At 48.1% G+C, this 106,268-nt stretch overlaps 1 protein-coding gene across 1 annotated transcript; it reads right to left on the bottom strand.

Annotated features, from left to right (window-relative positions):
* Positions 1–5,818: 5,818 nt before the first annotated feature.
* Positions 5,819–105,843, bottom strand: Rnf165 (ring finger protein 165). Its single transcript, XM_005076467.4, has 8 exons — positions 105,481–105,843; positions 31,989–32,304; positions 22,334–22,444; positions 18,981–19,110; positions 17,207–17,311; positions 16,915–17,010; positions 12,170–12,276; positions 5,819–11,799 (listed from the first exon to the last, which is right to left on the bottom strand). The coding sequence occupies exons 1-8, from the start codon at positions 105,539–105,541 to the stop codon at positions 11,682–11,684; spliced, it is 1,044 nt and encodes a 347-aa protein (XP_005076524.1). The 5' UTR covers positions 105,542–105,843; the 3' UTR covers positions 5,819–11,681.
* Between the last annotated feature and the right edge of the window lie 425 nt (positions 105,844–106,268).

The raw sequence follows: 106,268 nt of genomic DNA, 5'->3' as shown, positions 1-106,268 counted from the left end.
CCAAAGAAATCCTACTCTTTCTCTCAGATGAAGTCTGCCCTTTTCCTTGAGACCCCCTAAAGAGAAAGACAAAAACAAGACCCATCAGAAAATGAAAACACAGAGCTCACCTGGTATCACAGTAAGAGACCTTGATAGCAATTGCACACCAAGGAACCACACTGCTGGAGAGTGTAGAGCAATAATCTCTGTCCCATGTTCTTGTTACATAGTCTCTGTCTGTGCCAGGAAACCAGCACTGTCAAAACATGAGCCACAACACAGCACTATTCCTTGTGGTCCCTAAAAAGGAAGAAACCTGTACCCTGGCCAGAACTGTCTCGGGTTCCAGACATACCATGCATGGCCTCTTAGTCTTGTGGTTTGTTCTCTCTCTCTCTCTCTCTCTCTCTCTCTCTCTCTCTCTCTCTCTCTCTCTCTCTCTCTCTCTCTCTCTCTCTCTCTCTCTCTCTCCCTCCCTCCCCCTCTCTCTCTCCCCCCCTTCTCTCTCTCTCTCTCACCCTAACAAGGCTGTTTGGGGGATAACTTCAGAATGCCTCAGAAGACTCTAGCAGAGTTGTTTTGTTTTCTTGGGAGGTGATTTTGTAGTAGAGCACTATTAAGTTTCTGTGGTGCAACTAAAGTGGGTGAAATTCAATCTCCCTGAATCTGGAAGAGGATGACTCTACAAGGAAACCTTGAAGCTGCTCCTATGTGACTTCCTTTCCAGTGCAATAAACAGCAGAATTCATCACCTGAGCAATAGACCAAGAAGTGTGGGCAGGCCCAGCACGAGAGAGCTGATCACCTCACAAAAAGCACAAGCATTCCTCCTATCATCAGAGCAGTTTTCCAGAGACAGGCAGCAGAGCTGGAAACCAGCAAACGAGTACAGCAACAGTGACAAAAACCTGATCAGTGAGGCAGCGTTTCAGAGAAAAGTTTCATCGAGTCTTGGAGCCAACTCAAGGTAGTAGAACCATGCAGCTGTGGTTTCCAGCATGAGGAGGGAATTCATGCTCAGCTAGGATACACTAAAGGCAAAGGTCCAACGGTTCTGCTGATGCCCAAGTTTCGAGATGAAAGCCATAGATGGAGGTTTCAGATGCTTGGGGACAGGAAGCAGAACTGTTATCAGTATGCTAACACGCATGGAGTAAAAGTTAAAGCAGAGCTCAGTGAACTGAGGAATCGGAAAGGGCTACCTCTCCAAATGCAAGGGACATCGTTCTCCTAAGGAACCAGGAAAGTGTGCTGAGCCAAGCTCTGGCCACACATATACTCTCCTATAGAAACCCTCTCCCATTTGTCATGAACAACCTCCAAAACACCCTCTGGCACGGCCCTGGGACTCAAATTCTTACGGCTCTACTCTTTCAATTAAGATTTCTCCAGAAACACCTATAGCTGCCCAAATCCTACTGCCCTACCATCTGATGGAATAGTCTCTCCTGTTGAGCTTGGTGCTAGGGGACAGGAAGACAACTTAGGGTCCCCAAAGAATGGGAAATTCATCATTTCCCCAGTGGGTTTTTCACCAGATAACATAAAATGCCCCCTAGTTATAAGTACAAACTTGAGATGCATGGACCATCATGGACTGGAGATGACAGCAGTAGCTGCTTAGGCAACTTGCCGAAACACACAGCACACAACCTGTGTCCTTCCAGCCTGGCTGGATAGGGACTTTCTTCTCAGGATTGCTGTGAGAATTTACCTCTGCTGACTGAAGCCAAGAGGACAGAAGCCATGTGAAACCTTTGCGGCTGTGTTTGTAAGTGCCAAAGCAAAACTTTGCAGCATTGTAACAATCTGTGTGCTTCTAACGTGTGTGAGCAATGAACACAGTGGAAACGCCGTCATCTCCAAGCAAACTGTGTCAGATGAGCTCCGTCACTGACTTTCAAAGGCAATGTCATCTGGAAACAGCAATGGCTTTTAGGGATGCGTACGCAGTAGGGAATCTCTCCTTAGTTTCTTGTGTATCTTCCCACCAAATCTGATCAGTTTGACTCTGCTAACCCATTCTACTTTGACTCATTACAAAACACAGACGTGCCATACAAGAGACATTTTCAAGGCTGTATGCAGATATAGGTATCTTCATACAGATTTGAACACAAAACTGAAGGAATACTTTTTTAAACAACTACTTTGAATCTAGGTCCTTGGGATAACATTACTATTATTATTATTATTTTAAACTTGTCTTTTAGCCTATATGTGTGTATGTATTTATATGTACATACACATATATGTATATATATGGACATTTAACTTAAGTTTTATAGCCCAAGGCACAGACTCCCATCCTCCTACCCCAGTCTTAGTGCTTTTGCTCCTTTGACTCTGATCTGGTCTGGCTGTGACACACCATCTGTCTACTCTTCCTTACCAGTCACCAGGGACATGGGGTGTCACTGACCCTGCCACGTTCAACAGTGGAGGTAATGACGCTCACCCGCAACTGGGGCTGATGCATGGTGACTCCTCATGCTGCCCCTCAGGTTTACAGGGTTCACTGGAAAACGCCTCCAGTTGGAGTGTTTAGATGGCCTTTTCCTGGCATTCATTCTTTCTGGGCCATGATTGCTGCACTTACTGGGTCATTACAACATCCATGTTAAACCTGTGAAAACTGTACCGATTACTAATAGTCATCTATGATTTGATCTTTAAAAAAAGTACTGTGTGACTTTCATAGCTCCAAATATTTTTCTTTTTCAGGGAAAAGGAATCCAGGTTTGTGGTTAATAAAGACCAGTGATGCTTTCCAAGAAGTCTGTTATCCTACAGTCACTGAAACATTGAAAAACTCGAGGAACTTCAGGACGATACAGCTGTGCTAACTTAGGGCTTGTTTCTGGTTACCCTTGCACCTGGCTTGTATTCGAATGGCAAAAAGTAGGAACTTTTACACGATGGTTCCTTTTTTTTTTTTTTTTTTTTTTTTTTGGTTTTTACAAGACAGGGTTTCTCTGTTTTGGAGGATGTCGGTCCAGCCCAGCCTCGAACTCACAGAGATCCGCCTGCCTCTGCCCTCCTCCGCCAAGTTTGGATGAGGCAATCCAGCAGGAGGAATGGGTCCGTAAGTCAGGCCATAGAGTCAGAGACATCCCCAGCTCTCACTGTTAGGAGTCTCACACAAAGACAGAGCTACACAACTGTCACATGTGTGCAGAGGGCCGAGGTCATCCCATGCAGGCTCCCTGGTTGTCAGTTAGTTTTCTTCTGGTGCTCTCAACACCAGTGGCTCCTACAATCTTTCCTCTCTTTCTTCAGCAGGGTTCCCCAAGCTCTGCCTAATGTCTGGCTGTGGGTCTGCATCTGTTTTCATCAGTTCCTGGGTGAAGCCTCTCGGATGACAGCTGGGCTAGGCACCAATCTATGAGTATAGCAGAATGACTCCATGTGATCTAAACCAAGAGCCCAGATATGTGATCAAGACTCTGGGTTTCAGTGGGGTGTTTGTGTTACCGGCCTCACAGCATTATTATCAAGTCATTAAAATGACATTAGATTCATTATGTACATAAAAACATTGTCATATTCGATAAGTAAATGAATGTTGCCTTCATTTAAAGATAGACCTAGTTCTTCAAAACCTTAAAACTTCAAGTTGCAACAGAAGGAACCATCGAGCCGGGCGGTGGTGGCGCACGCCTTTAATCCCAGCACTCGGGAAGCAGAGGCAGGCAGATCTCTGTTATTTTGAGGCCAGTATAGTTTACAAAGGGAGTTCAGTGACAGCAAGGGCTCTCACACAAGAAAACCTGTCTCTAAAAAACAAGAAAAAAATTGTAGCTGAGGACATCCCTTCTGATTTTTAAACTGTGATTCTATGACCAAACTGACCAGTTTAGACTGTGGTTGTCAAATCTATGCTGTTTTAAAACATATGGACATCAATAGTAATAGACACAGTAGGCTCATATATGTAACACACACATTTTTTATGTCATCTATGTCCTTTTTTCTGTATACTTATTTGATGTGATTGTTTTCCACATGCCAAAATGGTTTAAGACTATAAAATAAAGGCCAGTGAAACAGATACTATCAATTATTCCAATTTAACAGCTGGAAAAAGTGAAGCATAGGGAGTTTAACCTTCCCAAAGTCACATAGCTAGCAGGTAGCATGGGAAGCCCACAGCGAGGGCTTTTCAATCAGATGAAATGTACGAGAGAAGATGCCAGCCACAGTTGAAAACAGTGCCCTGCCTGTGTGGCGAAGGCGTGTATGTGCCACGTCTGAGACAGGAAAGTAGCGGGGAAGAGAAGACTTGAGAGTGGAAGGGGCTTCTGGGGCTAGAGAACTGAGACAGCCGGAGCTCGAGGGAGGGCGTGCTGCTGCAGGTGCACCGAGGGGGCTCAGGAGCAAGGACAGGCTCTGCTCCTCCTTAGTCTGAGGATCGTTTAGTGGCTGCTCCGGTGTCAGCTTTGTTCATTAGTACAATACATGGAGCCTGGAGAGAATTCCCCCAAGCGCTTCCCAAGAAACGGCCTTCCTCCTGGCAGAGCATCAGGAAAGCAGGAGGAAGGATGACTGGGTGCTGAGTGGGTGCCAAGTCCAGGAGGGAAACTGATCCCACTCCCTGCCCACCCCCACAACCCTGCCCTGCCCAGGCTCCGTCTAAACCATAAACAGGAGCTAGAAGGAGCTGGGTCTGGAGAGACCTGGACTAGAGAGCTAGACCCAGTTGATGAGCCACACTGTCAACACCAAGGCCGGGCAGTGTTTGCTCATGTTCACACAGCAGGCATGGCAGCTGGCTGGTGAGATAAGGACTAAGACACCTGATTCATGGGTCCAAAGGAAAAGAAATGCATAAAAACCCACAGACAGAACTTTGTTCATCTGGTTGAACATGAACTAAGACTTTAAATGGCTCATTAACATAATGTAACTTATGGACTTTCTTAACAATGTGTCAATACTGGCTCCTGTATTGCACTAATGAACAACATTAATAGCAGAGCAGGGTAGGGTAGTGGGGTACACAGACATCTCTGCAATTTACCTGGCATTTGTTTCTATGAGCCTAAAACCACTCTTTAAAACAGTATTTATTGCTTTTTTAAAAACTGATTGTTATGGTCTGTTTGTAATTTATGAGATGATGAATTGATTTTTTCAGGTCTCTGAGACCACACATTTTTAGAAATACTCCCTAGCCCATGAGCTTGGGCTCTTCCAACAGGTAAAAACCCACCCCAGCTGCGTAAATGAAGCTCTGTTTTGCTGCAGAACAAAAGAACAGACTCAGCTCAAGCATAGCAGAAGCTGTTTGGAAGCTGATCAAAACTGGGAGCTTCCCCCTTGAAAATCTATAAAGTTTGAGAAACAGGTGGCAGGTGCTAGACCACAGGAAAGGTTCTACTGGGAGACAAAGGGGGAAATATGGAAACTGTTAGCCAGCTTTCTTTTGCTATGTCAAAATGCTTGGGGTAACCTGGGGTAATCAATAGACAACAAGGAAAGGACTGTATGGGCTCAAATTTTTGTAGGTTTTAGTTCATAGTTGCTGCTTTGGGGCTGTCCGGGGATCCGAGCACCATGACAGGAGAGAGTGGTCGAGGAAGTTACTGCATGGTGGCTTGCAAGTGGAGAGGAGGAGGCTAAGTTCTCAGGACACTACTGGAGGCCCCAGCCACAGCAACCTACCGTCCTTCCACCAAACCCCACCTCATAAAGGTTCCCACTTCTCAGCACCTAGCTGGGGACCAAGCCAACACATGAGTCTTCAGGGGACATGCTGGCCAACTGAAGTTCATCTTCTGTTTCCCTTCCACGTGCCTTCGGCAGGCACAGAGACAAACACTCTGCACTCATGAGGTGTAGTTAGCAATGCAGTTCATTTTTATTAGTTATAAATAAAGTACAAAAAAATCCACCCAAAGTGAATCTAAGCATTTACACAATTCCTAATGTCTCCGCCTGTTCATTGATGCACTATTGCTTTAATAGTCATAATAAATATTTTTCTAGCTTTCTGCTATAAAATAGTCTATGTAGCAAAATGTCGCACAGCACAACAGAACAGAACAGCAGGAGGATTACAAAAAAAGGACAATCAACACTGGGGATAATCCTTTCACTTACCAGGGGCAACAAATGACCCCTTGGAGAGCCTGGTGTGGTCCTCTCCACAGCTGAGGGGGGGAGACCTCATCCCAGAGTGGGGAGGCTCAAGGGTGGGTCATAGCCAGCCAGAGCATGGGGGCCTGTCCTACTCTGGCCCCACATGGCAGCACAGCATGCCCATGCGGAGCCCCGTGGGGGGCAGTGTCTGCCAGGCCTGGCAGTGTGGTGAGTGTGCTCCCCCGGCATGGTGGGTGACTCCACAGGCCGTCTCCAAGGAAAGCAAGGCTCCGGGGTAGAGGCAGAAGAGAAGCTGGGCAGCAGCAAGCAAGAAGCCCCATCACAGGGGTGGGGCTGAGGACCACATCTGGTCTAGCCACACAAGTAGGTAGAGTGGCAACCCCAGGTCTTTATTTCCTCATCCATGCCAGAACTATGCAAACCCACGGGCCTCCTGTGGAGGGTGGAGCTACCCACCAGGCAAAGGCAGTGATGTCAAGAGCCAAGAAGGAGGGAGGGGAGTTAGGAGAAGAGGGAAAGAGGAGGGTCAGCACGCCAGGGTTCCAACCCACTCACAGGCTTAATCCAGGGCCCTCTTCCTCAAGGCTTCCTCACCATCACCGTTACACAGATTAGTGAGGCAGGAGCTAGAACCCTCTAACTCCACAGCAGGCCTTTCCAACTGCAGACTCTGTGGAACACAGGCAAAGGCGGGAACGACAGGGAGAAGGCATGATACAACTCTGTATCCCAAGTTCTTGTCAAAGAGTGATGTCCCAACCGCAAAGGCTTCAAACAAGACTGGCAGATTCCCAAACACCATAATCTGGGTCTTCTATTCTACCAGCTAGTTCTCTCTGGTAATAGGACATGGGTCTCAGCTCAGGCTTGGAATGAAACCCTAGCCTTGCAAACGTCCATGTCTCATACCCAAGGATGTATCAGCCTAACTGGCCTCCTTGCCATCTGCAGGGTGCAGTATTTAAGAGGACCCCGTGGATGGCTTCTTTGACCAGATGCCCAAGGTAATTCTTAACTGGGTCTCTCTGTTCTCCATTCCTCTCCTTGCCTTCCCTCCGTCCTTTCCTCTTTCATCTCTCCCAAGAGGATGAGAGACCCATCCTTGTGGCCTCTCCGGGGACTGTATCATATTCTTTCTGAATTGAAGGACCCAAGAGATCACCCATCTTGTCTCCCTCTCTAGGAACAGAAAACTGACTTGTGGAGACCAGGGAGCACAGGGAGCATGCTGTGGATCTGGTCTGAAAACCAAAGCCTTCGGGCCTCCACCTAATAAAACAAGCTCTTTGTCTTTCAGAAGACCATGCCCGCTGTGACTGAAGGACCCCAATTCTGGAACCCTAGTGAGTGGGAGCCAGCCTAGGTATAGCCAGTGACCTCCTGTGCCCTGAGACTATCCTCAGGGGATGGAGGATGGGACTTGAGGAGGTAGGAAGGGGGAGGGAAGACAGAAAGCAGGCTTGAGGTGAGAAAGAGGGCTGGGGGAAGGGACCAAGGGTGGCAAGTGAAAGGACTACCCCAGCCTGCTGACAAGTGCAAATTATATTTATATATGTGCTAAATACAGTCACTATATTGGAGCTTTTCACTAGATCACAGCATACAGAATCAAAGGTTTGCATTTCGTATGGAATGTATCCAAAGAGGCCAGCACCACAGTAGGACAGCTTGCAATCACACACCCTGATAGTTTGGACGAAATAAAGTTCGCAGACTTTTATTTAAAATGGGTTTTTTGTTTGTTTGTTTGTTTGTTTGTTTTCGCAGTTGTCATCGTACCAATGCATGCAAAGCATTCCACTCCCAGAAACGACGCCAAAATGAGGTAATAGGAGCAATAAAAAACATTAGTATCCTTTCTAAATAAATAAATTATAATTAAAAATGCAAAACAACTATAAAAATAATTAAATAAGAACCCACAATATCTACAAGTTAGTCATAAATTATGATTGTTAAATATAAGGCATTTAAACTCACAAAACCCTGTAAACTAGCAACGTGCCATGTTTTTTATTTTTTGTGTTTTTTTTTTCTTTTTTTTTTTTTCTATCAGCTGAAATCGCTCTAGCATTTGCTCTACGCGCGCGCAGGAGATGAAACACAGGGGACCTGACAGACGTTGCTACAGCCCCACATGGGGAATGTTTGTCCCGCAGGCGGGGCGGCTCGGGGGGGATTTCTTCAGGAAAAAGAAAAAGAAAAAGTCTGGTGCTTTTTCTTCACCATTGAAAAAACTGTGCTTGTTCAGTAGGCGTAAGAGTTAAGTAAGAATGCTTGCACGGAGGCTGGGGGCCTTTGCAGAGAGGAGCTTGTGGCCTGTCACAGGTGGTGGCGAGGGTACTTGGGGGACCTGGGGGCCTGGCCAGGTGGAGGAATGTGCAGCCCTTGCTGCCCTCTGCCTGTGTCCAGCTAGATTCGTGGCATTGGGTTGATTGGTGTCCCAGGTGGACCTGCTGCGCCATGGCTGCGGTTAGGAGGCCCAACTTGAACCCGGGGCCGCTGTCAAAGGCACTCATGCGTCTCAGTCAGAAAAGGGTCTGAGTCCCTTGAGTTGAGCAGGAGAACAACGGATGCCTCTCTCCTGGAGATGGAGATGTGAGATGATGAGGCCTGGCCCTGCCTCCTCTGCACTCTTCCTCTGGCTCCCTGGCCAGTCTGGGGACCCGGAGCAGAGGCATTGGCTTTCCTCCACCCAATCAGCGGTCCCAAAACGGGAACTGGGAGGGTCTAAGTGCTACTCCCGCACCCACCTTCAGGGCATAAGGACCCCAGGTAGGTGGTGGGAAGGGGATGGAGTGGCAGGATCAACCCCTTCCCTGCCCAGGTCCTAATGTTAGCCTGGGGCATTCAAAGAGCCTGTATAAATGGGAGCAAGGAGAAAGCATCCTACCCTCTCACTCAGCCTGCATGCCTCAGACTCTGAAGCAGGTATGTGTGGGCACAGAAGGCCTCTCAGCAGTATGGGCAGCACACAGCTCTACAACTTGAAGGATGTGTTGATATTAGAGTCACAGGATGTGTGTATTGGGAGAAATTTAGCGAGCATCCAATCCAATCTCCTTGTGTCACAGCTAAGGAAGCTGAGGCCCAGCACGGAAAGGGTTGTGAGTGGAGGGTCCAGCATCTCCCAGTTTGCCAGTGAAGAGCCAGGACTAGAACCAGGATCACTAGTTCCAGTTCTCTCCTGGGTCCCTGCCATCCCATGCAGGACAGCTTTAAAGGCAAGAGCAGAGAGGGAACAGCCTCAGAGAGCAGTGACCTGCCTAGACCACCCAATCACCTCTGAGCCAAGCCATCTTCTGATGAAATCTTGGTTTTGACACAGCCATAGGGGAGGAGCAGGAGAGAATTCACAAGTTCTGGTGGCTTTTGGTCAGCAGCTCCCTGACATCCTGACGCAAACATTCTTGCTCCACCTGGTGGGAATCCTGCCTTTTCACTGGAGACATCCTTGGTGCAACCAGAATTGGAAAAGGCCACACTCAACAGGATTGGCCTTCACTGTTGGACTGCTCACCCTAAGCACCGTTGAGTGTGTGCTGTTCCACCCATCATCTCATAATTCCACCAGGCAAAGACATCACCTTAGCCATCATCTTCCTCAACGCTTGCACCAGTAGACATTCAGCAGAGATTTTAGGAGACACCAAAAGATGGGTCCCGGGAGTAGCTTTCATCTGGATAGTGGATAGGCCGCCATTCTTTCATGATGGTGTCTGTTGTGCTAGAAGGAACTCTCTCAAATCCAATTGTCCCCTGTCAATTTTGGTCCTGATTCATCCTCGTGAAGTTTCTTCCTTTATCCTATCAGCACCCTAGTTCCTTGATATGAGGGCACTGAGACTGGCTAGGGGCTGAGATTGGGATAGATTCTGAGATTCTGAGAACAGGGCAAACGAGGGATGAGGAGGATCAGGGCAAAAGAAGGTTACAGACTTCCAGGTGACCTGACATTTTCTGCGTATGATTAAGAGCTACACTTGGATTAGAATTTGGCAGATTTCTTCCCCACCTCCAATATTCTGTCCTCTCATCTCTCTGAAAAATTGCAGAGTGGTACAGAAAGCATGTTGTAACGTGGTGTCGCTAATACTTTCCATCTCATTTTCCACTCCAGTCACTAAACCCTCAGAGGCTCCCATGAGATGGTAGAGAGCACACAGTGGGCTGGATGGTGTTAATTCTCAGATCTGGGTGAAGTAGAAGGAATGTGGGACACGGGGACACACTGTTGTCTCTCCCCACTGGAACTGAGGCACAGAGAAAGGACTTTCCCAGAAGAATCAGAAGATCAAAGAGCTAGGGACACTGGCCTCCCAGCCCTGCCAAGTAGTCTCATATCACAGCAAGGGCCATCTCTGAGGGGCTGATCAGGCAGGATCCTGGAGGACGCTCAAGTTACTCCCAAGGTATGGACTCGACCTCAGCCCTGAGTGCTAGTTCAGAGCACTTTGGCCAAGGCTAAGTGTATGTACACTGCCGATGCTATTTCATCTGTATCATCTGGTTAATTGTTTGCATAGGGAGGCAGTGGCTACATTGCCTCTTTGTGGCAAGATGAGAGCTCAGGATAAAGTTAGGAATTGGCATGAGCAGGGGATTGCTGGCTCCCAGGAACATGGGGTAGCTGTAGCTGGAGGCTGTCTTCCCTGGTTCAGTGTGGAACCTAGGGAGACAGCTGGTGCCAAGCAATGGGCTCTAGGACTGGGGAGCCCACTTTGCAATGGACCCCCTTCACGGGCTAAGGGCTCTGCCCTCTTCACCTTGTCTAAAAGCCTCAGAAACCCAGTGAGACCCCATTTGTTCCTTTTAAGCCCCACCCCCTTCTCAGATGCCCCTCCCACACTCCGTGCACTGTAAACATGAGAAAAACAAAGCCCAAGGAAATAAAAAGCAAAAAAACGAGAACCCCCCTCCCGCCTCCCAACCTGGGTGAAAAATTATCATCCTTTTTCACCGTAAACAGGATTTGGCTTTTTTTTTTTCACCTTTGATTCCTTTTTTTTCTTTTTGCTCATAAAGACGGGAAGATTGGGGCTGTCGTTGGTTGGTTGGTTCGGTCAGGCACCAAAACAAGAAACTCAATGAGAAATATTTGGTGCAAGTTCAGTAATAGCGACATGTCCACCACAGATGACTACAGCACCACACACGACATTTTTCTTAAGCTAACATGCTCCGGCTGCCATCCACAGAATAGCTAGAGACCCCTACATGGTTTCTACGTGGTCAAGAGGTATATACACAATCCTTCAAAGGACAGGATTGAGGGGCCGATCACCAACTAGTACCCTCGAAATCACATCTAGTTCTCAGCAGCTGGGCCCCCCCTTCCCGCCCCTGCTTTGGGCATGGCCAGCTCCCTCCCCCCCTGCACAGCAAGGCGATGAGGCAGTCACCATTCTGGATGGGTGGGTCCTTCCCACCCCTCCTCTCCCTCAGACACTGATACCAACTCCTCTTTCCACAAAATGTGCTTGCAGGCGTCTTCTCTACGTCAAATGGCTCAGAAGGCAAAGTTTGGCTGCAAGGGCTATGGCCGTGGGGAGGGACCTGGTGAAGGAAACGGGGCATTCACTGGCTAGCTTCCTCCCTCAGCTGTCGGCTCCCAGCTGTGTCTCAATGTCCACTCGGCAGATGGGGCATTTCTTGCTCATGGCGAGCCATTGGTCCACACACAGTTGGTGGAAGAGATGCATACAAGGTAGGCGTCTGGAAAAGAGGAGAGTCAGATGACTGGCAGCAGGGGCAAGGTGATGGGAACCCCTGGGGACTTGATAAAGAGGGTTCTTGAAATCCAGATCCTGGAGTGGGGCTGTGACTGAGATGGGAAACCATGCCTGGAACTCTCGAAGCCTTCTTCCATGAAGGCCTTGGCTTTGTCTTAGACCCATCCAAGCCAATATCACACTTTGTCTCCATGACTCCTTGTTCATGGTTACCACATCTAGAATATTTCACACACCACTTTGCTAGTGCAACCATGAATCACTGTAGCTCCCCAAGGTATACACCAAGTAAGTGCAGTGACAGGTCACTAACGCCCATGAGAGAAGGGGAACTCCCAGGAATGGCCTCTTACCTCACATCTTCTCCATCCTCCAACATAGACAGACAAATTGTGCATTTCTCATCGGTGTCTGACTCTTCCCCTTCATCTTTCTTGCCCTTGCTGTCCTGGGGTCTTCGCTGTGAGTAGAAAAACAAAACATTTTAGTTACCTGGCACAGACTCCTGCTCATGCCAATCCCTAACCGTTGACTTTCTCCTACAGCCTCCTCTCTCTCCGCTCACCCCTTGGTTCCCTAGGGGTCAGTCTCTAAGTACTCACCCATAGCTTCTCACTGTTGCTTCTGGAGAGACAAGGTTAAAATCAAGCAAGGGAGAGGGCAGTAGACTGTTGTCCTAGACACTGTCAAGGGGCCCAGTGTTTGGAAAGGAGCTCCTGCATGGTCCCTTTATCCAGAAAAACCAAGCAGTATTCATTGTCCTATGTGTTTGCCATGCATTCTTTTTAGTATTAATAGCGTCATGACAATCTGCCTGCGCAAGGGTCAGCAGTCTTTATGGTAGGACTGGCCCTGCTAGAAAGGAAATGCCCAACACAACAGTGTTAAGCCCCAACCATACACCTAGTTTCTATTGCTTTTATCCACTATTTTTCATGATTTCCTTTTCACATCATAACTTTACTTCAACAGTATCTTGTTTAGTTATTTGTAATCTTTATTTCTCTCTTTTTGCATCTCATTTCTTATTCTCAATCTTTAATCTCTTAGATCTTTATTTTTCTTCATTATTTACAAAACTTTGTGTTGTGGAATATTATTTTAATTAGGCAAATATGTGTTACATTTATTTATGCTGGGGATTAGTACTTTAACTGTGCAAAGGTGTGTTACATTTGTTTCTGCTGCCTTTGTTAACATTGTAGGGATATGTTAAGTTTGTGTTGTTTTGTTTAATTATGTAAAGATGTGTTGCTGTTTCATCTTGCCTGCCTAAGGTACCTGCTTGGTCTAAAAAAAAAAACTCATCAGCCAATAGCTAGGCAGGTGAGGAATAGGCAGCCCTGCCAAGCAGAGAGTATAACTAGGAGGAGAAATCTAGGCTTGGAAGAAGAGAAGAATGAATAGAGTCAGGGAGAAAGAGAGGACATGCCAGGGATCAAAAGGTAGTCAGCTGCCAGACATGGAGTCAGCAGGAAAGTAAGATAGGAAAAAAGAAAAGAAGGAAGGGAGGGAGGGAGGGAGGGAAAAAGCCCAAGGCAAAGTGTAGATGAAGAGAAACTGGTTAAGTAGTAAGAGCAAGAAAAGAGCCTAAGGTAAAGTCAGGCATTCATATCTAATATTAAGTCTCCGTGTCAGGACTTGGGCCCCAAAGAAAGCTTGCTACAACTTTGATTCCTTTTTTCTTTACAACTTTGATTTAACTCCAACTTTTTTCAGCATTTGTTTACTATTCACTATTCATCTCCCTTTTTACTTCATCAACATTTCTTTTTAACTTGGATAACCATGGTTTTTTGTTGTTGTTTTTGTTTTTTGGCTTTTCAAAGCGGGTCTTACTGTATAGTGTTGGCTGCCCTGTAACTCAGAGACGCCCCTGCTTCTGTCTCCCAAGTTCTGTGATTAAAGGCATGCACTACTATGGCTGACTTGATAACCTTGATTATTTTATACTTTGCTTTCATTCCTCTTCCTATTTTAATGTCCATATATTCTATTTCTGTTACTAGTTAAAACATACTTCTTGTTTTATACTATTTTAGTTTCTTTTAAAATCTTTTAGAATGTTTTAACATTGTATTTGGATCCTAAGGTTTTTTTTTTTTAACCTTACATTCTTCCTCTTCCTTCTCTACACTGTTTTTCTCTTGGTTCTCTCTTGAGTTTTAATTCTCACTGATTCAGCCCTCTAAGCTTACATATTTGTATGGTCCCCAGTTGGTGGAATTATTTGGGATGGATTAAGAAGTGTGGCCGTGTTGGATGCAGTAAGTCACTGGGGGGCAGACTTTAAGATTTCAAAAGACCTGTGCCATTCTTGGTGTGCTCTCTCTGCTTCCTGCTTTTTGGATCAAGCTGTGAACTCTCAGAGGTCCCTTCTGCAATGCCTTTGTTCTGCCACTGAGGTCTCTAACCTCCTCAAACTGTAAGCCCAATTAAACATTTTCTTTTCTAAGTTGACTTGGTTATGACATTTTTATCACAACAATAGAAAAGTAACAAATGCAGAGGAGATGCATATTTGATGATTCATGGTCTTTGATACTGACACCTGGTACACAGGCAAGAATTGGGAACAGCGACTAGCCACTTGCTGTTCCTAAGCACAAGGTAGGTACTGGGCCCCGTGTATGAAGCTGCATCATCCCACTGAAGCAGCCATGTTGAAAACAGGAGGGATGGGCCAGAGTCCACAGCCACACAGCTATGCTCAGAAGAACTGAAATTCAACACTGGCTGTCTGCCTTCAGTCCCGGGTGATTACAACTATGCTGTCTTGGGTCTCAAGAGAGTGGATGAAGTTCTCTGGGTGCACCATGATGAGCCTCAGACTGCCCTTAATTTCCCTAAATTTGCTTAATTTTGATTCAACATTAACTTTTTTGGTACAGTGATTCCAGGTTACATAAAAACTGAGAGTAGTGTATTTCCAACCCACACTATAGGGAGCAGAGGAAGCCCTGAGTGATGAATTCCTTGGTGAGTGTGTATTTTGACATGTGCACAGTCATATCAATGATGCCCAAGTCCCCAGACCCATGGGACAATTGGCCAATCTGTTAGCCATATGTCCCAGTCTCAAGAGAAATGGCAAAGCTTCTCTTGAGAGTCCAAGTGTGAGTGTTTATGCACGCTTCATCAATGTATGCAAAGACTAGAAACTTCAGTTTCCTCCACCTGGATATTTACAGCCTGAGACTGCTCACCTACAGAAACTCCCACTGACACCAGCCAAGCCCTTCCCCTAGACTATGTAATAAACATGCTGAGGTTCCAGGTTCCAGTGGTAATGTTAGAGATCCCTATCTGAACCCAGCTTCATTGTATGTGCCATTGTAATTTAAAATAGCAGTGCTCAAGAGAAAGATTGGGTGGGGGGATTTTTTAACTAGGGGAAAGTGAATGAGAAAATGGGCGGAGAGGAAAGACCAGCCTCTGGGGACAAGAATGACAGAAGAGAAGAGAGGGAAGAGAGGAGAGACAGACAGACAGGCGGAGAAGCAGAAAGAGAAAGAAAAATGGGAGGTGGGCAGGGCCCTTTTAAAAGAGAACATAGTGAGTGTGCATGGGTGATGCTCTTAGTGACTGCAGCTGAGGGCGTATCTGTCAGAACCCCAAGGACAGGCCAGTACAGATGCCTGAACACTAACATGTGTGTCTGTCCTTTCTTCATTCCCTCACTGCCCCTAGCCAGGACCCAAGTCATGATCAGGATGTAGCTTCTCCTTATATGAGTATCTCATATTATGTGGTAAACCTGTGACAAATGATGAATAGATACTGGCCGTTATTAGCTGAAGTTCATTAGTTTCCATGAACTAAGATTTGGATCTGAAATGTTAAATGTTTGACTGCACACTGACATCTTTGGATAGTGACTGAACCTCAGGGCATTGGTCTTGTTAATTGATTAATCTATCGATGCATTCCTAATTTGATAACACTACAGGTGGTGGGAACTAGGCGGTAGGACCTAGTTGGAGAAAGTGGGTCATTGAAGGTGTTCCCTGTAAGGATACTCTTCCTTACCAGCATTTGTACCCTCTCTGTTTCCTAACTACTAGGCCTCCCCACAGTCCCAGAACCACAGAGAAGAAACCATGGACAAACTTCCCAAACTCTGAATCCAAAAGAATCTTCCCTCATGAAAGTTGTTTTTCTTGGGGATTTTGTCACAGTGATGGGCAAGCTGACTAACTCAGGGATCCCACCTTGTGTTTTTGGTAAATGTGTAATGTCTCCTGTTTACATTATGGAGCCATATGAAATAATTTGCTGCACTAACAAAATCCCTGGCTCTCTGCCTATTCCTTCCCTCCACAGTGGCAATCCTGGACCTTCTTTATTTTTATCTTTCTGCAGTACTATTTTCCGTAATGTCATGTAGTTCGAAGTGTACAGTTCACAGCCTGTGGGGCTGTCTTCTTTCACTTTCTAGTGCGTACTTAAACTTCTTCTACATCTTTCCATGGCTTAATGGGATACTTTTCGTTGTAAAATAGTAATCCATTATGGGTGTTTATATTTATTTACTTACTAAAGAACAGTTTGGCTTCTTCCAAGTTTTCATTTGTTTTCACTGAAATGATGTTTTAAAAGCTCCTGTTTCTGAGCATCAACCCTACAGATTCTACTTCTAAGGTCAGTGGACACAACCCATCGTTCTGAAACTTTCAAATGTCCCCAGAAGAGCCCGACCCCACATGGTTTAGAGACCTTCTTTGCCCATTTGTCCTTATGCCACAGGACTTAGGATTGTTTTCTAAGGTATTTTCCCTTAGCCTTGTGTGCAGGAGCCCGTTTGCCCACCAGACTGATACAAACACTGATGTATCTGTACACCCATGCATGCACAAACACACACGTGACCACTCTAGCCAACACCTACACACTCCGCCTGTCTCCCTTCTCTGTCAAGAGCATCCCATCCTCCCTCCTGGCCACATCTGCCATGGGCCAATGAAAAAATCCCGAGGAGCCATGTAACCAGAGCAAAGGCTTCTGGCTTTTAGACTGCAGACAGCCAGGCTGGTTCAAGCAGACACGCAGACAACTCCCATCCCACCCCTGACAGTGCAGCGAGTCCACGCAGCCTCACCTTCTTGTACTTGTGGGGGAAGGTGAACCTCTCAATGGTGTTCTGTACGGCTCCCCGAGTCACGTTTCCCAGCCTGTCCTCGAGCTGCAGCAGCTCCTGTACAGAGGGAAGCACAAGCACGTGTGTAGGAGCAGTCACGCGGCCAACCGGAAGCTGCACTCTCTCTTCATGCCCTCTTTCTCTCTCACTCTCAGTCCCGGACTTCCCAGCTCCTGCATTGGCACAGGCAGGCAGACAGAATGGTGTTTGAAAGGTAGCTCACCAATAGTCAGTGCCGCACAGGGCAACATACCTCGTAGCTCTCCCTAACAGCAGAGGTGTGTCGACTCGGATTCAGTCCCTGGAGAGCAAGGAAGTGAAGCTGCGGATAAGGGTAGTTCCGAATTTCATGGACAACCTGAAAGGGAGAAAACAGTTTGGACAGAGCGACAACTCAGGCTTCTCCTGGGCCCAATAGGCAACTCCTCCTCCCTCACCCACCAGCCAGCATGCCCGTGACCTGCTGCCGTCATCGGGGCTGTCCCTCCTGCTCTTGTTTTCTGCTCTATTCATGAAGAGCCAAGCTTGTGCATGGGCACTGATTACCATCAACACAGTGACGCTGACCCTGACTGAGCACCGCTACACAGTGTGGTGTTCTGAGCGCTTCCTGTGACTAGCAGTTCAACTGCCTCACCTGATGGAGACTGAGGGTACAATGTTTTACTGAGGGGGCGCAAATAAGGCACAGGGAGATTAAATAATCAGCTCATGTCACTCCAGAAAGTGGCAAGAGGCAAGACTCAGGCCCAGGCAGCTGAGTGGCAGGAGCCTCCTCTACTATCTCCAAGAGCAGCAGAATGGCTATGGGTCGGCACCAGGGCCAAAAATGTCAATAACCAAGGTGAATAGTTGTAATGCAGCTCTCTAAGAAAAAACAAACTTTTACAAACCCATGAGGAATAAAATATTAACCTTTTAAACATGGCTGAACTCTGATTTATGCAGCCGTCCATCACTCTGGCTAGTAATGAGACTGGCTGCCGTCACGCTTCCCACTGCATACATTAGGGCTGATTATTTAATCTCTCTAGGCCTCAGTTTGCCAATGTGCAAACTGGATATAATGCCGGGATGTATGGGGTACTGGCAGGAGGAGGTAAGATTAGTTATATGTGCTGCTCATAATTGTGTCTGGTATGTATATAGTAAGTGCTCCTTCCCCAAGCACAGGGTGACTAAATGGCAGAAACAAGGTTGAGAAGGGAGAATTCTATTTGGGGACAGCAACAAGAGTTTCTGTTGGCATTATGTGTCACTTGCAGCCCCAAACCCAGCCTGATCTATCTAGCATATTAGGGGTTCTGTAGCCCAAGAGGGCTGCTCCTGGGGAGGGGTGGCCTGAGTCTGCAGGGAGTACCCTCTAGGATCTCTTGTGACCTCGCAGCAGCTGTGTGAGAGACACACAGAGTGGTATCTGCATTTCATCTCACCAAAAAGTAAAGCCCAGGAAGACAGGAGTGTGTGTGTGTGTGTGTGTGTGTGTGTGTAGGCCAAAGATCAGCTTCAGGCATTGTTCTCTTTGTTTTGTGAGACTGAGGCTCTCAGGAGCACCGGAGGTACACTGAGAAGGCTAGGTTGGCGAGCCAGTGAGCCCCAGGGGTCTGCTGGCCACCATTCCCCCAGAACTGGTATTATAAGCACACACCACTATGCCTGGCTTTTTGTGTGTGTGCTGGGAATCAAACTCGGGTCCTCACACTTGTGCAGCAAATGCTGTACTGATTGGGCCACCTCCCCAGCCCAGGGGCAGCCTCTTTCAGCACTGGGCATTTCCCACAAGACCACGCCTGCCGCGCTGTTCTCTTGGACACCCACCCCTCAGCAGTGCTAACTTTTGCACTAGTCGCTCGCTCCGCGTCATCTTCCTCAAGATGGAATAGGAACTCAGGCGAGAGTGGAGGGCAGCTGCTGGTCCACCTAGGAGCCAGGACTCAGAGGACTCTGAGCCCTGCAGAGCCCTGGCCTCAGAGCACCACTACCATGCAGGGAGGAAGTTCATATGCCCCCAGGACCCTGCCACTCACCATCTGTGTGGAGGAAGAGTTTCGGGGGAAGTGGTGCATTCGAGGAGTTGCCAGGTAGTGCTGATAGTGCTGAGGGATGGGCCGCACCTGGAACTGAGCAGGACTCAAGCCGGCATCCACGCTGAGATCCCTGCGGGACACAGCCTCATGAGCTACGGGGCGGGGGAAGTGCCACCCTCTTTCAGAACTGGTCTCTCTCACGCACCACCTGGGGGCAAAGTCGGAGCCCACTGCCAACTCTGCCGCTCAGAGTGGGAGGAAATGGCATTAATAAATCTACCGACAAGCTGCTTACCCATAAAGATTGAGTCTCCATGCCCCTTCCAGACCTCTAAGACCTTTCAGTCAGAGGCACCTGGAGTGGCCCAGATCGTAAGAATCATTTTTCAAGAACCATGCTCCTTTCCAAGGAAGAGTCTAAAGGGAGGAGCAGGTCAGGGACACTGAGTAAAGGAAGCCAAGGCCAGATGGAGGGCGGGCAGTGGCCGTATTTTCACCATTCAGTAACACCCTGGTGAGAGACCCAGCTCATCCTAAAGGCAAGGAAGGAATCCTAGCACAGCCCACCACTTCCTAAAAGTTTAGAAAAACCCACTTCATTTAAACACGTGTTTCACTAAAACATTTCCGAATTTGATGGAAACCATAAACCCACAGGCTCAAATCATTAACAAATTTCACAAAGAAAGCCTGGTCTACAAAGTGAATTCCAGGACAGCCAGAGTTACACAGAGAAACCCTGTCTCAAAGTAAATAATAATCATATTTTAAAAAATAAAGATAAAAGCTTAAAATCAACCTGAGAGTAAAGAAAAAGGCCCCTCAGATGGAAAAGACGGATACAATTTGCCAAATTGTCATAAAAGCAGCCAGGAGAGAAAGGGAAGGCATCATTAAGAAAGAAACTATCAAGAATGAAGTCTGCACCCAGCCAAAAAAAAAAAAAAAAAAAAGTCTTTCAAAATGAAGGTGAAGTAAAGCTCTTTCCGATGCTCAGAGGCCGGAAGGAGTAACGCTTCTAGGCCAGCACTGTAAGAAATAGTCAGGAAAGATCTGCAGTCAGGAAGAAACGATGACAGTAAAAACTTAGATCCACACAAAGCAACAAAGAGGAATTGGTGGCTAATGAGAAATGGAGCTAACTCTGGTTCTGTGGGAAAAAATGCAAGAGAAACCGGAACATTCTGTGGTAACCAAAGGCCGGAGCGCTGCTGAGGTGCACCAGGGTCATGGCGGAAGGAATCTTCCCAAAGAAGCTTCCACCAGCCAGGTTTGGATAAAGTGCATGTCAGTAACTATAACTACAGAAAGATATTGCAGCCCGTGAAATGCATTAAATGTGGGCTGAGATGACGGTAAACAAAAGCATCCTCTTTGAAGGACGCCAGGGGACCAGCTCCTAACCCAGGGTGAGCCCTGGGAGGGTCCACACAAGACTGTGGAATGTGAAGCAGCCAGCCTCCCGGATCCTTAGTCTTTGTTTCTCAGGGCAGCAGGGAATGCAGAGAGGTTGGAAGTCTGGATGGATAAGCAAGCAAGGGCAGGGATGCCTCATGGCACTGCTCCCGACTCCTCCCAAGGGAGACCCTGCTGTCGGGTCCCACCGTAGACCCCGCCTGTGTAGCTCCACATAGCGCGTGCTTGTGTTCAGATCACTCATCTGTGTACGAGGGCTCTGGGTGCTCATGTGTGCTGAATTGAATCAAGCTGAATTGACTTGACTGCTGAGGGACAGAATTGAATCCAGACTGCAATTAAATCTTCCTAATTTGAATCTGCTAATTGGGAAAAGGCTGGGCAGAGGTTGGCAGTGCCATTGTTCGGTTTAGCGGGGAGTACCTGAGAGTGTTGAGAATGGGAGACAACAGAGCATGCTGACAACACTCTTTCTGCCGTCCGGAATCATGGGAAACAGTGGGCCAACAAGAGCTACACTGTGAATCCGTCCCAGCTACAAGGGAAGGGGCTCCCGAGACCGCCATGACCTAACCAGCTTTCCTGGTCCAGTGTGTGGCAGACATACACGATACACTGGTCTGTCAGCTTTTAAAAACAGTCATCACTCTTCTTCCATTAAGGAATATTCTCCCCTCCCCCCTGTATTCTGTATCAAGAAGTTGCAAGAGAAACAAAGAATTCCAAGATACACTTCACCTACACTTCCCCAAAGCCACCATTACAATCTATCTGTTTCTCTCTGTGACTCTTCATGTGCGTGTAAGCGCACATACATATGTAAGTGTATGTGCAGACACACACATAGGTGTGTATATGCGCATCCCTCTTTAGAGTGAGCTACAGCAGTATACCACACTATCTTCTGAACAAATCTGCCACCATCCTCCTGAGATCAGTTGTGGCTGCTTGGGCATCAGTCAGGATAGGGCCTGAGGACTGCTGGCATTCCCCCAGGGAAGGAGGGAGGGAGATCACTGAACTTCTAAGCAAGGCTGCTTTGGGGCCACCCATGCTCCTGTAAGCAACTCTCCACCTGCACACTGGAAGGAAGCCCAATATACTCATTGGCTCTCTAGGGGATACTTGGGTGAAATCAAACTTTTGATTTGTCATTTGGACCTTCAAGGGTGTGAGTGGACACTGGTCCCATTTCCCCAGGCAAGGGATTTTAGCAAGCACTACTCAGAAATCCACTGCATCCACTGATTTCTAGGTGTTACCTAGAAATACTCAGTGAACTACACATTGTTTTAGATTATTTGCTGGGGATCTAGTCTGACTCTAGTTAAGACCTGGTCTTTCCTGGGTGACAGCTGGAGAGGTGAGTGGGCTGCAAGGTCCCGGAAGCATGGGGTATCTGGAGGACTTCCTAGGGGTCTACCTGTCTCTAAGACACAACACCCTGTGTCTTCCTCTTCAGCCTATCCACAGTCCTTACCTTACCTCTATCTCTACACAAGTCACCCTCCCTGCACGGCCTTGCTGACAAGCTTTACCGTTTCTCTGTGGATTCTTCCAGACCACCCTCTCCAGGAAGTCTTCCCTGACCTCTGCATTCACCTCCCAAGCTGTTCTCTAGAGTCTGCTGGTTCATAGCTCTACTGAGCTTGGGAAATGTTTCACATCCTGTCTCCCTTCTTTCTGGCAGGACCATCAACACCAAGCCCCAGACTTAGCCAGGATAGTGTCCGGTTACAATGCATTACTTCCTGTAGCCAGGCCCTGTAGGTGAGTGAAGTAGACACGGTAAACTGAGGTCTACCCTGCATCAGTGATAACAAATCAGAAACTCCATGGGTCTGAGGAACTCTCCCTCCCTCCCTCCCGCATCTCTCTCACTCACTCACTCACTCACTCACTCACTCACTCACTCACTCACTCACTCACTCACTCACCAGTCAGTGCCCTCAGCCAGATACCGGGGCTGAGGTGTCTGCAGTTGGTGGCCAAAGTCAAAGCTGGGGTGGAGGCGGTGGGGGTGGACAGACACTCGATCCTGACTCCGCCTGTACGGAAAGAAAGAAGTCTTTGTGTTAGCGGCTGCCTGGACCCCCCCCCAAGCTCCCAAGAGCTCTAAATGATGTTCCCTCCATCTACTGAGGATGCCCCCACTCTGCTATCCCCCACAGAAACTGGAGTTCCCAAACACCAAGGAATTTCCCAGGTGAGCAGAAACTGGTCCCCCGAATCTTCCCATGCACTCCCATCATTCTCTTCTCTCCCTCACTCTCTACCTAGCTTTCAAGGAAGTTCTCCTTCTCCAGGAAGACTTCCCTGAACACACCAAAATCATGGCAGCCTTTCTCCTTGACTTCCCACAACACTGTCGGGCTGTCCCCAGACACTCCAGCTGTCTATTCACCAATGCCTAGGGTCCTATCTATCACTGAGTTCAAGTTCTCCCAAGCACTCTTAAGAGTCCCTGAAGCCCTTTAGGTAGCTTGAGAGGGAAAAAAGATCACTATTTTTCTTTTTACCCTTAACTCTCTTTCAAACAAAAGGTGGGACTTTCCAGAAACTTTGTGATGTAGGACTCCTCAAGATCTAGTACAGAAGCAGACATGAGGGGCACAGATAAGTTCTGTCAAGCTGTGTGTCACAGAGACAGAAGAGACATTTTGAGTGGCTCTTCTCACCAAGTTGATACACGGTCATTTTCATAGGACTGTTTATAGCCCTGGGAACCTACAGGTCACTCAGTCAGGGAAACAGGTAGACAAGCTTGAGATCTTCGCTCTCCCTCCTCTCTCCAGATTCAGTCCCCTCAGTCTCATCTCTAGCTCTGTTGCAGCCCACACGCTGTGGCCTCTCCTCACCCTCTGTCCCATTACCAGGGGACTAACCAGATCCTCCTGGAGCATTCTGCTGTCCTCTCTCCTGTGAATCCACTTAGCACCCCTGTCTAGTCCACACTCATTCCTAAATGTCAGCTCCCAATACCCAGAAACACAGTTTACCTGGAACCTAGTAGCCACACCTATCAGGATCACAGTCACCACAGTTTCTTGAGAACCAGAGACGCAACAGAAACCAAGGAACAAATCACCCACCCAACAAAGACAAGACCGGAGGATATCAGCACCTAGAATTGCAATCTTCCCAAACTCACATACCTACACACCAGCAATCAATAACATCCACAACTATATACCTCCACTAGAGCCCAGCAACCCTACCACAGCAGATCCTAAGTACTTCAACATAGCTGAAGCACAAGACAAAGACCTTAAAACAGCCTGTATGGATATATGATAGAGGTCTTTAAAAAGGAAATGAATGAATCCCTTAAAGAATTCTATGAGAATACAAACCAACAATGAAAAGAAAGGAATAAAACCATTCAAGACCTGAAAGTGGAAACAGATTCAACAAAGAAAACTCAAACTGAGGGAAATCTGGAAATGAAAAATTTAGGAACTAGAACAGAAATCTCAGAGGCAAGTCTCATGAACAGAATACAAGAGATGGAAGAGAAAAATCCCAGGCCCTGAAGACACAATACAAGAAATGAACACCTCGCTCAAAGAAAATGTTAAATGTAAAAAAAATTCTGGCACAAAACAACCAGGAAATCTGGGACACTCTGAAAAGATGAAATCTATGAATAATGGGAATAGGGGAAGAAGAAATCCAGGTCAAAGTCTCAGCAAATATTTTCAACAAAATTTTCCTAATCGAAAGAAGGAGATGCCTATCCAGGTACAAAAAGCATACAGAACACCAAATAGAATGAACCAGAAAATGAAGTACCCTCATCATGTGATAACCAAAACACTAAACATACAGAACAAAAAAAAAAGAAAACTAAAAGCTGCAAGGGAAAAAGACCAAGTAACATATGAAGGTAGACCTGTTAGAATTACACCCAACTTCTCAATGGATACTTTAAAAGCCAAAGGGGCCTGGTCAGACTTCTTTCTTTCTTCCTTTCTTTCTTTCTTTCTTTCTTTCTTTCTTTCTTTCTTTCTTTCTTTCTTTCTTTCTTTCTTTCTTTTCTCTTCCTTTTTTTAATTTAAGTTAGAAACAAGCTTGTTTCACATGTCAATCCCAGCTCCCTCTCCCTTCCCTCCTCCCTCGCCCTCCTCACCAGGCCCCCAGGTCCCCACCCAATCTCCACTTTGATCCCCAGGAAGGGTGAGGCCCTCCATGGTGGATATCCAGAGTCCATCACCTCATCCAGGGCAGGACCCCAGGCCCTCTCACTGTGGGATGGGCACTCAAAGTCTATTTGTATGCCAGGGATAAATACTACCCAAGGCCCCATAGATTACCTAGGCCTCCTCACTAACACTCACATTCAAGGGGTCTGGGTCAGTCCCATACTTTCCACACAGTCATCAATCTGGGGTCCAAGAGCTCCTCCTTGTTCAGGTCAACTGTTTCTGTGAGTTAAACCAACCCAGTCTTAATTCCTTTGCTCATCAGTTCTCCCTTTCTGTCACTGGATTCCAGGAGTTCAGTTCAGTGTTTGTCTGTGGGTATCTGTCTCTGCTTTCATCAGTCACTGGATGAAGGTTCTGTTTCCCAGACTCTCTGACAGTGGGATTGTATACTGGCACTCTCCTGATTCATGGCTAAAATCCATATACGAGTGAGTACATACCATGTTTCTCTTTTTTATGACTGGGTTACCTCACTCAAGATGGTTTCTTCTAGTGCCATCCATTTGCCTGCAAATTTCAAGATTCCATTTTTTTTTCCTCTGGATAGTACTCCATTGTATAAATGTACCACTTTTCTCTATCCACTCTTCAGTTAAGGGACATTTAGGTTGCTTCCAGGTTCTGGCTATTACAAATAATGCTGCTATGAACATAGTGGAACAGACATCCTTGTATGAATGTGCATTTTTTGAGTATAAAGGGAGGCTTTTTCCCTGAGAGAAGCCTTCCCGCCAGCCTGGTTCTAGAGCCGCATCAGTCCCAAATAAACACACAGGAGGCTATATTAATCATGAAGCTGTTGGCCTTGCTTGTTTCTTACTGGCTAGCTCTGACTTAAGTAATTACCCCATAATTGTTCATCTAAGTATGTCTCTTACCGGAAAAGTTTCCAGGCTTCCTACCCCATGGCATTACATCTCGACTCCTGTGTTTCTCCTTCCCAGAGTCCTCCTGGACGCCTAGTCCCACCTATCTAGATTCCTATTGGCCAGCAGTGCTTTATTGACATATACATAGGACTTCCCCAACAGTATATGCCTAAGAGTGGAATTGCTGGGTCTTGTATTAGACTGATTCCCATTTTCTTGAGGAATCTCCATACTGATTTCCAAAGTGGTTGTATGAGTTAGCACTTCCACCAGCAGTGGAGGAGTGTTCCCCTTTCTCCACATCCTCTCCAGCATAATAAACTGTCATTGGCGTTTTTGATTTTAGTCATTCTGACAGGAGTAAGATGGCATCTCAGAGTTGTTTTGATTTGCATTTCCCTGATTGCTAGGGATGTTGAGCACTTTCCTAAGTGTCTCTCAGCCATTTTAGACTCCTCTGATGAGAATTCTCTATTTAATTCTGTACCCCAATTTTGATTGGATCCTTTGGTGTTTTGGAGACTTGCTTCTTGAGTTCTTTGTAAATTTTGGAGATCAGCCCTCTGTCAGATGTGGGGTTAGTGAATATCTTTTCCCAATCTGTGGGTTGCCTGTTTGTCTTGCTGACTGTGTCCTTTGCCTTACAGAAGTTTCTCAGTTTCAGGAGGTCCCATTTATTAATTGTTGATCTTAGTGTCTGTGCTACTAGAGTTATGCTCAAGAAGCAGTTTCCTGTACCAATTCGTCAAAGGTACCTCCCACTTTCTCTTCTAACAGGTTCAGTTGAGGTCTTTGATCCATTTGGATTTAAGTTTTGTGCATGGCGATAGACATGGATCTACCTGCAGTCTTCTACATGTCAGCCTCCAGTTATGCCAGCACCATTTGTTGAAGATGTTTTCTTTCTGGACAGACATTCTATAAACTCTAAGAGACCACAGATGCCAGCCTAGCAAACTATACTATACTATACCCAGCAAAACTTCCAGTCACCATAGATGGAGAAAATAAGACATTCCATGATAAAACCAAATTTAAGCAATGTCTATCTACATATCTGAACCTACAGAAGATGCTAAAGAAAAACTCCAACCAAAAGAGTTTAACCATATCCAAGAAAACACAAGAAATAAATACCCCCAGATCAGCAAATCAAAGAGGGGAAACATACAGGTATACACACACACACACACACACACACACACACACACACACACCAGGACAGCCAGAATCACATGGTGGAACCCTGTCTTGAAAAAAGAAATAGGGAAAAGAAGGAGGAGGAAGAGGAGGAGGAGGAAGAAATAAATTAAAGACTTTCTAGAATGGAATGAAAATGAATAGGCAACAAAACCAAGCTTATGGGACAAGTGAGTTCACAGAACTAAGTGCCTACATTAAAAAGAGAGAGAGAGAGAGAGATTCCACTAGTAACCTAACAGCACACCAGAAAGCTCTAGAACAAAAAGAAGCAATCACTCCCAAAAGTAGATGACAAGAAATAATCAACCTAAGGGTTAAAACCAATAAAATGGAAACAAACAAACAAATAAAAATATAATGCAAAGAATCAATGAAACAAAGAGTTGGTTCTTTGAAAAAAATCATTAAGATTGACAAACCCTTATACAAATTAACTAAAAGGTGGAGAGACTATCCAAATTCATAAACTTGGAAATGAAAGGGGATAAGAGGGAACATTACAACAGACACCAAGGAAATTCAGAGAATCATAAGGACATACTTTTAAAAATGTACTCCACTGAATTTGAAAATTTGAAAGAAATGGATCATTTTCTCAATAAATACTACTTACCAAAGTTGAATCATGATCAGATAAGCAATTTAAATGACCTATAATCCCTAGTGAAATAGAAGCAGTTATTAAAACTTCCTCAACCAAAAAAAGCTCAGGGCCAAATGGTTTTAGCACAGAATTCTACTTGACTTTCAAAGAAGAGTTAATGCCAATATTCCTCAAATTATTCTACAAAATATAAACAGAAGGAACATTGCCTAATTTGTTTCATGAGGCCAGGGTTACCCTGATACCCAAATCATATAAAAACCCAACAGAGAAAAAGAATTGCAGACCAGTTTCTCTTATAAACATAGATTCAATTTTTTCAATAAAGTACATGCAAACTGAATCCAAGAACACACCAAAAAGATCATCCACCATGATCAAGAAGGCTTAATCCCAGAAATGCAGGGATGGTTCAACATATATAAAAAAGTAATTCACCTTATAAACAAACTGAAAGAAAAAAAACACATGATCATCTCATTAGATGCAGAAAAAGGCCTTACCAAAACTCAACACCTTTATGATGAAAGTCCTGGAGAGATTAGAGATACAATGGACATACATAATGTAATTAAGGCAGTTTACAGCAATCCCATAGCCAACATCAACTTAATGGAGAGAAACTCAAAGCAATTCCATTAAAACCAGGAACAAGGTAAAGTTGTCCACTTTCTCCATACCTATTCAATACAGTACTTGGAATCTTAACTAGAACGATAAGACAACTAAAGGAGATCAAGATAATACAAATTAGAAAGGAAGAAATCCAAGTATTTTTATTTGCAGATTATATGATAGCATACAATAATGACCCTAAAAATTCCACCAGAAAACTCCTACAGCTGATAAACACTTTTAACAAAGTAGCTGGATATAAAATTGGCGACAAAAATCAGCAGCCCTCCTATATACAAATAGCAAATAAACTGAGAAATAGATCAAGGAAAACACCTTTCACAAAAGCCTCAAAAATATAAAATATCTTGGTATAAGTCTAAGTTTGTATGATAAAAAAACTTTAAGGCATTGAAGAAGATATTTGAAGATGGGAAGATCTCCCATGCTCATGAATCAGTAGAATTAATATAGTAAAAATAGTCATGCTACCAAAAGCAATCTACAGATTTAAAATTCCACAAAATTCTTCACAAATCTTGAAAGGATATTTTTTCAGTTTCATATGGAAACACAGAGAGAGAGAGAGAGTGAGAGAGAGAGAAAGAGAGAGAGAGAGGGAGAGAGGGAGGGAGAGAGAGAGATACTAGAAAAGCTAAAAACAATTCTGAATAATAAAGAACTAGGAGAAGCATCCTATCCTTGATTTCAAATTGTACTACAGAGCTATAGTAATAAAAACAGCATAATATTGGCATAAAACCAGACACTTTAATCAATTGAATTGACTTGAAGACCCTAGACATAAATAAACACACCTGTGGACTCCTGGGTTTTTTTATATATATAAAGAAGTCAGAAATACACACTGGAAAAAAGACAGCATCTTCAACAAATGATGCTGATCAATCAAGATGTCTGCATGTATCTGAATGTACATAGATTTTATACTTATCACACTGCACAAAACTCAATTCCAAAAGGATCAAGAACTGCAACATAAAACCAGATACACTAAACCTAATAAAAGAAAAAATGGGAAACAACCTTGAATGCATTGGTACAAGAGACAACTTTCCTGAACAGAACACCAATAGTTCAGGCACTATGACCAACAATTAATAAATGGGACCTCATAAAACCAAAAAGCTTCTGTTTAGCAAAGGACACCATCATTCAGACAAAGCAGCAGCCTGTAAATTGGGAAAACATTCTTTTTTCAACTAAACATCTGACAGGAGGATAATATCCAAAATATATAAGGAACTCAAAAAAACTAGATATCAAGAAAACAAACAACCCAATTAAAATGGGGTACAAATATAAATAGAGAATTATCAGTAGAGGAAACTCAAAGACTGAGAAATGCTTAACCATCAGCATCCTTAGGCCAAGGGAAATGCAAATCAAAGCTACCCTGAGATTCCATCTTATCCCACTCAGAATGGCTAAGATCATCACAAGGGACAGCTCACACTGGATGTGGAGGAAGGGGAACTCCTTCATTGCTGGTGGGAGTACGAACTTATACAGCCCTACGGAAATCAGTATGGTGGTTCCTCAGGAAGCTGGGAATCAATCGACTTCAAGATCCTGCTATACCGTTCTTGTGGCATATACCAAAGGACACTTCACTCTGTCAAAGAGACATTTGCTCAACTATGTCCATTGCTGCTCTACTCACAATAGCCAGAAACTGGAAACAACAGAAGAATGGATAAAGAAAACGTGGTGCATTTACACAACAGAGTATTACTTGGTGGTTTTAAAAAATGAAATAATTAAATCCTCTGGTAAATATATGGAAGTAGAAAAAAATCATCCTGGGTGAAGTATTCCAGACCCAGAAAGACATATATGGTATTGTATGTGGATATTAGCTCTTAAGTCAATGATAGCCAAACTACAATCCACAGAGCCACAAGAGGTTAGGTATAGAGTAAGGGACCAAAGAGGACAGACAGATCTCATTAGGAAAGAGAAATAGTTATGGATGGTGGGGTGAGGGCCTGGAACAGGAGGAGGGGAGAGGGCAATGAAGGAGTGAATACAGGGAGAGAGAGCTAAAATTAAAGGTCATTTGAAGAGTAGTACAGAATTTTAATACAGTAAAGGCTTCCCTACAATACATACTATATGAGGGCAACCTAAATGAAATTGACAAATAAAGGGCAACAGAGCCCCAGCTGTGTGTCTCTTGTCACCAAATGAGCTTTCAGTACCAGGACTGGGTTACATATAATTGAGTTCTTGGTCAAAGGGAACCCATAGGAATTCCTAGATAACCCAGGATGTTGCCAAGACTGTAGGCCGCTCCCTATAAACGGACAGCAAGGCCCGTTGCAGAAGATAACACCTACACAAGCCATTGAACATGGAGAAGTTGAGCTGGTGCCTAGACAGAGCCTTCACCCCTATATTCTAGTGTTTCTGGCATAGGAAGGTACTCTGCAGGCTACCACAAGAGAAACAAATGCCAACCCAGACATAAATCCTTTGATCTACAATACCGCCCTGCCTGCAAGAGATGCTAATGCAATGGGGAGGCTGATTCAACTTAAGGCCCACTCCGTGAGATGGAGCCCACACCCGACACTGCCTGGGTGACCAAGAACCTGAGACTAGATAGTCCTGGGACCTAAGGTAAACTCAAATACTACCGCTCTTAAAAAATAATAATAAATTAAAAGGCAATAAAATGACTCCTTATGATATTCTGCTGTGCCCATAGATTGGTGCCTTGTTCAGACATCATCAGATGTTTCCTTCTGCAACAGATGGGCACAAATACAGAGATCCACAGCCAGACATTACGCACACATACACACACACACACACACACACACACACACACACACACACACACACACACACAGAGAGAGAGAGAGAGAGAGACCTTGAACACACCTCTCTAAGTGGGATGTCTCCTTCAAATCCCTGTCCTCAGAGCTTAGGAGACCCTGAGAAAGAGGATGTGGAAAGAGGCTAAGGGCCAGCAGGGAGGACGACACAGGAGAATGAAGCCTTCTAAATCAACATGATGAAAGCTCCTATGAACTCACAAACAGAAGCAGCATACATGGGCCCGCATGGGTCTGCACCAGGTCCTCTGTGTATATGTTATGGATTCCAGGTTAGTGTTTTTATGGGATTCTTTAGTAGGTCTCTGGTTCTGTGTCTTTTCTTGGGCTCTTTTCCTACTGTTGGTTTTGTTCATCCAATTCTGACTGTTATTTTGTGTGTGTGTGTGTGTGTGTGTGTGTTATTTTATTATTACCCTTTAGAAGCCTGTTTGTTTCCTAATGAGAGACAGAAAAGAAATGGATCCCGATAGGAGGGGAGATGGGGACGGGGAAACCATATCAGGATATATTATGTGAGAAAAAATCTATTTTCAATAAAAGGAAGAGAAATAAAATTAAAAAGAGAACAATTTATAAATTTAGCACGAGGAGTCTGTTTTTTTACACACTTTAAAGTTTCTAACGTGGTAAACCCTTATAAGCAAAGGCTCTTGGCAGTCATTAACTTTTTAGTGTGAAAAGGGCCCTGAGACCCAGAAGCCTGAGAGGCACCCAACTGTGCTCATCCATTTCTTCTTAACAGCTGAGTTGCAGACAGGTAGTGACTTGTCACATGGGACATCTGGTCACTGCTAATTCCATGTGGTTTTATGGATGTACAGCCAGTCTTCAACTCCAACCTTCAACTATTCAACTAGACGTTGGCCCTTTGGAGGCGAGAGCTAGAACCAGTCATTTCCTTCGCGATTCTGGTGTGGTTTGGGGAAAGTAGGAATCAGATTGCCATGAGGGCTGGAGGAAACTTGAGAAGCCGGTAGTCAAACCTCCCACGCTACAAAAGTTCACCGTGAACGTCCCCGGCCACTGCTTACCCAGCTGCTAACCCTGAACCTAGGTGATGTGAGGAGTCACACTAGACTCCCACCTGAATGAACGCCAATAACTGAGGCAAAAGCCATCATCGCCTGCGGAACCACTTGGTACTGCATCCAAGCTTGGCTGATTGAAGCCCAGCCCCAGCCCTTACACCCTCCACGGCCCCACCCTCTTTTCTCGGCCCCGCCCCTGCCGACCTGGGATGCGAGACGAGCCTGCGGTGCTGAGCTTCCAGGAGCTGCTGCTGCAGCAGGTATTGCTGGTGCAGGGCCTGAGGTAGGAAGGAGGGACCAGTGACGTCCTGGAACTGCAGGGTGGGCAGCGGGGTGAGCGACTGGTGCAGCGCTCCGCTGTGCTGGTGGGCCGGGGCCATGTGGGCGCTGAGGCCCGGCTGCGACTGCACGGGGTGTGCCAGCGGGAAGTCCGGGGCTAGCTGCTGCGGCTGCGGGGGGCCCAGGTGGAAGTGGCGGCAGGAGGTAGCGTGAGGATGCTGAGACCTTTGAAAGGGGGCACCTGTAGAGGCAAAAGACAAGAGGTCTGCGTGAGGACCTGTGAAAGGCTCTCCCTCCTCAGCTGGGGTCCCCACACTGGGGCAACCTGGAGCTGGTGAAAGGCAGGACCTTCCTAACACAGCTGATCTACAGCCACCATCTTTAATCCTTCCATGTAAAGGTCCTGTGTTCCTTAGCAGACGAAGAGTGTTTGCTTTAAAGTCCAGAGAAGCAGGCGGTTTATAAATAGCACTCGTGTTAAAGGTGTTTAACGGCCCCTAGAGCCAACCTGGCTTTCTTAAATTAGACTCCTCACATGTAATATCCTACAGGGCGACTTTGCCAAACTCTGGGCTTTAAGGAGCAAGTTTTATTCCAGCAAAAACAACAACAACAAAAGTTGCCATTTTAAGCGGGAAGAGATCATAGAAAATTACCTTTTAAAATACTGATCCAGCCTGGTGTTGTTAATTCTAGCTCTCAGGAGGCAGGTGAATGTCTGTGAGTTCGACAGGAGCCTGGTCTACAAAGCAAGTTAGTTCCAGGACAGCCAGGACTGTTACACTCTCCAAAAACCAAAACAAAATTACCAAAAAAAAAAAAAAATCCTGGTAGATTTAATACACATCTGCCTCTTCCCCAACCGCACTAACATAAGAGTAAAAGGATAAGAAAAAGATGGACAGAGGGAACAGGAGAGGTGACACCAGCAGACAACAGATGTCAACAGAACTTGGAAAGTAGATGGCAGAATTAGCAAAACTGAGAAGTCAGAAACCCAGCACCTACCAAAGGGGCAGAGGCAGTCTACGGATGGTGGGCAGATGCCCCGTGAGGCAGGAAGGGTCAGGAAGGGAGGCAGCAGCTACTTTGGAAGGCAGGAAACAGCATGGGACTTAGCCCGGGGAGGATGCTAGGTCTGCTTGCTGGCCAGCTACAAGCACAGCTCCTCCCCTTTCCCATCCTCCCAGAAAGGCCCTAGTGAATGGGGGAGGGGACACTAGGCATAGAAGGCAGAGGTATAAACAAAGTCAGAACAGGGTAAAAATCTATCCCAAAGTCTTTTCCTCTGTCACCAGGTATGTGACATTGCTCTGCACTCTACACAGGAACCCTGGGATGGAAACTGGGACTGCTTCTTCCAAGAAAGTTGTTGGTCCCAGAAGTGCTCTCCGGGTGCTTGCAGTTCAGAACACCCCAATAAAAATGTCTAGGTCCCCACCAGCCTCTGTATCCTGAGGCCCACTTGTTGGAAAATTATTTCTCATATGTGTGCATAGAGCTTCTGAACAGCTGTTAGTATCCTATTTTGACATAATAAGGCTACAAAGTAGAGAGAACATACCAACCTTTATATGAGAAAGAGAAAAGAAAAAAATCAAGAGAAGAGAGATAACACAAGGACCAGAAAAGAAATTCCAATATCTTTTCTGAAGTAAGATATGAGATCTGTGAAGTAACAGGAAGTGCTCTCACAAGGAAGGATGACAAAGATGGAGGGCCCTTGGAAATTAAAATCACAAGGTAGAGTCTGGAGTTTAGCAGGAGAACCGGAGGGAAAGCCGAGGATGTGTCTCAGGACGCAGATGAGACAAAACTCTGAACTTCACTTGTAAGAGAATCTAGGAGACAGTGAGGAGAGGATCATGGGGGAAACCTTTTGAAAAATACTTCCGAGACAGAAGGTCTGTTTTTCCAGATAGGAAAGGTGGTCTCTGTGTACAGCAGGGCAAATGATGGCAAGAACCACACACCAGGACATACGATGAAACGTGTGACCAATAAAGACAGAGAGACAATTCTAGAACCCTCAGAGTACACAGATCTGCAAACAGTCACAAGTCAGAATACCATGATGTATTTTCAAATACACTATGGTGTGATACCATTAGATATTAGAAGATTAAAAATTTATAGAGAAAGTGCCTTCCAGGTACTGGGGGCAGGAATTGGACACACTATCTAGAATTCTGTGTCTAAACAAACCATTAATCAACTGTGGGGATAGAAAAAAAGCTATTTCAGGGTTTGTTTGTTTTTGTTTGTTGACAAGAGTCTTGTGTAGCCCAGGCTAGCCTCTGTTGGAAAGAAAAGAAATGGAGTTGTTTTTAACAGATTTTGGTGAGATCAAAGCCAGCTCTGCCATAGAATTATGTGAGACACACACATATACTTTTAAATTTTCACACCAAAAGAGACAGGTAAAATTAATTTTCACTCCCATAGATTAAGGAGGTTCATAGAAATGAACTGACATGAAATTGCCCTTCAGGTGAGCTTTACTGGAAGAGAGATCCTTTCAATCACAGGGATCATGACTAGGCCTTGAAATGGGAGTGCCTTTGAGGAGACACAGCATCATTGCATAGGCTGCATCGTGGGGCCTTGAAGCCCTTCCCATCCAGAGAAGTATCTCAGACTCTTACAGGTTTTCAAAGGGGTGACAGACTCCATATCACATGGTCTAGCCTGACCTGGTCTTCTTGGCAGGACTTAGAAGGCAGGAAGACACTGGGCTGTAGTATAAATTTGCCTTAGACCTGCACAGCTGAGGGAGGAAGACTGGGTTCCCCACCCCTACCCCTTGTGGAGGGCTGTGTGTTCTCAAGGTGCCTGTCAGCCCTTTATCCTAATGGACAGACTGATGGGCAGAGAGGCAACTGAAAGATCTGTGAGATCATTGTCTAGAACAGTAGTTTTAAACCTGTGGGCTGGGACCCCTTTGGTTGTCACCTAAGGCCACCTGCATATCAGATATTGACATTACAATTCACCACAGTAGCAAAACTACAGTTGTGAAGTAACAACAAAATAATTTCATGGTTGGGAGTCACCACAACATGGGGAGCTGTACTAAAGGGTCAAAGCGTTAGGAAGGTTGACAACCATTTGTCTAGAACTTACTGTGTTCAAGGATGACCTTGAACTTCTGATCCTCCTGCCTCTGCCTCCAGAGTACTAGGATTACAGACATGCACCACCATGCCAGGTTCAAACCATAACCTTTGCTCCCTCCGTAAAAGGTACTGACGCATATTTAGAAAGGAAAGCAATGAAACGGGAGGCCATACTCTGAAGAGGTGGAATATTCCCAGGCATACAACTGCACGGGACTCCAAACAGGCTGGGGAATCTGAAAGGTTGTCTGGGTAGAGTAGGATGGAAACGGTATGTGAAGGAGTTTTATACATCGGTAGAGACTTCCACAAGAATTTGCATAAATACCGTAAGAAACAAGGCAACCATAAAGGGGCAGTGATCATCTCCAGGGAAATAAAAAGTTATGCAAGCAAGTGTAATTATCACACATTACTTGGCTCAACAATGAATAATATATACTAGCCATAAAACAAACAGCAAGCTGTATTAGAACAAAAAAAAGTGTGAAGAGCATAAGCAATGGTCTGGAATTTTTAAATCAAAAATAGCAATCTTATGGTTTAGTTTGAAATTTAAATAATAATGTGCACAATTCAGGAAGTAAATGCCCAGCTCGAAAAGAGTTAGAAGCGTAGAGCCCTGGGGAATTTGACTCTAGAGGAGCAAGTAGGTATTTGGCTAAAGTTATCTCACATTGAAATTTGTAAATGAGGCAAGTCTCATACACTTTTGTAACCTACATTTTTGAAAACGGCATGAAAGTAAAAACAATTCCTGCCTGACTCCGAGTCAGTCAGAGAAGATTTGCCTAAAACATCAATTTCCATGAGCATCTGAAGAAGTCGGGTCCCTCAGCCATGTGAATACTGGCTTCAGGGTATCCAGAAACCGGAGCCTGAGAGGGCAAACACTAGTTCCCCCTTCTCAAGCCTCCGTCCATCATCACACACAATAAAAGGAGAGGGAAAGAGGGCACGAGGAAGAAAGAAAAGGGTTGCTCTGAGAAGATCCAGGAGCGGAAGACAGGTGGAACCGCACAGGAAAGAGAGAGGCAGAGTTGCTTGTTTTTAAAGGACATTGGTGAGACTAAAGCCAGCTCTGCCATAGACCATGTGGAACACACACGGGTGATTTTCAATTTTCACATCAAAAGAGACAGGTGAAATTAGCTGTAATAATGTGTAACAATATACCTAAAGCGGTCTTTCAACATATATTCAGTATGAGAGTGTTTTGAGCTATCTCCTGTCCTGTTTTCATACAAGTCTCCACGGCCGGTTGTGGTTTTGCCCTTCCAATGCCTTCCATCCAGCGTACTCCGTGGTGTGTGGCATCCCTGTGGACAGTGCCGCTATCAGGAAGAAGCCAACACCACAGAACTCCAGCCTTCCAGCCTTTCCCAGATGGTCTTCCCTCAGATGGAATGGCAACCCCTCTCCCTCCCATCTGTGAAATCCACATGCCATAGCCTGGTGTTAGAGCTTTGTACTTCTAGTCTCCCTAAGTCCTGTGTGGTGTGGATGCTCAGTGCATGCCTGATTACGGGAGGAAATGAGGGGAAACAGAGGGGCTAAGGGGCTGGGGCCTGACTGAACTGAAACCTGCTTGAAACTGACCGAGAGGAGTAAGGAGGCTCTGGGTGAACCATGGGTTTAACATGGCAGGGACAGATCATGCCAGTGGCCAGTGTGCTCTGCCTCTGCCTTTCTGGAACCTGTCTTGCTGCCAGGAGCAGCCTCTGCCTCCCCCGCATCCCACAGCCCCTCCCGCAGCCTCTAGCTGGCGTATGTGAAAGGCAAGACAGATGCCCATCTCCTCCAGCAGCACCACTGGAAGAAGACAGACTAAAGCGCCTGTCAAATGTCACTAAATGCAAGTGTTGCCTGCAGAGGACTCTTCTGTTGTGGGACTAACTGGGCATTCCAAGTCACTTCTATCCCCAGGGAGTTCCTGGGCCTCATCACCGATACAGAAGTGCACAGACGCTTGGTTTGGTCTCCAAAACCAACAGTGAAACTCGGGGAATACGGAGTCTTTGACAAGCCAACAGCCAGAGATATACGAACAACTCTAACATCTCCAAGTCCCCCACCCTTTAGTAGACAACCCACATTTTTTCCCATTAGAGTCATTCCATCCCATTAAAAAATAATTTCCAGATGTCCCTGATTATCCTATGCATTTATCATATTTCCCCAGGGTTAAAATGCCACCAACTGAAAGATTCATCATGAACTAAATGACATTTTCAGTGAGCGAGGAAATAAACAAAGTAAACCCCACCATATTAAATAAACACATCAATTATAAGACACAAATTACTATCAGAAGAGGGGAAATGCATGTCTTAGGATTGTGGAAATTGATGTTGACAATTACTACCTCTTGAGACTTAGCCAGGAGCAGTGTTTGACAGTCGGGGGCTGGGCCCAAGCAATGCAGGTGCAGGCTAGTGATGGGAAGCTCAGATCAGCCCTGACCAACTGGGACCAGTGAAGCCCACAGGTGTGTGGTTCACCTGCTGCTCACCTGGGACACAGGAGACACAAGACAGGTGCTCCATAAATGCCTAGGAACTGGTTGCTTCCTGCGTCTCAGGCAAGAAGCCCAAAGCTGCCAGTGGGTGGGTCTGAGGCCTGAAGAATCCCCCCCCCTGGCCCCAGTCAGGGGAGGGGAAGAGGAGGGAGGTATGGAAAACACAGGGCCGAGGGCTTGTGGGAGGATAGACTGGGGAGACAGTGGCAAGCTCTCAAGTCTAAAAGGCTTACTGACTTGCATAGCACACACACCCCTCAGAGTGACTGACAGATGGAGGTTAAATCTAGATGACTCCTGGAGGCCATGGTGAGAAGACAGGGCAGAGCCAAAGGAGCTAGGAGCCTCGACTAGCCATGAAAGAGGCTGCTCAACTCCCGGTGTGGTGGTATTAGGAGGCAGAACCTTTGAGGGGTTATTAACTCTCATAAAGGGATTAATATCTTTAGAAAAGACCCCAGAGAGCTTGCTGGCCCTTCACAGTGGAAGGACACAGATGGAAGGCACTATCCATGAAAAAGAGAGCCTTCCCCAGACACTGTCTGCCAGCATCTTGACCAGACTGCCAGACTCCAGAACTGTGAGCAATAAATGTCTGTTCTTTACAGTTTACCCAGTTTGTGGTATTTTGTTATAGTAGCCCAAGGGGTTCAGGATGAGGTCTCCCACAGAGGACAGTTGTGACAGTTCATCTTTATTGTCAACTTGATGCCACTGAGAATCACCATGCAAATAACTCTCTAGCCACGGCTGTGAGGAGTTGCCCAGATTGTCTTAACTGAGATAGAAAGACCCTAAACGTGGAGATACCATCCCATGGGCTGGGGTCCTAGAATGAATAAAAGGGAGATGCAAGCTGGGCATGGCGTTTGTCTCTTTGTCTCCTGACTATAAACACATTGTTACCAGCCACCTCTGTTCATATCTCCATGTCTTCCTCTCCATGATAAACTGTGAGCCAAAATAAACCTTCCTTCATAAATTGTTTTGTCGGGTATTTTGTGGCAGTGACATGATAATTTAACTAATATAAGGGTGATGCAGAGACTAGAAGAGGGTACCTAGAGGATACCCTGCTCTTTCTGAAGCCTTCTCTGATTGTGGATAAAGGCAGTGGAGTCAGAACTGGGCCTAGGTGGGAGCAGAGAGCCCAGTTAAGACCAGAGTGGGAAGTATCTAGGTCCCAGAAGACCAGGCAGGAGTTCCTCCAGGGATCACACACACACACACACACACACACACTGGGGGGAGAGGGGATGAGAGAGAGGGAGAGTTCTATAGGCAGAGGCTCACACTCTCAAAACTTCAGAGCTGAGACACACTGCACTCAAGCTCTCAAAGATGGAGCTATTCAGGTGACCAATAACTCCTGTCCATGGGCATGTAGGGCACAGGCCAATCTAAAGCCTTGTGACAGACTGTTCTGAGATAAACTTCCCTTGACTCCTCCCAAGGGTGGGTGCAAGACCTTGGGGGTGGGGAGCAGGCAGGATGGGAACCAGGGCCTCTAGAAGGGCCTCTAGGGAAGTGGGCAGCCTGCCCCCTCCTACTCACGCTGGTTCTCAGGGTGTCTAGTTTCTTGTTGTTCCTAACTCATTGACCCAGGTTACTCCCCATCATCCCTGGGACAGAACAGAGAGCAGGCACTGGAGCACAGCCCATGGGAGGGGGAGGGGGAGGGGGAGGGGAAGGGGAAGGCCAAAGAGTCCCCTCCCCAGAGGCACTGTGCCGGTATGGAGAGATGGCAGGGCCAGCAGCAGGAAGAGAAGGGCCCAGCATCACTCCTACAGCTTTGTGTAAAGTTTACAGAAGCAACTGAGAGGCCAGGTCCTCTTCAGAGCCAATGTCCTTCTACAGAGACCTCTTGGCAAGTCACTTCCAAGGGCAGGCCCTTCTGGTGTCAGGCCTCCATCTAAGAGGTCAGGGCACCTCTCTTCACAGTCACCATGGACCTCTCTGAGCCTCATTTTGACTTGGGGCCTGTGTATCTTGCTAACAAGGACCCCCAGATGAATACCTTTTAAGCAGGTCTCTCCTCTCATCCACAGGAAAGCCCAGCTGAAGGCATAGGAAGTGCTCCACAGCTGGACAGACCTGACCAATCCCACGCTGCCACCCCCTGCTGGGCGGGGGCATCTGATGCTGTGAGGTGGTTGAAGACAGTAGGAGGCAGGGAAAGCCTGTGTTCCAGGGGCCACTACCTGCATCTTCCTGAAGCCCAGTCCTGAGCATTCTATGGCCACCAAGCTCTCTCCCAGCTTCTCTCTCTGCCTGTGTAATCTTTTCTCTCATCTTTTCCAGTCCCCTCCCCAGCCCGGGGATCCTTGCCTGCCCTGGGCTCTCTGTGACTGCTCTGTATACGGAACAGTGGCACCTTTGCTCCCAAGCTGTCATATTCTGTCCACTCTTGACTGCCGGGGCAGAAGACAAGTGCCCTTGGAGCCCTCCAAGCTCGTCCCTAGTGATGAAATCGTCCTTGTGCTTGGCATTTGTTTGTACAAGGACTTTACCTCCAATAAGCGCTATGAAGTGATTGTCTTCAGGGAAAACACCATTTGGCTTAGACACATTCTATGAGAGAACTGGAATTAAGAGAAGGGAGGAGATTGGGGAAAGGGAGGTAAGAAAAAGAGGGAAGGAAGAAGAAAACCCTCCATTACCCGAGAGAAGTAAGATTAGGTTACCAGCTGGTAATGAAATTGATTGTTCATGATATTGTCAACTATCCCAACTAAGTGAGGTCAAGATGGTGAGGCCTTCACTCCAAAGATGAGGAAGGGCCTTGAGTCCATGAAAGCTGTGGTGGTGTGTCCTAGGGCTCTTGGGTACTTGGAACTACACTTTAGATGCGTTGAGTCCTAGTGTACTGTGCCCTGCCCTGTCTGTCACAGAATCCCTCCTCCCTCAACAGGACCCTTATACACTTTGTCCATGTCCACACATGGTCTTCCCAGAGATGAATCCTCCTGCAGGCTTGACTGTTGAACAGGAAAGGCCTTGGCCCTGGAGACCCTGCCTCCCCTTCCCTTTCCCGTGCATTTCCCAAGCTCCCCTAGGAATATGTCTATTCCTGCCTCAGGAAACATCTGCCTCTGGTGTCATGGGGAAAGACGTGGAAGTACCAAGGGATGGCACATGTTGGCCATGCTGGCCAACAGCTCCAGGCCCTCTCTCTGGCCTGAGATCATGGACGAGTCCAAGAATACAACAAAATGAGAGCCTCCCTAGCAAGACAAATTGTACTGGGTCCCCAGAAATCCCCATAGAAAAGGCTCAAGGTCTTGCCTTTAACAGAGTTTAACTGATGAAAGGGCAGAAGCATCTAGAGTGCTGGGAACCATTCAGACACCTTGTATTAAGGTGGACGTTCATGAACTTGCCCCTGAGGGTGGGAGTGGGGTTGTGAGCCACTCAAACTATGCGGCATGAGGAATGGATGGAAATCTAGCTGTGATCAGGGAAGTAGTCAGAGTTATCATCAAAGGGACCAAGCCCTTCTGACCGGGAGACTGGGGTCCACACTGGGAAGGTCACTGAAGATGCCACAGAGAAGGGGAGTGAATACCAGAAGGGGGTGGGGTGCTTTCTGGGCTTTTCCAGAAAGATAGCACAAGTTCCTGGCATTATCCACCCCCTGCTTCCCTTTTTGTGTGTGGCTGACCATAGGTGATGTTGTCAACTGGTCAACCCCAAGTATGATGGTCTTGGTGCTGGGGGTGGGCTGAAGGAGATGAGCAGCATGGAAAGCAGCCCCAAGTTCTCAAAGAATGAAGGCCTGTCACATGAGCCACAGTAAAGGAGATGTAAGACCCTCTTCAGAGCTCCTCCACACCGATTCCAAGAGCCCCCTTTCCCTGGGACAATACAGTCTGCAATCCCGTTTCCTATATTCTCACTGCATCCTGGGACACGTTCAAAGCTGGACTTCTTGGGACAAGGGAATGTATCCCTTGTGATTCATTCCGAAGCAGATGCTTGGGAAAGTGCCACAGGAAAAGAGGAGGAAGGGTACCCAGCAGAGAGTAGTGAATTACAGCCTGAGAGTCGGGGGTATATTTATAAGTAACTACTTGACTACAACCAGGCAAATTGGAGATGAAGAAAATGAAAGTGGGCCATCTGCCCAGAACTCAGCTGCCTGGGCCCCTCTTCCAACCTCCCTTTCCTCCAGGTGACTCTGTTCAGCTATTGTTCTGCTCTGATCAGCCCTAGGAGACCTATTTCCAGGCTGAGCCTCTTAGGCAGCCAGATGTCTGCTTTCCTCCTTCTCAATATTTTGGCTCCCTGTCCAATGGCAGCTTAGACAGGAAGTGATATGCCCAAAGGGGTCCTTTACAGCCCAGGGCAGCTCTGTGATGCTTCCCCAGGGCCAGGCTTTGATTTCTGATGAAAAGTACAGCTTTTCCCAAGGAGCAGAGAGGGGGCTGTGCGGTCCGGTCCGAGGGAACCGGTTTGTGCCATGGCTTTGAGGCAATTAAGCAGCAAACCTCCAGCTAGGACCAATGTCATGACACCATTTGCCCCATGGGCCTCTAGAGAGGGATGATGAGAGCTGGCTGGTCAGAGACAGGATGTAATCACAGAAAGGAATACATTTAAAGCCATTAAGATGTCTGCAGGCACCCATTCCCACTACAGACACAACACAACATTTTCTGGAAAGCCTCTGGAGTCCAAAGACTTGCTACATGAGGATAGAACCAGGTCTGCCTCCTTCTCCTCCATCCCAGCACCTGGCAGCAGATACCAATACACACGAAAGCCTCGCTCTAAACGAAGATGTGAGTGAGATCATGTGGACGAATGTGTGTAGCGTTGGGCTACAAACTTCAGGAGAGTTGACGCCTCCCAGCATTTGAACCCTGTGTGGATTTGCAGGTGTTGGGGGAATAAAGATCATCCAAGTAGACTGGTCCATGAAGCATGGGGTCAGTGTGAGTCACCATCAACTAGCCCAGAGAGCAAAAGTCAGAGAGGAAGCACCCTGCTGCCACCATGGCAGAGGCAGAAACCCTATTCCACAAAGGCATTAGTTGGTTTAGAGGTGAAGTATCACCCCAAAGCCTCAAGTGTTGAGGGCTTCATTCCAAGGCAACATTCACAAATGGGGCTCTAAGGAGAAGGTTGGGTCAGGAGTGCCTAAACTCCTCAGTGAATTTTTCCACTGCTGCATCATAATTGGATAAACGGACTGGGAGCTGGTGGAAACTGTGGTAGGTGGGCCCTGACAGGAGGGAGGGAATTGCTGGTGGGGGGATTGTCTTTGAGGGCTGTATCTTGTGCCCAGTCTCTGATTCCTGACTGACACGAGATGAGCAGCCTCTGTCACCTGCTAGTGTGTCTCTGATGTTCTGTCTAATAATCAATGAAGCGAAGCAACTATGGTGGAAGCCTCTGAAATCATGAGCCAATAAATAAGCTTTTCCTACCTTATGGTCCTTTTCTCAGACTTTTGTCGTGACAATAGAGTGTCAGCACAGCTGCTTACATAAATCAGAAACTCTTCTCAGGTCATGAATTCAGAGAAATTCCTAACTTACATCCTTAATAAAATAAAATTCAAGTGAAGACCAGGTGGTGGTGTACGCCTTTAATCCAATCATTTGGGAGGCAAAAGCAGGTGAATCTCTGTGAGTTTGAGACTAGCTTGATCTACAGAATCAGTTCCAGGACAGCCAGAGGTACATAGTGAATTGTGAAATCCTGTCTCAAAAAAATAAATAAAAATAAAAACAAACAAAAGAAAGGGGGAAAGATTTAATAATATTCTTAAGAAAAAGGGAAACCTCCAAACCTCAACATCTTCCCAGATGTGTCCACTCTACATAAATATTGCTCACTTTACTGGGTACTCAGAGCAGTGGAACAAATTCAGAAGCCCCACCCCCAGACCTCCCTATGAAGGCTGCAGAGCATGGCTTATACACACACAGGTCAGCCTGACCCATGTGGACAGGACAAACTACAACATCCTCCCTGGGTCTCCGCTGCTCCCTGAGAATCCCTGAGAATCAGATCACCGTTCCCCTCTCTGCCTGGATCTGACCACTGTGCATTGATGAAGAAGGGTGGCAGAGATGAGCTCTGGCAGTGGGTATTCTCAGGGGTATCTGTTTCAAGAGACCCTGTTCTGGGCTTTCAGACAATAGCCTGGTGAAACACTGCTGTTTTGGTCTCCCCATCCTCTCAAAAGACAGCTGAAAGGTGACTGGAAATCTGCTTGACTTTGGAGGGAACCAGTCTGTTAAATTCCCAAACAGTACCTTCCTGGGATCCTCTTTCTAGTACTCCAGAGTGTGTGTGTGTGTGTGCATGTTCCTGTGTGTGTTACTGTGCGTGTCTGTATGTCTCTCTGTGTGAGAAAAAGAGACAGAGACAGAGAGATACAGAGACAGGATGTTTTTGTAGAAATAAGAGAGGAAAGAGAAAGCAAAGTGGGAGATAAGGTTATAAAGAACAGGAAGGGAGATCATAAAAGAGAGAGACGGGAGGGAGGGAGGCAGGAGAGGGAAGAGGATACCTGGGAACCAGAGAGCTGAAGGTTTCTCATAGCCAGCAGATCCCAGAGGCCAGTCTTGCAGCAAGGCCCATTTCTGGTCCTCTCATGTGACTGCATCAGCCCTTGGCTGTCTCTGGTTTGTACTGTGACTAGCCCTCTCTTACCTCTACCCAAGCAGACCTGCGTTAGCTTGACCTTGTCACCTATGCTAATCATTTAAAATACTACATAGTTTTTTTCAGGCCAGCATCCCTTTCACCAGGCCACCCATTTGGACCAAGAAGTCGCTCAGGTCCAGCTTCCTGCTCTCCTGCTGGAAAGCCCTCGAGAGAATAAGTGGAGCAGATAACTTCTTATCTCTGGTTCTAGCCTTTAGCATTCCAACTACCTAAGGTGGCAGGGTGACCCTGTGATGAATGTCCCACCAAATAGAACCGATTTCAACCTCTACTGGGCCAGCCCAGAGCTAACTGCAGACACTGGACTGGGGAGACTTTCTGAACTGGAGCTATCCCCAGATTATGAGAGCACCTATTCCCCTCTGCCAGGCCCTCTTTCTGTCCAGCAGAGGGCAGTCCGCCAACAGCAGCACCCCAGTCTGGCACCACCTTAGGGGAGAACCAGGAACTCCACTCTGGGGAGCCATGGTGCAGTAAGAGCATTCCCCGCTAGAGCCAAAAATCCAGGGAGGAGATTGTTACTTTGGATTAACCACTGATCCTCTCATCCATTTTCGGAGTGGAGATGTGTGAAAGAGGGTAATACATTAAATCCCTACTGTGCAGGGTGGGGGAGTGGGAAACCATAGCAACGCCAAATGAGGTAGCAGGGCTGGGGCACAAAGCCCAGTCTGCCCCAGCAGCTGGAGATCAAACAAAGTGCACAATAGCTCTCTCTGGGTCACACTGTCATGCCGCAGAATTAGATGTCACTCAGAATTTGACTTATTCATTCAGAATAATAAGGCTATTAAGAACAGGAGGGGCATAATTGCATGCCTACTATGTGCAAGTGATCTTCTGAGTGCAAAGAGTCCAGCCACAAGCAAAACAGTCAAAACCCCTGGCCCCTGAGGGAATGTGGTCTCCTCCTGCAGTGCTCAGGTAGCTACCATACGAGAAAGGAGGTAGTTCAACAATAAGCAATGCATGAACCAGAATCCAGAGACTTGATATGAACTTACATAAAAACAAGACAGAAACTCTTTACATTGATTGTATGTTGAAATTCTATTTTAGATACATTAAATTAAATAGTGCATATTATTAAAACTAACTTGCCCTGTTTCTTTTTACTTTTTTATGTGGTTGCTACAAAAGTTTAAATTACAAGTGTCTATATTACATCTTCAAGGACTGTGGTCTAGACGCTGAGTAGATACCGAAGAATTTAAGTCACTTATTGATGGTAGGTGACGGTAGCTATGCAGAGACCTAAAGCAGGGAAGAATGATGTCCCATTGTAAACGGGTTGGCCAGGACAGCCTTTACTGGGAAGGTACCTTTTGCATAAAAAAATCAAATGAGGCAGATGACTAAGGAGAAAGCTAGCCAAGCAGAGGCAGATGAATTGTGTGTGTAAATGCCCTGTGGTGAGAGTGATCCTGGAGACACACTTGGAGATTTGTAGGCTGGGATTTCCATGAGACAAATCTTGGTGGTGGACATCGGATCATTCAGGACCTTATTGGTTATACGTGTTGACTTCCACTCTGGATGGGATTAGGAACCAACAAATGAAAGAATGTGACTGTCTCCAAAGAAAAAGCAGCAACTGAACAGGAAATAAACGGTTTCTTGGGCCAGGGCAGTAATGCTGCCAAAGGAGCAAGGACTGGCCAGGTCCAAAACTGTCTTCTGTTCTTAGTAGAGGGAGCCATCTTTGCATGTGGATTCAACATGGAGCATGAAAGACAGGGGATAAGGAGAATTCTTGATCTCTTTACTTAAGCAACTAAAACAATGGTATAGTTGATAATTTGCAAACATGGCCACCTCCTCCCATACAATCACCCCCCACTGTAGCTCTTCTCTTGAAGCTCACTTGGTCATGTGACTGACTTTATATGTATATATATATATATATAAAACCTGTGTCCCCATGCCAGTTCTGAGCCTAGACCTCAAAAGACTTTGAAGTTGTCTCTGTCTCTCAATATCTCATCTGTCTCTCTCCTCACTCCTCACCCAGCCACCACCATGAGTGGTGGTAGATGAGTGGATGGATGGATGGATGGGTGGGTGGATGGATGGGTGGGTGGGTGGGTGGGTGGATGGATGGGTGGGTAGGTGGGTGGATGGATGGATGGATGGGTGGGTGGATGGATGGGTGGGTGGATGGATGGGTGGGTGGGTGGATGGATGGATGGGTGGATGGATGGGTGGGTGGATGGGTGAGTGGGTGGCTGGGTGGCAGGTGGGTAGATGGATAAAAGGAAGGATGGATGAATGGCAGTTGGAATAGACGGATAAAAGGAAGGATGGGCAGTAGATGGTTTATTAATTGGGCTCTGCTCACAAGCCTGGGCCCTATCACCCTCTGACAAAGTCAGAAGAGCACTTTCTGCCTCCCTCCCTGCCCAATGCTCCCTGGAATTTGCAGATAGCCCTTGATGTCCTAGAACTTTTAAGATAGAACTCACGAGCTAGCAACACAATGTGAAACCTGCAGATTCCCGTGTTTCTTTAGAACGAGAAGTAACTGACTTTTAGCTTGTTTTGACATCCCACGCCCAGCCTCTCCCAGATGTGCTAGCAAACAGACTAATCAATTGTTTTGAATGTTCCCTCCCCCGGCCCCCCCCCCGTGCCATGTTAATTAACAGCAAAAATACCAGCAGCAAAGTCAAGTAGGCTGCGGACAAACCCTGGTGCTGGACAGCCAGCCAGTCCTGGGCTCCCCAACTCTCCCTTGCACTCTGGTTTTGGTACTCCAGCACGGTTTCCTGCCTCCATGTGATGGGTATTTATTTGGGTCTAAACGGATGTGGGACCGGGTGGGAGAGAGACTCCATCAACATCCATGCTCAGCAGTCCTCCCACCCTGGTGCTCCAGTTTCCCTGTAGACTCTGCTGCAGTCCCTCTGTGGTGGTCTCATAATGGCATTGGATCACTTACCTTAGGAAGTTTTCCCAGCTCATCCCAACTTCAAGGGCAAGATATAGGCTCATGGGGTCAGAGATATGAAGCCTGGGTCAGAGACTGAAGCCTGTGGCTTTAATTCCAAGACGGCCTTTCATTCCCTGTAAAGACTGTCAAACCTGTGTTCTATGTAAAAATGTATGCTGCTGAGGGCTCCTGGAGCCACAGTTGAATGGTGATGGATCATGGTCAGACAAGCGCCAGTAGGGGGACTCTCCCCAGACGGCTCCAGCACAGTGGGGTGATCTGGCTTCTGCCCCCGCCCCACCCCATCCTCTGAGTTTAGGCTCCAGATGTTACTTGAAGTTGTGGAATGTCCCTGGGCCTAGAATAAAGGTTCATCAGGAAATGTGGCCTAGATGAGGCCCTGGTCACTCACATTCTGCTGCAGCCCTGGCTCCCCAATTATAAACACTGTGACAGCATAAAATGGACCCCAAGTAAACCTGGGGTGGCCTTTCTTATAGCCCTCCTAGCAGCCTCTTCCCACCCCCTGCTGAGGCAGCAGAAGCCCTGAGGGTCCTGATTCTACAAGCTGTATATGATCTTCTGAAGGGGGGTGAAAGTGTATGTGGGGTGTACTTGAGTGCGTACACAAACTGAAAGCGATGGCCTGAGCACCCACCTCTCCCATGGGACAGTCACCCTGCCTATTGGCAGTGCCTTCAGAATCCTGGGTTTCTGGGCCCAGAACTGCTGGGTTTTTAGATGTGGTCTCATGACATAGCCCACACATGTGGAGAACAGTCTTCCTGCCTCAGCACCCTGAGTCCTAAGGATACAGGCTGTGCCACGATACCTGGCTCCAACACCTTTCTAGTTAAGCCACGGCTCTATGTCAGCACAACAGAGGCTTTCTTGAGAACACATCGGGTGGCATCTTCTGGGGGGTCCGGCAAGCTGCATGCAAGTCCAGCCTCACCTGCTGTGTGACCTCAGCAGATACTTATCCTGGTTGAACCTTGACTTCCTAACTTATTGTTGATATCCCGGCATTATGCTGACCCCAGCCCCGACATTCAGGCAGATACTTAGACAGCTCAAAGGGCCCTCCCTGTGTTGTGTGGCTACATCATGCGTTGCATGGCTGCATAAGGACTCTGTGCCCATGTGCAAGCTTTCCCTTTTAAGCAAGTGCCTCCTGCCTGTTCTCTGTCTTTCCATTTCTGCTCCTGGTCGGCCAACACCTACCCCTTCCTTTGCTCCCTTTCCCAATAAACCCCACTTTGTTGAGTTTTGTGGTTCATATTTCATTGCTCAGAGCTGCAGGAAACAAAACAACACCTATAATATACTATCATCTTTATTCTAGGACCATCATGGAGTCAAAAGAGACATACTGCAGGAAATTGCATTTTAAAGTGACTTACTCAAATGAGGCCTGATGTCACAGATGCTCCCGGGAACACTTACAACCCAAGAATATGGTGGGAGTTGGATGAAGTCACGTGATTCAAATTGAAGCATGTATGCAGTAGAGTAAATACATGAGAACAACCCATGAGCTCTGAGCACAGTGGTTTCCACGAGGAGAGAACCCAGGTGGCTGGGAGAAGGGAATGTGGGTGACTCTGGACACTTACGCCCTTTCCTACAACTGTGTGCATATATGAGGTGGTTTTTAAGATACCCTGAGTGGTTTCCCAAAACAATAAAAAAGTGAGGTAAGAGACATGGGAAAGGGTGTATTCGCCTGCCCCTTGTCCTCCCACCCCATGGCCCCAGGTTCCCAGGGTTCCCACAACAGGCTCCTGCGTCTTTCCCCAGACTGCACGCTCCTACACTGCCCCAGTAGAGATAAACTCAGGTTCAAGGGCTAGAGAGATAACTCTGCTGGGCCTGAGGTCCTGAATTTTATCCCTGGGACCCACATGGCGTAAGGGGAGGGTCAACTCCCACAAATTGTCCTCTGACTTCTACCTGTGCATGTGTGTGGATTGTGTGCACAAGCATGAGCACGCATGTGCACACACACACAAATAATATTTTTAAAAGATAATATACTGAAGTTCAAAGAAAGCAAATGTTCCGCCTGTGACATCCCAGTACTGGGTTGATCAGGGATCCAGGGACTCCAGGATGCCAAAGACTGGGAGTATCCTGCCCCTTTCAGAGCTGATGGGAAAGCTAAAGAAAGGCTGTCTCATGGGAGGGTGAGCTCAGACATGTATGTATGACATCTAATCACAGGGTCTAGTCCCTGACTGGGCTGGATGCCCTGGCACCATTTATAAGGTTGGGACTCAGTGTCTTGAGCTGACCTGTATCCCTTTGGAGAAATGAGATTTTGCCTGCAATGCTTTAACCAAACAATTCTGCAAGTCAAGTTTAAGATCTGTCATTCAATGTGACAAATCTGAAATGAGTCAGGGTCCCCTAACACCATGACTCTCAACCTATGGGTCGGGACCCCACAGGGTTGCATGTCAGATAACCTGCATGTCGGATATTTACATTACGATTCATAACAGCTGCAAAGTTACAGTTATGAAGTAGCAATGAAAATAATTTTACGGTTGTGGGTCACCACACGAGGAAAGGACTGCAGCATTAGGAAGGTTGAGAACCACTGCCCAACAAGAAGAATGCTGCAAGTTCTCAGAATTGGGCTGTGGGTTTGGAGTCATTCTTTGCATCCAAGTTCTGGTGGGCCTTCACGGAGAGGGAGGATCTCTCAGTGACGTTAGTCAAAGGGTTCCCCTTTGGGCCCCTTTGACATGTGGTAACAGAATGTAGTATCATATGGCCTATGGGTGTGACATCTAGAACAGAGTGTGCTCACTTGACGTCAGCTGTGAGCAGCGGACCCCACTTCTGTGAGGGTTCCCTCTGAGGTGACGAGTCCATATCTAAGAGTGGTGAAGGTAAGACAGTAAGGACCACCAGAAATCGCCCTCATCTCTGCCTCGGGCCCTGGAAACACCTCACAGGCAGCATCTGAGCTGCAACTGGAAGACCGGAAGGACTAGTGAGAAAATAGCCGCCGCGAGCAGCCTTGTCTCAGCAGACAGCACACTGACCCTCAGAGCCCCCTCCTCCTTCCCGGGCAGAGGGAGGACGGAGCTTAGCTCCCGGCAGACAGAAAGGTTGCTGCTCTCTGCTCTGACTTTTGGGCCTGACAGGCAGCTGTGAGATGCCACCAAGAGTTGTAGACAAAGAGGCAGGGAGGGACAAATCTGTTTGAAGGTTTCAGGGTGAGCTGCCAGTCAACCAAGACACCAAGACCATAGCTTGCCTCCAGACAGCCAGGCAGTGAGCCCACAACAAGATGTGCCACAGCACTGACCAAGATCCCCAGAGACCACTCTTCCACAGACCCGGTCCTGCGGTCATGCAGGGTTCTCGCAGCTTGGGATCTGATACTGAAGGGTGGGGTGGGAGAGCTGTGGGGTGGGAGAAGGGGCTGTGCTTTGACTCCCTAGGCTGAGAGATGAGCCGTTCTCTCCTGCTGAGCTGGAGCTCTGCACTTGGGGAGAGAGGGTGTTTAAAAATAGCCCCGACTGACTTGACTACCTCTGCTCCCTGCCTGCTGCAAGTCACGTCCTTACTCTGCTGACAGAGGTTTTTAGCCCGGAGAGCTTGAATCATGGATGCCACTCCAGGGTGCCAGGCTCCATGGTGCCCAGTGTCCCACTGAGCCCTGGAGGGAGGGATCAGGGGGGTAGAGCGTCCATGCCCACAGCCCAGCCACACACCATACACCAGAACCTGCTTTCCTTGCTCCTTGGGCTTGCATGAGGTGAGCAGCCCCAGGAGAAGGTCCCTGACTGAGACTTCACTGGGGAGCCTCATACCTTTGGAATATGAAATGTTTATCAGGGTATCCCCTAAGATCCGGTGCCTCTCATTTGGATGGGTTCCTGGTCATAGGCAGGACCTTAGGTTAGTCACTGGCCTCACTGCTGGCTCGTGGCAGTAGCTTACCACAGGTGTGTTGAAATGAATCCATCACTAGAAAAATACTTGGCGAGGAAATCCAGACTGTGGCCTGAACCTCCTCTCTCCTCCACGGATGAAACCTAAGCTGGCTCAAAAGCATGTGTCCTGATGGTCGTGTGGTATCTTCTTATTTATCAGCAGAGGCCAAGTTCTTAGATCCCTGGGAAGCCTGCCTTTCCTTTTTCCAGCACCGCCACTGGAGTGTGGCTATCTTTTTACAAATCCACCCAATCCGAAGCTATTTGTCGGTGGCCAGGGCAGAAGCACTCTCCAGAAGGGCTCACCTCTCCTGTCTGTTCTGGCTCAATGCCTTCATCAGCTCTTAGAATTTTCAGATGCTTAGGGATTGCACACGCAGAGCTGTCAGCAGCGGGTGTCAGAGTCAGCTTACTTGCCTTGGTATGACACTTGTCACTTTCCACACTGTGCTTTGTCACAAGGAGCCTTGTCTTAAGAAGGCTTCCCAGGAGTCTGGTCTGGGAAATGAATAATAAGTAAACGTGGGAGTGTCGAGGGAATCTCGACAGGGTTGCACACACACACACACACACACACACACACACACACACACACACACACACGGTGCAGGGATGCTCCTCGGACTCATTGTTCTGGAGTGAGAACAGCAGGGCTCTGTCCTTCACCATGCTGCATGAGCTAAAATCAACCCCAACCTGGGCAGCCAGATGTATGTGCATGGTAACTGAATATGATGGCAGTCACAACACTTCTATACTGGAGCACATGGGACTCTCTCTCTCTCTCTCTTGTTCACTCTCACTCTCATCTGCTTCCTCTCCATAGCTAGAGAATACAAAAGGAAGGATTGATACCTAAGGCAGGAAAGCAGCGGGGCCTGAGGGCCATGCTACCTGGAGGCCAGAGATATGCTACAACATCGCCAGGATGCCTACTTCTCACCCTAGAAGTAAATCAGCCTCACCCATAGCTTGCCAGTGCTACTGCCATTTGGTGTGAACTTCATAAAGAACAATCTGCCAATGGCCAGCGGAAGGGATAACCCCGGTCAACTGACAACTCCTCTTGGCACCCTAAAGACACTCACTCACAACTTCCTGAAGCTAAGCATACATACGTGCACTGCAGCTACTAAGTGTGACCAGAGGTCCTTCAGCAGAAGAAGCGAAGTCAGGGACTACGATGTCATTATGTGACACAATGTCCATGACTTCAAGGGTGCCTTAAAGCGGTAGTCCTCAACCTTCCTAACACCGTGACAATTTAATACATACAGTTCCTCATGTTGTGGTGACATCCAACCATAAAATTATTTTCATTACTTCTTCATAACTGTAATTTTGCTACTGCTTTGAATCATAATGTAAGTATCTGATATGCAGGATGGTCTTAGGTGACCCTTGTGAAAGCATCTTCCCTCCACAAAGGGGTCTTGACTCACAGGTTGAAAACCACTGCCTTAAAGCAAAGAAGGCAAAATTCTGAAGGGGATTTTGAATCCACCATTTTCTAAACAGGGAGCCTCAGACCTAGAACGAAAAAATGAGTGTCAGAAAGCCACCCTGTGCTACCCAACCCCAGTGCTGTTGTGGCCCCCAGTGCCAGCAGCCCTCCACTTCACCAAACAAGGATTATTACAGTATCCTCCATAGTGATGGCTCTCAGTGTCATTGCCTTGACCCGGTCAGGGCAGCTCCTAGCATGTCCTCTTCATTCTGGCCTTTAAAGTGTAAAATAGACTCCCGGCTGTCTTCACACTGTTCTTGTTTCTCACCAGTGCTAGGAACCAAGCCCTGGGGCCTCACATATGCTCCCGGGCTACACCCAACGATGCCTGACGGCAAGGGCACTTCTGATGGCTTTGCCCATGAGCCTTGGTGGAACAGCCCAGGAATGAGAATCATAGATGCCTAGTGCAAAAGGATGAGTGTTTGCAGTCATCCTCACGCTTCTGGACATTCACCTTAGGTGGTTGACCAACCTGATACACATTCACCTTAGGTGGTTGACCAACCTGATACACGTCAGGTCAGCAGGAGGCCAGGGTAGCCCAAGGTCAGCTCTGGCTCAGAGAAGAAGATTATGGGAACAAGAGATGGCAGGCAAGGCCTGCTTCCAGAAAGATGCACTCACCGTCTTGGACGCTGTCGTTGTCCCTTAGAGCAAAATCAAACACTTTCTGCTCATCCTCCAAACTGACTAGGATGTCGCAGCTCAGCCCCAAGGCCTCTTCCTCCAAGAAGGACTCCTCCTCCAGGAAGGCCTCCTCCTCCAGGAAGGTTTCCCTCTCCACCTCACTGGATCTTTGCCACCCTGGATTCCTAAAGACACTGTCTGCCCACCCCCTCCCACCCCCATGCTTCTCAATAAGCCAGGTGGGCCTTCAGGAGACTTTGTGACACTGGTGATGGTGTAATACCTGGGCTTTTTTAGATGGGCGGCTCTTGTAGGATGAAAATCCCTTCTATGCAGGAGTTACTTGCTATGCCTCAAGGTTTAGAGTCCTGTGTCAGCTCCCAGCAAGTGTTCCCTTACTCTTAATTTAAAAATCCAGCTATGAATAACAGCTGTGACTCAGTTCTTCCCATGCAAGCCACTGCTGGAGCCTCAGGTCTGCGAATGCCCTGGGCATTAAAGGGGATTGGCCTCCAGCATTAAAATAAAAACAATCAAAACAAATGCACCAGACTAAACAAGCCCTCATCCGCCTGGGGAGAAAAATCTAGATGGAAGAACACTGATAGACTTAATGTGGACCCACTGAGTGGTGGGATTAGAAATGATATTTGTCACATTTCTTGATCCGTGATTTTGTAATGGGGACAAGTAGAGCCTTGTAACTACAGTAATAACAATAAACAGTATGCCCCAGAGAGGAAAAACACTTGATCAAACAAGAGTCAACCCCAGGTCAGACAGCAGCCTTGCTTGAGGGATGTTAAGGGCTGCTAAAAGGAGGAAGCAGGGCACCTCCAAAAGATTGGCAGGAGGTTGGAAGCGGGACTTCCAGACCAGGACTGGTCCCCCACATTGTGGATTAAGGACTGAAGCGGCACTGGCCAAGACTTCAGTTGGGTCTCAGGTACGGCCATTCGAGTTGAACGAAAGCCAAACGGCTTTTCGTGTAAGATACAAAGCCGAGTACAGCAGAGTTTTAGGTAAATCTCAAGAGTTCTGTGGAAACGTAACTTTCTGGCACCATGACAAGGTGATGCCAGGGACGACAGTCACCCTTTACGTAGTCCATCCTTGTGTATTCCCATCAGGTCAGGAATCCAGAAGGAAGGAATCAGAGCCCAGAGCTACCTGGCAGCTATTTCCCCTACCATTTGCCAGCGGCCATTCTGCCTCCAGATACAGAGCCAGCTCTTTGCCCGGCAGATGTGGTGCACAGACCAGTGCCTGGCTCGCTGCTGGTAGTGTGCCTCACTCTTCACAAATTGAGCCTGCACCTAAGCCCACCTTGCCAGCCTGCTACTCTAGGGGCTCCTGGGGTTTCAGTCCCCAGCCTGTCACAGCCTGGCAGGCCTTCTCTGAACCTGGATCCCCCTCATCTGCACACAGAGCCAAGTGAAGAGCCCTTTAGATTCCTACAGTTCTGAGATTAATTACATTCCAAAGCCATCTGGCCTGGCGGGTACTAGGGGTCTAAAATTAGTAGACTAGAGTGTCTCAAGCACCACAGATGCGCCACTGCAGCTCCTGCCCCCAGTCAGTGTCCACAAGGTCAATGGCAGTGGGGAGCTTGGATATCCCACCCTGGACCACTTGGTCGCTGCTATGGCACAGCTTCTAGGCATCAGTCCCTTAATAATGGCCACTGTCTGAGGAGGCTGAGAATGTATGAATATATATAACAAGAGCGGATTAGGAACTCTTTGTGTGCCAAGTGAGAAGGCATGCATGTATGTGGTATGAGTCTGATCGTATGAATTGTGAGGGTGTGGGGCTGTGGATGGGTGTATACAAGGGAGTATGGGAGTAGGTACAGGGGTATAAAAGGCCAATACATTGTGAGCATGTGCATACGGGTATGAGGGGAATGTGCATGGGAGAGGGAAGTGTGTGGTGTGTAGGTGGGATGTATGTGTAAAAATGATCCTGCATAGAATTTGTGCTCGCAGGGTTATTTCAGGGGGTGTGTCTATCAACAACTCTAAGAAGGGGTTCCCTTACAGCAGGATCCCCAAACCGTCACCCCCTCCAGACCATAAGAAGCTCTGCTCTAGCCCCGTGTATATTAGTCTTGACTCATCAAAGCAAAAACTTCTTTCTCTCCAACTCCCAGTTCTTCCTCTTGGGATGTAGGGTCCTGGGTCCTTCTTAGCATTTTGGTTTTGCTGTCTTGCCCTCTCTTTCTGGCCAACTCTTCACCAGTGTTTATGGTTTCTTGCTTTGGGACTATTATTTTAAGGTGTGTTACATTTGCTTATGCTGTGGAACGTTTGTTGAACTCTGTGAAACTGTGTTACAGAAATAGAGAAAGGTAAAAGCCCAGAGGCAAAAGATAGATGGGAAAATTTAAGTTAAGAAAAGCTGGCTAGAAACAAGCCACGCTAAGACTGGGCATTTATAAGAAAGAAAAAGACTCCATGCGATTTACTTGGGAACTGGTTGATGGACCCCCAAAAGAGCAAAGAACCAAGAGCCAAAGGAGTAAAACAACCAACAACAGTTTCTTCCACTTCCTGTAACCATCCCTGTCAACCACTTCATCCCTGTCTCACCTGTGTTTAGTTCCACAGTGGCCCCGGCTGGCACACTGGCATGCTCAACCAGCCTACTTCCAAGTGCTAGCCCTCCCTAGCTTCCAGCAGCCTCACAGGTGATCTCTCTGATCACAGTCCCACACCCTGACACCACAGCTTCTAGAGAACCCTCAAAGCTGAAGAGTGACTTTCCAGCCCTTGAACTAAAAGTCCGGCATGGGATACTTGACAAAGCATTTGAGCTCCCTGTTCCCAGAGAACACACAACAGATGTGTCCAGAACTAAAAACACTACCAATTGGGAACCAAGTCCTACCTAAAGGAAACTACGTGATGAGCTTAACCTAAAAGAGGGGGAGGGACATGGTAGCCACACAACACTTGCTTGAAGGTAAGCTCTGCACCATACCAGGGGAAGGTAAGAAGTCTTGGAGCCCAACAGAGCTGAAGGTAAGCTCTTTATCTGCCACGTGGCTGTGCAGTTGGGTAACCTGAAGCATCTCACCTTGACTTCTCTGAACTTCTTCAGCCTCGTGTTCTCCGGCTCTACCATGGGACTAACAGTCAGGGCTGCTGCGTTCTGAGAGTGAGGTGGTGCAATGCATCCTGATGGTGTCTGGCGTCTCACACTGACCTACACTCCCCACAGTTCCCTAGCAAGAGGTTCTTAATTATGTGAAGGAGCAATGGAGCTATTTAGCACCAGGCTGCCTGCATACCTTCTAGCACGAGCAACTGCAGTTCGGCGCCAGGAAAGCGCTTGCAGATGTGCCTGGGTCCACCACCATTCTGAGAAGTCAAGAATCCATCAGGGGCTGCTGACTATAAACTGCATTTAAAATCTCTTACAAGGAAAAATGATGAAATCCAGAACTTGCTGTGGGAATATAAAAAGCACCTTGACAAACGATGGAATTTGAAATGGTCTGTGATTGCTTAGAAAGAGGAGGCCCAGGAAGGGACCAATGCTCAACCAGGGGCCAGCGGGGCTCCCTAAAGTATGTGCCTTTGTGATGGGATCACCTAGGTTGGTAGATGAAGGACACTAAGTTGTAATGAATCTCACACTAACCGGACAGTTGGCACATTGTGTAAAAAAGCTTTCAATGTAGTCGTTGAAATGAATGGAGCTGAAAATTGAAGCCGCCTAGCCTGAAACGTTCATGGATAGAAACAGGAACTATAGTCTGGGTAACAGCTGCCCCATTTGTGGGTTAAGGTTCACAAAGAGGAGTGACGGCAAGAATGGGGGAGGAGAGAAGCACTGTACTGGGTCATGTTTCCACCAGTTATCGACTGAAGACATACAAGCCAGGGGGGTCCCATCTGACTTTATTTGATCCTGGTAGAGTAGGACATTTCGCTAGGTGACAAGCTATGACTCCTTGGAATTCAAATGGCCTGGAAGTGTGACCAAACTGACAGGGTGAGCTATCACATGCACAGGAAAGGCCAAGTCTATGTCATGCCCAGAGGCTGGGGAGGCCAGCCTGGAAGCAATCCAGCCAGGGTGAGTCTGGGGTTTGAGTTCAACAGGAGCTCAGCAGAGCTAGCACAATCGTGACTACTGTTGGTGAGGCTTGACCTAGGGGAGGGGTGATGAGGCAGGTGTCAGCTCCCTGGATCGTGGACACACACAGCTCCCAGGTCGTTGTTCTCTCACGGGGCTTACGTGGAACGGCTTTGCTTTTGCCCTTACCCCTAAATAGAACCAGGGACCAAGCACACAGTACCCCTAGGCTGCAAGCCCGTGTCTATGGCCCTGAGAACTCAGCCTGGCACAGAACTGCGCCTAGCTCCCTACAGGGAAGTTCTCCCCCAAAATTTCAGCTGAGTCTCAGTTTGGGGGAGACTGTCTACCCATGGGATCATTTCTGTTTCGTGGCCATCCTCCGTCCTTCCACCTGTCCGATCAATAACTAACAAACCCAGGGTCCATAGTTGTAAATGCCTCCATTAGCCTAACCCTGAGAGCCTGGCCAGGAGTTCATTCAAATGAAAGCCCAAGAAGACAATCAAACGGTTACACATCAGTATTTGGCCATGGGGAACACAGTGATAGGGATGCAGAAAGCTAATGTTATGCAAAGGACGCCTCCCACATTGTATGCCCACAGGTGAGAGTGTATGTTAAAGTGCTCTACAAATGCCACCAGCGGTGAGGAAAGTGAATGCCTCCCCCCCAAAAAGTTAGACAGCCAGAAAGCCAGAACAGGCTTGGCCAGGGAAGGTCACAGGCGGCCATAGCTTTTTGACCAGAGATCACAAAGTTAGAATGCAAACTGTGGGCACCAGCCCAAGTTACCGCAAGGGGCGTGGCCTAGAGTGAGTCTGTCTGCATCTTGGTTTCCTCACTCACTAAATAAAATAAATACCTTCTATTGTAGTTGCATGGTTCCCAGAGCTCTACTGGTCCTCCCAAGGGAACAGGCCAACACAGGCCTCTAGGGCTAGTCACAACTGTTCGGAATGCTGTCTCATCGCCTCTCCTTTACCCCCTTCTCAAAGCCAACCTGTTCTTGTCTCAGAGCCCCAGAGATCTTCTCAGGACCATCTATGGCCATAGCACTCCCCAGGAAGTCCCATGCCTTCACCCAGCTCAAGAGCACACATTCCCAAGAGGTCCTGCCAGTCTGCTGGGAGGCATTTGATGGAGGAAGGGAGCAGGGGTCCCTGTATCCATGGGTCCCAGCACAGCACCACCTATGCCCAGGCTAACCTATTCTTCTCAGCCACTTACAAGCCTGGCATCAAGAGCGTGTTTTGTCATCCCAGTTCCATCCGTGCTGGGTGACCCTCCTAGATGCTTGCCTGTCCTCATCTAAACAGTGGGCACAGCTGGGACATCCCACGGGGTGCAAGTGAGTTCTAAGGATCATCCTACAGTTGGAGGTATTGTGTCAATCATAAGACTTGATGCAGTTCCTCAGGACCCACTAAGACTTTGTTAACTGCACATTGTCATGTCCCATGTGGATTCTTATCACCATCGGGATCTCTGGGACCACACCCAAGGTCTGCTCTCTCCCAGACCCTCTTGGGAGCTTTTTGGCATAGTACATTTTCTAGTCACTGCTCTATCTGTGAGTTCCAGATGGTGGTTAGATGCATTTCTCCTAGTTAGTGACATGTCTCCTTTGAGATGTAGATTAGAGAAGAAAGGACAGAAGCCACTGGCCAACAGTCTCCATAAAATCCCCAGGAGCTGAGTAGCAGGATCTTGGCTCAACAGCAAGTGAGTGGTGACAGCCATCCCCTGAAGTGCCTGCCCAGCTGGACCCACCTCTGTCCCCCTCTCCACTCCTTCAGATGCCTTGCCCTCAAGCCCTGGCCATACCATTGCATTTTTCAAAGAACACCATCCAGCATTCTTGGTAATTGTCTCACCTGCGTCAGGCTCATTGACCTAAGGTGCTCCTTATGATCCATCCGTAGCTTTGGAGAGGCTCAGGGAACCTGGCAGACACTCAACAGCCATATCTGGTCTCCTGGCATTTGTTCTTATCTTCCTGTATGATCCCTTCCCTCGCTATCTCATTATGACCACACACACACACACACACACACACACACACACACACACGCATGCACACACACACACTCCCCTTAACATCTCACTACAAGCACAAACACACTCGCACACACAAGCCTTCCAATGTCACCATAACCATACACACACCCCTTCCCATCTCACCATGACAGCACACTCGTACACACACACACACACACACACACACACACATCTTCCCACAAATACACCTTCTCATCTTACAACACATGCATGAAAACATTCTCCACATACTGCGAGCATGCATATACACACATACCCTCTTACTGCATTGTCATTACACCATCCTTCCTGTCTCTGCTCCTGTCACCCATAAGAAACTGCACACCTAGGTCTGACAAGCTCTGTCCAGGACTGGGCAACTCACTTCAACAAAACTTGATTTCAATGGCCATTGTTACGGACCTGCTGCCTCTTGAATTCAGCTCCAGCTATTCTAAGAGGAACAAAGGAGTGTTCGGTTCATAGTTCAGCTGTCAAGACCATGTCTAAGGATAATCATGTTCATTAGGGGGCTGGTTTCCTCCACTCCTGATGTAAGTCACCACTTCTGTGCCCAGGAAGGTTGTAGGCAAGGATGTGAGTTGGGAATGACATGTAGTTAAGACTTTTCCCTCATCCTTCAAGCTGGGATTAGGGAGCCGTGGCATCTTCACCACAGGCCCTCCTGGCCAGCACCAAGCCTTAACCCAGCCTGGCCCAGACTTCTGGCACAGGCACTTTCTGCTTCTAAGAATCTGGACTTTAGAAGGTGGTGCTGCCCTAGCCGCCTTCACACTGACAGCATTGTGATGACTCGCTCTCGGGCTTTTAAAGGACAGGAGAGCCAGCAGGCTGCTTCAGACATCCGCTGGATTTCGCTGAACTAAGCCATCTGAAAAATCCACCCAAGCCACACCATGCCAAGACCTTGCAAAGAGCTTCCAGACACTCGCCTCTGCCACACCCTTCTCCTGCTGGCTCAAGCTGTCTCGGCTGAGCGGAGTTTGCTAGGCTGGCATTGCCAAGGCTGCTCAAATCGATTTCCTACAGTCCCACGACAAACATGATTATACTTGGACATAGTCTTGACAGACAGACCGAGGTTTGAGCTGAAACCAATAGACAGTAGGTACTAACAAGGACCACTGCAATCAAATTACATTGAAGAGAGTTGGTATGAATGAACTGGACCAAGTTTACACTTAGTCACTATTAACAGTCTACTGTGAGCCAGGCATATGCTAGATTGTAGTGCTTACATGGTGGGGATGAATGTTGGGAGACAATGACCATACCCTCACCGAGCTTACAGCCTGAGAGGTGACAGTGATCTGTTTTGTGTCTAGGTGACAAGAATCTCTGTGCAGATGCCTATGCCCACTGATATTTCTCTGTCCTCTCACTGATGGACTCTGAGCTTCCCATAGCTAAGTGAGAAGGCCAGATGAGCACTAGGTATGTCAGGTCACCATGGCTTCTGAGACACCCCATCCCCACATTGCTGGCTATAATGTGACTCTTCCTTGTCTCTGATCAGCAGAGGAGGGCTATTCCCTACCATGAAACTTGACTAGCTTAGTAGAACTTACTGGCCAATAGAGAAGGGTAGAAATTACTCTACTGCTGAGCCTAGGCCTCAGATCATCTCACACCATTCCTCGCTGATTCCTACTCCTGCTGTGCTCGAGCAAGGCTGAGCTCAGTTACCACACCAAGGAAGTCACAGGGAACAAAGCCAGGCTGGCCATGCCATCCCACCTAAGTCCACAGACGCAGAGAGTCCAGCCACGATCAGCAAGCCACACCTGCATGAATGAGCTCTACTGAGTCTAAACAAGTCTGAAACGATGAGCAATGATATTAAATGTGTTCTTAGCCATGGGTCATTGTATAGCATTGTTGTGACAATAGTTACCAACCTGCACCTAAAGTCAGACAACCCACTGCAGGAGAACAGCAGCACCCCCACTTCCTCCCATCACCGTCTGGCCCTAGGAAGAGAATGCAGAACTTGGGACTCTGGCTCTGGACACTAGATAAACCACATCTCCCAAATGCCAACCTAGTTGCACGTGGCTGAGGTTCTTCACTCCATGAAGACTTTGTGTGTGCAAAGAGCTAGGAATCCTGGTCAAACAGAAAACAACTTTGTTGAGAGCAGGAGGTCTGGCTTTGTGTCATAACATTCATGGTGTGAGCCAGGAGAGGGAATTAAAAATAGCGATATTGAGAAAGACATGGTTTTTAATCAGCAGTGTAGCCAACACCACTCTGTGGAAAAGGGAGGCAGGATCAAATCTCCGTGGTCTATTGGGGTGGAAGCCAGGCCAGGCCACTGGATTCCCTCACACAGATGCCACAAAGAACAAAGGCATCACCTGTGGAGAGGATACACTGATGAAATAGAGAATCTCAAAACTATATCCTGAAACAAAAACTCACTCCTGGGACTGAAAAGGAGGAAAGGGCAGGCCTAATTAAAAGTCTACTAGTAAGTCACAGCTACTGTCTGATTCATCGTAAAACAAATGTCTGTGCCATGTAAGGTGTACCACAATTTAATTCTTACACCAGAATTCAGATCTCGAATGGATAACATTATCTTTGCTGGATAGTCCTGACTTAAATAAAGTTGGTTTGTAGTAAGTTAATGGGATCTTTGTTTAAAAATAGCAATCCCACCTCCACAAATACTATTACTGTTGCTATCTCATTCTAAATATAGGAGTGCACTTAATTAATAATGCTTGATTTTCCATAAGGATGGGAGATGGTACCTCAAAAATCACTGAAGATTCATTTTACACTTGCATTCATATGAAAGTTATATAAATATATTTAAACACTGGGGGGGTGAATCTCTTCGCTCTCTTAGAACCAAGCAAAGAACTAGCCTGTGCTTCAGTTTATGATCATTTACCTTTATCGCCAATGTCTAAAGACAAGGAAGCAGATGCGCCCACTGTTCCTGCCAATTTAATTAGAACCTTCCAGGAGTAAAAAGACATTACCTTTTACTACTGGCAGGCATTTTAGTGTGGCTATGCACAATACCACAAATGAAGACTCTTTAGTACTTGTCATGCACACATAGAAACCACAGACTTTGTTGTCGGGCAGACTCACGTTTGGGTCTCAAGTCTGTGGTCTACTAACTTGTTTAGGCCTGGCAGACTCATCTGTATAGCAGGGATGATGCTGACCTGATACCTTAAAGCCTTGCCATAAGGATTGCATGCCACATGTGTGGCTGGCAGTATCCACACTGTACACTCAGCTAAGATGTTCTCGGTCCCCAGAGAACATCTGGGAATATCTAGGAACATTTACAGCAGTTGAAATCAGGGCAGGTGTACAATATCATTGGTATATAGTTGGGAGATGCCAGAGATGCTGCTAAAAACACCATGATAAACACCATGGATCTCTAGGAGAACTGCTCAGCTTCAGTGCCCAGGGTACCAAAATAAAGAAATTCGGTTCTTGGAGTACAGCAAAACATAATGGCTATGTAGCTTACTGGAATTATGGGGATTGGTGATTCCTGCATCCTTCCAGTGAAGCTCAAAGAATACTAACAGCAAATATACTATGGCAAAGAGCTGATTTGCCTTCTATCTTTTAATTCACCCTCCTCAGAGCCTGAAAAATAGGAGTGAGTACAGCTAGTCTGTGCTGAATTCAGGCACAAAGCTTGAGCTCTGGCAGGGAGGTGACACATCTGGGTTTCTAACAACCAGGATTTTGTGTCTCCACAAGCCAAGTGAGGCTTTGCATGGAACTCTTAGCACACCTGGAGCAAAGCCCGAGCATAAAATGCCCTGGTTCACTGAATGCTCCAGGTTCAGAGTTCCCCTGACACCCTCTGACAGAACATCTGTTTTAAAAGGACTATCCCATAACTTTATTCAGAAAGGCTTTGGCTGTTGCAGAAACAGTGTGGGGACCATTTTGGAGATCCACGGCTGCTCTTGCACAATGATGGGACATGGAGGGGATCTGGACCTCATAATTGCTGGGACTGGGGGTGGCGTGGGGAGGGGTCATTAGATTGGTACGAGTATGTCTCAAGCTGGTTAAAACTGCACACCATTTGATCTATCTGGGCAGAAAGCTCTTCTGTGTCAGTAGTCATGGTGGTGAGAGTAAAATGGAACTCAGTTCCACGCCTGGCCATGGAGTGTAGAGGATGGCAAGTCCTGATCCACAGCAGGGTTGTCTCCAAGGACCATGTGGACATCAGGCAGCAGACTATTTGGGAGGGAGGGGAAGAGGCATGGCAGGATCGAACCCAGCACAGGTGACTTTCAGGGACAGTTGACTGGCTAGATGGAGGACAATGCTTCAGGCGTAAGCAGGAGACATGATTGGCCAGGGCTACAGACTCCCAGATGAAGGGCTATACTTGCTATTGTCCCAGAAATATCATGTTGGCACAATGACATCAGGAACGTGCTGTCGCTTCACAACCTTGTTCTCACCCTACTTAAAGTCTCCCCTCTGCAAGGGATGGGAGCTGCTTGTCCCACCATCTCTAGTCACTTGTAAGTGACTAGCTACATGAAAATATTCTAGAGGCAGGAGATCAAAGGCAGCCTGGTGTTCAACAAGACACGCACTCTCCAGGGGCAGCAGCAGGAGGTTAGTGTGGAAGATGGCTCACCTAATTCAGACCCTGTCTGCTTCCTGTGGTGCTGAAGACAGCCCAGGGGAGGCTTCTGTTGGAGCCTCCTGTATCCCAGCCAGGCGGTGGGCATCTCACTGGACATCCATGATGGTTAGTGTCAACTGTCTAGTGTTACGGGCGTGGAAATCAGGATTCACTAGATTCTGTATATATAAAATGAAGTTTATTTGGGGAAAAAGAACTTACACAGAAAACAAGTGGCACTCCAGTTCCAGGGATGCAGACCCTGCCACCTGATGCTCTCCATGAAGGGGGTTTTCAACCCCAACCTCTTCCTTCTAACCAATCACATCCACACCTGTGACCACGCCCAAAAGGCATGGTCAGTGCTATAGGTGTGGAGGCAGATCTATCACTACACAGCATCATCTGGGAGAAGGGCCGCAGGGAATACCTACGGAGATTAATCTTGATTAAACTAGTTAAGACCCACCTTGATTGTGGGAAGGACCTTTTTCTGGGTGGGGGATCCTGGGCGAACAATAAAATGGCGAACAGGCGCTCAGAGCGGTATGTATTCCTCACTCGTTGCTCTCTTCTGGCGGCTGAGGCTGCTTCAACCCCCACCGCCTCGACTGCCTGCTTATGATGGACCATGCCTCGAGCTGTGAGCTAAAAGAGACATTCTCGCCCTTAAGCTGCTTTTGTCAGAGTGCATTGTCACAGCAATGGGAAAAGAAACTAAGACAGTGTGACAGCATCCAGAAGGGTTATGAGCCAGCCACACAGCTACTGAGCAGCAGACAGGCTTTGCATTTGGCTTTCCACATCCAGTCTGGCTGGGTCATAGGAGTGCTCATGACTGCTAGTCTCTCACGCACAGATGCACAGTGTTGTGCCGTCTCTCCTTCCAGGCCATTCCCCCAGTGACCCCTGCAGAGCAGCCAGTGCTCCAGAACACTGGTAGATGTGTGAAACACCTGGAGAATTCATCCAGGTCGAGAGGCAATTGGAGTGAGTGACAAGGGGTCTCACAGTATGAGGACAAGTGCTGTCTTGCTAGATAGAGCACAAGGTGGCAAGACCCAAACAGGAAGTAAAGCTGTGGAAGAAAGAGAAGTGAGCCCCCAATTGCGTTTCTAAATTCCTGAGGACGAAGAAGATGCCATGTGAGCTTCTGATGTGTCTTTCTATTTGGGCAGCCTGACTCTTGAAAGAGAGCCCCTGGTGGGTTGGGGGGGGGTCTGGCCAACTGCCCTTCTCACCTGAGAGTCCTGGGATGTCCACAAGCCCAGCCCAAGGGCTGGGAATGTTCACACACACACACACACACACACACACACACACACACACATGAGAAGTGATCAGGAGAAAGCAGTTGCCAGGCTCGCTTGCAGAGATTAGCATTCTTAACACAGTGTCTTTTCAGAGAGGTCTTTTTATTTTATTTATTTCTAGTTTTCATTTAACCTAGGCTGACACTAAACTCACAGCCATCCACTTGCCTCAAGTGCTGGAATTACAAGCATAAGTCACCATACCTGATTCCCTCGTGCAGCTTCTGAGTCCACACAATGTAAGTGGTCTTACCCATGGCAGATCAGCACATGTGGGATGCCCGGGAGAGCTTGTGCATATCACACTCCAAAGGACTCATGCTGCCACTAAGTGCCTGTGGGCCTGACCTGTGGGCTCTGTCCCCTCTGGGTCTCTACACCAAGGGAGAGCAAAGGCTGGCTCCAGGTTCCTGCATACCTCTCGTGTTCCTCAAGGTCAAGCACCGAGGTAATGAAAATGAAGAATCCCTCCATAAGTAGCAAGTCCATGTCACCTTGTCAATTCAGCTCCACAAAGGTGTGCCATCTTCTTTGTCACCAAGGCAGTAGTGCCTGTCCCTTCTAAAGGCCCAGGATAGGAAGGCTGAGCAAAGAACAGTATCATACCCCATCCGAGGTTACACCAGTCTTGACCTCAAGCCATGGCTCTTCCCCCGTGAACTGACCCATCATTCCATTTATGCTCTCCCTAAAGCACCCTCGGCTGAATCCATGTCCACTGCCCAGCAAGGCATAGCCACAGACCACAGGGGCACGTGGGGTCAGTACCGCTAGAGTGGTTCTTGTGGGCTGGCAAACAATAAGACATTATGTATGCCCTGTCTACTTCCACCAGATATGACCAGCAAGGAACTGAGGAGTTTATAGGGTGAAAATGTGGGCCATGAAGTCAGCAAGAAGCCCCAAGCTTCAAACAAATGTTCCACTGAGCATCCAGGAAGCAGAGGAATCGCCATGGACTAGAGTAACACAAGCACTTCAGGGGAAGATGGAGACGCAAGGTGGAGGCCAGGAAAGGCGACAGGGCGAGACAGAGAACAGTGGCGTGAAAGCAAGCATGGAGGCGGGAGCAGAAAGTGTGTGTGGAGTAGGGGTGCTGTGTGAGTGAGGACGCTAACCCTGGAGAGGGGGATGGTCACATGTCACAGCATAGAGACATGGCTGGTGACTATTAGTCAGTTGTGTCAGGCTTGTCACAGACCAAGAGAAACACCTCACACTGAGAACAGGTGAGAGAGCCTACTGCTCACGCTGACCCTTCCTCAAAAGGCTTACCGCAAAGGAGCCCCCAGAGGCCAGGACTCCTCAAGATTGATGGCACAAGAGAGAGCATCTCCTACATAGAAGAGCTGATGATAGGCATGAAGCTGCAGCCTGACATTGCCCGTTCCCTTAACTAGAGAGCACGTGCTGATCCCAGCCATACCCAGCCCTCAATCCTGGCCTCGGGTCCTCAGGACATATTCCTAGAGCTCATCACACTGCGTAGAGGGAGAGCCTGGTATCATCTCCTGCCACTAGGATCACAGCCCCTTTTTGTGGATGAGGGAAAGTAAATATAGACCGAGGACACCAGCACAGAGACTGTAAAGAAAACCAGATCCAAGCCAGTCTAGGACTCAGAGTCACCATCACCCCACATTCCTTTGGCTCTCCTCAGTCGCTGTGTCTACACCCCAAAAGTGCTGCGGAGTGGTGACTGATGGGCTCACTGCCTTATCACACAAAGTGTAAAAAAGAGACTAGTCTGTGGCCATCCCTCAGAAAAGGGTCAGCACTCCCTTCCGCAGGAAACTGGGCCTCCAAAAGCTACAAGTTTGAGTTCCACTGAAACCAGAATGAGATGCTGAAGCAGCACTATACCACCTGAGGACACAGGAGCTGTGACCCAACTCATCACTGTCATTGGCTCTGAGATCAGGGGTGAATGGTAGAACCTGTAAGACTGTTACCCAGCTCAGTCTCTGCCGTGCCCCCTCCCTGTGCCAGGGCCACCCTTGGGACTAGGAAGTGCAGAACCACAGGGTCTGGAGGTGGTAAGGAAGGCTGTGAGGCTTTGCTGCATCTAGGGAAATTAGTCTACTTATTTAGACAGTGATGGGCAAGGGGAGGAAGGGGGGCCAGCATTCTGGATGAGGATTCAACCCACGCCCTACCCAGACTGGAGCAGTGTGACCAGTCCACCAGAAGGTATCAGAGGGGTTGGTGCAGGCGACAGTGGGGGACATGGGGGGGAAGCAGAGAACAGGGTGATCACTGGTTGGAAATAACCATTTCATTTCTTGGAGAGGGCTGCTCTGGCTTGAATAAAATCTAAGGAGAAGGCAAGAAAGCCTCTGGGTGGGCCTACATTGCCACAGCCAGGAAGCCCATGTTTGCAGAGCAGGTGTAATAGCCCCCACCACAGTCAACCCTGACAGCAGCATACCAGAGGTCATGAGCGGGAAACTGACTCCCTGCCATCCTCTAGCTGGTGGCTCCTCCCGAGCCCTACCCAATGTTTCTTTGCCTCCCAAATACAAGAGTTGAATTAAATAACTGACATGTATTGTTTTCTATAGCACATCGTATATCTGACATGTAGGAATTTATCTAAAGCATCGAGAACTTATAGGAAGTGACAGTGCGTTTGTCAACACTTTTGGGGAAAGAGTCACACAAGTGAATTTTCCCCCATAGCAGAAACACGCTCGTTTAGTGTAGAAAGCCTTCCTCAATGCTCGCACTTACTCATTCTTGGTTCCTTGGTCAGGAAACAAACATGGTGGGCTTGTTTCTGTGGAGTCCTCATTACCTAATGTCGAACTATGATACAGGGAAGTAGGTGAGAGTCCTCTGTTGTCCCTAAGCCTGTGACTCGCCTTACAAATGGTTGTTTCCCATTTGTTGTGAACTTTGGGGCAAGAGGCATGTCCGGATCTGGTGAGACTGTCCATAAACTGGAAGCCAGGAAACTACAAAGGAAATCCAATAAACTGTGCCAGAGCCAGGAGCGCAGGCTTTGCCCCCACGTCAGTGGTTTTTGCCCTTTGCTTTTTAACCTCTTCCTTCCTGGCTCTGATCTGATGGGTTCACTTTTTGTGAGGCCAGGGGTTGAAATGGCTAGACATGTCTTCTACCACTGACTTCCCAGCCCTTGGGTCTGTGTTTGTGGCCTGCAAGGGGGTGCTACCACGCTGCTCAAACTCCTCCACACAATTACATCTCTCCAGGGCTTCCTCATCTACTCCATACTCTAGGAAGTGCAACTTTCTTTGGCTCATCCTAAAAGCGCCTTCCCAAAACATCTCTTTTTCTTGGCTAGGATTTAGTAAACCTAACCTGCCAGGGCCAAAAGAAGCCATTAAGATCTGTAACACTCCAGATCCTGGATGAGGGTGACTTTATTTAATGCGAATGCCATGTATTTACTGAGTCTGTGATAAAGGACAAGGCAGACTCTGGGAATGCATATTACTTTGTGCCTGTCCTCTTGCCTGGCCAGAGGGTCCCATGCCTCCCAGTAGTGGGTTATCCAAAAGCAGCCTTCTGTGCCTCTGAAGGGCCCCAGAACCAAATCCACAAGGACACACTGCATTTAAGGTGTTAAACAGGTACTCCTGCCAACTCTAAAGAATAGTGAGCTTTTAAACGAAGCAGCTGTTTTGAATAGAACTCAAACTTACCCAGCCAGGGGACCCAAACGCCTTCTGAAAAAGCCACCTTACTAAGTAGCTGCCTGCTTTCCTCACTCGGCTCTCATTTATAAGAGTCATGTGACATTGGGCAAACCATCTCTCGGGTTTATTTTCCTCCCACGTCAGATAATGGGGTAGAGGTCAAGATCTGAAATGGTAAAGAGGTTTACCTAGGCCTCCAATACCAGCTTGAATGTTGGGAAGATGCAGCCTGTGGGCTGTGTTCTGAAGAGTTCTGATGCTTCCTTCAATTTGGGGTGGAAAGCACCACCATCAATTAAGTTGTTGCAGTCCCAAGAGCTGGGCTGTTAGCCTGAGAGCCTAGCACCAGCTGCCGCTGTAATAGGTAGCCCTTCAGGTCATCTATGTGTGGACCAGGGTGGCCCTGTGATCCCATAAGTCCCCAGCATGTGCCTCTCCATGTCTACTTTAGTCTGGAAGCATCTGGTCTGTTCTTGTTGACTGGCCTCGATCAAGCTGTTGGAATGGCCTGGACCCCCCAATTCACAGTGTCAGCCTGGTTTGCCATCTTCAACATCTACACAGAGGTGGTTCCAAGTAGCATAGGACTGTCTGTATCCTGAACAGCCCTGCGGAGAATCTAGAATACTGAAAGTCTTATTGCATATAACATCTGGATGCTGGATTCTCCCCCAACTCTTCCACCATCCCAAGAAAAAGTTTGCTCTCCTCATTTCGGAGTGGTACCCATCGATGCTTGGGGATCAAGGAGGGACTTGTTTTAATGCAGGTCTCCAGCCCCCAGGTCTGAGTGGGACTAACTGAACCAGAGAGATGGAGCCTAGTGATCTCTTTTCACCTTTGTCTTGGTGGGAAACTGACATTTGAGGGCCAAGGGACTCCAAGAAACATATCTCTTAAGATGGCCAGACCTGTTAGCATTCATTACCATGAAACTTCCAGAAATCTGTTTCCCTTGACCTGCCTACTTGTCCAGGTCACCTCTCTCCAACTGCTGTGAGGAATAAACTACACAAGATATGTTTGCAAAGGTCTGACGTGTCACGAGTGCCCTAAAAACACTTGTGTCCTTTCTCCTGTCCGTAGTGGTACTGCGGCTCTTCCACCCAAATCCACCCGACACGCTGAAGGGCTTGAAATCAGAAGCTGGAAAGCACCCCCAGGGCTCCCCATCCAGTTAACTGGGGTAAGAAGGAAGAACAGGTGGTATGAAGTCAACACACTGTGTTCCTCCAAGAGTCTCATGTCCAGGCTCCCACAGCACACCCTATCTGGAGACAGCATGTTCCCTGTAAGACCTCCGCTAAACACACAGCTCCTACATGTGGGAAAAAGTCCTTTGTATTCGCAGCTGCCACCTACATGGTTGACATGAAACACTCGTGTGATAATTACCTGTTAGGTAGGATGGGTGAGTGTATAGATGGATGAATGGATGGACGGACGGATGGACAGACGGACCGACAGACGGATGGATTGTTAAGACAATGTAAAACCCAGTGTTGTGGTACATGCCTTTAATCCCAGCACTTGGAAAACAGAAGCAAAGGGATCTCTGTGAGTTCAAGGCCAGGCAGGTCTATACAGTGAGCTCCAGCCTGGCCAGGGCTACACAGTCAAACCCTGTCTCAAAAGAATAAAAACAACCAAAAAGACATAACACAGTGCAGAAAGTAAACAGATTCAAGTTCTGGCCCCAGTGCTTGCTGCTCTGAAGAGAAAATTGACATTAATCTCTCCAAACAATGACAATTATAACTGCCCCCAACTCCATCACAGAGAGAAAGCATCCCGGGAAGAGGGACAGTGTATACAATAGTGCTCAGTAAGCTGTCAGACTATATGTGCGTCAGCGGCAATGGCGATGGTGATGCTTCTGATACAGGAGTAGCCAGGGAGTCAGAGGTCACAGCACATGGACAGAGAAGGCTTTGTTCAACGCGGGAGTCAGGAGAAGGAAAAGCTGCTGGAGAAGGGGTACCCAACCACGGTCCCGCCACTCACAAGAACATTCTGTCTGAACCGATGGACAAAGGCACTTGCTGCTGGAGATCTCATGAACTGTGAGTGAACCCCCAGAACCTCCTTTTTAGCAAAATAACTGAGGGAGAAACTCAGGTGCCCTGGAAGCAACATTTTCCTGCAGGCAAGGGACTCGTGAAGCGCTGGGACTGGCAGATGCCACCATGAGGCAGTCAAGCCCTATCATCTCATTTCACGGAGACAATTACAGCCTTCTTGGCATGGATTACTAAAAGCAGTTCCTCCAACCCTAGACACCTCACCAGGTTCCACTGAAACACTTGTCACTTACAGAGGGAAAAAGAGCACTTTTCCGGGAAGAAGGCAAACACTGATTTATTAATTAATTACCTCCGGGGGGTCCTGCAAACTGCAGGTGGAGAGCAAGAGGGAGGCTGGGGAGGCACAGAGAAGCTGTAGGAGGAGGTGGGCGCTTGACTCACACTCCAGGCATGAGAGCTCACACTTCCCGATCACGGCTGTGGCCTGTTGTGAGACTCTTCTCTGTACACATTTAGAAAGCCTCGTTCCTGATGCGCATCAGCAGAAGGAGCAGAGCTGGGGGCCTGGGGAAGCAGGCTGTCCTTGTCCTCTAAAGTCAACAGAGCCATCATGGAAAATATTCCAGTCTCAAAACTGACATCCTCAGTTAGATATCACCTTCCTCTTCAGTGCCCGTACATGCACAGGCACACACACACACATACACACACGCATCCATGCATGCATGCACACTTATGAGCATGCACACACACATTCATGCACAAACACACACGCTTATGAGCATGCACATACGCATGTACTTATTCATAAGTATGCACACACACACACACACACACACACACACACGAACACACACTTAGGAGCATGCACACACATACACAGCCTGGCTAGAGCTCAGAACCCTCCAGACAAGACAATGTGTTGTCAGTATTTACAGCCACTTGTGATGATGAGCCTCCACATTTGTTCCCCAAGGGAATTGGCAAAGTGACTCACATTATTGTGCTATTGGATTTGGACCTAGAAAGCAACCTTTTAATTCAGAAACAGGATGGCCTTCCTCTGGTCCCTGACATCACACATCCTCTTTGGGATGCCATCTTCTCTAGCCCACAAGATAAGGTTGGCAGCAGTGTGGTGAACAGGACCCTTGAGAACTCACACAATTGTTAGTTGGGCCATCTTCCAATCGATATTAGGGAGGTTTGCCAACTGAGAACTTGAGGGGGTCCCTGGAGACTACTCCAGAAATCTCTGGAGGAGGGGACAAAGCCACCATTTATAGATGTGCTGCCTGCTCCGGGCACTAAGGTATCCAGTGAGGAGCCGGTGGGAATGAAGCCATGGCTCAGGGCCGCCTCTGTGAAAGCAGAGGGCATTTCCTAACTAGTGCAAAAGTACAGAGACGTATCGGTCACCGCCCATGGAGAGGGGACAAACGAGAGCCGTTGGACAGTGTGGGCCAAGGCAGGAGTGGGCAGCATAGAGGTTTCCTGTAGAGTCTAGTGACAGGAACATCACAAGGTAGCCTCCACATGCCCCCCAAAGGAACCCTAACCAGACTCTTGGCTTCAAACACTTCAGTCAAAGGCTTAGCAGCCACATGTCCCTATAGGTAGCCCTGCCTTTGCTGGAGACACCTGTGGGGTTGCTGGAGAAAGAAAGGGTCCCAGACAGAGCTGAGGACAGTACTGCTGGTCAAACCACAGTAGGAGTTGGGAAGCTGGCCTTACCTCTCCAGGATTGTCTCCCCACCTGCAAAAACATGAGGAGGAGCAGCAGATATGGAGACGGGGGTTCCCTATGGCCTGAAAGAGTATGGTTTCAGGCTCAGAACTTAAGCTTACAGAATTGACCTGGTTTTTGTTGTTGTTGTTTTGTTTTGTCTTATTTTGTTTTGGTTTTGGTTTGTTTTTTTTTTTTCAAAGTGAGTGTTAGAAGAGGGTCTGGAGTATGTCAAAGTGTAGCCAAAAAAAAAAAAAAACTTTTAAAACTCTAAGTTGGATGTCCCAAGCAATACTTAAGAGGTCTGTCCTGGCCTGAGTCACTACCTAGGACAATAATGTATGTCCCAGCAACTCTTTTACAATGGGATAAAATCAGATGTCCTCACACATTCTGGAGACCGGAGCAGGGGCCCTCTGAGGTCTCCTCATCTGTGTGCCTGAGTCCTGGACACTGGGGTCATCAACTTACACCCAGTTGACTTTAGATGCTTGTTCCTCTGAACCACACAGGGTGGGCAGGCTAGATGCCCAACAGGGAAGACCCTAAGCCTGACCACAGGTTCCCACGCCCTTAGGGTGGGCGTAGAAAGTTACAGGAAGCACTGCAAAAGCCTTCTCTTGCTGTGGTGTTGAGAGGCAGGAAGAGGCACCGCTGTGTTTCCTAACCTTCCTAACACCGTGAACCTCTGACACAGTTCCTCGTGCTGTGGTGACCCCCAGCAACCACACAATTATTTCTGTTGCTACTCCACAACTGTAATTTTACTGCTGTTATGAGTCGTACTGTAAATTTCTGTTTTCTAGTGATCGTATGTGGTCCCCACGAAAGGATTGTTTGACCCTAAGAGGGTCACGGCCCACAGGTTGAGAACCGCTGGTCTAGAGGGCGTCTTCCAGGCTTAGAAGCCTTGGAGCCTGGCTGTTGTCCCACACTGGCCTACCCTCCACCCACCCGGTTATCCACACTCCGCTTCTCATCTCCACCTTGCCTTGAATACCTGGTACAAGCTGATGAATGGTGGAGGGGGCGTCTCTGGGAGCATGAAGGAAGCACGTTAGGAGCCGGCAGAAGAGTGAGCCCAACTGTGACTCCCAAGGCTGCCTTTCACGGGCATCAGCTCAGCTGCAGCAAGGGCTCAGTCGTCCAGCACATACACTTAGTTCCAAGTTGTGTCCTGAATCTTTACCGCACCCACAGTAGCCTTCCTGCCACGGAATTCACCTCATGCCAAGCCCCACCCACCTATACCCCTTGTACCAACATCTGCCTCATCATCTAAATATGTCATGCATTTATTGGCTCATGCCACTTCTCTGTCTGAAATGGTCTCAAACTTTGCTTAGTGGGCTCCTATTCATCCCACAATGCCCCAAATGACAACTTGAGAAAAAAAATCTATCTCCATGCCTCTGCCCTTGAACAAAACTAGATACACCCTTCTCTGACCTCCCAGACTGTCTACAAATGAACCTTTTTCTCCAGTCTGAGTCTGCGCCATATCCCCCACTCCCGACTCTCACCTGGCAAACTACAGTATTTTTATCACTTCTTCCACAGGGCTTCTTACAAACTGTATCTAGCTGGTCAAGACACTTTGGAGCTGTGTTGACACTGCCTTTTGTTTGCCCTGCCCTAACCACCTTACTGAAAACACACATTTGTTGTGTCTAGCGCAATGCCTGAGGCATACCGTGTTCCAAGAAGGGATGAGTGAGCACATTTTAAACCTTCTCCAATTTCTAGCCTTCGTTTCATGAAACACCCTACTCTGTCCCTTAAAATCTACTTATTGGTAGCACAAAGTTGACTGGCTAGTGTGTTCAGTTGTTTGTTTCAGTTTTTTGAAAGAGGGGCTTGTTATGGAACCCAGATTTCCTGCCTCCATATTCAGAGTGCTGGAGTGCTGGTACCATAGGCGCTTTCATGCCGGACTTTGACATTTTAAGTTTAAATGTGACTTATCCTCTACCTTCTTCAGCTCTGGCATGTTCGCCACTAGAAAATAATCCATGGTGGGGCCATGTGCTGCTTTGGGGTTCAGATAACAGGACATACAGAATCCTTCCTCAGGACAGAGTGATGATAGCCTATGAGGGACCTGGAGTGAATGAATCCACAGACAAAAACTGGAAGAAAGTTTGCTGGGGAGAAATGAGCAGTTCTCATGTAGTCATAGGTAGAGCTTTGGTTCTGGAGACGGACAGCAGGGAAAGTCGTACAACCCTTGTGAATGTACTTAATGCCACTAATTGCAGTGTTTAACACAGTTTTTAAAAGCCAAATACACACTCTATGTATTTTAACAGCATAACCATTTTAATGAACTAAACGTCGTCTGGATGATGCCAGTCTCTTAGTGACCCCTGCAAGCTTCCCGTGGCTGGAGCTCCTGTCTGTGAGAAGGGGAGGAGATGTGGGGGACAGAGTAACATGAATAGCCCTGGCCCAGCCTGTGCTCACACCACAGGAAGAAAAGAACACCAGGGGTAATTAGAAACACGAGGGGCCTGAACTTACCATGGGAATTACAGCACGAGGTGCCGCAGCCTCTGAGGGAGCCTCCTTCCGTCTGCTTCTGGGAAAGCAGGCAGCTGCCAGGAGGGCTCAGGGCACAGACAGGGGGTCTGGGAGCCCAGCAAGCCCCAGCTCTGCTCCCTTAGGCATCGAGTTACTCTGAGCTCTCTGCTCCCTGAGCTCCCTGAGCTCAGCATCCCTGTGTGTGATGCAAATAAGAGCTCCTTCTAATCCCTCTTCTATCCCCTTGGAGATTCTTGGAGGGCCGAGTCCCAGGAAGAGCTGTGTAAATTATACCCATTCACCTCGGTGGTATGCTGTCCTCGGAGCCCAATGGGCATATCTGGGTGCTCAGCCCTCATCCAGGTTTAAGTGGGCAGGGTTTGTCAAGCCCTCTGGTCAGCATTTCAATGTCACATCACTTTCAATGGGATATCCATGGTCAGAGGCACCACAGCAGAGAACACTCACCCCTGGTGTGCAGCTAACTCTGCCAGCCCTTCTGTCGCAGGACAGGGGGGCACTGGGACTCAGCCTGAAGAGAGCTCGCCACCCCCTGACCCCTCTAGCCCCAGGTGGGGTCTCGCCTTCATCATGTACCTTCCTCGGGACTCCGGGCATGAAGGGCAGAAACGGAACCCTGGTACTCTAAGTGCCATAGTACCACTGGGACAAGAGGCATGCTGCCAAGCTCAAGGCCTGAGGTTCTCGGGAGGCCCGGGAGAACACGGGTTTCCAGAGCTTTCCTAACCAGGACAGGAAACTCTCCCTCGTGTCAGTGTGTGAGACGGGAAGGACGACAGCCTGTGTCCATTTGTCACCACTGATGTTTAACCCACTCTGCACATCCTACACACGCTCACATGTATGCGAACACACATGCACGTCTCCCTCCCTCTTTCCCTCCCCACACCTCCAAGACTCTGAGTGGAAGGATCCCCACCCCCCCATCACTGCAGCTGTGCTGGGGCCATTAGGAGGTTGTGGGGAAAGAAGGGAGAAGTGGGGGGAGGGGCGGTAAGCTTTTCTTGCTTGTGCCCTGGTGGCTTCCTGGACCCCATGCAGTCATTATGGGACAGCATTGCAAGGAAAGGTCAGAATATGGGGAGCACAGATTTGGTTGAACAGCATGAACAAAACAGCCTGGCAAGGGGCAACCAGTAGCTGTTTCCATAGCTAAGTAGGAGGTTCCACTCCCTCCTACTCCCAGATACTAATAGGAGACACCTCAGGCTAGCCCTTTTTGACACTCCTGTGAGGTTAGCATCCAAACCTCTGCTTGTTACCATGGTAATGTGGACTTAGTTCTACAAATAGTGAACCTCTTTTCTGGGAATTCGGTAAGCTGGAGAAGGCTGGGAATCAGTCTAGTAAGGTGGCCCCACATAGTGGTAACAAATGACAAGGGGACAAGGGTTTCAGGCTTTGTTTCAGGCTTTGCTGTGTACATGACTGCTTTGGGTCCCCACCTGGAGCTCTGGAGGTGTGGTGGCAGGAGCTTCCCAGCTGAGGAATGTTGGAGGCCAGGCAGGAAGGAGTGGAATGAATGATTGAGGATGCAGTGAGTGGATTGTGGTATCACAGCCAGATGGTGGTGGCTTCCATCTATGCCCTCTGAGGAACCCCATGCAAAGGTCCAGGTGCCTCTTGAGTGAACACTGCTCAGGCATGCCTCGTTATGGCTATCGAAGCAACCCCGGTCACCAGCATTGGTGAACTTCTCAATAGATGTGGATCCCTTGGTCTGGCCTCAGGGCACAATGCCTTCTCTTTAAGACACTGTCTGACATGACCCATCCAGGCCTCTGTACTCAGCTTGCAGAATGACCTGTGGTCAAATCCACTTCGTTGTGAGCCAGTTTATAATACACGGTTGTTGGAGTAGATACGAGTCAACAATGAACAAATGGTAACCCGTCCATCTCTGAAATGTGCATATTCTGCATCTACCCGTTCCTCACTGTGACCCTGGCCCAATGCTTGCTCTCTCCCCTGGACCACTGGGAGCTAACCCTATGTATAGGACACAACTTTCAGATAAACACCAGTACTTCACGGAGGGGATTCCCAGACCATGATTTCAGCTCTCAGTGCCCACATAGGTACACTAATGCTGCTGTCTGCTCAGTACCAGATACTAGATGGGAGCTATATGCCCCCATCGTCACCCAAACCTACTGTCTCTTCAAAATCTTTTTGTTTGCACATCTTTGTAAAATATGATTCCCTCAAACTTCTCTCTTAACCAGAGGGTGTTGCTGAGTTTCACATGTGTAACTGAGGATCTGGTAAGGGCTCATGCCATCCCTCAGACTGTCCCATGGTCAGACCCCCCACACTCACGCCCACCCACCCCCAACCCAGCTGCACTACCCTCCCTACTCACTGAACTCCTTGACTTTGCCCCTCCCCTGCAGCTGTCCCCCGTTTTCTAGGGACTTGCTAGGTCCCCTCCTGCCTTTGCTGGCCTCCCCTTTCCTATACCAAACTCCCACTAGTCCCTGAGAGCCCACACTAACTGCTCCTCAAATTCCACAGTTCTCTAATCTGACCCTCTGCGATGTGGAGGCCCCTGTGTCCTCACAAGTGCCCCTCCAGCCTGTCACCTAGAGAGCGACTCTAGAGAATGGTGGATCTCTTTAGGGCTGACAGGGAGCAGGGCCTGGAGAGGCTTTGTACATCTGGAATGTCCAAGGAGCAGAGATGGGGAGACAGGGGACAACAGCCAGATCTTGAGTGTGAACATGATTTGTTTCTCTATACCCAAGGACAGAAAAAGCACTGAGGGAGCAGTCTTTCCCAGCCTCCCTTCACCACCACATCACTCACAGAACTAGGGCTATGTGAGAGCCAGGCCAGGCCATGACCTCTGAACACCGATCCCCTTCATGTTAACAACGAGCCATTCCTCCGTCTTCTAAACTGTAACGTTACATCTCCCTGCCTTCCCCACAGAGGATGCTCTAAGGATACATGTGAAACCCACTGAACACAACAAGGTTGGTCCATTCTACTCTATCTTTTTATTATTATTTATTATTTCATTTTTTCTTCAAAAGGGACAGAGGGACCCAGGTAGACAATTCTGGAAGAAGATGTTTTGAGGAAACAAGAGCAGCAAGAAATTTTCCAGAAGCTCCCTTGTCCCCAAAGGCCCAGCCAAACCATCTCCAAATCCAGACTATGAGTGCACACTTGCATGTGTGTGCAGACCACCAACAGCTGTCCCTGGGGTGGAGAACTCTGGTTGTTTGCAGCAGACGGGCTCTGATAGCACCAGGAGGAGAACAGACACAGGCTCCCCAGTCTCTTGATGAGATGCAGGGGTGAAATTTGACTCTGTCCACTGGAAACTGAAGCACTTGGAGAAAAGCTGAGCAGAGCCCAGTGAGGCTAACTAGAAAACCACCCCCATCTAAAGACAGAGCTGTTGTCAGGCCAGCTGTCTGCCTGAGTTGTGCACAGGTTACCAGGGGGAGGGAGTCCTGCCCTGCATACCTAAAGCAACACCTCTGCAGCTGCCTTTTGAGGCACCTGCCACCTCCCTTGGCACTCACACCATGTGCTCAAACATTCCCCGAGGCTTCCATGTCTCACCCCTTCCACACACCGCTTTCTCCAGGTGTTGTCTTTACCCTGGTCCTGTTTTTTATATGCGCGCGTGTGCATGCGCGCGCGCACGCGCGCGCACACTCACACACACACACACACGGCTTCTATAAGCCCCTCTTCACAGCCTCCTGCTTCTCCACCCAGTCTAGTGCAGGCAGCCCCTGACTCACCTAGCTCACAGGGAGGTTATCTTGTGTGACTCTTTAATGGCTCACGGGTACCTGTAAACACACACTGGCTCTACAAACAATTTGAAAACGTATTTACTGGTTTTCCACATAGCACTCATACAGAGAAGGAAAAACCACGGCCTCTTTCGTCACAGAAGGCTTAGGTTTGAATCTGTGCATCTTGTTTCCACACTGCAATCCCAGCCACCACACAGACCTCCACGTCCAGCCTTGGTACATGCACTGCTCCCTGACTCCCTAAAACAGAACAAGCCCCATGGAGCAGCCCTAAAAAGCAGAACTATGCTGTCCCAGAACAAAGATCATGTGGCTTCTCCTTTATGACCAAAGGAGACATGAACAAAGCCTAGGACAGGATTTGATGACAGTGACATGTATACCCCTGGCTTGTAAGAAAGCTGGGGCAACTTGTGGACATTTTCATTCTCCTGTGTTTCACAACCAGTCCTTGACCTGGAAATTTGGGGTTCTCACTCACTGACCACAGGTATTTAGGGTGGTGACATAGGCAGACGTTGCGGGGAAGGGGGGGAGGGAAGGATGGATATGGGTTATAGTGGTTTGGATGAGAATGGCCCCTGTAGGCTCATGTTTGAAGACTTGGTCCCCAGTGGACAGAACGGATTAGGAAGGATTAGGAGGTGTGGCCTTGCTAGAGAAAGTGTCACTGAGGGTGGGCTTTGAGGTTTCAAAAGACTCGTACCCTTCCCAGTTTCTCTCTCTACCTTATAGATGATTGTGGATTGAGAGCTCTCAGTTGCTCCATTGCTCTGCTGTTATGGACTCTAACCCTCTGAAAAAATAAGCCAAATTAAATGCTTCTCTTTATAAGTTCCCTTGGTCATCACGTTTTATCACAGCAATAGAAAAATAACTATAAAGAAAGTGGGTATCAGGGAGTGAGCTGTTGCTGTGACAGGCCTCACTAGAGGAATATGCAAGACTTTGAGCTGGGAAAACAATTGAGTGTTGTAAGTGGGGCTGACTGGGCCACCCTAGCAGGAGCTCGGAAGACAGTGGGGCTGACAGCCAGGTGAATTATGGAGGCCAGGCTCAAGAGGTTTCAGAAGGGAACATAATCAACAAACTACGAAGGCAGGTTATTAATGAGTTCACTAGACCCAAGATAAATGATAAATGGGTGTTTTATTGGGGAACAAGTTACGCAGATAACAGTAAAGAACCGCCACGGCATTCCTGCTCCAGAAGATGCAGTCTCTGCCCTTCGGATGTGATCCGAGACCCAAGAGAAAGAGCCTGTCCTGCTCTTCTGTACATGTCTGCACCTGAAGCCATACCCAAAGGGGTATGGCCACTAACACAAATTCACTGGCAAGGAGAGATGCTACTACACAACTGGGCTAGAGACAATTTTTGTGATTTTGTTAAAAGAATGTGGCTGCTTTCTCTCCCTGTTCTAAGAATCTGCCTGAGACTAAACTGAAAAGTAACAGGCTAATTTCATTGGTAGAGCAGGTTTCGAGAGAGCCTAATATTGACTCTGCCACGTGGTTCCCGGCAGTCTCTCACGCAGGTTTACCGCAAAAAGGAGATGAGGCAAAAAGAAATATGAAGTGTACAGTTTGAAAAGAAAAGGAGCTCCAGGAAATTGAAGAGCCAAGACTTGAACTGAAAGAGATGAGGAGAAAACTAATCCTAAATGGAATAAAGAGAGGGGTGCCCTCAAGGCAAGTCCCCAACCAGACAAGATTCCAACTTGTGAAAGGAAAAGCCCCAAGAAGTTCCTGCTCCCTAAAAGCAATAACAAAGGAAAGCGGCTTCAAATGTGATTAAAGGGAACCAGGCTCCATCCCAAGTGGGAAGCGCAATGTGGCCGTGTTGTGTACACAGTTCTGGCTTTAAAGCCAAGGAGACACGAGTGCATCAGAGGTTGTGAAATCTCCCTCTGAAGTTAAGGAAGGCTGCTAAGGCAGAGTAGTCCATGCATAGAACCCTGAGAGGCTATCGTGTGAAGCTGGATTATACTGGAGACCCCATGATGTTAGAGGTGCCAGGGCCATGGGACATCGGCCAAAAAGAGCTACACTCAGGGAATGGAATCCAAGAGATGATGTCAGCAAAGCCAGAAGGGCAGGGCCATCGAAACTCTCTGATATCAGACTTGGAACTACAGCCTTTGGAGTGTACCCTGCTGGGTTTCAGTCTCTCGTTGGTCCAGCATTTCCTCACTATTCCCTGATTCCTCCCTTTTTTGAATGGTAATATACATTCTGTGCCATTGTATATTGGCAGTACATAATTTGCTTTCTTATTTTATACGGGATTACAGTTAAGAGATTGCCTTGGGTCTCAGAAGAGACTTTAGACTTTTAAACAGTGTTAAGACTGTAAAGGTCTATGGGGACTTTTGAAGTTGGACTAAATGCATTTTGCATTATGATATGACCACATGCCAGTGGAGGCCAGGGAATGGAATGAAATGATTTGAATGAGAATGACCTCCATAGGTTTCTATCTTTCAACACTTGGTCCCCAATTGATGGGACTATTTTTGAAGAATTAGAAGGTGAAGCCTTGTTGGAGGAGGTGTGTCACTCGGCACAAGTTTGAAGTTTCAAAAGATTCATGTGACTCACAAAGTCTCTCCATGCCTCATAGTTGACTGTGGATCGAGAGGTAAGCTGTTCTCTCCACCATCATGAACTCTAACCCTCTAAACCATAGCCAAATTAAATGCTTTCCTTTATAAGTTGCTTCAGTCATGGTGTTTTATCAGAGCAATAGAAAAGTAACTAAGATGTGGGGAAAGAGTTAAATGCTTTTCAAACATATTTTGTTCTCTACTTAGGTCTCTAAAACCCAAGTCTGTTCCTTCACAAGAAGTAATAGAAGAAGCAGGATAGAGCTTACTGAATGAGAAGCTAAACATCCTAGAAGGCCCTTGGCAAATGTGCCAAACTCTGTAATTGCAAAAAAGGAAACTCTCATGTCCCCCAGTAGACAGGCAGCTGGTGGGAGCCTTTCAAGTCTGTGTCTTCCTGTTGTTTGCTTTAGAAGATTCAGAATGTTTTGCTTGGTCACTTACTTCCTTTTTCTTGGAAGTTAAGTAGATGATGAATTTCCTCTTGGTGTGAATCCCAGAAGTGCGACAGGACTGGGCCCCAAGCCAGTGTTAGGAAACCTCTTATTTCCAGCAGGACACCAGGATCTTTTTCCAGACTTTGATCTTCCTGCTTGGAGATGGCTGTGTTTGCTAATGCTTCCCTCAGCCTAGTGCTGGATTCAGAGTGGGCACCCTGTCTGTGTGTATCGGGTACACGGGTGACTGAGTGGGTGAAGAATTGAGGAGGTGAGTGGAGGTGACCTTGCTGTAGAGCACTCTAAACAGAGGGGTTCGTGGGGTTTGGTTGAACATGTTGTGCATACTGAACTTCCCTGACACAAGCTGCCCGAGTTTCACTGGTGAAGGCTTGCACACTCTGTGTCTACAAATGGTAACATTTTGGGGCTTTCCTTTGTCCAATAAGAGAGGCCATTGTCAGTTTGAGCAGCTTCTATATTGCCCTGCAGGGTTCCTAGCAACACTAAACTCTGGGCCACAAGGATGACATCTAGAACAGAACCCCAGGATTTGGTAGAGCAGCCCAAAGCTTCTGTGACCTGCCAGGCCTCCATAGCACTCTCCTCCACAACACACTCCTTTATGTCAAGCCTCTTGAGAGAGGTTTCTTAGGAGAATCTAGCTGGCATGCAAACCTCGGATGTAAAAACCATATGGGGAAAACTGGCTTTCCCAGTAATTCATTCATCTCCAGGGTCGGCTGGGCCCAGGCCATGGTCTCTGGAGAGAAACTACTGTTTGCCCCTAATCTGTTTCCTTATTTTGGACTTGCCCCCAAGCAGACATAGGGCATCCCTGTGTCACTCCACTCATGAGTGGGAGCTGGAACCAGGAGGGGGTGCCTTTAGCAAACCAACCATAGTCAAATTCGAGCTCCATTTTGCTTGCAATCTGGAAATGCCTTTGAAATCCTTCAGGGACACAAATGAGCTATTATCTTCAATGCTGCTCTATTTCTAATTTCTTTAAGTGGGGAAACGGGGCATGAAGTAGATAATAGGATCATGGAAATTTGAGCTAAAAGGGATCTTCAAAAGCGTATCACCCAACCCCCTCTCCTGTTAGTGCAGAAGTCTAAGTACTGGGGAGGGACAGAGGGTGTCACCCAGGAGCACACAAACAGCAGAGGAGAGGGTGACTGGTCTCTGGTGTCTCTAGCTTGTACTTGAAGAAGAGGTTGGTCTTGGCTCTGTATAAGAAGGGCTCTTCTACAGACAGACAGCTTGTTGGCTTTTTCCCCCTCATTCTATGATCATGTGTGTGTGTGATGACAATACCGAGAACAGCATTAACACAGATCAAAGGAGCTGAAATGGAATGGGCATGACAATATTGGAGAGGTCCATAAGAAACCTTGGAGGGCAACTATCTCTGGGGAGGAAGAAGTGTGGCTTGTACACAGTGCCCATCCTTAGGATATTGTGTTATGTGCCTATAATTCCCAGTCCAATCTTTATGTGCACACACATAATATATATATGCATATACCATATACACATACTACACATGCAGTGCTTTTTATGCCATTTTAAATGTAAGTACCATAATACACTTCTTGCTCTTCTTAGAAAAGCAAGTCTACAGGAATTGGATTGACGTTTCATTCTAGAGAGCATGGCTAAGTGATGTTTTACCACCTGGAACTGGAAGGAAGTGTCTAGGTCAGAGCACCTGGAAGCCAGTACCTGAGCCAAGTAGATCAGAGGCAACGGGCTGGAAGGGCTAGAAGAGCTCCATAGTTCACACCAGGAAAAAGACACCTACACACCACCTTTGTCACCAGCTGGTGGCAAGAACTTGGGTAAGCTGGTCCTCTTGCCAACATTGTTCCATCTATCCTGTACCTCTCTGGGAGGGCAACTGAAGGCTCAATCCCACCTCCAGATACAGAATGCCATGGAAACCCCCTTAGAAAGTGTCAACAAAGATGCCTGCTCTGGAGCTAAGGCCCTGCACCTCCAAAGCTCCATAGTCCAAGGCTATGCACATAAACTCCCCTACAGAGTGAGCCCTGTGACTATTCTGGTATTCCCAGCGATCCCTGCACCTGCTTCGTGGCCCATGGAAGCCAGAGAACACAGCCTTGTGGGGGCAATGATAAGGCCGCTAGGGCTAGGGGCCTCCTCCACAGCAGCGGAACCTCCTTTCTCCTACGGAAAGGGGAGGGTAGAAAGGAAGGATGAACAGGAAAACTGGGATTGCTGTGGAGATATCTTCAAGAAAAAGACACAGCCCACAGAGGTTTCGAGAGTGTGTTTGTAAATAAGAGGTTTCAGTTGCAATCTCCTTAGGAACCCCAAGTTCCCAGCGCACTCCACAGACAGAAGAATATGCTTTCCCTGACACCTAGTTCAGCCCCTGTAGAGACCATCCTCTATGTTGTCCCATGATGGACAGCCACAAACACATCAGTCCTCCTGCTCTTGTTACGCAGTAGACCTCACCACACCCTCTAAAAGAAGTCGGTCTCATGGAGAAGAGACTGTTCGTGCATGATCCACATGAGTGGATCCTGGCTTGAGCCAACAAAGAGTCAGTGGACTCTTGATGCAGCTCTAGCTGATCTGGACCTAGAGCACCATTTGTCACTTGAAGAACTAAATCGCTGACTGTGGTAGAGGCTTTGGGTTTCCTCCAACGTGCTTGTTCCCCTCCTTCCATCATAACAGGCACATAAACACCCAGGGTAAAGACGTTTTCCCAGCTTCCCTTGCGGCTAACTGTGACTGCAGCCTGTCCGTTAGGATTTACGGGGAGATGGAAATGGTACTTACACTTTCTAGGAAATGCCTTCATGTCTGAAGATACTCACTTCTCTTTGCTGAAAAGTGTATAAATCTAACAACTGCAGCTTTAGCAGCCATCTTGGTCATGGATGACTTTGGGAGTAGGTATTACAAATAGGAGCACTGGCCACGGAAGTAGAAGACCCCTGTGTGTCTGATAATGTGGACACCGGTCCCAGATCTCTACCTGCAAACGTTTTTCCTAAATAAATGAGTAAAATAAAACTTTCAACCAAATAAAATTATTAGAGGCTGATTCTTCTGGATAGAATACCTCTAGATTCTCTGATGTCAGTTCTCACGTTGTCCTTGCTCTAGATCCTAGTCTGGGCAAAGAGACCTGGAGCTCCAGCCATCCAGATATCTCACCCTCTGCTGAGAACCGCTCACTGATGCCACATCATCTCCAGGTCCCTCTTATGTGCCATGTTCTCAGGAAGACTACTTGACCCTCCCTCCCAGAGCTGCTCACACTCTCTTGTTGTAGAGTTTCATCACTTTGTAAACTCTTACCTAAGACTCACCTTTACTAGCAGGCTGAACATAACCCATGTAGGCAGGGAGCAGCCAGGCTTGGCCACTTGGAATCAGTCCCTGGGCCCAGTTAGCACGCTTGAGTTGCTGGGCCCAAACTGACGGTAGCACGAAATTGCACTACACCATGCCAGCTTCTCACAGCTGTTGGCTCTTTCATGTAAGCCTTGGGTGGACCTTCCTACCTCCTCTCATAGACGATAACCAAAACCCAGGAAAGGGTAGGACTTGCCCATGATCAGTGCCAGGACTGGAGCCCACAGTGGGATGGATACAGGGCAGGGCACTGGAGCTGTGCCGGGGCAAGAATAGGATGACCAGGAGAGTCTTTCAGTTTGTTGTGGTCTTTAGGGCAAAAGCAGGGTTCTGTGAGCATCCTTGGAGTGGGAGCCATCAGTGCAGTGACGAGAGGTGTCTCATTGTCCCACGTTTCTCCCAGACACACAAAAAGGAAAGGAAATGGAAGTGGACCCATATGAGAACAAGGAAAGAAAGAGACAGTCCTAGGTGTTTGCAGAATGTCAAGGGCCAGAGGCTCTGGACTTGAGTAACACATGTCAGCTCATCCAACAGTTCAGATTACAGTCACTCATACTTCTCTTTTGCCACCACCCCTGAAATCCAGGCACTGGGAAAGGTCACAGAAGCATGTGTATGTGCACACATGCATGCACATGAGTACACGTGCACACACACACACACACACACACACACACACACAATAATGCCTCCTGCAAGGCAGGAGCAAATAAATGGGTGGCCTCCAGGATAGGCTACAGCCTCCTAAGTACTGTGGCCTCATTACTCTTGCCTTACAGTTCTAGCAGGCAGTCGAGGAGTCAGGAGCCTATGGTGTGTAAACTTTGTGCATTCCTAAAAACTACTGTTTAATTTATTCACATTTACTCTTTTCACCATCATCTCGGTGTCACTGAGCTACCCAAAACTGTGGAGATTCCCATTCCTGGAGCCTACTGGAGCCCATTCTCCCTCTGTTGAGTCCTCCCTGTCCTCATATGCTGCCTCATACCCAAGTCTGCAAAACTTATCCTTGTGGGTTGAGCAGTATCGCCCCCGAGATGCTATGTTGGAATCCTAGGCCAACACTTGCAGATGGAAACTTCTTTGCAGATGAAATCTGTTAAGGTGAGATCCTAACACAACCTACAGAGGCATGAGACACACAGAGTAAACACAAGTGATAACAGAGGTAGCGATGTGAATGTTGTGTGCACAAGCCAAGGGACCCAAGGACTGTCAGCATCAACAGACGGAGGGACACCAAAGGAGTCTCCCTTGACTTAAAAAGAAGCAGAGCCTGCTGGCCCCTTGAGTTCATGATTTTATCCTCTAGGGTTGGGAGACAATTTCTGTTAAGTCACAGTTTATGGCACTTTCTCACAATGGCTAAAAAAGAAAAAAAAAAACCAGGGCTGTCTTTACTGATGATGGATGCCTTCCTTCTCAATTTGATAGTGATGTCCCACGTGCATTAGGAGGAGTTTTACTCCCCGTGTACTCCAGGCTTCAAGACCAGTGCCCTTGAGTGAGAGTAAATAAAGGACTAATGGCTTAATAGATGACCCTAAGGCCTCCAAATTTCCTTCACAATTACAAGGAATTCTGGGAAGGTCAGGAAAGTCTATCCTGACTGCCACCTCCTCCAGCATAGCCTCCAAAAATAGGTCACCCTGTCTAAAATGTGTTCACATGAACATGTCTCTCTATGGCCCATGTGCTTACTGTCACTTCCCCAGAGGCTAAGTTCATGCCATGCCTCATGCTGGGCTGGGAGCTCCATAGAGAGTGCTGGCAAACTATCACCTCTGGGAAAGGGGCCAAGAGGGTGAGGGGGTGGTAGGGGACAGGGTCTAGCAAATACCCACTGTCCCCAGGCAACCAGCACAGCAGCTGCAGCACAGTGCTACTTCTCTGAGGCTCTGCCGCTCTGGAGCCCCTGCTTCCCTTGGTATGAAGCCTGTCACCTGCACCATGACTACAAGTGACCAGGGTCTAGACTGGATGCAAGAAGTCATAGAGAAGTGACCACACAGAAAAAGGAAGGAAGGAAGGAAGGAAGGAAGCCAATGACAAGGATGACAAGGACTTAGAGAAGGACCTGGGGCAGAAGGACAGGATGTGGAGGCCCTCTCAGCCCTCCATGGCCGATGTCTTGGGCAGGACTCATGAAGGCTTCATGGGATCTGAACTCTGTGTGCTCAGAGTGAGCATGGCCGTCCTTCATTTGACTCTTGGGGGTCTTCCAGGATGCTCCTCAGATTCCCAAACCCAACAATGGCCTGTATAAAGTGTCGTAGTATTTCATATAACCCTTGTATATCCTCCATGTGTTTTAAATGCCCTCTTGATTATAATAGCAATAAATGCAAATTTGCTGTGTAAGCAGTTGTTCACTTGCATTGTTAGGGAATAGTGACGAGAAATAAATGTCAGTTTGTGTTCAGTACAGAAACGATCTATTTTCCAATTTGACAGAAATGAATGGCTGAATCCTTGGATATGGAACCAACTGTTATGAAAGGCTGAGTATGCTGCCCTCTGAAGTGTCCAGTCTAGTCACACTCTGACAGGATCCAAGGCTCCCTCTTCCACTGCTTGAGGGCTCTGATGAACAAAATATCAAGGTATGAGGCCTATCCTGCATGTCACCCAAGGCCACCTCCTCTCTCCATGTCCTCATCAGCATCACATTTCCCTTGCCCATGTCATTTTACACGGTGGCACATGTGACCTCTGACACGCTACTGCTATCTGTCTACTGCTATCTTCTCTAGTAGAAGACCAACCTCCATAAAGTCAGAACTGTTCCCTGCTGCATCCTCAACACTAGAACATGCTAGGAATGGGGCAGAGGATGCAATAATATTTGAAGAATGTATGAATGAATGAATGCATGCATGCATGAATATATGAATGAATGAATGAATGGGTATTCATAAGGCAATATCTGTTTCAGCTTCTGCATAGCTCCTGGCAGACTAGTGCCTTAGCAAGCACTTGATTAATAAATAAAAGCAATAATAAGAGTGATGGAAATTTGGACCATGAGCCAGTGGTGTGTTAAGCTACCAGTTAAGCTACAGTAGTGGTTAAGAGGCCCAGAGCTAAGGGTCACTGGAAGGAAGAATCAGACTAGTGCCTGCCCCAGCAGCTCTGTCACTAAACTCACTGCAGAGCCCTCCTATACCATCACAGTCATTATAATCACCATCATCTACAGTGGTTGTGTACCCAATGTGACAAAGCCAATCCGGATGTTTAGGTGGAACAGTCCTGCAGGCATGGTGAGGCATGACTTTGATCATGTGTGCAGAGCTGAGTTTGGGAAAGGTCTAGGGCAACTGAACACTGAGGGGTAAAGAAACGGAGGGGGCAGCCAGGGAGCCAGGAGACAACAGGGACCTAAGGGACATTCGAAGATACTTAGAGACCATGGTTGCTGGGGGGACAACAAAAAGAGGGGACAGCAACTTTCTAGATCATCTGTATTGAGAAGATTGGTGTCCTGACTTCATCCAGGCACAGGGGGACTTGGTGACCAGCTTGTGGGGAAAAGGGCTATAAAGTTGGTGATTTTCCTGGATTGGTTCTGGGGTGAGAATGTGTGTCCTCTTCGAGCCTTCTTGACAGCACTTATCTCTGAGACCCTCCTGAGAGGCTATACAGTAATGAAGAAAGAGGGCCAGAAAGAACCTCTATGCCATGAGAGAGGAGAACCCTCCGAGGGACTCTGGAACTTTACCTCCTAGTCCTCTGACTTCTGATCTACTTGGATGTGTTCATCCCTCCAAGTGCTTGAGCTAAATCACACAAGCATGACAGAGGATAAGCTTGAGTTAAACTACCCATGTCACAAGCATGATGGAGAAGCTTGAGTTAAACTACCCATGTCACAAGCATGATGGGGGAGAAGCTTGAGTTAAACTACCCATGTCACAAGCATGATATAGGAGAAGCTTGAGTTAAACTACCCATGTCACAAGCATGATGGAGGAGAAGCTTGAGTGAAACTACCCATGTCACAAGCATGATGGAGGAGAAGCTTGAGTTAAACTACCCATGTCACAAGCATGATGGAGGAGAAGCTTGCATTAAATTACACATGTCATAAGCATGATGGAGGAGAATGACTATGGTAAGAAAATCTATGTCTTACAACCCACAAACTTGGCCATGTTTGTTTGAGGATTCTGTGGATTTGTGGTCTCCAAAGCTTTGTGTATGGATGAGTCCATAATAGAAGAATGTCAAATGGCGTCAAACCTACAAGGCCCTAAGTTTCACCATTTTTTACGAACCACTGAAAGACTTCCAGGAGGAAATTAAACTAGGGTACGTTATCATTAGAAAGCATAGTCCAGTTTCTACAACGTGAAATGTAAAAGCGTGTGGACTCTAGAATCATATGAATGTGGCAGCTAGTAGGGGTGGGGTGTTCCCTGAAAACCCCAAAGAGGACCAAGTAGAGACCCAGGAAGTAGTCGAACTGACATCAAGTCTCTCATAAGAGGTGGTGGTGGAGGAGATGGCTGAGTGTCCCTGCCTGTCTTGCTCTGTCTGTAGAGCAGTCCACATGCTCCGTGGCATGAGTGCTGAGGCTTGCCTAGCAGGAGCTCCTGCCTTCTGGTCTCAGCAGTGCCAGTGTCTGCCGTGATTTATGGCTGAGACTCCCACACATACTCCGGGGCAGAGAGACCTGGAGGGCTGTTCACAAATTAAACCCAGTCCTCCTCTCCTCCCAGGTAATGGGTATATCTGATGATGGAAGAGCTTATAAACAGCTATCGTCAAATTAATCTTGATATTGGAAAAATCATAGTGGCCGTAAAGAAGACTGAGTGTGTCTGGCTCGCCAGCTTGTTAGGGCACTTCATAAAGCAAGGCAGCGGCATTTGTATCACTCAGTCTCTTCTGCTCCACAGCTGGGGTGGCAGAGGTGAGTGGCCACCTCAGTCGGGATCAGTACCAGTGCCTGGAGCAATAGGGGAGACACCAGCGAGCATTCCACCTCCGTAGACCGTGACCATACCCAACGCTCAGACTCCCAGACCGGGGCCATGAGACATGGTAACTCTTCCTGACGCCTTTACATGATCTCTGCAGTGCAGTGCCTGCCTTCTCTCATCCCCTGCTAACGGGAAGCACACCCTCTCTCCCAGCTCACGGTCCACCTTCCCTGGATGACCTCCCAGGCCACTCACCGTCACTCAGAGGTCTTGTGACATCTGCTTTATCCATATTGACAGAGACCACACCAAGTCAGCAGGGCCCCCATCCTTGGCGGTGGCGGCCTCACGTCTCCTCCCGTGCTTCACAAGAACTCATGGAGGCAGCAGCGCCCTGATGGCAGTGGTAAATAGGTGTGCGGGCCCCAAGTTCTGAGGCTGGCATAGGCATGTGGGCATAGTTAGTACGGCTAGGCCTGGAGACGAGCCTGGCTAATGACCGCTGCCTCTTTGTTGGGATACTTATCTTGGGAATTTGGTGATGGCACAGTGAGGCTATCACAGGGCACAGTGGACAAGTGGGAGGAAAGAAGGCAAAAGCCTAAGGACAAGACCCTAAGCTTGAATTCTTGTGGATACTGTAGATGTGTGTGCACACACGCAGGTAGTAAGTGCCAAGCGTGCAGGGCCCGGCTGAGCAAGATTAGTAACCTTACAAAGGAGGTCTTCTTTCTCCATCCATGTGAAGTCACAGCAATTGGACAGCTGTCGGGACGTGGACCCTCTCCACACCCCAAACCTGTTGACACTTAGATTGTGGACTTCTAAGGATCCAGAAGGGTAAGAAACGAACTTCCGTTTTGTTATTGCAGCTGGAATGGACTCGGTAGCTAAGGGTGGGGCCTCTGAGGAAGGCCCAGGTCACCAATCCACACACCACCTCCCTCAATATGGGGAAGCTGCCTTTGGCCAGCCTTGAGCTGGGTTCCCAGGCTAATACTCCCCATGTCATGTTCCAGGCATCAAGTTTAATGGATGTCTCTAGAAGCCATACACTCTGATTCACAAATGTGTGCACAAAGAGAACACAAATGTCTGTGGTTGAATAGTTTTGGGAAATGCTAGTGAGGGAAAACCAAAAATCTCTTCTTACGGCAGGCCCTCACAGAGCTTTGAACTAGCACAAGATGAAACTCTCCAAGACGGAGGCATATGTGCAACCCTGCATGACTGTGGGCATGTGTAACCTTCCCACAGGAAAGTCTTTTAGCAGCAAAGGGCCCTGGCCTCTGCTAGAAAGGCGTGAGAATTGTCACTCCAAGATCCTGTGTCAAGTTCAGTCCCACCTGTATCTTCTTTCAGACATACACCACTCCTTCCTCCGCCCCCCCCAGCCCCCACCCCCCCATCACTGAGTATGCTAACCCCCTACTGAGAGTATCCCCATCACTGTTTCCTGGGAGACTGTGGGACCCTTGCATGTTTTCATGGTCTTCTAGAACAACACTCGGTTCACAAGCCTGAAATCGGAGAAATCTGTGGATACTTGATTCCTGGGCAGCAGGCAATACCATTCGGTTGATGGTTGGCAGTGAGGCCTGATGGTGCCCCAGGTCACCCGCCCTCCACAAAGCTCCTTCCCTGTAGCATGATTCCCCCCCACCCTGGCCTGCTCACTGTGCATCCTTTAACCCTTGCTCAGACTCAACATCACCTCCCCCAGCACGTGTCTGTTCCCATATTAAGAGAACCTTGAGCCTGTCAACCCCTACAGAATTCAGTTTCCTCAGGGCAGGTAAGGGCCTGGGGCCATGCCTGGGCACAGAGTGGATATTACAGGGATGTCTGCTGCTGCTCTTGTGTTGGTGTCATCTTTCTGTCCCCAGAACCTGGCATGGGGCTCCCGGATCAAGGGCAGAGACCTGTGCTTCCAGTGCATCTGCTGAATGAGACGAACAGACTCGCACTCACTTAATCAGAGCCTCCTTGTAACCCCGTTGCGAGGTCACTATGACGGTTCCCATTTCACAGATGAGAATGCTGAGGCTCAAAGATTCTTCCTCTTACCATATTCAAGGTGGTGAGAGGCAGCACATGGCAACTCCCAGCCCACGGCCACATGTAACAATGAGACATCCTGCTGTGCACCAGGCATCATGGCCAGTAAGTACATCTGCGGCTGACCTCATCTTGGCAGGTAAGAATGGGAACCCTATTGTCAGAGGCCAGAACCAACAGCCCAGCAGGGTTGAGCACTTCAGAGGGAGAACTTGACCATCCTGTCACCCCTCACATGACTCTTTTGAGGACAGAGCAGCCCCCCACGGGAGCACTCGGGCAGGTGCAGACCGGAAGAGGGTCAGGAGAAGCAGCAGAGAAACACCAGACGCAACCAGGCCGATGGGAGAAAGAATGGATGGAATGGGTGGGATGACAATGAGGCTAGAGGGACCCAATACTCCAGAAAAAGAAAGAAAAAAGAAAATTCAAACATAAGTGACAGCCACAGGACTCTGACATTTACCTCTTGGATTGGATTTGGACCCATGTGGGCAGGGCAGGGGCCAGAACTGGCCTGACAGCTGTAGAGTCTAGATCTCCCTCCCTTAGAGGACCAGACCTTGTGGGGTTTTGTGGTCTCTCCCCATCCCATGTGGCAAACCAACGGCCCACACTGTTGCTCAGGCTGACGAATGGCTTAGTTCTGGTTGTGGGGCCGGTCTGTGCATTCTCCGCCTACTCCAGGAGTGTTCAGAGGTGTCCCCAGGGAAGCTGTGGCCAGAAGCTATCTGTGCCTCTGCCACCCACAACCCAACCTGGAAGCTCGTTAACTGCTTAGACAACTAAGTGCATGCACCACACCTGACCCTCTCCTGTCTGCCCAGAAGCCACATACCCTCCATACCCTCGGGACGGCTGCTGGCCTGGACAGGCAGTGCTTGCAGAAGGGTGAGGAACCCATGGGTGAGATTCAGAAAATGATCATCTTCTGCTAAGTACTTCCAGGGCCTTGCTAATCTCACACTCTATAGGCATCATAATTGCCTTCTGTCATCTTCTCATGTTGTCGGTATTAAATCAAGTCTGCTCCATCTTTTCAGAAGAGGGTGTTAGGGTTCAGGAAGAACAGAATGCCCAACTGGTAGGTAGTAAGTCAGATGGCCTGAGGACAAACGCTAGGCATTCTTTGCTCAATGTGTGTGTGTGTGTGTGTGTGTGTGTGTGTGTGTGTGTGTGTGCCTGTGTGTGTGTGTGTCTGTCTGTCTGTGTGTGTGTGTCTGTGTGTGTTGTATCTCCCTCTCTTCTCTCTCCCTACCCCTACACACACACACACACACACACACCACCACCACCACCACCACCACCATCCCATCCCTTTCAGAAGGACACTCAGCAAATGCAGCCCCAGTCCTACCTGGGAATAGACCCCTAGTAATAGGAAAAAAATAAGGAAAACCCTCACCTGAAGTGATTAAAGAAAGGTTTGGAAATAGCAAACAATGATGTCTGCACAACCCTATGTGTGGGTATATGTAATACCATTGATTTAAAAGGCAAATTTTATCCAATATATATTTTACCACAATAAGAAAAAGAGTCCTTAGTGCACCAAGGACAGCTCCAGCTGAGTGTCTCCTCCTCAGGAGGCCTCTCTCATGCCCCAACCGTGACTCATCCTCAAGTTCTAACCTCCTGCCCAGTTACATCCTTGTTGCCTTCAAGACTCATTCAGATACCCTTACTTACCCCCTCATGACACTTCTACCCACCCTTAGGTCAAAACCCAAGAGCCCAAGGTTCTTCTGCCTGGCCTTAGGTCAAGACCCAAGAGCCCAAGGTTCTTCTACCTGGCCTTAGGTCAAGACCCAAGAGCCCATGGTTCTTCTGCCTGGCCTTAGGTCAAGACCCAAGAGCCCATGGTTCTTCTACCTGGCCTTAGCCCACTGCCCTCAGAGTCAAAAGACGTGGCTCCCATCCTTACTGGGACTTGGGAGAACAGAGTCCCAATTCCAGCCACTAGATAGCTTGGGTCTCCAGCACAGGATGAGGCCTTGGGCCAACCAAGTATTCCTCACCTGCCCCTGAAGTGCTCACATTTAGAAGGGTTAGGAAGCAACCCCACAATCAGGGCGTGGCCTACACTGGGTACATCACAAAATTCTAGCTTTCCCCTCAAATTTGTGTGAAGTAGGATTTCTTGCTTAATTTATCTAAAAATCACTTTTTCTGCAAATTCAGAAGTAAAAATTGGAAACTGCAGTTTGCCCCTCCTCAAATCTGGGCTCTTCCAAGTATATGTTTAGTTTCCCTGGAGTCTACAGGCTACTTGAGGATGGACACCCACTTGCCAGGGGGCACTCTCAGGTATGGGCACAGACCTGGAATCCATGGGACTGATAAATGTCCCTGCTTAGGGGAGGCTGGGGGCAGGAACAATGGAGCTAGCCTCTGTCGCCCCTCTTGCCTTCCCTTCCTGCTTTGCTTTCTCCCACATCTCTCTGGGAAGGCACAGGGGCCCTCCAGAAGAAATGCCACCCCAGGTTAGCACCCAAGGTTTGTTGTCAGCTCTTCTATCTGCCCTCGCTTGCCAGGCATGGCCAAGTCAAGGCCTCTCACTCCAGCTGGCCTAACCTCTCACGCACACCTCAGCAGCATCCCGTCTTACTGTCAGTCCCCTGAGGCTCTGCGGCAGGCAACACCCTGCAGTGGAGCTACTGCAGCATCCCTCAGCTCCCTCACACCGGGTGCCTCCCTGCTGGCCTGGCCTGACTTCTTCCCCTGACCACACGGTGAGGCCAAGGCTGTGGCTTGCTCACACTAGGGGCCCTGGTGAGCACTGACTGAACCAGGACTGAGGCCCGTCCAGTCACCTCCATGATCACCTTCCCCTGGCAGAAACTGGGGTGACAGTAGTGCAGGAAGCTGTGAGAAAAGATGCCTGGGCCTCTCTTTCCATCTCTCTCCCCTTTCTGTGGAACAGGATCTTCAGCTCTGGTCAGCAGGCCAAGGCCTCAGTGGTGAAGAGACAGGTAGTGTGGGAGGCCTTATGGCTTTTCACTCTTGAGGTCTTGTGGAAGAGCATCTTTTGGCTAAGGAAGGGCAGCCCAGAGTGGGAAGGGCTACATTAACCCATTAGTTCCCACAGAGCTCAGGAGCAGAAGCTTCTGCTCTGAGATGGGGGTGGGCCAGAAAGGCAGCCAGCCCAGAGGGGGCCCCCAAGCTCTCAGGAAGGGGGGAAGGGATTCTGGCAGCTGAGGAGGAAGTTAGAGCAACCTAAGCTTTCTGGAAAGACAGGGAGCACAGCACCCCCCAGCCCCCACATGGAGGGAAGGGAAGTAGCAGCCGCTGTTCATGTTTCTTCCTTCCTTGAGACAGGTGCTAGCTGAGTCCTGCTCCCTCCAGCCTGAGGCTCCTCCCCCCCCCCACCTCATCTTTGACACACTCTCTCCTAGGCTGGGCAGGCCAGCCCTAAGAGTTAGGAAGCACACGCTGGCACTGCCATGCCCAAGCCACCATATGGGTGATGTCGGCATCCCCTTGGGGATAAGGGGGCCTACCCAGGCCATGGCAGCACACCCTGTTCATGTCTCAGGGAGAGCTGCCTCCTGACCAGCACTGCTCCTTCCCTGCCTACAGTGCCAGGTAACCTGCCAACAGGAGGGCACTCACCCTCCAGGCACCAAGGCACGAGTGGCTGCCTCTCAGAGAAAAGGCGAAAGGGGCAGAGGAAGGGCAAGTTCGCACCAAGAGGAAATCAAGGATTTGTTTAGAGCAGGGAGGGCAATTAGGCCGATTATCCCCTTGGCAGACAGGAAGTGAAGATGGAGAGGCCTCATCTTTAGCCAGCCTCATAGGGCAGTCAGCCACAGAGAGGGATGGAAGCCAGGACTACTCCACTAAGCTCCGCAAGGGCCTCTATTACTACTCTTGCCTTTGGCTGACTTCTCTGCGTGTTTCCTGTGACAAACGCCAGAAGGCACGAACTACAGAGTCATCATCTGATGAGCAGAGTCCCAGAACTGGGGGGAAGACACACTTGTTCCAGACCAACGGAGAAGCCCCTGGAAGAAGGAGGGGCGGACCCTGAGCTGTTGATGGGATCATCTCAGTCGCACTTCTCCTCCAGCCCCTCACCTGTACCCTCACTGAGTCTGTCGATGGACGGGCCAGGCAGAGGGTGGGAACCGCCACAACCCAGAGAGGCCTGGGATCCATGACACTCCTAGTGTACCAGGGATGTTTCGAGTGAAATGTTTACACGGCCACTAAAAGTGATGCCTGTAAGAGCAGCCCAGCAAACTGTGAAACTGCTCATGTCACAATGTTAAATACAAATGGAGAAGGTAGCTGGGCCTAGTACCGAAGGCCTGTAATCCCAGCTATTCAGCACTCTGAGGCAGGAAGTTTGAGGTCACTCTAGACAACTTGGGAAGACTCTGAAATGAAAAAAGTTTTTTAAAGTATTTTTAAAGAGCTGGGTACCTCAGTGGTGGATACTTGTCTAGCATGCATGAGGCTCTGATTGCATCTCCAGTACTGAAGACATAAATGGTTTCTATGCCAGCTCTACAAGCACACCCCAAATGCATATCCGAAAATAGGGAAGGCACCCCATGCATGTGCTCACTGGATCACACCAGGGTGAACACGGAAGATTGTGCATGTGCTCACTGGATCACACCACTGGATCACACCCTTTGTTTTACTTTCTAAACTTTCCAGATTTGGGAGTCCATCATCTCCTTATGTAGCACATGTCATCTGTGAAGTCACCAAGGTGACCTGAGAAAGACTGCAACATGGATTCATGGTGTGAGAGGCACTGCTCTTCTATCTGCAGAGATCAGGGCACAGACCCCACCTCCTAGACCTCTGGTAGTAAGGTCTAGATGCCTCTGAGTAAGCATCTAAAAGCAAAGAACTTACCATCCCAGAACACAGTTCCCAGCTGGAGACACGGGAACAGAGTCCTCCACCATTCTAACCCTGTATTTCAGAGTTCCCTTGTGGGAACACGAGCTCAGCGCTGAGAACATAGCCCTCCCCACAGCTTGATGTCCCCACACAGACATGGAGCCTGGCTTTCTAGAGTTGCTTCCACCAGATACCAACGCCAAACAAAGACTGCTTCCTATGCTTAACTCAGTGTTGGGGTGGGGGCGGGAGGTTCCTGACAGTAGACAAACTACAGAAGACACAGGGGACCAAGACTGGGTGGCCAGTCACCTTGGGTCAGCCACTGTATTAACAGGGAGAAGGTGGCAAAGGCTTTTGACACTTTGGGCCTCAGTTTCCTTCCAGGTCCTCAATTAACCTTCTCACAGGCTACAGTTATGACTGGAGGAAACAAGATGATAATGGGCCAACCCCTAGATCACACCTTACTTTACACACACACACACACACACACACACACACACCCTTGGTCTCATTGCCACACCCATGCCTTTGATCTCCAAGATTGGCTCCTTCTACCCCACGGGTACAGGTGACTCTCTCTCTCTCTCTCTCTCTCTCTCTCTCTCTATATATATATATATATATATATATCTTTCTCTCTCTCCTCAACCTAGCTAGAGCCCTGGCACTCAAACACCCTAGAGTCTCTTTTCTCAAGGATTGAAATTCAATAAAACTTCAGACTGTGACATCTGGACAGAGTGGCACAGCTGCCAGAGAGGCTGAGGTTTGGAGACAGGCAGCTCCCAGGGCGAGCCTAGCGGGTGAAGATATACATGTGAATAACCCAGCAGGGGTTACCCGATGTGAAGAGAGCATCGAGACAATACAAGCAACTGTTACTATGGAAGCTTGCGTCCTACTCCCACTAAAACTACCCAAGAGTCCCAGAGGTCTCTGCTCCTAGACATTGCCACAGTCACCTTTGCTTTGCCAAATTCCGTGTTTATCCACGTGCTGGGCTGCTCATAGTTCCTCAAGCTGGCTGTTCTCCTTGTCTCTGCCTTTGTGATCTTACACTGTCAAGGCACACCAAAGACCTGCTGCCCCTCGCCCTCCTCATCAACTTGATCCTGGTCATTCCCCCTTCATGACAGCGCCCACAGCGTAAGCCTTCCTCTCACTCCTTAGACTTGGAATCTGGAAGGCTGCCACGCCTCCCCCTGGCCTCAGTCCCTTAGTGTCAGCTCTGAGTCACAGGTGCCAGAATAAGTTGCATGAATACCTGTTTCTCCTGAGAGTCGCAGTGGTCAAAGAAGCAAGTTCAAACTATCCCAAAGGCCTCAGGAACTGATCTCAAAATCCCTTCCAGACTTGTCTGTACCCTCTACGGACCTGGAGTTGTGATTTAGGGAGACGTGTCCAAACACAGGACCATGAGCCTAGGGCTGCCCCTGCACCTGCAGAAAGCAACAATGCTACACAGGTCTCCCACATTCACCCATGTGTACACACCACACACACATCTGTTCTTGGGCAAAACTCGCTTGTATCCCACCCCACCTGGTACTCTTTACCTCAGTATACATGCCACCTTCAAGACACACGCAACAACGCTCCACAGCACCATCTCTGACCTCATGTGACACTAATCCTGGGGACAGTAAATACCTACGGTTACAAAGGGGGGAGCCACTCTCTACCCTGCCTTTGACACCTGCTGTGGGCCAGATGCCTTGCATAGTTTTAACATACCCTATGGGATGGGTTTTAGGATGCTCATTACCCAGGTGTTGTACAGAACGGTACCTATAACCCTCCTCAAAGTCAACACAGCCAAGACTCAAGTTCTAGACTACTCCAAATGAGGCTACTCTCAACCCATGTGGACCCTCTGCTCAGATGTCTCAGGCAGCATAAATCTTAGTATATCTCTCTTTGGCACACCCTTAGCACAGTGTTTGGTCCAAGTAGGTACTGAATGAATATTCATTAACTAAAATGAAATAACAAGTAAGCGAATGGAGGAATGAATGAGTGAACATATGAGGAACAGGCATTGCAAGTACATCATCAATTACCCCGAATCTGAGCCTCTCTGAGGGGAATCCCCCCTCCGAGGCTAAACCAAAAACTGACACTAATTCGTTTCCCACTATGCTGAGCTGGGAATTTTTTAAAGCTATTTACATCCACGGAGTAACTAATGTGAACATGTCCTGTATATCTGGGCAGCAGTGATCCAGTAGAATTGAGGGACCCAAAATTGTGGGTCAGAGTCAAGGGCCGACTGTCTTCTGGCCAGCTCTAGGGAAACTCCACCTAGCACCAGAGCCCAAAGCTGTGGCTTCACCCTCCTAGGAAGTCATCAAGTTTCCAAAGAGAAACTTCAAGATGCTTATTTAAAGAGAAAAGGGACATGGGGGAAAAGTGAGAGAGCTGTAAAAGAGGTTGCCCGGCCTGTCACCTGCATAAAAGAGCATCCGCTGTCTGGGTGGCCTTTCCCCCTCATCTGGAAAGTATAATTGCATTTGCTGTTTTGTGGGGAATTTCTGCCTAAGAAAGTTCATTAATTAAGTGGGATTTATCGAATGCTGGTCAGAAGGGAAATCCAGAGAAGACTGGAACAAGAGCCATACTCCATTTTATCAGAGACCATGGGGTACCTGATCCATTTATAGGCAGCTTGTGCAAAATCCTGGAGACAATGTTCCTACAGCAGGTAGAGGGCTGAGAGAATAAAGACCACGTGCAATGGCTTTAGTTGTTGGATCTTAAGTCGGAGGAGAGTTCTCCAGAACATGTTAGACATTTAGCTCTGATAACCTGGGTCGTATGCAGTCCAGACTCAATGTGTTGCTACGACACAACTGTCATTAAGCCAATTGCTTTCCGTACTATTTCTGGATTACTGAAGCACTATCCTTGAAGTGTATTGCTGGAGAATTCTGAAATACTGAACACTAACTTAAAAAAATAAAATCTTAGAGTTCATCAACATTGATCTTTAGGGAGAAATGAAAGTGGTCACCCAATTTGTTTTGATTGTTATCGAGGTTGGTTGGAAGTGTTATTTTGCTTTACCAAACTTAGGTCTCAAGTAAACCAAAAACAGAATAAATTAAAGAGAAACCAGAAGAGCTTCCAGGGCCTGGCCTCCCAGATTTGCATGTCTCCGTTTGCACACACACGCCTCCTCCGCCAAGAACACCCATGTGTGTCCATGTGTCACAGTAAATCAGTTCAGCTTTTCCTCCCAGGCTGGGAAGAAAAGAACAAAGGGCCAGAGCAAAGAGGGCAGCTCTTGGGGGTGGGGAGTGTCTCTTGAGGCCACAAAGAAGGCAAGGAAGCACAGTGGTCAGGCAACAGTGAGGTGGCAGGCCAGCCTCCCTGAGGGGGGACCATCAGAGGCCCGCCCAGAAGACCTGGCCTAGGCGCGTCCGGACTAAGCACATCCGCCAAGAGAAACAGCTTCAAAATGATGACCCCTTGAAGGAACCATGAATTTCTTTAATCAACTGATTTCCTCTGGTGTCTAAAACGCCTCATTTAACAAGGCTTGTTCTGGGCTGAAATTGAATAGATGTAATTGACAAATGCTTGAATTTGGGTTCCACTCTGGGGGGGTGGGGGAAATACTTCTCTGTTGGCTTTTCCAGAGCAATTACAGGGAGGGAGTAAAGACACTTGGAAGGGTTCTTGCAATTCAATTTGGACACGGTCCTGACTTCCCTCCTGACCTCCCCACCCCCACTCCAAGGGGCACACACTCTGAGACAAAGGCCAGATCTGCTTTGCTTTCTCCCAAGAGAGGCCCTAGGGCCACAGATGAAGCAGCTGTCAGGCAGGCAGGCTATAATCAGCTTTAACTGGCTCACAGCCCACAGAAAGTGCAGACTCTTATTCCTACAGTCCTAGGTGGGGCTGCCATCGCCAAGATGGGGAGGGGCGTCAGGAGCTTCCCGTCCCAAGCATCTTCCATACCCAGGATCCAAATGACAAATTTACAGTTGAGGGTCTCAAGAATTTCAATATACACATAGAAAGGGATGCTTCAGTGCTTTGCATCACTGGCTTCAGCTACATGTCACGTGTCACCCCAGCATGATTCGTAAGGACAGTAAATCAATGAGACAGTGAACGAAAAGTTAAAACGCAACTCAAGATGGGTTTCTCAGGTGAGTCATACTGCAAGGCTGCTAGTTAAGCACAGTACCCCTGTTCTCAGCCTCAGTGTGATTTCTCCTCTCTTCCCAATGCCTTGTGGGCATTGTAGGATGAAAAGTGGGGGTACTGAGGACAGGTGGCCAAAGATAGAGGAGCTCTATGCGGTTGGGCTGTTTCAGTGTGACAGGACAAATGACCCTTCCCGTGGCCCCAGGCTTCTATTGTTATGAGATATGGGCCACATGAGATTAGAGTCACCATATCTATACCACAAAGAAAAAAAGGAGAGAAAAAGAGGAGGGGGGAGGAAAACAAGGAAAGAAAGTAAAAGAAAAGGGCATTCACTCAAATCTTACAATGGGAGGTGGGGGTGGTGGTGGGTGAGGTTGAGGACAGAAAAGCAAGGAGGTTCTAAACAGCAGGGTACGACAATAAATGGGGAAACAGCAAGAGAAAAAGCACACTAGGTTAATATAGGAAAACTAGTTCTTTATTGAGATTGTATATTAGTATTAGTGGATTCTGTGTGTAACAATGTCATCATGCACACGATACAAAAAAAAGGAAAAAAAAAGAAAAAAAAGAAAAAGAAAGGCTGGGCCCACCATGCTTCGGAAGGGTAACAACAAAAGCAGCGTACAATGAGCAGATGGCCGGGCTACACGACCACAGTACGGTTCAGCAGGGGAACGTCTCTAACCGAGCGCTGTACAGTGTCAACTGGGGGATGTAAAAAAATACAGACCATGCTTTAGTTTTAGTACAAGAAAAGGTGAAAAGATACACAACCAAAAGGATATTTGATACATAAAAAATTACCCACAAAATAAGAACAGGAAGTAAATTCAGCACAGCAGAACACGCTACCCCTGTTTAATGGAAAACCATTTTGCTGAGGTTTTTTTGTTGTTGTTATTTTGTTTTGTTTTGAGTTTTTCTTCTTTTTTTTTTTTCAGATTGCCATTCTGAAACGGCATTCTGGGGAGGCTACTTACGACTATTTTGGAAGGGCCCTCAAAGTAGGCGCCTTATTCTTTTATGACTGCTGCTGTTTTGTTTCAGTTTTCAAGCAGGTCTGGCTGGCCAGGCAGCAGAAGGGAGCCGGCTGTTAAAGGGGCAGCCCTGAGGGCCAGGGCAGATATCCAAAGATGCTCTTGACATTGTACAATTAAACAATTAGGACCCTATGGCCACAGCAGCTCCCCTTAAGCCAGGAACCTTGGTGCACCAATTTTTCAGAGGCTAAAATAGCAGCAACTGTCATTTCATCATAGATTTTCTTTTTAATATATATTTAATAAATTTTGCCTCCAACTAAATGCTATGCCTGGGTGCTGCCAGCTGATGATCACCCAGACAAGTGGGAAACGGGCTGCTACAGCCTCCAAGCCAAGGCAAAAGGAATCCACTTAACAGGGATTTACAGTGCAATGTACTCGGCTAAACAAGATGAAGATACAAAAATGGTTATTTCTCTAGATCTATTCTGAAATGGCCTACATCCTACACTACTACAATGGAAACTAAAAGAACAGGCTTAAGCTAGCAGACTATCTCATAGTTTTACAAGAAAAATTTGTGGTTTAGGACCTTTGACTTAAGCTTTAGTATCCTCTATCGGAAGGTCATGAGTTCCTAGCACACCGTGCTCAATTTCACCCACAGCCCAACTCACCCCTCAGACCCTAAAATTTGCTGTAGGTGTGTTTACCGTGAAAGTTTGCCATTGCAATTCTGACAGGCAGAATTGGTTTTGTTGGATTTTTGTTGGTGGAGGGGAGGGTTAGTAAAAATAAATCTTAAAGGCAGCTGAACAATTTGAATTTCAAAACATGGAACCAGCATGCTGCAATGGTATTTAGAGATCGGTGATATTAATGAGGATGATAATGATTTAATCAGGGTAATTATACTTTCAGGCTCAACACCCTTCTTAATCATTTTTGAATTTTTGCCTAGTGTAATGCTCCACACCCGTTTTAAGAGGAAATGCCAAGTAATAAGAGATAATTGTGTACTGGGGAGTGGGGTGGCATTTCATGATCTAGTCCTGATCTCCTCTCCCCGCCACCGCCACCACCACGCTGGCCTGAGATAGGGGATACTGCCGCTTAAATAGCAATGCCTTCCTCGGATGGAGACAGGAAATGGTTAAGAGGGTGTCACAATACAGCTAAATGCGGAGGCAGAAGGGTCACAGCGCACACAGCAGCGAGTTGACCATTCACTGAGCTACACAATGAAGAAAAAAAAAAAGATTTGATAAATGCAGAATGTCATCATTCCATCAACACACACACACACACACAAAAAAAAAAAAAACAAAACCGCAGTTCAAACAGGCTTAGGGGGCCAACCTTGCCTTGAGATTTCTGGGGAGAGGCAGCGGGGTTGGGGGGAGTTGGACTGAAGAAGGGCTGGTCTTTCCTAGCCTGGTGCAGTCTGGCCCCTGGGGCGCATTAAAGCGCTGGCCTGTGACCCCACCCCCAGCTCTGACTCTGAGGACCAGAGGGGGTCGGTAGGTGAAGGGAAGACATCATTCTTGTAAAAGGAGGGGGTGATTAGCCATTTAAGCAGACGTGGTGTGGGAGAGAAGAAACATTTCCAAGAGAAATGTGAGTCCAGAGGCAGAATACAAAAAGAAGGGAAAAAATGAATTGATGTATCTCAGATTTGCTTTGGGAGGTGGGAATTTTTGATTAAAGAGAATGGAAGGAGTGTGGAGTGGGGGACAGAAAAGGGGAAACCAAGCTATTGTTGCAGGGAAATGTAAGGAAAAGGGGGTGTGGGGAAGGGGGACTGTGCAAACACACCCCATATACCACAGTTAAAAACAAAGACATCGCCAGCCTGCTGCTTGGTCAACCCCGGCCCCGGGCAAAGGCCTGGCGTGGGGGCAGCTTCCCACTTCATTCTCATGCACAGCTCAACACCCAAGAAACAGACAACCCGCTCCTGACCGGCCCCGGGGTGCAAGGCAACACACGTCTGATTTCCAAAGCGCGTAAGCACGCGCGCACACACATATACATGCATACACACACATACACATGCACACGCATACATACAAGGATTTTGAATCTGTAACCGCAACTGTCATACAAAGACAGTTGCGGAGAGGGAGGTGTGCAGGGCTACAGAATAAGGATAATAAAATAAAACAAAAAGGATTAAATGAGAGAAAAGGAAGGGACAAGAAGGTACCAGTACCCATGAAAAGGAAGGAGTCGGAGCATGGGATGGGGCTGATCCCAGCTCACCGGCCATTGGCCTTAAGGCCCCCAAAATAAATAAATAATAATATACAAAACAGAACAAAACACACATATGCCTCTTTAAAAAATCACAGAAAATCAAATCTACCCACCACCACCTCTCTCTCTCTCTCTCTCTCTCTCTCTCTCTCTCTCTCTCTCTCTCTCTCTCTCTCTCTCTCTCTCTCTCTCTCTCTCACACACACACACACACACACACACGCATGCACGCACGGTATGCATCGCATCTCCCTTCGGTCACACAGGGCTAGGTTGGGGAAGGGGCTATGATTTGGAGGAACCACGTCCGCCGCAAATAATAATAAAAAAATATGGGGCTGGGGAGGAAGGGACCCAAATTCACCAAACCCTAACTTCAACTGTAAAAGCTCCCGCGAGGGTGCCACCCCACACTCTGGGGTCTCCCCAGAAGGGGGTGGGAAGCAGCACCGCTCGCCTCGCCTCGCCCCGCGGCTGTGCCTGCGCCCCCGCCCGCCGCGCCCGCCCTCGCCCCCGCCCCCGCCCGGTGCCTGCGGCGATCCGCGCTCAGAAGGAAGCAGACCCCGAAAGGAAAAAGTGATACCTCTGTTTCGCACAGAGCCAAACACTGGAAGCACGAGATAGCCGACGTGGACCAGGACCATCCTGGCTTCTCGCGCCGCGGCGGCGGTAGCGGCTGCGCGCGGGCCCTTTGTGGCGCGGCTCCGGGGCGCGGGCGATGGGGCTGCGGGAGCCGCCGGGGCGGGAGGCGGAGCGCGGGGCGCAGGCGGCGGGGCGGCGGCTGGCGGGGAGACAGATGGCCCATGGAAAGGCTCCCTTCCCGGCCCCTCTCGACATTCAAAGGCGCTGGGGCCGCAGCTGCCGCCACACAAAGGCGCGCGCAGCCAATGGGAGCGGAGCGCAGCGCGGCGCGGCCTCGCCGGAACCGCGGGGGACAGCGGGGACCGCGGGCGCGCGGGGCGGGGGAGGAGGTGACGGCTAGAGGAGCGGGCGGCCAATCGCGGGGCCCGCTGCGGTGCGCGGGGAGGGGGGGGAGCGCGGGGCGCGTGGAGCCTGGCTTGGTCCTCCGGCCGCAGCGCACAGCGCCCTGCGCGCGCGCACGCACGCACACACACACACACACACCCGCACGCACGCACGCGCGGGCGGGCGGCGTGCACACGGAGCTTGCACACAACCGGAGACGTGCTCCCGGACATGTGAAGTGCGTTCGTCAGCGCAGTGACAGGCAGCGAGTGCACACGACCCAGAGGTCCCCGGGCACCACACACGGGTCACTCGGGGACGTGCGCACCGAGGCTGGCGCACGTGCAGAACCTGCCTACAGGCGCAAGTGAAGCTGGAAAGCCAGCAGGCAGCCGCAAACAGGAC

The sequence above is a fragment of the Mesocricetus auratus genome, unplaced genomic scaffold (genome assembly GCF_017639785.1).
Source record: "Mesocricetus auratus isolate SY011 unplaced genomic scaffold, BCM_Maur_2.0 Super-Scaffold_6730, whole genome shotgun sequence".
NCBI classification, from domain to species: Eukaryota; Metazoa; Chordata; class Mammalia; order Rodentia; family Cricetidae; genus Mesocricetus; species Mesocricetus auratus.
Note: the sequence above shows the minus strand (reverse complement) of the source record. Positions and strands in the feature narration are given on the sequence as shown.

Coding starts and splice junctions, on each gene's coding strand:
- Rnf165 (XM_005076467.4), bottom strand. CDS start 105,541: ATGGTCCTGGTCCACGTCGGCTATCTCGTGCTTCCAGTGTTTGGCTCT. Junction 22,445..31,988: donor AGGCTCGTCTCGCATCCCAG/GTCGGCAGGGGC, acceptor CTTTCCGTACAG/GCGGAGTCAGGATCGAGTGT. Junction 11,800..12,169: donor GAGGATGGAGAAGATGTGAG/GTAAGAGGCCAT, acceptor CCTCTTTTCCAG/ACGCCTACCTTGTATGCATC.